Raw genomic sequence first — 137,384 nt, 5'->3', positions numbered from 1 at the left:
GAGTTGGTGACGCCGTGGGGGGGGGCCCTGCTCAGCCGGGTCCGGGGGATGCGCGGTTCCCATCCCAGCCCCACCGCTTGTTCTGCGCCTCCCTTGTGCGGTGGGCTCAGCTCAGCCCCCCGGGGCCGGGGCAGGTAACTGGGGGCTTCCTCATGCCTTAAACAACCCCACGTGCCCCCCAGAGTTCCTACTTCTGCTGTCTTAGAGGCTGGGACCACCATAAAGGCAACCGGTTTCTGCCCCCCCTGGTGTCCTGTGGGACTCCAGCAACACCACAAGACCCTCTCGCTTTAAGGGGAAGGGGAGGTTTTGGGGGCCTATTCCCGTGTTTCCAGTGCACCCTGGGATTTAGCAGAATCACTGTTTCACATTGCAAAAGGAAAGGGGCAGAGGGCTGGAACAGCCGGGGGTCTCCCCGGGCTGGGAGCAGAAAGCCGGGCTGCAGCTAGCTTGAGCATGGCCCCGGCTCTGCGTCACCGCTCTCCATGGCTGTGGTTTCCTTCACTCGGTTTTTCGGCTTTGCCACGCAGAGAACAACCCCTGAGGGGGATGGCACGGTGGCTGTCGGTGCTGCCGCCACCCACCCAGGGGTCCCAAGCTCAGACCCCGCAAGCCGGGGCGAGCACGCAGGGATGATGAAAACCTCCCCGAGGTCTTGCGCAGCTCTCCCCGGAGGTGACTCATGGCTGTGAAAGCTGGGGGAGGAATTTTAAAAGCTGCTGCTGAGCTCCAAGAAAGCAGGTGGAACTACCACGTTTTGCCCAGACCTCCAGCATCACCTTGGCTGGTCCTTTGCCGGTGTCACCTCCCGGCTGTGTCACCTCCCGGGTGACCCTCGAGCCCTGGTGGTGCTGGTGCTCTGTGCATCCTCCATAGCCAGGGTGGATCACGGGGAGATTTGGGATGGGCATTTGGCCAGCGGCAGGAGAAGCCGCTCGCCCCGTGGGTGCTGGGCTCATGGTCGGTGGGGACGGCCGTTGCTCGCTGTGGGTCGAGACTCTGTTTGCGCCATGCAATCGGAGATAAGCGCTTCTCTTCCTATTGCCAAACCCGGGGGCCATTTACACCAGCCAAAATGAATTTCCAGCTCAGTCCTGCTCCACCGTCTCCCACCGTGCCACAGCAAAGGTCTCCCGCAAGGAGAGAGCCTGCCGAGGCTCAGCACCCGCCAGTTTCCCCCTTGACAGGACCGAGCTGGGAGCCATGGCTGAGCGCCGGGCAGCTGCCAAGAGCCGACGCATGGGCTCCAGCCGGCGCAAGCAGCTGCGCGAGGGCTCCGGCAAGGCACTGGCGGCAGCTGCCAGCCCCATCGAGGAGCTGCCATGGGCATCTGAAATAGTGCAGAGGGTGCAGGACTTCTTCAGGGAGCGGGACAAGGACCAGGCGGGGTTTGTTACCCGCTCGGACATGCAGGTGAGGGATGGGGATGTCTTCTCGTGTCAAATGCCACCGGGGTGACTGGAGACTGGATGATGGGTAGGGTTTTCCCCTGGTTTGCTTTGTTCTTAGAAATTGCAGGAGGAAGATTTCCCATGCAGCACGGAGGAGCTGGAGCTCGTCTTCGATGGGCTGGATGCTGCTGGCACCGGGCGGTTATGCACCGAGGAGTTCGCTGCGGGGCTCTGTAAGTGCCAGCACGCTGCCTCCAAGCAGCCCGGGCTGATCCTGGACACGGCCCTGGTGCTTTCCCGGGGGGACTTGAAAAGCTCCCCTTGCTGGATGGCACATGATGGCCCAAAAAGTGTCCCCATGCCAGGGTCTCAGCCCATGGCTCGCCTGGTGAGGGGTCCTATTGTGCTGGAGCAGCTTGTCGAAGCCATGGGGTGGGAAGTGTCAGGGTTTGGGCTTTGCTGTCGCCCTGGCTGGACACTGAGGGTTTGGGGTATCTGTCGGCAGGGCAGTTCCTGAGCTCCCAAAAAGCTGCCAGGGACCACCGCCGGCAGAAAACGGCATCCCGGAGGGTCCGCTTGGTCCTCCCAAGCCCAGTGTTGGAGGGGGCGGACAGCGAGGAGCAGAGACACTTTGCCGCCTTCATGGACCAGCTGGGCACGGACAACGTCTCTGAAGAGTAAGCCCCCCCTGTTTAGCACCCATGGGTGTCCTGCAGGATGGGGCAGAGCTGCCCTAGGGGGAAAGGCTTGGGGCAGGGCAGGGTATTCCCCTCATTTGGTCCCCATGCAGGCAGTGAGCCCAGAAATGGCTCGGAGGTGCCTTTGCCCTCCAGCGCAGGAGCAGGGGACAGGATCATGGTCACCTCACTGCTCATCTTACCCCCAGGACCGTGCGTCCTGAATGGTGTGAGCTAAATGACCCGGGATCCCACAGCTGGCCTGGCTTTGGAGGGTTCTGGGGGGATGCTCACTACAAAACACCGCTCTCCCTGCAGACAGGAGATCTGGCAACTCTGGGTGAAGCTCCGGCAGGACGAACCCCAGCTCCTGGACAACCTGGAGGACTTTCTGGCCAAGATGAGGCACCGCATCCAAGAAGCCAGGAGCAAGAAGGAGGCTTTGGAGGTGACCCTGAACAAGTGAGTCACCCCAGGGCAGTGGAGAGGGACGGGACGGGAAGGATGGGTACAGGGATGGGCCCCCTGCTCACCCCAGCTGTGGAGACGCACCCAAAGAGGGAGAAACCTGGGTGCTTTCAGCATCTTCATCAGTGGCTGGAGCAGAGGTTTCACTGGGAGCCGATGTTTGGGGTCGGGCTCCCTCTACAGTCACACACGGGATGGCAAAAGTGCTGGACTCAGACTGCTGGACACGTCCTTGCTGGGTGAACCCCTCCGGGCAAACCCGGCTGCAGCCTGCAGGTCCCGTGGGCAATGTGGGGTCCCAGGGACCTGAACCCACTGCAGCAGGGTCTGACCAGCCCCCTGGCCTTGCTGTCACTGGCAGGCGTGTAGCTGAGCACAACAAGGAGGTGCAGCAGCTCTGCGAGGCCCTGGAGCAGCAGATCCGGCAGGAGCAACAGCAGCTGGAGCAGGAGGTGGGTCACCAGCTGCTCCTCTCCCCTTGCTACCCACCCTGGGAGGGGACCCAGCACCCCCAAACCCCTGTGGCAGGTCCCAGACGGGCAAGGGGGTGCTCATGTCCTTGTTGCCATCCCAGAGCATGGCCCGGCACCACCAGCATGGCGTGGAGCTGCAGCAAGCACTGGATGCCAGCGAGAGGGAGGTGCAGCGCTTGGTCACGGCGCAGATGGAGGTGAGCTGGCCCCAACCCCTGGTCCCCCATCGTGTGTATGGGGTCTCTGGGCTGTGCCTGTATCAGCAACATTGGCGTTGTACACTTGATCTTGGTCTGTCCCCACCAGCCCTTGATGCAGGTTGTCACATGGGACCTCCATCACCTCTCCTTTGCCACCCCCATCCCCACCCTCCCCTCCATCCACAGAGCACCTGAGTTGAGTTTCCCCACTCTCCACCCTCAGGGGGGAAAAGTCAGCCCCAGGTCTAGAGGAGATGGTTATCCATCATTCTTTGGCATGGGTCTCATGGGAGTCCTGGCGGGGTGTGAGTGTCCCGGTTGCCATCCCGCAGCTGGAGACGCGGTGCCGCAGCCTCCGCAGCACGCAGCAAGCTGCCAGCACCGAAAACCGGCAGTTGGAGGAGAGCAACCGGGTGCTGGAGGACCACCTGCAGCACCTCCACCAGCAGCTCCAGCAGACCCACGGGCGCCTGCGGACCGCAAGGGCCGCGGTGGCTCGGGAGCACACGGAGGAGCCCGGGTGAGTAGCTGAGTGACCAGCATCTCCCTCTGCACCTATATGGTTTCCTCCTGAGGGTTGCAGTGGATGGGGAATTAGTTTGATGGGTCTCAGCCATCGTGGTGCTTTAGTGGTCTTCACGGTGCAGATTAATCATGGTTTGGTGTGAAAAGCACCAGAAAAAAAGACAGGACTATCAGCATCATGCACTGAACGTGTCCCTGTAGGGCAGTGCCAGCAGAGATGGGGACGTCCTTCACCCAGAAGGACCCAACCAGGATCGATCCAAGGCTTGTGGGTTTTGCTGTCCTGCCCATTGCTGTCTCTGGGGCTGGGAACAACCCTGGGGCAGGGATGGACACGGTCAAGAGGGTGCAATTGCCATTTTGACCCCTGTGCTCTGTGTCTGCAGGGACAAAGCGGTGACAGACCTGCCCGGTGAGATGCCCCTGTCCCCACAGGTACTTCAGCTGGGTACGCGGGGACGGGCTGGGGTGTCTGTGCTCCAGGGCCTCACGCTGTTCTGTTTGGGACTGTGGGGAGCCCAAGAGCACAGGGTGCTTCTGCAGCAGAGGCAGTGCCTCCCCTAAAAGCTTTCTCAAACCAGGTCGGCATGGTGCCCTCCAGATGCTTGGGAAGGGAGGGGGTAGCAGCACGTTAGTTCTGATGCCCCCAAGATTTTGGGTGGGTACGTCTGGATACCTTCCGGAGAGCTCAGCATCGTTTCACGTGGATATGCTTCCTTGCCAAGCACTTTTCTCTCTTTTCTTCCCACCCTGTTTATTGCAGACGAGTCCGGAGAAGAGCAAGAAGTACCACTCCGAGATGCAGATCGGGCTGGGGTCCCAGAGCACAGAGCCTAAAGCCAAGAGCACCCACCAAGTGTAAGGGGTCCTGGGCAACAGCTGCTGCTTCAGCTCGTGCCCTCGACATCTGCGAGCCGGTGCTGAGCACCCAAGTCCTCCACCCTCCCCAGGCAAAACGCGATATTTAGTCCTTTTAACGCTCCTTTCCCCCCCACTCATCTCTCATCCCGGAGATCAGATCTCTTACCCCAGCTCGTCGTCCTGCATTACTCCCTTGGCTCAGGCACTCGCCGTATCTGGCCGAGAGTTGTCTTTTCATCTCCGATAATGTGAACACGGAGCCTGGGAAGAGGCACGCTCGCTTGCTGGGCAGGATACGGCCCCGGGTCTGGCTCCCTGGGTGTGCATCCCCCTTTCCCCTGTTCCCATTGCTGCCTGTGTGAAACTCAGTACACCCAGAGGGTAAATACGATCGGGTTTGGAGAGGGATGGGGTGAGGTGATGGAGGAGAGACCCCCCCCCGGGACCGACCCAGGTGGATGGGAGGGAGCTGCAGCCCGACCCAGGGGCTGGGCTGACCCCCCTCCTTTTTCTGCCCTTTCCAGGGTTTGGGAAATGCTGCCAGCAGAAATAAGCGTTTTGGGAGCCCTGCCGAGAGTGAGCTCTGTGGAGGAGGACCCCTTCCCAGAATTCCTGAAGGAGGAACGCTTTTCTGACCAAAGCTCTTTGCTAAGAGAGATGAATGATGCAATAGCGGCTCTGAGCAAACAGCTGAAGCCACAGGCACTGGGTGCACCTCCCGCGCTGGCAGACACTGCCTGTCACCCCCGGGACGATGCTGAGCCCCAAATGGGGCCGGAGGCAGCCGCAGCCCACGGCACAACCCCCGGGGTCCTGCAAGAGACCCTCGTCGGCCACGTCGGTCATGAGCTGTTTGAAGGAGACCTGAAAGAGGGACCAGCCACAGCTGAGCTTCGTGCTCCAGACATGACACAGGCTGGTGCGTCCGTGGAAGCCAGGCACCGCAGGGCTCAGGAGCCAGGGGCAGAGCAGGGAGAGAGCCCGGAGGAGGCGCAGAGGATGTTACTCCTGCAAGGAAAGGGCGCTGGTGTGGAGGAGCTGATGCTAAAGGCAGCTGAGCATCAGCAAGGAGCACCGGGAGAGAGCATGGAGGCAGGAGAGCAGGCGCTCACGGAGGTGGAGGGAGATGGATGGATGCAGAAAAAAGCAGGCTGGGAAAAGGCACAGCTCCCGGAAGAAGCTGAGGATGCAGCATTAAACCAGGGAGAAGATCTGGAGGCGGGTCTGGGGCCACCTGAGGCTGGGGAGGCAGGTCTAGCAGTGGGATGGCAGCTTGCCACAGATGAATTTAGCCCGGCTGCAGCTCCAGAAGAGTGTGTGCAGCCCCCGGGCACAGGGCTGGGGGAAGAGGCTGACCCACCCTTGGGGCTCTCCAAGAAACTTGAAATAACGCCTGGAGAGCGCCTGGAGCCAGAGCCACCATCCTGGGGTGAGGCGCAAATGGGAGCAGCCCAGGGGGATGGTGTCCTCCCCGAGGTGACAGTGGCTCCTGACCCCAGGATGCTGGAGGATGAGCGCGTCTGTGCGGAGGTGCAGCCCTGGGGAGAGACCTTAGATGCCGACGTGCCGCCAGCCCCAGCTCAGCATGGAGGGAGCAGCGGAGCTGGGGCCGAGGAAGGGGAGGTGGAGGTAACAGAGCCCAGGGAGGCAGAGCCGCGGCTGCAGGGTGAGTCTGCGAGGGGAGACGCAGCGTGGGGAGAGAGTGTGGGTGCAGAGGTGCTGCTGCCACCCACCGACGTGCAGGAAGGCAGAGCGGGGACAGATGTGCAACTGCTGGAGGCCCAGAGCAGCGATGCCAATGTGCAGCTGCTTGCAGAGGTGGAGGAGCTCGAAGCGAGCACAGAGGCAGATCTGCAGCCCCCAGGCGAGGCCAGCTCCCCGGAGACAGAGCAGGGAGGGAGCGTGGCTCCAGGTGTGCAACCACTGGAGGAGGATGATAAACCAGAGTTAGGGCTGGGGGAGGAAATGGGTGCTGCTGTGGTGCACAGTGAGGGTCCTTCCCCAGCAGAAACACCTGTGGGGAGCCCAGACCTGGGTGGGCTGTTCCCAGTGAAGGCTCAGGCACTGGAACTGGTGGGGGCAGAGGAATCTCAGGCAGACACACAGCTCCGTGGGGATCCCAGTCCAGAAGCTCCCCAGGGAGGGGGGGACCATGCAGCCATGCAGCTCGGGGACGAGGCTGAGGATGAGGGACGAGGGCAGGGCGAGCATGAGCTGCCACATGAGCCTGTGATGGATCTGCGTGGGGCAGGATTTGGGCAGGGAGAGGGGGCTGGTGCAGAGGAGCTGCCTGGAGCTGAGGCCGATGAATGCAGCGCTGGCAGGGAGGACTCCGCTCCTCTGCCCGTGGTGCCGTTTGGGGAGCAGAGGCCAGGAGCGGAGGTGGATGGAGATGTACAGCACCCAGAGGAAGAGGGGGAGCTGGAACTGGTGCAGGGAGAGGGCATCAATGAGGACGGGTTGTTCCTAATTAAGGCTCAGGCCCTGGAACTGGTGGAGGCAGAGGACTCCTGGGCAGACACACGGCTGCATGGGGGTGCCAGCCCAGAAACCCCCCAGGGAGGGGAGGGTCAAGCAGCCGTTCAGCTCGGGGAGGAGGCTGAGGATGGGGCACAAGGACAGGGTGAGCACCAGCTGCCACACGAGCCTGTGCTCGATTCGCAGGGAGCAATAGTCAGACAGGGAGAAGGGGCTGGTGCAGGCGTGCGACCACAGGAGGAGGCTGTAATCCTGGACGTGCTGGAGGACCAGAGCACAGATGCCAATGTGCAGCTGCTTGCAGAGGCAGTTGAGCTCAAATTGACCCCAGGAGGGAGCACGGAGGCAGATCTGCAGCCCCCCAGTGAAGCTGGTTACCTGGGGACAGAGCAGGGAGGGAGCGTGGCTCCAGACGTGCAACCACCGGATCTGGTCAATAAACTAGAGTTAGTAGAAATGGTGGAGGCAGAGGACTCCTGGGCAGACATGCAGCTGCGTGGGGGTGCCAGCCCAGAAACCCCCCAGGGAAGGGGGGACCGTGCAGCCATGCAGCTCGTGGAGGAGGCTGAGGATGGGGGACAAGGGCAGGATGAGCGTGGGCTGTCACACGAGCCTGTGCTTCACCCCCATGGAATGGCCATCAGGCAGGGAGAGGGGGCTGGTGCAGGTGTGCAGCCATGGGAGGAGGTTGTAATCCTGGACATGGTGAAGGACCAGAGCGCTGATGCAAATGTGCAGCTGTTTGCAGGGACGGATGAGTTCAAATTGACCCCAGGAGGGAGCACAGAGGCAGATCTGCAGCCCCTGAACGAGGCTGGCTCCATGGATACAGAGCAGGGAGGGAGCGTGGCTCCAGATGTGCAACTCCTGGATCAGGCTGATAAACCAGAGTTAGTGGAAATGGTGGAGGCAGAGGACTCCTGGGCAGACACGCAGCTGCATGGGGGTGCCAGCCCAGAAACCCCCCAGGGAGGGGGGGACCGTGCAGCTGTACGTCTCAGGGAGGAGGCTGAGGATGGGGCACAAGGGCAGAGTGAGCGTGGGCTGCCACACGAGCCTGCGCTTCACCCCCATGGAGTGACCATCAGGCAGGGAGAGGGGGCTCCTGAAGGTGTGCAGCCCCCTGAGGAGGCTGAAAGCCTGGGCACGCTGGAGGACCAGAGGACTGATGCAAATGTGCAGCTGCTTACAGAGACGGATGAGCTCAAATTGACCCCAGGAGGGAGCACGGAGGCAGATCTGCAGCTCTCCAGCGAGGCCAGCTCCCCGGGGACAGAGCAGGGAGGGAGCATGGCTCCAGATGTGCAACCCCTGGGTCAGGTTGATAAACCAGAGTTAGTGGAAATGGAGGCAGAGGATGCCCAGGCAGACACGCAGCTGCGTGGGGGTCTCAGCCCAGAAGCCCCAAGGGGAGTGGAGGGTGGGGCAGCCATGCAGCTCGTGGAGGAGGCTGAGGATGGGGGACTAGGACAGGGCAAGCGTGGGCTGTCACATGAGCCTGTGCTTGATCCACAGGGAGCAGGAGTTGGGCAGGGAGAGGGGGCTGGTGCAGGCGTGCAGTCACGGGAGGAGGCTGTAATCCTGGACACACTGGAGGACCAGAGCACTGATGCAAACGTGCAGCCACTTTCAGAGGTGGATGAGCTCAAATCAACCCCAGGAGGAAGCATGGAGGCAGACCTGCAGAACTTGAGTGAGGCCGGCTCCCTGGATACAGAGCAGGGAGGGAGCGTGGCTCCAGATGTGCAACTCCTGGATCAGGTCAATAAACCAGAGTTAGCGGAAATGGCGGGAGCAGAGGACTCCTGGGCAGACACGCAGCTGCATGGGGGTGCCAGCCCAGAAACCCCCCAGGGAGGGGGGGACTGTGCAGCCATGCAGCTCGTGGAGGAGGCTGAGGAAGGGGCACAAGGACAGGGTGAGCATGAGCGGCCACACGAGCCTGTGCTCGATCCGCAGGGAGCAGGAGTTGGGCAGGGAGAGGGGGCTGGTGCAGGCGTGCAGTCACGGGAGGAGGCTGTAATCCTGGACACACTGGAGGACCAGAGCACTGATGCCAATGTGCAGTCGCTTACAGAGGCGGAGGAGCTCAAATCATCTTCGGGAGGGGGCACAGAGGCAGATCTGGCACCCCTGGGTGCAGCTGGGATGCAGGAAGGGCAGCAGAGCCAGACTCCTGGTTTGGAGGCAGGTCTGTGTGCAGCTCACACCGCAGACGTGTGGGAGGGGGCTGCTGGTGCACATGTGTCCCCTCCGGCTGAGGCTGCTTTACATCCTGAGTGTGCCGCCGCCGAGGGTCCTGGTCTGGAAGCAATGCTGGGAGCACTCACTGGTCCAGATGGGCAGATCCCAGAGGATACCCAGACACTGGAAATACCGCAGGGAGAGAGGGCTGATGCAGAGGAGAGGCCTTTGGGTGGAGCTCAAGGTCTGGAAGTGGTGCAGGGAGAGAGGCTGGAGACAGGGGCAAGGATTTTAGTTGAAACTCAGAGTCTAGGGATAAAGCAGGGCCATGATGACAGTGCGTCTGCGCTGGCCCCCCCGGTCTCGGAGGTGACATTACAAATCAGCACGCTAAAGCTGGAAATGATGATGCAGGAGGATGTTCTCGTTCCAGATGTGCAGCAGCTAGGCACTTCAGGACAGGCAGCCCAAAGCGAGCTTCAGGAGCAAGTCTCAGCGCAGGCAGATAAGGTGAGGCTTCACGCTGTTTCCCAGCAGCCGGAGGAGAAGCTGCCACACATGATGGAAACGGAGCAGATAGCTGCCAGACCTGCCGAGCCTCCAAAACAAGAGGTGCCACCAGCGTCAGCCCTTCACACAAGGGTCCAACAGGAGGAAGATGCTGGGAATGATCAGTCAGGGATGGTCCTCAGAGACAGCTCGCTGGGGGATGCAGCCAACAGCAGCACGCGGCCTCAGAGGCAGCTCTTGGGAGAACAGAGTGAAGACCTCAATGTTGGTCAACAGGAGAAGCAAGAGGTTGGGCAGAAAACGAGCCAGGAAGGTGAGCCCAGCCGAGGAGAGCCAGGGACCGTGACTGCAGATGGGGCGGGAGAACCAAGGGGTTCTCCTGAAGCCTTCCCGGTCCCAGACCACCTCTACAACGTGCTGTTCGTTGGGGACTCCCATGTGGGCAAAACATCATTCCTGTACCGGTTGCACACCAACATCTTCAACCCGCACCACACCACCACAGTAGGTAGGTCTCCTCCATCTCCTCTCCAGCACGGCTCTGCACCTGCTTTGGGTGACCTTCACAATTCCCTTTCCTCCACCCCACAAGCTGCTGGTGATCATTACATGCATGTTACAGCTCATGCCAAGCGTAGTATGCAACCTGTCACCAAGGACCAAATAGGACCACCAACTTCACACGCCTGGATGCTCCTGAGCCGGCAATGCTGGTCCTCCTTGCCCTCTCTAGGGCACCAATACTAATGGCCCTAGCGCTTTTCTCTCTGCTTTGCCTTTCAGCTATATTCTCCTCTCTTAACCAACCTGTTTTTACTCATCATGAGATTAGAGACCTTCCCAAAATCCAGCCATCAAAGATATAAAAGCTGGAGGTTCACTTAGGACCAGCTCGTTTCAGCTGCAGCCTCAGACCACACCTGCACCATGTGCCTTCTCCATCCGTCCTCTTTCACAGGGATGAACTCTACAGTATCAAAATACCCCTTTTTGTGTCTCCTAGGACTGGATTATTGGGTCAAAAACCTCGTCGTGGACAACAAGTGCTTTGCTCTCTGCCTGTGGGACTCAGCTGGTCAAGAAAGGTAAGGTGCTGTGCTGCCTGCTTAAGGAGAGCAACCTGTGATTTTCTTTTTTTTCTGGTAGTTTAGTGGAAATGAATGTTCTTGGCTTTGCTAAGCAAAGGAGGGGTTGTTTAAGAAGGGACTCTGTACAGTGTGTGATCTGATAAAAATAAAGGTAGTAATTAAGATAAAAATAAGCACTCGGGCTGTTTGTATGGCCTCTGTGATCACGACAGGAGCAAAATCCGAGCTTTGCCTTTCTTGTAGACATGTATTTCCAGCATTCCCACTGGGATTTCAGATTGCTCCTAGGCGAAACCTCTTTAGACCTCATCGGTGACCATTTAAAATGCACGCAGGTACCGCAGCATAACCAAGCAGTTCTTCCGGAAGGCGGACGGGGTCGTGCTGATGTACGATATCACATCGGAGTGCTCCTTCTCAGACGTGCGGTACTGGCTGAGTTGCATCCAGGTGGGTGAAGCAGGAAAACCTCATTCTGTTCCTGAGGTCTTGGAACTGGCGGTGACTCCGAGATCAGCATTTCCCCACCTGACCTCTGCCACCGGTTAGGGATGGACATCTGGGGGTGACCATGCCCTTTGTAAAGGGCATTCTGCTTTTCTTTGGTTAGAAAATATTTTTTCTTGGAGGATTTAAGTTCAGATAGTGACAATTTTCACACTTTTGCAGTGTTTCCTGGGGTAATTTGTTGACAGCATCGTTATGATAATGATCAACTTTTTTAAAATTAAAAACTGGTGCAGAGGAATGGAAAATGTTGAAAGTGATTTTGATAACACTTTTAAATCAAGAATGGTCTGCTTTGCGTCCTGGGAAATGGGAGGTAACTCGTGTCTTATTAAAAACTTCTTATCAGAGATTTCCAGTCAAGTACAAAGTCAGTGTTTAAAAACGCTGGAACAAAATAGGATGTCGCCTTGCTCAGTGCCTGTAAATCTCAGCCAGAGCATCTTCTGGAGGGTTCCTGAAGTCGAACACACAGTGAATTCACTACAAGGGTAACTCACCCAGTGCTCTGCCCTGTTAATAGGCCGGGACAGACGGTTTAAGGGGAAAAAAAAAATCCCTTTCTTAAGTGCTGTTAAACTCCTTTAAGAATTTAAGGTTTTGTTATCGGCCCAAATCCGTGGGCATCTTTCACGGTGCTCCAGGATGTGTCTAGACAGTGTGGCCAGCTGTGATTCAAGGGAGACTCAGACACACTCCTGATCCTCGCCTCTTTAATTGCCCAGCAAGGAGCAGAAGATGGAGTTGCTATTCTACTTCTCGGGAACAAAACCGACTGTGCTGCAGAGAGACAGGTCCCTACGAAGGAGGGGGAACACTTGGCCAAGGTAGGTGCACGGCCCTGCCAAAGCGCGCTGTCCACCCAAGTTAGGCAAGGACAGCTAAGGATGGATGCCACCCGCCTGAGGACCGGGAGAAAGGTGAAAGCCCTTAACTTACCTTTTGTGCATCGGTGCGCAGCAAAGTGATCTCCGAACCCATCTTTCACCCTTCCCTGCCTTGCTTTCCCCTGGCCATTTTAGTTTTGACTCAGCACCGCCCCAGTAAAACAGTTTATGGAACTGGATCTATAAATTAAAACATCTTCAGCTCTGCTTATCTTTGTTCTGAACTGTCATGTATCTTCCCAGCATCATATAAACAATAAAATCACCAAGCCCCATCCTGTTTTAAAGATACTGAAATGCTTAAAGTACGATTAATCTCTTCAAATGTAGATGGCTAATAAAACTTAGGCGAGAAGAATCTCACCTTTACCGACTTAATTTCAAAGTTTATGGGATTTGGGCCAGTATCCATTGACCAGTTTTATAAATGGGGACAGCAGGACAAAGGGTTAGATGCCTTCGCCCCCTGCCCCAAACCAGTCACGGACAGGCACAAAAGTCCCGGGAACATCTAGTTACATCTCTGTATTCACTCCACTAACCAGAGGGCACCGCATCTCGTTTTGTCTGCAGTGTCAGCCTTTTCCTCAATACTAAATATTGGTGTCATAGCTACCAGAAAAGCTGGATTTCACCCTACATTCCAGTAAATAAGTTATTGAGTTACTTGTTTCCTTGAGTCCTTCTGTTTCCCCTCGACCCTTGGCTATTTACTGCCATATTAAGCTATTCCAACGCAAGAATATTACATTTCTATTTGGGCTCTGTGTCTTCCAGGAGCATCAGCTCATGTTTTACGAATGCAGTGCTGCCTCGGGCCACAACGTCTCCGAGTCCATGGTCAGCTTAATCAGGTGAGGCATGTGCTTGGATTTTGACAGCTGTCCTGGATTTAACGGGCTCCCTCCTTGCTTTTTTAACTCCAAATGCCGGTGTGTTACTGTCACCAGAGACTCCATGTGCCCAAATGTCAGGGAAAACTCAAGAGCAGCATGTGCACGGCTGGGATGAGCCGGAGATAAGTGCTGTAAGATGCCTCCTGAGTAGTCAGCATTGCAAGGAGATTAATAAAACCCTCTTCAGGATGCTGCTGATTTCTCCCTGGGTTGACTGAAATAAATTCTGTCTGTGATTTGATTTAGGTTGGCGTTTTTAGCAGAGTCCACGGTTCTCAAATCACGCTGAGCTGGAAGGCTCCTAATTCCATTCAGCCATGCTGAGCCTCTTTACTGATGCTTGTCAAGACAAATAGCACAGCAATACAAAATATGGGGGGGAATACCTAGCTAATGTGCTTCCTTTTCTCCCAGGTTGCTCAAAGTTCGTGAAGATGAATTGAAAAATAAGGCAAAAGAAGTACTAACGCCACCTCAGAAGAAAAAAGGCTGCTGCTGGTGACGGACAGACCCCCCCCCCCGCTGTGATCTGAAACTGCAGCGACAGCCAGAAAAGCACAAAAATAGTCCTCAGGCATCACCTCTGCTCCCTGTGTGTCTGCCTTGCCTGATCTCCCTCAGATGCTGAGAGCAAAAGCCTCTGCAGAGGAGCCGGCTGTCACCCGGCCCCTTCCCCGCTCATCTGCTGCGACTATCCTAGAGCACGCGAGCCCTCCAAAATACTTGTTGGGAAAATTTACCACTTTCTTTTGGAGACAAAAAACAGGCTAAGGAAAGAGGCAGAACAGGAACCCAGCGGGATCCGAGATGCTGGCACGAAGCAGCAGGGAGTAAACCGAGTCCTGGTTTAAAAGAAATGAATACCAGGAGTCACCCGAAGGCCAGTGGGGTGTTTGGGGCCGTCGGTGCTGCTGTGCGGCGGTGACTTTTGCTCTGGCTTTGCAATCTGATTGGATTTGACCTGGAGCAATGAGATACGCAATATATCCTAAATGCAATTTGTAAGTCTCTCCAATTAGGTCAGGTAAAGCTAGTTTTTCTCTTTCCTGGTTTGCCGTGCCAGTGAGCCGTAACGGGTCTTGACGGAAAACTACTAAAAACTTTGCTCAAAATAAATTCAAAAGCCCCAAGAGCACGTCCAGGATAAGAGAAAGAGCACTGGGGTGGTGGGATATAGGATCAGAAAAATGCTTGCGGGAGCTCTTTTCATTGCATTGCCCCCAGAGCAGATTTTTGCACTATCGCAGCGAACCTCAGGACGGGCAGGGAGGAGCGAGCTGCTGCACCCTGCCCTTCTGCAACTGAGACGGCTTCTTTATGAAGTACACAGTCGGTTTTAAACCCCAGCGTGAAAAATCTAAACAACCACATGTCACAATTTCAAGGGGTTTGGTGTTTTTTTTTCTTTTTACAGCTTGATGCAGAGAATTGTGTTTTTGCAGAGAAAGGCGTACAGACTAAATAAATAAGAATACAAGTGTTATATTTTAGTATTTTTATGTATTACATGTGTTGCCTCATCCCCTAGCAGTTCAACAGATGTATTTAAAGACCGTGCTTACATGCAGATTTGGGGGAAATAATTCTGCTCAGATGGGTTTGCTTTTTGTTGCCATTATTATTTAGATGTTTATTATGGCAAAACATAATAGTAGCCAGTTTCTGCTTAACAAAAATATAGTGACAACAAGAGTTGGTTTTCTAATAACACTCTATATTAAAAAAAAAAAAAAAGGATATTGTTCTGTGTGTTTCTGACTCTCTTAAAGCTCAGCTTTCCAAAGAAAGAAGGCTTAAGAGCTCCTGATGCCCGTGTATATATGTACCTGTTTTCTCTTTCCCTGCTTCAAGCAGTTTTGGAGTCCACGGGCTGTTTTTAGCGGTCCCCGATGGGTAGCAATTGCAAAGCCATGAGACATTGCGACTTCTGTATGAATAAAGGCCTGAGCAACTGAGACTAATTAACATCCCCGTTGATGGAAAAATTGCAGTTTAAGTTTAGTCTTTATCAGACGATGACAAATCTCCACGGGAGGGACCTGCAACACACAGAGCCAGGCGAGAGCAGACTTCCTTGGTTCTGCTGCTCGCAGAATTACCCCTTTAAATGGGGCCAGCTCTATGTGATACCCAAAAGTGCTCGGTGGATTTGCAGGTGGAGATGAAAAGAGACCACTGATGGACCAAGCTCAGGCTCAGAAAAATCAGGGTTACGAGCTTCACCAGGTAGGGTACAACTTTGCAACGACGCGGGAATTTCCAAGGCTTTTAGGGATGAGTTATCTCCTCCGCACGCCCCGTCTCAGTGCTCCAGCACCTCTGTACCACTAAAGCCCCCATCCCCTAAGTGTCTTCCCCCAGCCTGCCCCCCTGCCACAGGCCATCCTGCCTTGGCACTAATCTTTAAAAGACTTTTTTTTTTCTTAATGCGATATATTTATACTCCTATTCCATGTCGATCCCTCTTTACCATATTTCGTTGTAAAATATTTTTACTGAGGGAGCAGCGGGAGCAGCCTGAAGACCACAGCTCCTCGGGAAGAGTTTACGTGGCTCAGTTCAGAGCTGTGCCTGGATTCGGTATTCGGGGTATCTAACAATGGCTTCTTTTTGTTTGTTTGTTTGGTCCCATCTTCACTATTTCTGCTTTGCTGTTTTATCTTAAAATAATGTAAATCCAAGCACACTTTGCAAGTCTGGTCCATGATAAAAGAAGCACCATTTCAGCCTGATCAACCCAAAAAGGTTCTTTTTACTGGGCCCACAGTGGTTCCCAGCTGCGTGACCCCGTGCAGAGCTGCCCAGCTGCACGTACGCTGAAGCCATCCATCAGATCAGCTTTTCTCTTCGCCTAAATTTGCTGGGATTATGTGCAGAAAAACGTTTTTGTTTGCTTGCAAAATAAAGAGTTGAGGTCGCCCAGACTAAATTCTCCCATTAGATGGCAGCAAATGCAGCAATACCTTCAAACTGCAATATCGCTGCTGCAAAGATCAGGGAGCTTGAACAGGGCCCAAAAGAGAGATCCGCAAAAGAAAAGGCTTCCCAGAGCAGCAGGCAGAAAGAAATGTCTGTCTTATTCCACTAGAAATAATGTCTAGAAAAGAGGACTGAGTTTGTGCCCAAAGGTGTTGCATAAAACAAGTGTTACTCCGCTCCAAACCTCCCCTCCAAACTTGGAAAAGGATTTTTCATTGCCAGGTTGAGAGAAACGCCAGGAAGGCAATAAAGCACGTTGGAAAACATGGTCAGCGTGTTGCATTTGAAAGCGTCTTTCACCTTTAATAATTCACAGTCCCAGCAAACATTCCCACTCCAGAATCAAAGGGACCGCTCATTTGCAAGCTGTTAAACGCATGCACGAGTATTTGGAGGAGGATCAAGGTCTGGGCTATTAATAACAACAGGGAAACACGTATTTGTTTGGAACACAGGAATTTTTTTTAAATCAGGTTGTTTCCCTTCGAGCCGTTTGTAATTCCTCAAGGCGCTCCATGAGAATTAGAGGAGCTGCCAAGCCAAGCCAAGATTGCAGAAGATCTCAGATACCGGCCCAAAGTCAGCAGGCGATTGCCACCGTCTCGCTTTGATGCGTCCACCTTGAAAGCAGAGAACCCGGACGAGCTCCTGACAAGTTGGAATAAATCATCGGCCAAAGCTTTCAGTCCCCGAGCCACCGGGTCTCGGGTCTCGCCCGGCAGCATCCCCCGGAGTTTCACCCCACTCCCCTCGACAGGCAGTAAAATCGGGATGCGAAGACCGTCCCGCTTCCTGCGCTGGGATTGACAGGGCAGGAAATTCAAACCTGATAAGAGGAAGTACTTTTTCTCCCAATGTTTAATTAAACTGCAGAATTCATCACTGCAGGAAGTTGTTGAGGCCGAGAACTTAAACAAGAATGAAAAGGGACCGGAGAGATACCAAAAACGCCCATCACAGCCAACAGCTGTCTCTGAAAATACATTTAATTGCAATTAAGGACTAAAGCCTGTGTCGGAGAGCTGGGTGGGGCTGTGACCCCTTGCTCCTGCTTTCTTCTGAGCTTTTCATGCTGGGAGCGGCTCTGGGGACCTCTGCTTGCTTCGTCTCCCAGCCCTTTACTGCTGGGAGCTTTTCCTACACTTTTTAGGGCAGCAGCATCTTTCTTCTCCCCCCACTCCGCTGTGCATGGTCACTGCTCGTTGCTTGAGCTGCGGGAATGGGCATCCGTATCCCCGTGGGGCTGGAGGTAAGTGGGGTTCAGGGGGGCACTGGATGGGTCTCGTTGGGGAGCACAAATGCAGCTCAGCGGAGCTGGAGGGGGTTGGGGGAGCTGTGGGGGGATGCTGGGGACTTAGGGGGTGCTTTGGGGTGGAGGGGTGTCTCATGGATGCTGTGGGATCTGGCTATCAAAGGATTTGGGGATGCTGTGGTTTCCAGGGGGTGGCTGGGGGGTGTCTCAGGGATGCTGTGGGCTCAGGCAGGTGCTTGGGGGGGGGGGTGGGGGGGGTATCTCTTAAGGTTACTGGGGGTTTGTGCCACGGTGCTGTGGTTTCAGATGGGTGTTGGGGGTGTCTTAAGGTGCTGGGGGCTCAGGTGGGTGCTGAGTGGGGTGTCTTAAGGTGCTGGTGGGGGTCTGAGGGTGCTGGGGGCTCAGGTGGGTGCTGGGGGGGGTGTCTGAAGGTAATGGTGGGTCAGGCAGGTGCTGGTGGCATCTCAAGGTGGTCATGGGCTCAGGTGGGTGCTGGGGAGGGGGTCTGAGGGTCCTGGGGGGGGCACGTCAGGCTGGTGCTAGGGGGATGACTGAGGGTGGTCGTGGGCTCAGGTGGGTGCTGGGGGGTCTTAGGGTTAGCAGGCGCATGTCTGAATGTGCTGGGGGCTCAGGTGGGTGCCGGGGGGGCGTGTCTGAGGGTGCTGGGGCTTCAGGCAGGTGCTGGGGGGGGCTGAGGGTAGTCGTGGTGGGTGCTGGGGGGGTTGTTTTAGGGATACGGGCGGGTGTCTCCGTGTTCTGGGCTCAAACGGGTGCTGGGGGGGTCTCAGGGGGACTCTGGGCTCCGGTGGGTGTTGAGGGGGGGGGGGTGTCTTAGGGACACCGGGGGGTGCTCGGGGATCTCGGGGTGCCCGAGGCCGCCCCCGGCTGGGCCGGGCCGTGGCGGAAGCAGGAAGCGGCGGGGCGGCCCGGCCCGGCCCCTCGGCCCCCCGCGTCCCGCCTCCATCGCGGGCGGGAGGAGCCCGGAGCCGGGCGGCGGAGCGGGGCAGCCGCCGGGCGGTGCCGGGGTGAGGCCGGGGGCGGTTGAGGGGGGACGGGACGGGGCGGGGGGGTCGGGGGGGGGGGGACCCGGAGCACCGCGGCGAGCGGGCGGGCCTCGGCCCCTACGGTGGGCGCAGGCCTGGGGGGGGGGGGGGGGGGCGCTCCCCGGGCCGGGGGGGGCTCCCGGGCCTCAGCGAGGCCCTCGCCAGGCGCCCAGCTGCGGGGGTGGGGGCTGTTTTCTGCTTCAATTTATGGATATTTTTTTTTTTAATAATAATAATAAAAAAAAAAAGGTCCTGGCTGGAGCTCCTCTGCCTCGGAGATAAATAAGGGCGATGCCGTGGGCCTGTGGTGGGGTGCAGGCCCCTCTCCGGAGGGTTTTTAGCCCAGGGCTGGGACCTGACCCCCCCTGAGCAGGGCCGAGGGAGGCAAATAAACGGTGTTAAAGCAGATGAGGATGTATTTATATCGCGGTTTCAGGTTCACCAGGGAGGCGAGCAAGCTTTCCCTTTTAAAGACTCCTCCGACAGCGTTTCTCTCTAAATATTTAGCTTTCTAAAGCCTGGGTCCAAACGCCCTGCCGTGCATCGGGATCACGGGTAGGACTGGGCGCTTGGGTGGAAACCCTCCAGGCCGAGAACCATCGCTATTTATGTTTGCGGAGAGAGCTGTTTATTCCTCCTAGGGTGGTGGAGTTCATAAAAAATAGCACTAACATATGGGTTCCCTAGTTTAAAAGGCCCGTCTCTGAGAGGTTGCTGTGTGGAAGGAATAAGACTTGCTCAGTACGCGCGTGTGGCGGCGAAGTGGGTACAGTAGCCTGTTGTTATTATTTTGTCGGTTGTATTGTGGTGATAGGAAGGGAAATAATGGATTGTTATTTGTTTTTTAAGGCCTCATCTGTTCTCAAAACAGCGTGGGAGCGTAATGCCTTATTTCCTAGCTGAGGACATGGGTTACTGTTGAGTTTGTCGAGGAGCTGCGTTGGGTTTTTAATGTCTGTGACTTGCAGGGGTTGTCTTCAAAGGTATTTGCTCATAGTTGAATACAACCGTAGAAGGGGGAGGACTGGGATGTATCTTGTCATTTTATCATAGTAGGATGCGTCTGCTGTTTGGAAAGGGGGAAATCGCCGTGTTTGACAGCGTTTCTGTAGGGATAAGTGTTTTAAGTGGTTCCAGGCAGATTCCGCAAGCAGGGGAAGCTTGCTGAATCTGCTGGAATTCGGCACGGGAGAGCTTCACAGGCGAAAGCTTTGGCACACGGGAGCCAGAGGAAGCTAGATAACCTTTCAGACCATTTAGCGCACCAGTTGCAGCGTCAAGGCAACCAGAGTAATCATAAAAGCTGGGGGAAAAAAAAAAGGCATTTAATATCCTGCAGATGTGCTGGCTCTTGCTTGTTATATGAATCAGGGTATTACATAAATGAAAGAGTTAGTAAAGCAATGTATTGTTTTTATAGAGCCAAGTGCATGCCAGGTGCTTTACAGATGAGAAGAAAAGGTCCCTGCCTTGGAGAGCTTACAATCCATAATGAGATATTATTGATCAAACCTGCTTTGGGGCAGCTTTGCTAGCCCATGGGGCTGCTCAGGTGGTAAGATCTGGGACAAATATTTGCATGGAACGCAAGGAATGTCGGTAGAACAGGGCCAGGAGCTAATTAACCTGGCAATGTAGTGCAGCATGTTCTCATTGCGCACTTGGGGTTAGACTTTAATTTGGCATTTTAGTCTTTTGGTGTTTCTAAGGCTGTGGCTAGAAATGTGACACTAATGTTAATATAACATCTGACATTAACTGCTTGAGTTGGATGCTTAGGCAGCTGCTGACCTAACAAATAGGGGTTATTTTTCATCCAGAAAATTTTCCTGGTCTGATTCACCATGTGACCACATAAACAAATGTGCAAGAGCAGAACAGGGAGTTGATCTTGGGGGGAGAGGAGAAATTGCTGAAGCTGGTAGTCCTGTTGAAAAGTGCTTTTTTTCCTGAAACTATACCTTAGCATTGCAGGAAAAAAAATATTAAAAATGCCGTTGCTTGAGTTCTCACTGGTAGGAGCCCATGGTTTAGGGGGAGAGCTGTCGGCCAGTTCTTCAAAGGCAAATCAGATTTCAAGTTTGGTTGCCTAACGAGAGAATCTTATTTCCTGATATATACATATATGCATTTATGGCCAATTTGTCCTGTGGGAGCAGCCAGAATGAGTTACAGCAGAGCAAATCTTAAGTTTAGGTAGCATGTTAAGCAGTGCTTGTCAGCTTGTTCTCAAGTGAGCAGAACGGATCTGTGCTTTTAAAATGCAGGCTGTGCTGTGAGGTGTGTGTAGAGAAGACCCGTGTAAATAGTTACACAATTCTGGCAGTACAGCGACAGACCTTGTGGAGCAAGGCGGTGAATTGGGTGAAGCAGCACACAGCGTTCACGAGCTGGTTCCTGGCGTCAGGTGGTACTGGGAGCAAAAGGGGGACAGGGGCCTGATTTCCATTTTCAGCTGTGAGCTGGGCGTGTTGGTTGTGCTTCTTGTGTTTCCACATGACGGTCCTCAGTCTCTGCTTTCAGGGCAATGCATTGCTAAACTGCGTCTCTCCAGAAAGAGTTTTGGTTGTCCCAGTTTGATCCAGGTTAGAGTTTTCCCAGCTCGGAAACAAGAAGCAAAGCAAGACCTCACAGATGCTCCCTTTCCCCCAGCAGTGTTTTTCCGAGGCGAAATGTCTCTCTAACAATGGGGTTCTCGCGTTGGCAGCTATTAGCTCGTCCAGCGATTTCTTTGCATCCTTCCTGCAGCCCATCTGCTGCTCTTGGTATCACGAGGCTCTGCCTTTGTGGCAGGCGGGGGGAGTGGTAGAGGAACACATTTCTTTTTTTGGCATCTTAATGTTGGTCGCTCATAGGTGTGTGCTTACAAGCTTCCCCGTTGAAATTTCACGGTGGGAAATAACTTGCTGTCAAATGCCGTTTTGTCTCTGTCTCGAGTTCACAATGCAATTCTTGCTGCGGTATTTAGTTATGTGGCATTTCTGCATGTGAATGACCTGCAGGCAAACTTTCAGAGGAACGTAGGACCTTTTGTTGCCTGCAGAGCATGCTGCTGTCACGTTACTGTTACTCAATAATCAGTTGGCCTGGACATTAGGTTGCGAAAATTTAAACAAATTGTAAACTGTTGAACTTTGCCCCACACATACTGCTTATTTCTCTGTCCTGTTCTTACTGCTGACAGGGGATTTAATGAAAACAAATCTACTTTAAAATAAGCGACTAAAATTATAGCGCAGGAGAGCTTAGTTTGGCTGCTGTGTGTGATGATCGGCTTTGTATTGCTGGCTCTTGTACTTGGTGAGCAATCGCTTTACGGGACGGATTCATTTGGAATAGATGAATAAATGGAGTTTCATTGATTTCTGGGAAGCTTTGTTCATTTACATAAGCTGCGAATCTCGGCCGGTTCTTCTCTTGTCAGGAAATTTCACGGCTTCTTTCAGTCCCCGGGAGATACTGAACCAGCAGAGACTATTAGGACTGCAGCTAAATGTTGCGCCTTTGGCTGCGAACAGGTTTGCTCCAGAGAAGCCTTCCTTCTTGCCTAGACATTGCGATGTTCCTGTGATCTCTCTGCACATGTTGGTGTTGAGCTGTACGGCTGGAGCATGTTTTCTGTTAACGTACTGAATCTCTCCACAGGGATTTTTCATCGGAGGCCATGGAGCTTTCGGCCAACGAGCTCAGCATTTATGACAAGCTATCAGAGACGATTGATCTAGTGAGGCAGACTGGCCACCAGTGTGGGATGTCAGAAAAAGCCGTTGAGAAATTCATCAAGCAGCTCTTGGAAAGAAACGAACCCCAAAGAGGACCTCCGCGGTACCCTATCTTAGTGGCTCTCTACAAGGTAAGATGTCTTTTGTGCGTGCACAGGCCGCCTGAGGGTCGGAAGTTCTCCTTTTGCACCTGAGCCTTTTATTTCCCATTGCATTTTCTTGATGAATTTTTCCGAGTTCTTTATTTAAAAAGCTGTGAAGTGTAGCTTGCTTCCTTCGTCCCATGAGCTGGTTTGGAAACAGAAGACAGCTGACTGAGATTTGAAATTGCTCATGTGTGTTGGAAGTTTAACATGTCAACACCTTTCTCTCCTTAAATTATTAAAGAATGAGACTTGGATTGATTCTTCAGGCAAAGATTCCCAGTGTCAGCACCCTCAGTGGAAATGTGAGGAAGGAGGGAGATTCTTAAAAGTTCAGGGTTGAATAATGAAGAGATCCAGGTTCTGTTTCTGACCCCGTCACAAGCTTCTACCTGTCTCTATTCTCCTTCTCGTCTATAAAATAAACCTGTTGCCATGCCGCTTGATGCTAGAAAAATGCTTTGAGACCTTAACTAAAAGACACTGTAAAAAGTTTTGCAAAGTGGGAGAAAGGATGCTAATGTTAGGTAGGTTCAAGATGTTTGCTAGAAGGATTAAAAACTTCCCACTGGCATAATATTCAGTAATATTTTAGTGTCATCTTTACAGAATCATCACGATGGTTTCTATTTAGGAAAAAATTCAAGTTTTCTTCCTCACGTCCTATAAAAAGCTGTAAAACGAGGCAGGAGAACAGGAAATTGGAAATTTGAACTTTCAGCTTCTGTTCTTGTTTTTGCTGTTGATTCACTTTGACTTTGGCCAGGAGGAGAAATGCGTCATGTCATCTCTTTAAGGCTTATTTGGGATTCTGGTATGGAGGAGGGAGCTGGTGCCAACTCTGCCAAAGCGTTTCGAGGCTTGACGGATGTTTGCAAAAAGCCTTGAAAACCTTGTGTAAGAGGTATGGCAGAAGTGCAAGCTTTTATTTGATTAGGTGGGACGAATCGGAACTGTCTGTAGATAATCCTCATTGCTCTGGTGCTGGATTATTTGCAGTGCTAAAATATATGAACAGAGTTGTGTGGCTTGGGTTTGAAGGCTGCTTAACTTTGTCCTTGGACAGCCCTAACAATAAAACTGAGTGACAACTCGGTGTACGTAAATAGCATTGCAGTTGAACGAGGAGCCACAGCAAAAATTTGAGTGTTCATCTTACAGCGCGCAGCCACAACCCTTTGATACCAGCCAGAAGGTGTGTCCTGTTCTGAAGACACATCAGCTCACTGCAGTATAATTAACTATGTGCCTGTTTTCTCTCGCAGGGCCTGCTCACGCTGGGGTTGGTCTTGCTGACTGTTTACTTCGTGATCCAGCCATACAGCCCGCTGCCGCCTGAAGCTCCCCTCTCCAGAGCCCATGCCTGGGGCTCCCTCATCAGTCACATCCGGCTGCTCTCTCTGCCCATTGCCAAGAAGTACATGCTCGAGAGTAAGGAAATGATTTCTCTGCTGTAACATAAGCCTAGCAAGAAATACCAAGTTAAATACCAGCCATGCGAATCATTTGGCTGTCTCCCTGGGCATCAAATAACAAATGTGTTACTGGCATGGCACCACGGTTGTCTCTTTTCCTACCACTGTACTTAAAAATAGCATCCTGAATTCTAGCTAGGGCGCTTTCCCTTCCATTCATTGGGGCTGGAGCATATTTTATGTCTTAACTTCATAATTTTGTTCTTGCACATTCTCTTTTCCTGCTTTTAACACCTCAGGTTTTTTCTTCCACAAGAGTTTCCCTTCCTCTAAAAACCTCTGCAGTTCTGAGAATCTGCAGAGTTCAGAGAATCTCTGCCGTTCTGAGAATCTCAGAATCATACCGAGATAGCTATGCTGGGTAAATGTCACCTTCTTTTTATTTTTTTCTGAGTAAGCAGGCAAAAACAGTTTGTCAACCAAATCTGGATATCTGTGAGCAAAGTGTAGAAACCTCAGCATGTGAGCCGGGTTTAAGGAAAAGTAGTTTTTGCCAAGTGGCATATTGGGAAAGGACTGTGGGCTTGAGAGCTACGGTGTTTATAGCAGTTAACGTAACATTAAGGGTAATGTGTGTGTGTGTGTGTGTGAGGAAGCTAGATAAGTGGCTCCCTAATGATGTGGTCCCATCACGGGAGAGGAACGTAATAGATTTTCCTAGACTGGCGTAATAGAAATGGAAAAGTTTGAGTATTTCTCATTCTCAGTTAATCATTTCCACTGACTTAGACGGGCAAATGGCTGTAAGCATGGGCTCGGCCTCTTTGATAAAATACAAAGACTGTCAGTAATGATAAAGCTGTGAATTATTTTGAGCAGGGATGTGGCACAATGTTGATCGTCTGTCGGCTCACTGTAAAAACAAACTCCTGTATCCATGCCCTCGACGGGTTTATATTTAGCTTTGGCAGCTCATTGTGTTGGAGTTGTCTGTTCTGGCTCTGACCTTCCTGCCGTAGCTAAAAAGGGCGCCCTGAAATGCCAGCGCCGTTCTGCATTTTCTCTGTGTGTCTCCCTCTTTTCCGCTGACACGTGGGATTTCTGTTGATTCGGGTTCGTATGGGTGGGGTGGGGTATCCCCCATTGTTCACCTCCTTCCTTAAGCACTGGGATCTCTCACAGGGAGGAAAAAACAAAGGTGAGGAGATGGCTCTGATAGCCACTTGACATTAGTAGCCGGCTTATCTAATGCATTTCGGCGTTGACGGGAGTCTGTGCACATCCCTCTGCTGCTGTATGGAGAAGGAAACCAACGGGAACTTTAATGCTCGTAATTCTTCAGTGAGATTTTGTTCAGAAAGTTGACAGGTTCTTCCTTCAGATGCCGCAGGGCCCCCTTGGATGGGGAGAGCCCAGGGAGGTTCCTTGGGACAGCAAAAGGTTTCTAGGAGAGGGGTTGCTTGAAATCACGAGTGTCTTGCTGTGAAGATAAATAAGAGTAGGAGCAAGTCTGGGCTATTGATGGGAAAACCAGCTGAATGGGGAGGAGATAGGGAAACATCCAAAGGAGCAGGGGAAAAGGGAAGGGAAAGATGGATGGGGAGGAGGAGGGATGTGAGGTGGTTGTTTAAATGCATATAAAATCCTTTATGCCTCCATGAGTCCCGGAAATCTTCTGAAGTGATGAGCAATAGGGTGGGCAGCAAGCCAGTTCTGGGGAAAGGAGGGGGGGTACAGAGGGGACGAGGCAGTTCCCGCTCTGTTTTTCCAACAGGTTGTGGTGGAAACCACAGCATGCACCAATTAACAGATTCGCTAGGGATGACTGGGGTAACTTTGATCTTGCCTCAGCAAAAGAAACTGGACTAGACCCCGGCTATTTGAATGGGAGAGTGCAGCACCCAGGCTGAACCTTGGCAGGGTTCCTGTGGGAATCCCTCATGTCCTGGCTTCCCGGCAGGCAGCTGCGGCCACCGGGGCTGTCCCAGCAGCCCTGGTGTCAACTTCACGGCTTGCTGCTGAGTGGACCGTGGTAAAGCCATCCAGCAGGGATCCGGAAGAGGGAGTTTCATGGCTTGGGGCTGAGCAGTCTCCCGAGCTCTCTTTCAGCCCTGCCTTGTGCAAGATGTAATGTTTTGCCCTTAATTTTGCCCTTGTGGCCTGCTCAAGGGAAGGGGTAAAGCTACACATCTTGCCGTCCTGTTTGTTGATGTGAGCATAAGGCCAGGAGGTCTTGCGAGCAGGTCTAGCGTTCTCTGGTGCATGCTTGCATAGGAGAAGGCGCTGTGCAAGGAGATTGAGCAGCAGAGAAAAACACTAACCAAGGGACTCGACATACAGGCTCCTCTTCCTTTCTCTGTGTAGATCCTGGTAGATTAATTTTTTGAGGGGGCTGAGGATGAAACTTGGAGCTTGCTGTGCTCAGGCAACAGTTCAAATCCAGCTTGGGCTGTTCTTGTTGAAAGCCACCTGTTAGCAGTTTGGAGGCTGCCTTGGCCCACCGGCAGTGCTGGCAGACTTCCCCCGGCCGCGCCGCCCAACGTGGTGCAGACAAAGCCCGGCCGTGGTGAGCGTGGGCACATGGGTGGTCCGGTTCGCTTCCTCTGGGCCTGAAGCCACCTGGGCAGGCAGGGGCAGCCTGCCTGCGTGCAGCTGCGGTTTGGGGCTGTGCCGTGCCTCCTGAGCCCGCTCGGGGAGTAGCGGGCTTGGGGCAGTTTTCCTGTCTCTGGGATCGCAGGTTGGAGCCCAGTCCCCTGGTAGATGTGGGCTGAGCAGCCAGGTTTGTGTTGCAGAACAAGGGGACCTTGGATGCCTGGTTTCTCCCGAGAGCCAGAGCCCCGCGTTAGAGTGGTGGTGAGGCTTTGGGAGGAGCAGGGGTGCAGGATACTGCTCCCCTCTCCCTCCAGCTCAGGGTGACCTGCCTTCACTCTCATCTTGATCCTCGCCCCTGCCACCCCAAGAGCCGTGCTGTGGATGACAAGGGCTGCCTGTCTGTCAGTGGCTGTGGGTGGACCTTTGAGCAGCTGAGGTGAGGAGCAGTGTCCACAAAGCTTGCTCTTGGGTTAAGTTTGTAGGATTAGGTCCAAAGTAAATTTCCTTTTTGCCTGTCTCTGCTCTGTTGCTTGCCGGCTTTCTCCCCCGGATCAATTCCCATATTAAAACTAATGTTCCCACCCTTTGTTTCTTCAAATCTGACTCTTAGACCCTTGGGTTTGGCGTCCATGCCTCTTTTTCAGCTGTTTTCCCAGGGCTAGGAACCAAGGTCCCTTCGGTTGGGGAAAAGTTCTGCAGAAATGTGGTTTGCATTTGCTCTTCCTGAGCTCGTGTTTACGCAGAGCTTGTGAAAGCCCCAGTGCTGGGTCACGCTGCCTGCTCCGGACTGGGGGAAATGCCTCTCACTGTGGCAGCATGCGGCTGTTAGCCGGGTAGATCAGCGCTTCAGGTAGCCCCCAGGGAGGCGAAGGGTTTGCTGACCTCTGGGCTCTACCTGTTATAAGGAACACAATGGATTTTGGGTGGGGGCATGGGTTAACTCAAGACTTTCTAGTGCTGTTCCAAGGAGAAAGTAGGGCCTATGTAACCTGGATTCATTTCTCTTCTCTGACATAGGCTGGGATGGACAAATCATTTCCTCTGTGTTTCAGTTCTCTGGTGCAAAGCAGGGGTATGAGTACTTCCCTCTCCCCTGCAAGCGTTAGGAAGTAATATAATAAGCTTTCAAAGTAATCGGAGCCAAATGAAAAGGGATTTTCTCTTTTTAACAGCAGTTTTAAAATCACAATGGTGGTCACTCTGCCTGTTTTTCAGTGGTTTTTCCCTTCACAACTGTGTGACATCCTTTGTTAATATCTAAATAGGAATTTTAATGTCAGCTGGTTGATGACTGTTCCCCGCCAGCCACACAGAGCAATGACGTGATGAGCAGAGCGTGAAGTTGCTCTTACACTAACTTGTGTGTCTGCCCATGGTAAGTTCAGCCCTTGCAGCTCAAAAACCTCAGCAGAGTGGGTCGGTCAGTGGCGAACAGGCTCTCGTCCAACAACGGGACAATTTGCACGTTGGACTGATAGCAGGGGTTTGTAATGACCTCAAGGAACATCCAACTTTGCTTCTAATAATGAGACCCGGTCCTGACTGCGTACATCCTACACAGTTCAAAATCAACTGGATCAGTAGCTGCTCAGCACACCTAAAATCAGACGCAAGCACACACGTAGCTCAGTGTTGGGAAAGGGATCCTGTGCAAGCTACCCTCAGCTTGGAGAAGACTCCTTGTGTTAAATACTCCTTTTTGCCTAGACCAGTAGGGCTAAAATCATATTTATGGGTTTTATACGTCACCTAATTTAGAAAAGGGAACCCTGCTGGAGGAGCTGTGTTTAAGGATCACCTTGTAAATGGCCTGTCACTGTCACGTCCCAAGGCCTGCCGGGTGTGAGAGCTATTTGTGGGGACGGGTCACAGCAGGCTGGGTTACTGGGAGAGGACAGCAGCCTCTGCCTCTTGGCTGGCCACCTTCAATTTAGCTGGAGGCTTGCCTTGGCACCTGGCCAGGTCCTGGCTTCTTTCTGATCTCGAAGCTTTGCAGGCAGCCTGTGATGGGCCAGCCACCGCCACATTTGTCTCCACTTCTCACACTCCTCTTCTCCCCTCTTACTGTAGCCCTGAAGCGTGTTTATCCTTAGCGCAGCTCTGTGCAGAAAGGGAGCATCCAGCACGCCTGTCTTACGCGAGGGTGGACTTTCTGCTTCTTGAGTGCAACGTGGGCTAAGCACCCGGGTATTCAGCCAGCCTTTCCCCTGGGTTTTGCAGCCCATGCTGCATCTGACCTGCTGGGTTCAGTGATGCATGAGCCCAAGGAACATGGGCCTGCTCTGAATGAAAGGGTTGCACAACAAGGCTGCTTGGGAGGTAAAGCAGGATCTGATTTCCAGCTTCTTTCTGCCTGGAGCATGGCCTTCTCCTCTTGCTCACAAAGGATCTTACTTTTTTTTTTTTTCCTAAGCAAAGTCAAGCTGGTTTGCTCTTGCATTCATGCATATTCTCATGCACCCGCTCGGGGGGCTGGAGCATTTTGAGGTGGATGTGAGCGTGATGTGGTTTCCAGCACTGTGCAGGGCTCCCTCCCATCCCTGTGCAGCTGCCAGTTTATCTGATCTTTTTTGTGTGTGTGTAAACAACCCTTTTATAATATAACTTGAGAGTGACCAACAGACGTGTGTTGGCTCATTCAAAGGGGGGAGAAAAAAGGCTGACCTTGCAGTGCAGGGTGGTGCCAAGCTGTTTTCATATACTGCTTTACTTTGGCCTCCGTTCAGCCAGTGGACTGTTTATTTGGATTTGCTGACAGTAAACTAACTCCAAATCATTGTGGTAATCCAGAACATGAAAAACACTTCCTTTTGCTTCCATATTTTCATGCCTCCAGAATTTCTTGTTTCCTCGTTTGCAGAGTAAGTGAATTCTCACTTTGGATTTGCTTCCCTGGAAAGAGAGCGAGTGTGCCATACGTGCCCTGTTGGCAGAGGCATTTAGCAGCCTAGCAGAGCCCTGTTTGAACTAGTGATACAGGCACGTCAAACCTTTTACAGACTCAAGCCACCATCAGGCAAGTGGCAGCAACCGCGAGGGATTTGCTTCAGAAGCGTGCTGTTCCTCCGAGCCAGATTGCTCATGCAGACGCTGCCAGAACAGCACAAGCTGCCTTCTAGGGCGCGTAACCAGAGGTGCAGGCTGGAGTGGACTTGGGAGGCTTTCCTGACAGCTTGGTCCCTGCCTTCAGTTTTCTGGATTGGTAGGTGCAGATTTCTCCTGGAAATAATGCTCTTTCGCCCCAGTGGACTGTGAGTTCCTCTTGGGCCAGGCTGAGCAGACTTGATTTCACAATGTCTTGTTGGATCAAAATCATTTTTGTGCTTTGCTAGAGATTGACTAATCATCCTTCAGTTGTTTGACCAGCCGTTACCCATTAGTGAAATGAATGAGTAGTTCTTCGAGCTGTTGACTTTTTACCCAGAACAAAAATAGGGGTTTCTTGATGGGTTTATCTGTAGCTGTTATTTTGTTGTTAGCTGTTCCTAAAAATGCTATGAACCAAACTGGGAGATACTTTCTTCTCCTGGCATAAATATATTCAGTATACTCAGAGCTACAAAAAAGTTCAATATGAGAAAGAGGTGAGGATCTTGTGCTGAACAGGGACCCTCTTTGTAGTATATATTTAAAACCCCACTGTGATGCATTCCTTAATCAGGACTTCCACACCGTAATTGTGATTCCTGTCTGACTTACTCAAGAACCCATCAGTTTCGCCTGATTTTGACATGACATTATAAATGATCAAATTAATTTTTAGCCTAGTGAAAAATTTCAGTAAGATGGAGCTTGGGAAATGTTGCTTTTGCAACAAAGTGCTCCGAATGTCTCCTCTGAACTGTGCCACACAGTAACTACAGAGCTCTTAATTTCTATATCTGTAAAGCAGGAACGATGAGATTTACTCAAGTGATAGGATGTGATTGTGAATTGATGTCTGTAAGTTGCTTTGAGTTTTTAAAATACTGTTTTATCTTTCTGTAAGGTCTGGGAAAGGGGGCATGGTGATAAGCCCCCTATGCAATGACATAGCACAAGTAACAAGCTATTGACTTGAGGAATATGGTATCTATAAGTCTGCAGTGGTCCCAACGCGGCAAGTGGCTAGGAGCAAGAACAACCTGGCCTGCATATTCTTTGGCTGTCAAAGCAATAACAGTAGGTTATGAGCTGCAACTTCGCTTTTAGGTTAAGGGCTAGACGTTGCAAATCCCTGTCCTTAAAATAATGGAAAACAGCACTGTAAAATCCAGCATCTGGAAGCTAGATATTTCCAACTGGAGGGAGAGCTGCAGCCCTTCTGTGGTGATAGTAATTGGACATCAGAGCTCTGAGGATCTCGTGGCCCCTTCATCACTGGGAATCTTACAGGTGGGATCGAATGTCTCTTAAAAAGCTCTGCCCTATGTCAGCCATAAGAACCAGCTTGTAGTTGGGCTTTTGCTGTGAAAATGAATGGAGGAGGTAAGTATCCCACGGGCTGTCAGATGCACGTCCGTAAAGGGCCCCTTTGGCCAAGGGGAAAGTATGGTTGCAGACAGCAGAGGGTAGGCTGAGATCTTAATCCCTTCCTTTGAAGGTTCTCTTCAGATCCACCTTGAAAAACTCCCCAATTTTTACAAAGCTGTGGGGAGACATTGTAAAAGTGGAGATCAGCATCTTCCCACTGTTGGATCTAGCACGTAGGAACAAGGTTGTGGCTGTCAGTGCAGTGCCATAAATGAATCACTGGGTCGGGCCCAGGTGAGTCTACCCCCATCCTGAGCTTACCTTTGAATTGGCCGGTGTAGAGTTGGTCATGCTTTTTGAGAGCCCTGAGGTTTACCTGCTCACCTACCCTGATTACGAGTATTTTTGTAGTTCTTGATGGTACGTTGGATCCTGTGAGGGACAGTCCAAAAGTGTTGTGGGTGTTAATGGAACAGCCAGGCTTGTACAATGGATCTACAAGAAAGGACAGAGAAATACCCTGTGAATATTCAGTGCACAGGCCAGTCCTTCTTGAGAGCCCCGAGTTCATCCTCGGCTTGCTGAAGTTGCTTGAATGCTCCTAGCACTGGTCCCTCATGAGTTCTGTGGTGGGACTGGGAAATAGAGTCAGCCTCAGAAAGAGGAGTCGGGGATTTGGAACCAACCTTTGCAGATTGTGGAGCTGCTTAGTGCATTAGACAGCCCTCTGGGGAGCTTTCCTCTAGTTATCGTGGGTGATGGTAGCAGCAACCCATAAGGACAGAAGACCTGGGGGGACTGTGAAGTCCTGGACGAGTCCCCCTTCCCATGGACCAGGCTTTCCTGTGCAGACGTGCCTGTCACTTGCCTGCTGGAGACTTCTTCAGCCTTGCAGCCCTGAGTGCTGGGGAGCAAACCAGCTTGGTGGGGAGCCAGCAAGCTGCCTCAGCACCTGCAGTTCTACGTGCAGGAGGTTTTATGTTTTCAACGCTTTGTTAGGGTCAGGAGCAGCCCTTGGCTTCTTGCATCTTGCTGGAGCGAAAGGTCCCCCTGCTACAGGGCTTCCCTTTGAACCTGCTGCAGTGGCAGGCTGATATTTTGCCCTCCGTATGGTCCCTAAAGAGACCGGGGCTGTTGCTGAGGTCCTGCTCTCGGATCTATGTGGGCAAGTTTCCGTAAGTTTTACTGCTTCGCTGCAATGGGCAGAAGCAGGGCCAGGTCTTCTCAGTAACCTCTTAGCTTCCAATCTGATCGTCCACACCCAGCATCTCTGGGGTTGTGCTCACACACCCCTCTGTAGTTCTGGGGACGGCCAAAAAACTTGGGAGATCCTCTGTGAAAATGGCCAAGAAGGGCGGGGTACTCGTTTTAAATTGACTGTGAGTTGAAAATTATTTTTCTGCATAGTGGAAAGTACAGTCATAAACTCCTTCTAGCATTAATCATAAATGTGTTTTAAGGAAAGTTGTTATCCCTTTGTCTGTGCTGTGTTAGCAGCTGGAATTCCCCAGCCCTGGCTCTGCTAGGAGTTACCCTGACACAGGGGAGAAGACAGCTCTTGTTCTGGAGAGCTAATAAAGCATAAAAGCAAATATTAGGTAGGTATGACTGATGGGGAGCTGAGGTTCTGCTTAACAAACTGAAGCTGCTCCTCAAAGAGGGGTGAGAAAGCACAAGCGTGGAGGGAGAGATTAGCTGGGACTGGCCTGCGCTTTTGTCGCGTAATGGATAGTTGTACGTGTCAATACTACAGCTGCTTTCCTGCACTCAAACTCCACAGGGATAATTGCACACGCCCAGCACTTTAACATTTGAGTGCGAATGGATGGGACCATCGTGTGACAGCTGCACGTGACGGTTGCGCTGGGATGAAGAGTGCATCTTTCTTTTCAATCTCTGAGCAGACTGTGCGTGCGCACAGACAGCGCGCTCGACTTAAACCAAAATAATCCCCCAGGGTGTCTGGGCAGGGTGATAATGTAAAAGGAATGCAGGGAGGGTAATTGAAAGAGAGAATAAGCATCCTCAGTAAAACTCCTGCTCTGGTCCCCAGTGTGCAGTTGCATGCCCTCTCCTCTGCGCGCGGTCTCTTCTCCCTCTCTCCCTCCCTCCCTGGGAAGGGCAGGCGCTTCTCGCTGCCCGTACTTGTCATGCCAGTCACACGCATGCTGGTGCACAGACTAACACCCTCAACAATAAATCTAAAAGATTAATTACCAAAAAAAAAAAAAAAAATCCCACAACCCCACTTGCGGCATTTGAAATGCGTCTCAACTGTGCTCCGCTTGGGTTATTCATGGGGAAAAGAAATAACCTCCTGAATCGAGCAATTGAGAATGCAAATATCCCAGCCTAGCTCAAAAGAGGAATCAAGCTCTATACTGTCAAGCTGATTAGCATCCCGTTACGTGGGGTACTGCCCTGAGCCCAGAGAGAAAATTTTGGGACAACTGTGCTTAACGCTCTGGGATGAGGTTTCGAAGTTTTGCCCAGAAAGAAATTATAGTATTGCTACTCCCTGTATGATGAGAGACCATAAGATATGTTTTCTTGTTCTCTTCATGGCAACTGCCCTTCCTCTGGTGAGATCTTTCAGCCTTTTGTTTCCTGTCACTGACCAGCTGTTTTTTGTGAGTTGAGTTTTTTTTGTTGTTGTAAAATTGAAGCTTTCTACAGGCAGTGGAACAAAGATTTTCTTTTTTCTCTTGTGAGCAGGGAGGGAAAGTACGTTGGAGCAGTTTCTCATGGGAGCAGGACTTCTGCTTGCAATAAGGATTTTACACTTTGTTTTGCCTTTTTACCCCTTTCCCTGAAAGCAGTGTAGATGTGTCTTCCAGAAAGACCAGGAATTATATCCTGGTCCCTTTCAGTCCATATCCCAGCAGTAGGGTGGGAAATGCAGCATTTGGGAGTTGACTGGAGATATTTAGAGAGGAAAAAAGCAGAATGAATCCCAATCTGCTCCTTGTTATGTCCCAATGAACCTAAATCCTCTATAACATTCCTGTTTGTCTGTTGCAGATGTCGGAGGGAAAAATAAAACAAGAGCTTTCCTATTAAGTTCTGTTCATCAGTTATGATCCATGTGCAGGAGGGGGAGCGTGGCTGGAAACCACGATGGCAGTAACAGGCAGGCTGCGTGCGGGTTTTTTTTTTTTTTCCCCCCTGAAAAGCTGCTGTGCATCCTTGTTTCCCAACTTTATTTTTCAGACAGGCTCCACTATCTCTTCTTTCTCCCCTTTCCCATCCGCTCTGTTTCCCGAGTGGGTGGCCTGCAGCAACGTCCAGGAGACATGAGCTGTTTTGACACGTGCTGGCACCGAACGGGTTGGGTGGGCCTGTCATGAGGACAGATCTCTGGACGTTTCATGTGAGTCGTGTCCTAGGCCTTGGGTTTTTCCTAACCCACCCCGACAGATCAGGCATTTGCGTGGCTTTGCTGCCACTGCTCGAGTTAAACATCTCCCCATTGGATTAAGGCTGCAGAACCAGGGCTGTCACTGCCACGAAATGAGAGCTGCGTCCTTTTAGTGCGGCGGCTGCTCCTGCCGATCCTTTAGCATAGAAATACGTGGGGCATTCAGCATTATCGGCTCTTGTCCTGTTCATTCAGCGCTGCAACAGGTCTCTTCTGTCAATGTTTACTTACTTTTTTGTGCTGGGAGGGCTGTTAAGTTGGAGGAGGGAGGCAGGATATAGGCATCAAGTAATGGTTTCACGTAAAAGTTGAATTTTTGAGGGTGTAAACATATGCAGCGTTCATTGTAGGCCAGTTCAGCCGATTGTGGTGTAACAACGATTTCTGGAATTTAAAACGGATTTAAAATTTAGTTGTGGTCCAGGTTCCTCATGCCTTCTTGGTGTCTCCTTGATAACGTGTGGGGATTGCTCTTTTGCTTGTGGACTTATTTCAGCATTTTTGCACTATATATGGTGGTTGCCATCCTTCTGTTGATAACAAAAGGGTAACTTAGCCTGTATGCCTCATATATACAGAGAATTGGAATTTCCATGAAGCTCTCCCATTTGTCACAACCCCGAGCCGTATCTCCAAAGTCTTCAGCCTGTGCTGGAAACGTTCGGTGATGAGTTCCCTGCCCTGGTGAAGCTTGCTCTTTTTGAGTAACTTACAGCCATCGGAAGCTATAAGAAATCTCAGTGTTTCATGTTAGGGATAATGAGTTTATCATCGAGTCTGTCTCCTTTCCATTTCATTTTTGGTCTTATTAAACATGTTTCTCTTGTTTCCTCCCAAGAATGCCAGGACTGGTGGGCAGCAGGTTGCAGACAGAACACTTCTACGCTTCCCGCAAACTGCACGGTCTGTTCTGCTGTGAAAAGCCTTCAGATAGTGACAGACTTCGAAGAACTATCAGAAAAGCTCCAGAGGTCTCAGCCTTTTCTAATCAAGGTAATGCATGGATTTGAAAGGCTGGATGATTAGTCTGAACTCTTGAATAGTACCAGCCAAAGATCCCTGTCCGGTATTTTCAACCACAAACTGCTGATTGAGGTAGAACATATATCTAAGACGACGTTTAGCCTCAGTCTAAAGATGTCAGGGAGTGAGGAGCTCACTGCATCCTCAGCAAGTTGTTCCTCTGACTAATTATCATTGTGGTTGAAAACTTAGCGATCCAGATGTGCCTCTTGGACGTTCTTTGGTGGGATGGAAATGGGAGCAGGGAGGAACCCCAGGTGCACAGCTTTTATCTTTGTTTTGTGTCGTTTAAGACAGGGCAGCATCTCTCCTATGAAGAACTGAAGCATTTTCAGTCCCAGGATCCAGAACTGGCAGAGGTTATAATAGAAGAGAATTCAGCTGAGTTGTGGAGCTGCCCGTTTTTCTTTCCCTGGTGAGTCAAAGGCAAAACACCTGACAGATGTATACATCCTTTCTGCAGGGGTGCCCAGGCTTTTTGCTTGCGCGAACTACCAGGAGCTTGCAAGTTGCACTTTAGCTGGAGGGAAGGGGAACAGGAGCAGGTTAGTCTTCTGTCTGCCTGCAGTGACTGCTCGGTCCTGTTCTTCAGGCCGTACGTTAATCATCTGGGCTGTGGTCTGATCACATGAGGCAACGGGTTTACATTTCTAATCACCTCTGTCTGCTCAGTGGAAATGCTCCACCATTAGCGCTGACTGAGAAGAGGAGCCATGACTTTTGCAAAACACTGAGAAGAAACAGAAAGCTAAGGGATCCTGCAATTTGTGTCTGGTCTCATGCAGGAAAAATGGCCTACCCTAATCCTGGCCCTTTGTTAACTGCGCTAAAGCCCTTAGCGTGGCTACAAGGCATTTGAACAATTCAGAGCTCTCTAAGGTTGCAGAGCAACCCAGTGTGTTAGCCAAGTCTTTTCATGTGGAGAAGAGTGAGAAGCGATGTGGGAAGGTGCCACCTGGTGTGGAGCAGGCTCTCTAGCACGTTTGTACGAGCAAAGGAGCAGTGTCCAAGTAGACTTGGAGAAGGGCGTGGTAGAGTCTGTGCTTTGGCTAATGCTTAGATGGGATCTTCTTGCTGCGCTTCTCGACCGCAGCACTGGTAGGCGGATGATCAGGGTACAGAAGTATTAATCATGTCAAGCCACTAGACAGAGATGTAAAAATAACAAGCCCCATCCTGCCTTTTCCAGTTGCATTCCCTGGCCTAGAGAATAGACTTGGGTTCCCCCTGCCTTGCCATGTGGTTTCAGTTAGGGTTGTGTACAATGCCACCTCTCTGCATCTTTTGTAATTAATGGATCCGATCAATGACTCAGATCATTTTAAGGGAAGAGGGGAGGGAAATTAAGTTTAGGCATCAATGATGATCTGTATGTTCCCTGTTTACGTGCTCCTGCTGCAGGTACTAAGAGGAAGATATGAAGGAGCACAAGTTTAGAAGCTGAGAGGTCGAATTTTGCTCCTAGGGGCTAGTCTATCAGCAGGCTGTTTATCAAGCATGAATATTTGTGAAGAATTTTGATCTTGGAAGTAGCCTTTTAAATACAAGCATTATCATCGCATGATATTTCTTTAATATGGGTTGGTTTGTTTTATTTAGGAATAAATCTGTGAATAAAACTCGGATTCTGCAGGAATTTTTCCCCACTTCCTCTTTGCTGTCCTTCCCCAAGACAGTGTCCCTGGAGAGCTGCTTCCTCATCCACCATCCAGATTTGGGGAATAAGGTGAGAAATTCATCTCGGAGACGTTATCTCCCTGTCTGTGAATTGTCCTCCAGAAGCTCCAAGTCTTTGGGGGATTTGCAGGACATTTTCAGCTGATACAATCCTGATAGAAGGATTTAGGGTTGTATCAGTTCTGTCCACCCCTGCGTAATGTGGCAGCTCAAGGTTGCTGTACTACCCAGAAGTCCTGTCTAGTTTTGTGCAGGTGGTACACCGCGTCCATCTCCCTCAGCAGTTAGAGATGCCCGTGTGGTGTCCCAGCTCTGTTCACATTTATGTCCTGGCCTTGCTCTGTAGCTGGGTGAGGGGATGGTCTTTCTGTGTACAGTTGGGCAGAATTCATTTAAGAGTTGTGTTTTAGGAGCTGTTCCTGGCAGTAAGTCTCACCCATTCTGAGATACCTGCCATGGAGCCGTTTCACTGAAGATAGTGACACTTCAGGCTTCTAGCCTGATCTCCTCCTTCGTCTTCTTGCGGGCTTTGTGGGTGTGGAGGGTCTGCATTGCCTTGGACAGAAGAGGGGAGGAGGACCCTTGCATGCAGCTGACCTCAGCTATGATCTACTGGTAACTGGAGGGAGCAGCAAACCTGCGGTCACCTTGCTGCAGGGCTTGTTTCATCAGACAGACCCAAGAAAAGCTAGCAAGGCTTTTGAAATATTGTCCTCTCATCCTAGAGCTACAGTTTGCACAGCCTCTTTGCTGTTGGAAGTGGACAGCTCACCCTGACTGTTGTACCTCTGGACAAGTGCAGAGGACACTGTGAGATGTTCAAGGTGGAGCTGGAAGCTGGAGATCTGGGTGAGTACCGGTGCTGTAGCATGCAGGGTCTGGGAGATCCCTTGGAGTCAGGAGACTGCTTCCAGCTGGGTCTTTTCTGTCTGACACCTGAGAAGGTGGTGGGTGCCATTACCACCTCCAAACTGGTGTGTGCCTGCTTGTAGCAGTACAGAGGAGTGATCATTCTGGACTGGGAGTTTGTGACCTGGAACACAAACAACAGGATACCATGAGATGCTCAGTGTGAAAACCGAGCAGTGTGGGCTACGCAAGACACAATGCTCTGCTGGGTGTTGCAAACCCAGCATGTCATTGAGGGCGGTGTCTTTCCAAAGAGCTTCTGCGTACCCCCATCGCTTCATGGGAAATGTGAGCAGTCAGTAAACACGGATTCATCTAATACGGCCTCTGTTGCATCTTCCAAAGGTTATGCCAGCGCAGATTACTGGACGATGAGCTTCATGGCCAAAGGGACAGAGCCGGCGGTTGTTTGCGACGGAGCTGCTAGCTAAGGACAGTGGGGTGGGAAAACAGAGCTGTTTCCAGGACAAGAAGACTTTCAGCTTTGAAGCCAAGGCAACGTCTTGAAAGCGATAGAGCTGGGGCAACTGGGGCAGGCAGCTTTGCCACCCTGCATGTTTACAGTGTTTAAAAATGACTGTTTTCCTGACCCTTGAGGTAATTCTTTGCCTTTCCTCAAATGTATTTTGGGAGAAGTGCAAGCTATTTATGACCTTCCCTGTCCCCTCAGGTAAGCCCTGGGTTTGCAGCAAAGGGTTTTTTCCAGGAGCAACGGAGGGATTTCTCAGGATGAGATTCACCTTGTGTCCTTTGTGAATTATGGCACTTCTGAAGCTTCCTGGGGGGTTTGGGAGTGGAGGGGGTGTGTGACATTTCTGTGTACATTCCTCCTGAGGAGGAAGCTTTGAGCCTGTCTTGTCAGGCTAGCTCTATAAAGGGAATGAATGGTGATGTGTCCCAACTCCGCCCCATCCCTCCATCACGTACATAGCTGTGTGCCTCAGTAGTGTGCCCCGCAAAGCCAATCTCGGCTCCGTGCTCCAGGGCTGAGATGAGCCTTGCAGCCTAAGGGCAGAGACCCTCACCCACTGCATCGTTCTTGTACCAAAAGAATCTGTTCAGGCCTCTTCTTTGTGTCTTGTGATCGCTCTTCTGCGGTCCTCTATCAGCAGGTTGTGAGTGAGTCAAATAGTAACTGCTTTTTTTTTCCCCCCACCTCCTTTCCTACAAAAATACTGGTGCAAGTTTTAGCGGTGATGGTGCCGAGAGTGCGGTAGTTCTGGATGGAGAAGGGGCTAGGTGCAGAGCAGCTCTGTGCAAGTTTCATCTTCTGATTGTGCACCTAAGACACCAGGGCTGCATGACCGTTCTCATATACTCCTTGCTTTGAGAGGTGCCGCCTGCGTTCCCAGCCCAGGGTACCTACGGGAGCACCTGAAAACTTCCTCATCCCTGGCATTTTTTGCATCAACTCCTTCCAGACCTGGAACTCTGTCTTCAGAATGAACGTTGGTTTTTTTCCTGAGTCCTTTCCAAGCTGCCTTCGCATGCTTCCTGTTGCTTGAGCACTGCTTTATCCAATGCCCTGAGAGAGGCTCGGTTTCAGTGTTTGCAGGCTGCGGATGCTGCGGTCCCTTCCAAGTCTGATCCTTTGGGTCTGATCCTGCTGTTGAAGATCATTTACAGATGTGTCAGGCTGAACTCATAGGCCAGGGCTGGGGTTCAGGACATACTCTCACAGTTGTTAATATGGAATTGGGAGGGGTTTTGTTTGAAAGCAAGTTAACTCTGTTCTCAGGAGCGAGAACCTTTTCCTCTGTAAATATTGTAGGTACGCATAAAATGACAGATTGGAAAAATGTCTGTCCAGTGTTTGTTTTTGAGCAAGATCAGGAGAATGGGAGCAAACATCGTACTAATCTTATTAGGGTCTGACAAAAGCTGCCAAGTGGGATGACGCTCCCGTACAAGGATAAGGCAGAGGACAGTTCCTGCTCCAAAGAATTTAGTCTGAGGCCTTGACGCTACAAACATTTCTATGCATAACGCTTGTTTTTTCTCCTGTAAACAAATAAGGACAACCCCAGCACCCCGGTCAGTCTGCGTGCCTGGCCCTCGACACTGGACCAACACGCACCAGATCTAGTAGAACCAAAGGGGGAGAGTCTGACTCTCTCAGGACAGAAAAGGACTAATTTAATTTGTAGCAAAATATTAAAGGGAATTGGATTAATAAGACTTCTGTTAGTATTGTTAATGCTTGGGGTGTGTTTTACACTTGTGACACTACATGCAATCTTGTACATGCCAAGACACACACGCCACCCCTCTCCCTCCTCTTAAAGCCTGGGTCTTAGTTCATGGAAATTCATGAGTTTGGTGATGGCAGAATTAGGGCCTCGTTAGTGACTGTTGCTATTTACACTTTGGCAGCTTCTCAAGTCAAATTCAAAGGCTGACAAGGCTACTTCACCTCTTACTGCTTTTGTACCTGATCCATTTCTGTAGAGCATTTCGTTAGAGATGCACACGGAGAGAACCTGCTGGACCCGTTATTGCTGAGATTGCAGGTGGTTTGGTGATGTTGTTACTTCTAAGTGTCCTTGAATGTAACTTGTAAAAGAGCTGCGGAGGCAATTCTCAAGTGTCTGCGAAATGCCCGTGTTTTGTGAGTAACGCTTAAGCCATTGTGGCTGTCTGGCTCCTTTGGGAAGAAGCAGAGAAAATGGATCTGTTTATGGTTGCTGTTTGGATTGGGGGGAAAGGGGGAGCTCTAGGGCAGGTTTGTGCCTACTTAGCAAAAGTGCTCTCACGTATTGCTTCTCCCCTCTGCAAAGAGCTGCAGCTGGTTGGACAGAAGATGGTGAAGCTGGACTGTTTGCAGATCAGCTTTCCAAGTGCACTTTATGGTTTCTGCATAAGTTTCCAGATCTGTGTCTAGGCGATACATTGCATATGTCCCAACCTTGCTCCCTTTGGAGTTTACATCATTTGTTTTTAAACTTTCAGTATATTTTCTCTTCCTCTTCCAAAAGCTGTAAGGAATTAGCTGCTAAACTAAAACAGGAGGGCAATTCTTCTGCTGATAAAGAGCTGATTTTTGGCCCTAGCCGCTGTTGAGTGCAGAGCCCCAGTCTGTAGCACGGCTTCTAGAGCAGCTCCTGTCTTCTGCTGCCAGAGAAGTAGTGCTAACGCCTTCCGCATCGCAACACGGGCGAGGAGCCGGGATGGAAAACTCAGAGGTGAGGCCAAAGTGGCAAAAGTAGGATGGCCGAAAGGAGATGTTGACACCTTGGCCAAATGGCTGCAAGCGAGCCCTGGTCATCGTTCTCATCCGGGGCTCCGGCTTCACAGAGCCTTTCCAAAGGCTGCAGGAGGCTGTGGCTTCCCTAGAGAGCCTGGCGGCTCCCGGTGATCTGCTGAGGCTGAACTGGGGGGAATGTGGCTATTTTCTCAGCTATTGAGGCATCGCGGTGACAGACGTGATCGGACGAGTCACAGAGGGTGTGCGTCCCATCGTGGTCTCCCTCGCCTCTAGCTTCACTTTGGCACTTGCGGGTATCCAAGCATATGTGCTGGTTTGGACAGGCCCCCACTCCCCACCCTGGCCAGCTCAGAGGGGTGCCCAGTCAACGCATGCGTCCCACTTTTTTTAAAAACTATTTGCGTGCTTTAGAGCTCTTTGCCTGCGAGCTGGGAGATGGACTCCTGCTCACCCGACGTCCCGGAGGCCGCAAAGCTGCTCTGAAATCACACCAGCGAGGCGCAGGAATCCATGCTACCCGAGAACCCAGTGGGCAGAGGTGCAGAGTGGTCCTTTCTCCACTTGTCAGGCTAGAAAGATGGGCTGTCACCCGTCAGCTGGGCGGGAGGATTGTGGTTTAAAGCTGGTTTCCAAAAGCAGGGGTCATTGACCGTTGGTCTTGGTCAGTCCTGAACTCAGGGTAACTGAAAGGAGGAGAAAGGAGTAGTATTACTTACTTCAGTACCAGGAAATCAGCATCCCCTACGGGAGCCAAGCTGCCAGTTTCTATGGATTTTTTTTTTCTTTTTTCTTTTAACTCCCCACTGGCATTGCACACACAAATTCCCTTTCTAGGGTCGGGTTTCCCGGGAGTCTCGGGCCTTTAGCTTTTCCCGCTAGTCCTCTCGCTGAAATGGTCTGGCAAAGAAGCTGGTTTTACTGGGCTGGATCAAAGCACCTCCCTTCTCTGGTGGCTGGCCTCCCCAGCTTTCTAGCAGCAAGCCTTGCACGCCCTTCCGCAGCAAGTCCCGCTGGCGGCGTGGGAACACCCCGAGCGAGAGGAGGTGGGGAGCAGGAGAGCATCTCGTTACTGAAGATGCAAGCTCTACAAACTCCAGCATCGCAGAAAGGTGATCCTGCCTTTAAACCCCCGCGTTCGCCTCTGTAACGCTGCTCCGGGGAGTGAAGTTTGCAGGATCCGCCCAATCCCAGGCTCAGTGGTCCACGTTTAGCCCCGTGGCCCCCAAGAGAGAACCGAGCGCTTTCTGGGGTGAGGCCATTTTGGTGGGCCTTGCCGTGGGCGCACAAAGAGCTCTTGCTTCCTGCAAACCAAAACTTTCCCCTCTTCATAAATTTTACATGTAGAACTATATATTCTCCTCTTCAGGAAACTCCTTCTTGTAAAGGATAGATTTACTGTCCTGCTGAGTTAAACAAGGGAGATGCTGGACTTCCCCTTTGCTTTGGAGATTCAAACAAATGACAGGTGATTTATTTTTAGCATTATCTCGCTGTCTGTGGGGAAGGGGAGGCATGTTACAAAGGCTCAGGGGCGCTGGGAAGTAAAGCTATATATGCATAAAGACTGTTTCAATGCTGAACACTATAAATTCAGTGGCGGATAAAAAAAAGAATGTAAATATGCACTTAATGCAGAATTTTATGGATGGTCGTAATTTAATATATTGCAAACTTTGTAAATACTTGGAAAAAGCCTGTAAAGTGTGTAAATAAATGAGATTTGTATGTAAGGAGAATTAAAAAAGTTTTTACTTTTTGCAATTAAATACAAGCGTTAATGCACCTTTTCCCCTTTGCTGATTTTTTTTTCCTCTTTTCATGTTGCATGTCTGCCATGGAGGGGTTATTTAACCCTTTTTAGGGCACTGTTTCTAAGTGGAAGTGTCATTTTAAGTGAAAAGGCGGAACACTTTTGTTTGGAAAATGTCAAAAGAAACACTTTGGAAAACGTTTTGTCAGTTTTAGCCTGGTTCCCTAAACAAAGTCGATGCGACAGCTCTGCCTCTCCCTCCTTTCTTCCTAATAACAACCTCTGCTCCTTCCTTCACAATTCAGCTTATTTCAGCCAAACCTTGAGGGGTAGAAGACAATAAGCTCCTCCAGAGTTCATAAAAACAGGCAAGTAGAGGAGAGAAAGATCCCGCTACTACCGGGACAATGCGTTAGCCTTGTTCGGCACCAGAGAAGCCGCGCTGAAGACGCTCGAGACGTCGAGTCAGTAGAAAACCGGGCTTGGTTGCTTCTGCAGTGCAGAGCTGTGCCTTTCTGGAGCCCGCTGGCCTTGAGCCAGACCCTGCACCCCCCCCGTCAGGTGTCGGCGTGCGGCTCCTGTCGCCTGTGCCGAGGCTGCTGGCTCCCCGGGGCTGCGGTGGACGGGCTGTTCCTTGAGTGAGCAGAAGCAAAGCCGCATTCCTCACGCGCTTACCTAATGCCGGCTGGACACGAGCTTGTCAGCTCCAGGGTGGGGCTTGGACCTCGTGCTGTTAATCTCGATGCTTCAGACATTGGCTCCAGAAAGAGCCGGCGGGGCAGGTTGGGGAGTTGAGAAATGGCCCTGCACCCCCTTTGCCAGCAGCCGCGCCTGACCTTGCCGAGTGCATCGGCTGTTACTCACACTTCCCCATGAGCCACGTGCCCCGGTTGTGACTCCTCCAGGGCTGTTTTCTCTTCCCCACGAGCACGGTGTGTCCCATTTTCCTTAATCCTTGTTGCTGCGCTATCTCCTGCGAGGCTTGGGATGCTGTAGTGCCAGGGGCTACGTGGAGCTTGGCCCTTCATCTCCGCATCGCGTTTGCAGGGAGCAGTACGTGCGTTGGGGTCTTCTCAGCACTGTCTCGTTCTTCATGAGCCAGGCCACGGCGAGCTGGCCGACAGGAGTTGGAGCCGGTGTTGATCCTTTCTAGATGTTTCTCCAGGTCTCTGGAGATGCGGCAGCAGAGCTTTTGAGGTGTCTCATGATGGAGACAGGTTTGCCTTGACCCAGGTTCCAGGCCTGCAGTTCGCCTTAGCAATAAATGGGAACCTTTGAGTTTGACCAGATGAGTTGAAGGTAGCCTGTTGAGCTGTTAGCCTCAGACCCTGCTTGCAGAAATTGTTGGACTATTGAGAGTATGGTAGACACTGGACCTAACGAAGGTGAAGGTAATATGCAGAGGTAAGAGATTTGGGGAGCAGTAGGAGAGCTGTTGTGGCAAGAGAGGTGATCAGCGTGGTCCAAAGCAAAAGGAAAAATGGCAAAGTGTTGCCTGGGGAGCTGGGAGGGGAGAGGGGGAGGCAGAGCCGACAGCGTGTGATTAACTTGGCTCTGCTAGCCAGAGCTGCCCACCCGCTGATCCTTTCTAATAGCCTGCGATCCCCAAAGGCAGCTCCTGGAGCAGAGCCGGGGCGGTTGCACAATCGCAGATGGGGAGGAAGAGGCTGCAGGCAGGCTGGAGGGTCTCTGCCAGACAGTCTCCATGGCGGGGCGACTCGGGACACCTGATGTTGAGCCCTCCAGGTGTCTGCCTGGGGAGGGAGCACAGCCTGCCCCTGCAGATTCCAGCCAGCCCTGAAGGCAGCTATAGGCTCTCAGCTCCCCTTTTTTGGGGGCAATTTCAGCTCTATATCCTGTTCTTCCTCTCCTGCTCGCCCTTCTCCAGATGGCACGGGGAAGGGGCATCAACCCTCTGCTTACCCCCACCTTCCCAGCAGGCTGGGGGAGCCCCGGGGGGGGCCGTTCCTCAGCTGCCCACTGCTCTCCCCCCAACACGGCCGGTGCACAGACAGGGGCCTGGACAGGGTGGGCTCTGACTCCCAGCTGGGGAGTTGCTGTGCTGCAAACTGTTCTCAGCAGTTGCATCTTGTTGCCTTCGTTTCTAGACGCAGCTGCATTCCAGGGACAGGGGAGGACCCTCGTGTAAAACAGGGCTTTGCTGGTTGCTTAGGGATTATTATTACAGTTTAGGAGAAAAGGGACAGGAGGTAGAAGAGAGGACCCGTAACTGAGGGCTAAGGGGATGTCTGAGGTTTGGAGCAGCAGAGGTTTGGATGAAAAATGCCAATCCGGGGATTGTGATTCAGGCACAGGGTCTGTCTCGGGGAGTGGACCCTGCACCCTCGGCACCAGCCGTACTGCTGCTTCTCCATCAAGGCCAATATGTGAGATGGGTGTGTACCGTGTGGCTCCGAAAGTGCTCTAATAAAGAAATACATTTCCTCCCCAATCTTCAAGCTGTTGGGTGTTCCTTGCTTTTGGGAGGTGCTTTAAATCTGACTGCCAGAGCCGTGGGCTGCTAAGAGCAGAAGCTGGCTGAACGATGCTGAGCTCAGGTCTTCCTCCTGTTTTCCTGTTGCTCACAGCGCTGGAGCTGAGCTGGTCCCTGAGCGATGAAGAAAAGAAGATAATCTTGGATGGGCATAATAAATACCGCTCGCAGGTCTCTCCTCCTGCTATGGATATGCTGAAGATGGTAAGTGGCTTTTATTGCAGGGGAATGTCGGAGGGTGTTTGTGTAGCGCAAGCCTCGATCTTAGTGCTAGGAGTGATCACGGTGTTCTTAGGGGAGGCAGAGCAATTCTTTTGTAGGGCTACAACTAGGTATCAATGAAGGGGTTCCCTTCCCTCTGAAGAGATGAGTTTGCTTTCACCTGCAGAGTTGTCTCTGATTGTTTGTGGAAGTTCCTAAGTGTGACCCGAGTCCCCTGATGGGCTGTGTGAGGGCGATGCAGCTCTCACTCGCGTGTGTGCCAGCTGGAGCTCCTTGTGATGGGGAGGAAAGGCAGGCGAGACATTGCCGTGAGCAGGTGCCCCAGGCTGGAGGGGGAATCCTGCTGTGTGGGGCATCGCCTGGGGCGTTTTATTTGCCTTTGCAGGTGAATGGGCTTCTATCTATAGGAGGGAACGTCAACTTCAAACGTGACAACCAGATCATTCAGTTATTTGGGCTTTCCATCACTCTCCTAATCCCCACCATGACTTGTGCATGGCTGTCTTGGAAGTGAGGGATCTCCCATTTTGCTTGGGGAAACTGAGTCAGGTGCCCGCCATCACTTGCGGCTGCAGTGGCAGCAAAAATGAGTTCTCGAGCTAGTGCCGCTTTTTGTCTTTTTTGGACGCTTGATTTGATTAAAATTCGGCTATCGTGTCTTATCTTGCACCGCATGTGATTTTCCTCACTGTTTGCAACACGCGTGGAGGAGGAGGACAAGCGTTTATCATGGATAGTTGGAGTGCTTTGCTCTTTCGGTCACCGAGTGCTTGGAGGAGAACTCCCTGCCTGGCCCAAAAGTTGCAGAGGCTGAATTAAACCTTTGTGGGCTGGTAAATGGGAGCTTGCTGAGCAAATGAAGGAAAAAGCTCTGTTCAGGTATAGGGGGTCTGACTAGTGACTTCAGACTCAAAGGGGATAGAGCAAGGACCCTAAGCACCACGATCCCACGACAACTGCCAGAGCAAGGCTCGGAAAACTTGGAGAATAAGGGTTTTGGAACCAAAGCCTTAGAGAACGCCTGAGGGAAAAAATCTCTCAGGGTCCTTAAGCCAGCAGCAATTCTGAACCAGTGACTGCTGCTCCTGGCTGAAGCTTTGATTGCAGATCGCGTGCTTTGAGATACTCCAGTCCGCAGCATTGCTCTGCTTCTGCTTAAACATACAGGACCCGCTCGCGGTCCAGAGCCAAAGGCTTTTTTTTTTTGGAAGCACAACAAATGTCTAGCTTACAGCAGCAGAGGTTTTCCATGAGGGTGCCGTCCTTGCTTCCCTCCCAGGACGTTTGCTTGGGCTGTCTTCGCCTCCGAGTTCACCTGCTGCCGTGGCACCGTGCCTGGCTGAGGTGAGCCCACGCTTCTGTTTGGGACATGGATCTGGTTGCTGTGGAAATAGTTAGGCGATGGGGGGGATACATAGTCTAAAGCCACTTTTCTTTTTTAATGAGGCAAATCCTGCAGGTGTGAGTCCCCTGTTTATGGAGCCCAGCTCCGTGCCGGAGGGAGAGGGGCGTGCACTCCTCAAACTGGGTTTCCAGCCATCGCTCTCAGCCTGGCTTGGGGCCGTGGTGGGAGGTCAACCAACACTCTGTGCGCCCATCCAGATACTTTGGTGTTTCCTTCCCCCCCGAGTCCCTTAGCGCTGCTGCTCAAGGGCCTGTCCACATCCCCCCAACACCCTGATGGTGACGTGCTCTGCATCAGGGCCATGCCCTGTCCCCCTTTGGATCCAGCCCTGGCTCCGGCCGGGAAGGTCCCCCTCTTAGGATCTGCCGGTTGCTGGGCTGCCTTCCAGCTCAGTGCAGAAGCAAAGCTGCTGTCTCCATCAAATGGTGCAAGGACAGTCCAAACAGCTGCAGCGTAGGGTTCCCCGTATGCCTCCCTGCGAGAAAACCTCTCCTCCTCCTCCTCCCACATATCAACGCGGCCGGCGGGGGACTGCAGGCTGGTGGGCTTAGCTGGCGGCAGGGCCCCTGCCGCTCCGGAGGGGGCTCTTGGCAGGCAGCCGGCCGGCCACGTCTCGGATCCAGGCGAACAGATGATGTTTCCCAGGAGCGCGTGCTCCCAGGCTCTGTGCAGCTGCTGGGGAAGATGTGTCCCGCTCTCCTCCCATCCCCACCCTGGTCAAAGAGGGATGTCCCCAGGCCCCCTCCTGTGTGACCCAGGGTGAGTTTCCTGCCTTCTTTCATCCGACTCCACGGTTTCTCCACGCTGAGTTGAGGATGCTCCATGATGATGATAGAGATGCCCCGGGCAACGTTGTGAGAGCTGTGCTGATGCACTGACCTCCTGTTTGACCTATAAGCTAAGGTTTGGTTTGTGCTGGGACTGGCTGTGGAGCTCCCCTCTCCTGAGGACTGTGTTGGGTAGGGATTTGAATTTTACTCATGAATGGGGAAATTGTGGCCAGAGAGCCCAGCGGTCCTTGTGTATGTCGGAGAGCCCCGTGTCCCTCTCCGTATGCTGATGCCGAGCTCCTTTCAGAGCTGGGACACGGAGCTGGAGGCCTTTGCTCAAGCCTATGCAGAGAAGTGCATCTGGGACCACAACAAGGAGAGGGGACGACGGGGGGAAAACCTCTTTGCTATGGCCCCAACCCTGGACCTGGAATTCGCTGTGGAAGACTGGAACGGGGAGGAGAAATACTACAATCTGACGACTTCCACGTGTGTCCCCGGGCAGATGTGTGGCCACTACACCCAGGTACCAAGCTGGTGGGGCAGAGGGATGGAGTTGTCGGGAAAGGAGCTGTACCAGAGCCCCAGCTCCTCCCAGAGTCTTTGCAAAGAGATGGGGAACGAGGCAGGAATCACAACGATACAGGGGGGCTTGGGCATGGCGCCAGCCACGACCAGCCTTTTTGGAGAAGACCTCTTTTAAACAAGCTCTGCAGCCCTTTTTGGCTACTCGGCAGAGCTGGGTGCCAGCTTGTCTTAGGCAGAGATACGAGGTCTCGGTGTTTCTTCACAGCTAGGGTGGGAGCAAGGAGGAGCAGAGATGGTGGTGGTAAATATGAGGATGGATGCATGGAGGGTTCCAGGACCAAAGCAGAGATGGTGATGCTCTACCTGGGTAGACTATATGGTAGGAAAGCTGTGGCACTTGGATGTGCGGACTGCAGCCCTAGGTTGGGAAGGTGATCCAGGCAGGGGCAAGGGGCAGGATCCTGAATGCTAAAGCAACGTGGGGATGTGGGATCTGGGGCACACACTGAGATGAGGGGGACGTTGGTGTGGTGACAGAGCAGCCTTCAAGGCCAGGGGACAGATTGCCAACAGGGTGTCCGCCTTCCTCCAGTCACCTCACCTTCACCCCTGGTCTTTGCCTTAGGTGGTCTGGGCAAGCACCCATCAGATCGGCTGTGGGGCCAAGTTTTGTGAGACGATCGATGGAATTGAAACAGAAGACATGTACCTGCTTGTTTGCAACTATTATCCCCCGTAAGTCCCATGCCTCGCGTGGCTTGGTGCATCTTGACGGGGTTTCTGTGCTGGAAATGTCCTTCCTTCAGTCCCTATAGCAGAGCAGGATTTGGCCTTGTTCAGAAAGAAAAGCGAAGCAATTCCAAGAAAGGCCTTTGTTATCTTGGGTTGGTCACAGAGGAAGGAAGGGTTGTGTGGTGATCCTTGCCCGTGATTGCGACTGCTGAGGTCTGGTTCAGCTCCTGGCCCAGACCTGAGGAGGGGGGTTCCCGCCGAGAGCTGCCCAAGGCTGATGCTGCAGTAGCTGAGGGTACAACTGGCAGCTCCCTGCTCTGTGTCTTGTTCTTCCCCGTCGGCAGCAGCGGTCGCCTGGGGTGGAGAAGCACGTTTGCACCAGCAGGAAGGGTTGGACATGGGAGGAGAGGTGGGTGGCTGCTTGCAAAGCCCTGGGACTAGCCTTGGGGACCACTTGCTCGGAGCTGGTGAGACCAACAAGAGCGGCCGGTTGCTGCTGACCTTCTTAGGGGTCCTGAGCAGAAGGGAGACGAAATCACGTGTCCAGATGCCCAACGACTGCTCTATTCTAAGGGGTGGGGAAGGATCTGGTCCATGGAGCTCTCTCCCCTGGTTTTAGCAGCCTTGGGGTCAGGCTGTTGAGTAAACGGCACTGACAGTCTGTGGCAGGAGACCAAGACCTGCTTTTTACATTAATCCTGAGTTTTGCCTTGGCTGGGATATTCCAGTTGAATCAGACCCCCTCTTTGGGATGGGTGTTTCCCCCTCTCCTCACACCTTCTTTTTCTTGGCGTCTTCTGCTTCCAGGGGTAATATGAAAGGCCGAAAGCCGTACAAGGAAGGACCCTCATGCTCGCAATGTCCCGAGGGTAGAGTCTGTGTCAACTCCTTGTGTGGTAAGTGAAGCAAAGTGGCACGTGTCCCTTGACAGGCTGCTGGGACTCGGACCCCTGGATTGGGGTCCAAGCTCTGAACCCTCCTGGAGCTATCAGGAAGCCCTGGACCAGCAGTTCCAGGGCTGGATCATGAGACATCGGGTGCGATGGCAGCCCCTAAGACAGGTCAGCTGCCTCAAGATGAGTAGGATCAGACAAGGACCTCGTACCCCCTTAGCCAGCAATTGTTGTCCCATGAGGACGCCCTGATCCCAAGGGGCAGGAGGTTGTGTGAGGGAGATGAGATGTCTCCAGGTTGGGAATCCCAGAGTGTGGGGGATGGCCCAGAGTGACCTGAGAGGGATTGGCTGCTGCTTCACCCCCCAGCTGATTTCTGCTGGCCCTGCTCAGTGCAGGGGATCTGTTGAGGTCAGCTGACCCCAGCCCTAACCCACGGCACTTTTCGTCTCTTACCAGAACCCACTGTAGAAGAGACCACTCCAGCCCCTGTGACAACAAAGGCAAGCCCATCCACCCCAACCACAGCCACACCAAAACCCACAACCACAGCCAAACCAGAACCCGCAACACCAGTGCCCACCACAACCACAGCCAAACCAGAACCCGCAACACCAGTGCCCACCGCAGCCAAGCCAAGACCCACAACCACGCTCCCAACCACAACCACAGCCAAGCCACCACCCGCAACTACAATCCCAACCACAGCCAAGCCACCACCCAAAACCACACTTCCAACCACAGCCAAACCACCAACCACAACCACGCTCCCAACCACAGCCAAGCCACCACCCACAACCACACTTCCAACCACAGCCAGGCCACAATCCACCACCACAGCCAAACCACCACCCACCACCACGCTCCCAACCACTACAGCCAAGCCACCACCCACAGCCACACTCCCAACAGCCAAGCCAAAACCCGCAACGCTAGCACCCATCACGACAGCCAAGCCAAAACCTGCCACCACGCTCCCAATGACAACCTCAGCCAAGCCAAAACCCACAACACCAGCAGCCACCACAGCCATGGCCAAGACAAAACCCACCATGCCAGCACCCACCACCACTACTGCCAAGCCAAAGCCCACCATGCTAACAACCACCACAACCACTGCTACAGCCAAGCCAACACCCACCGCACCAAAACCCACCACAACCACCGCTACAGCCAAGCCAACACCCACCACACCAAAACCCACCACAACCACCGCTACAGCCAAGCCAACACCCACTGCAACCACCACAACTACAGCCAAGCCAGCACCCACCACACCAGCACCCACCACACTAAAACCCACCACACCAAAACCCACCACAACTACGGCCAAGCCAGCACCCACCACACCAAAACCCACAACTATGGCCAAGCCAAAACCCACCACAACCACCGCTACAGCCAAGCCAGCACCCACCACACCAAAGCCCACCACAACCACCACTACAGCCAAGCCAGCACTCACCACACCAAAACCCACCACACCAAAACCCACCACAACTACGGCCAAGCCAAAGCCCACCACACCAAAACCCACCACAACCACCGCTACAGCCAAGCCAACACCCACCACACCAAAACCCACCACAACCACTGCTACAGCCAAGCCAACACCCACTGCAACCACCACAACTACGGCCAAGCCAGCACCCACCACACCAAAACCCACTGCAACTACAGCCAAGCCAGCACCCACCACAACTACGGCCAAGCCAAAGCCCACCACACCAAAACCCACCACAACCACCACTACAGCCAAGCCAGCACCCACCACGCCAAAGCCCACCACAACCACCGCTACAGCCAAGCCAGCACCCACCACACCAAAACCCACCACAACTCTGGCTAAGCCAAAGCCTGCCACAGCTACAGCCAAGCCAACACCCACCACACCAACATCTACCACTACAGCCAAGCCAACACCTGCCGCTACAACATCAGCAAAGCCAAAACTCACCACTACACCACCAGCACCTACCACAACAGCAAAGACACAACCAAAAACTGCCACAACCACAAACCCAGAACCCACTGAAACAGAAAGACCCAGTCCTACTGAGGCAACTGGGCTAACTCTTTCCTTTGAGCCCACGTTAGACCTGGATTATGAAGTATCTCCAGAAATAGAGGTAGACACTGGAGAGCCTGTTAGTCCCTTAACTACAGAGAATCCAGCCTTATTAGAAAGCATGGACACAGCCTTCAACCCCAAATCAGTCCCAGAAACAAATAAAGGGGTCAAAGAGGACGGGAAAGAGAAATCAGCCTTTTCCAGTCCACCTCCATCCCTCAGCCAGATTGTTCCAGAGATCAAGTTAGGTTTCAATAAAGCTGAGCTCATAACCCCCTCAAAGCCAGTGGTCTTCAGCCCTGAAGAGCCCACCTTCTTGCGCTTAACATCATCTTCCAGAGAAAAAAAAGGGCAGAGCCCTGCTTTCCAGACCTCCCTCTCAGGTAAGGTAATTGTGGAGTCTGTCCTGGCATGGACCCTCAGACATTCAGTGATCCCCAAGCAGCATGGAGAGCGCTTGGGAGGAACCAGTATCGGACTGGTCCTCTGGATCCTCTTCTCATATGTGGCACCAACCCTGTTCCTCACTCTTTCCTCTAACACTGAAAGGGGCTGGTTGGATGTCTCGTTCGTGAAGCATGGTTTTGTTTACAGCCTGCTCCCCACTAACCCACCAGCTGTGTCACACCTTCGCTGGATCGGTGCACTGCTACCTCGCGGTGTCTTGGTGCACGTCACTGATGGACCTGCATGAGCGGGAGTTTCTCTTTTGTCCAGATCTTCGCCTCTAACTCCACGTTTTCTTCTCTTCTGCCAGCAGGTGCCCTGGACGCTGAAGAACTGGAGACAAGCTCAGACCAGACAAGTGTGGATCAGTCCACGGCTGGAGCCCCCAGTACCTGCTTGGGGCTTTCACTCTTCCTCCTACCCAGTGTCATCCTGGTGGGCCTTCTACTTTGAATGGTCTTTCTCAGCTGTCTCTGCACCAGTCACCAAGGCTTTCTTCAGCATTGGTTGTTCCACAACCCTGGTAGGCTTGGGAGACACCATGGACAATTCAGGTTGACATGCTCTCTTCTTACGCTGCCTTACCTGCTCCAGCCCCGACGAGCCAAGGGCAGCTGGCAGTCCCATGGGAACTTGGTCCCCTTCCTGAGGAGACCCAAGGGCAGGAGGGTGTCTGCCATAATGCTGGTGACCTTGGATGCTTCTCCCTTCTTCCCAGCCAGCCTGGGCTTCTGGTCTGTTTTCAAACTGGAAATGATGAGCTATCCCACCCACCTGTGTGGCTGGCAGGCCCCACCATACCGTGTCCCCAGGGAAAGCAGAATGATTTGGAGTGGCGATGAGACGTGATCATTGGTTTTGGTGTTTGTCTGTAGATGAGACATGGTGGTTGCGTTTGGTGTTTGTCAGGATGAGTTTCCAACAAAAATGCTCTTTTCCCCTCCTGATGTGTCTGTTTGTCTCAATTTTGGAGAAGTTTCTTCTCTTTCCTTCTTGTCCAAAAAGAGTGGCGCTATTTTTTTTTCCCCCCACGGGAGAGGATTTCTATTTCCTTCCTGGTTCTGGTATAGCTATGGCCAGTACTACCCAGATGTACTCCTTTCTCCTCCTCCTCACACCTCTGCAACCCTTGCCTCCTTCCTCTCTTCTGCTCTCTACCGCATGTACCCAGTCCACAGTTAGTCCATTGCCATGACTTTATTTTACGCGTGTGCCTGCACCTGTGTGCATGCATAGAAGAAAAACCTTCAGCGCTGAAGAGGAGTTACCGGCTCCTTCATACAGCTTTCTTCTGCATGGCTTCCTTCTTTGCATAACTTCAGTGTATTTGAATTTAGATACAGATCCCGGTTGACATATATTTTGCGTGTGGTGGAACCTGGTCCAGGAGAAACAAGTCATCACGTGTGCTGGTACAATTTGAGCTCAAGAGAGCCAGGTGAATGATGTTAGAGGTTACCAGTGGTTCCAGGACTCGTTGGAGGACCGCTTTCATTGTCTGGGACGCTGTGTGTTTTATTCCCCCATGTCTCTGCTCCCTTCGCCTGAGGATTCCCAGTAAGGTGTGTTAAATATGCGACAAGCTTTGCAGACCGGTGGAAGGGACTAGGAGATACAGTCCCTTCTCTGGTTGGTGCGTCCTTCGATTTCTTAAACAGATGAGGTGGAGAATGACCTGAAGGCCAATATTCGTGTCCTCCCCCATAATGCTGTGTCCCGTGCATCCCCAGAGCATGCACTGAATAAATCCTGTTGTGAAAGTCTGTTGCGGGGTGTGCAGTGTCTCGCTGGGGGATCTGGAGGCTGGGGGCCTGCTTATTACATCTGTAAAATGCTCTTGATTGTGTGCTTACGTAGAATTGCCAGAAGACAACGTGGCTCCTGGGGGGTGCTGAAGGGGTTTTTTTGGCTTTCCAAAAGCATCTGGGTGCCGGTTTTTGCAAGGTTGCAACTTAATGTTTTTAAGCCTGTGTAAAAGCAGCAGAAGGGGGGAGGAGATTGAGGATGACGCAGGGAATATTCCCTGAGCGCCCGGCTGAGTGCAAAGCAAAAATGTGTCCCCACCAGGAATTTTTGGGCAAGGAAAGCAAGAGGAAGAGAGCTTGGAGGAAAAAAAAAAAAAGAGATCAAAACTGGGGCTGGAGCGCTTCTGGCTCCCTGTTTTGAGAGGCCCAGCAGCCAGCCCTTTCCCACCCCAAACACACACTTTTTCATCTTTGCAGCAAAGAAAGAAGTTAAATGCAAGTGTGTGTCCCCAGATCCCGTGTTTCTGCAGCATTTTCGCTGCAGAACATCACCCAGCTGCGAGCAGCACGCGGGGAAAGGGCCTTGCGAGGCGTCAACTCGCCGCACAGGAGCGACGCTGGGATCAGACCTCTGCTTTTTGCTTTTCCCCATCCTTCTGCCCCTGCTTTGCCTGGCGAGGCTGCCCTGCGGCTCTGCCTTTCCCTTCTCCCTGAAATCCTGCTGCAGGAGCCCAGCAGCACCAGCTCTCTTACAGGAAACCAGCTGCCTGCGGGGTTTTTTTAGGTCACGGTCACCACTAGCCCTGCTAAACGGTGACCGGCAGATGGCAGTGGGAGAGACACCGCAGAGAACTGGGCAGCTCTGAACTCGCTACGCAGAACCCCACAGAGAGTTTAGTGCTTTATTTAATCACAAGCATCAGATGTAGTTAAGATTCAGATTAAAAATAACCTCCTGCCCAGGTGCCGTGGCTGCTGCACGCTCTCGTTGCAGGCTGAGCTCCTGCTGCTGAGCTGCTTTCGGGGAAGAAAAATCCAGCCTTGGGTTAGGGACAAATGATAGAAATGATTCTATGATTCTATGAAATACAGCCGGAGCGGCTGCTGTTCGCCTGTTGTAAGGGGCGAGGGTTCAGGCAGGGATGGAGCTGGGAGACCATTTCAGGATGGTGACTGTTTTTGCATCTGGGTGAAGGAGACTGTAGCATTAATTCCCTATAAGCAATAAAAAGAGCAGAAAAGCATTTCTCCTCCCAGCAAAATCAGGGCATTTGGTCAACACCTGATTTTTTGCAATGCTGGATCCTCCACCCTGCTGAGAGCCATCATGGAGCTGGGAGCAACAGTGCTGCTGATTAACAGCGTTAGCAGAAGACCATCAAAATAATTCTAGGATTTAAATATTTTATCATGATTTTGGGGCTAGTGAACCTTGTAAAAACTGTTGAGTTTTGTTTTCCTTAAGGTTTTGACTTCTGGAGACACGCAGTTGTGCAAGGACCTATTTATAGAGTTCCTTGTAACAGAAAATTCAAAACCAGAAAGCAAATCCCCTTTCCTCTTCCCCCTGCACCCCAGGACAGCGGGGCTGAGCCCTGCCAGCACGGGCATTTGGGTTGGTTTGGTTTAATCCTAAATTAGGGGGGGGTTAGGGAAGGAGGGAAGGTGACTGCACGGCAAGGGCAGGGTATGGTGTGGTGCGCAGGGGAGGACACGAAACATTCAAGGGAGACTTTTGCAGCATTTCCACACCATTTGGGGGTTTGGCATGAAGGATGCTCTGGCAGCAGGCAACTCCTGGAGGGGAAAGGAGCCAAGACCCTGGCAAAGATGCTGCTGGGTCCTGGCAGCCCCACAGCCATGTGTGGTAGGAGGAGGAGGAGGCATTTAACCACCAGCTGTGGTCAGTTGGGTTAAAATCATGGGATTTGTGGTGTTTATAAGGCTTGGCTGCTGCATTAACCCCACCTGCTTGGTTCCCTGCCCCAACCCCAGGTCCTGTTTCCCAGCAGGGAGAGGGACATGCCCGCTGCAGGTTGAGAGGTCACTTAGCTTCGTGCTCCTGAAGCTCCCCTGAACATGGTGAGTCGGAAGGGTTGGAACAAGCATGTGCACCATCCTGGGGGATTTGCAATTGGGGCCATGATGCTGGTAGGTCCGGCTAGCTGCCCAATATTCCCTCTGAGTACTGGGGCTGAAAGTGCTCTCGTCCTGCAGTGTCCCCAGGGGTGCCGGCGGGGACCCACCTTTCTCCCTCTTGTTTCCTGGCTGCTTTTTGCTAAAAGAAGGTGCCTGCCCCTCCCCACCATTGCAGCCAGTGATGGCATTGCTGCCACAGCGCGGCTGCCCCACTGAGACGTGCCTGGGCATCCTGGCCAGCGAGTTAGCTGGGTGTCCCAAATATCCATAGTTATAAGCTCGGACAGCCTGCTAACCCTCCTGGGCAGAGGCTGCCCTTTCCCGTATACCAGGAAGCATTAGAAAAAGTAAATATTGCCTTGCCAGGTTTCTGAGCCCTAGTTGTGATTTATCAGAGACAAGACGATGGGTTAGTCGAGCCTGGAAGTCCCTGTGTTCTCCTGTTGTTGGTATTGGAGTTATAGACGTGCTTATAGCGAGGACTATCCAAGGCAGAGAGAAGCCCAACCTGCAGCCCTTGAGCTGACTGAGCATGAGGAAGCAGGTTAGGGCTTCGTGATAGGATTCGGGTTGGCCCAGGAAAGCACATACTGACAGCCAAAACGGATGGTCTCAGCTGCTCGGCCAACCCAGTCTGCCCCACATTCTCATCGTGTCCTGGCTGTGGCTTCCCTTGCATGATCAAGATTTTGGTCAACCGGAGAATTTGGTCAGTGACACGCAGGAATGCTGGCCACCCCTCTATAGGTCCCAATTCACCAACCAAGCTCGCTTCAAGGCAATAAAAAGACACTGTTTTTAAAAAGTCAAAACAAGTTTATTTTCACAAGATAATATCTCCAGTAATATTTCATTCATGGCTTCCAGCTCACACAGTTTCACTGCTTGAGATTCTCTGCATTAACATCAATGCAATGGAGGGAGACTGAACTGAATTCATTTGGGACGCACAGGATTAGTTCTTTTCTAGGGGATACCTCTTAAATATGAAGTGGATGTGCCACTCTGTTCCCATCCTTGTGGTGCTATTTTGGTACCTTCCAAGTAATTTGCGGGTAGGAGCCCTGCCCCTCAGCAAGCGGCTGGAGGATAATAATGCATCTAAGAGGACCAAGCTGTAGTTTTGCACAGCAAGTCGCCAGGACTGCTGAAGAGCCGGATTTATGGAGAGAGGACTGCATTCCTTCACTGCTAGACACTGCGGCATCCCCACCCACCAGCTGTTGCCCAGCCTGAGGAAGTCACGTCCCAGCCTCGCCGCAGCTATGCCCCATCCCGAGAAGCAGAGGAGCCTTAAACAGACTGCTTCATTTTGGGGAGTCCTATGGCCCAAGCAGTCAGGTCTGGGTCTCCTTGTGCGTTTCCTCAGGGTGAAATCTGAGGGCTCCAATTTCTTTTTGCAGCTCTCTTCCCACTTCATCTGAGAAGGTGTCCTCTGCTTGCCCTCGCTTCCTGATGTCTCAGATCTCACGCGTTTCCCTGACAGTGAGATGGCAGCGATAGTGGCCTGAGATGTCCTTCAGTCTTGAAGAACTGATGCAGCCCTGGTCGTATTACAGCTCCACTCACGGTCTTGATCCTACTTACTTTGGAATATGGCAGAGGGATAGTCCCATCTGCTCCTAAGAGAAGAAATAACGATTCCCTGTCCCTTGTCAAGTGCCAGAGCTCTAAAGCATGCTGTCTTCTCATATGTCTGTTGTCAGATGACAGTGCTACCTGCCTCAGAGAACCCAGAAGGATTAGGACTTGCTCCCTTTGGCTCACATCTCTTCCTTACCTGTCTCCCCTCTAGGACAGGGTGTTAGTCTGAATCATTGGTTTATCCTATGTAAATACACAGGAGCCCTAATCTCCTCATCAGGGTTTGCATATAAGTGAGTTAGGTTGATATGGATTATCAAATCAGAAAGAACCACCCTCTAACTCTGTACCATGGGAGAGCTGGGAACTTGTCCAAAACAGAATGCACTTCCTGAGCAGGGGCCAACCAGCCAAATCTGATCAGCTCCCAGGGCTTTGAGTCCACAGGCTAAGCTTGCTCTTGGATCTAGTTCTTAACCCAAATTTCAGAACTGGGTGCTACAAACTTAAATCGCAAGCTCAGATCTATCCTCTTTGTACCAAAGTATCTACTCCCCTCCAGACTTGAGAACAGACCAGAAAAGAACTGCACGCTTAAACCCTTTACAACTTGAGCCCATCTCCTGCAAAAAAAGAATAGAACTGAACACCAGGAGCTGATGCACCAACTCATTTCATTGTTTCTCGTGCACCCATTAAACAGAGACGTAATGTTTTCTGTAAGTAGGTGGCTCCATGCTCATATGACTGAGGCACGGAGCAGTCCCTGGAAGAATGCAATCCTGGATGCTATAAAAGAAGACCCACCGAGTTGTTCAACAATGCCATGCTGTGTTTTGGGATCCTCAACAGAAAGAACTGATGCCTCGGGAGCTCTGTGGGCTGAGCCAGTCCTCCAGTGGTTTTGCTGCTCTTTAAGGAAGGCAATAGACTGTATAGTTATCACCTGAAATGGGATAAAATCCCTCCCACCAAACTATACAACCTACTACCTCACCTCCACAGAGCAGTACAGAGGTCTCGTCTGATTCACAGCCGTATCACTGGTTTTGCATTACTTGCACCACCTGCCTCCATGCTTGGTGTAGAAGTAGATGACGAGAACTGAAGACCTGACTGTCTCCTTAGGAAAGACAGTAGATTGTATAGTTAGCTCAAAGGGAGGATCGGACTCCACAACTATTCAATCTACTACCTCAGCCTCAAGGACAGCTTGGGACCGTGGCAGTCTAACGCAATGAAATGATCCTTATCCAGGCATCGGCTGCTCCACGGCTCCTGTGAACAGAAATGCATGAAAATTCATCAGACTTCATGATGTTAGGGAAAAGGAGTCTCATACCCAACCTTGTGTAGAGCTCCCTTTCCTTCTTTAAATCTCCTTCAGTCCCCTTAGACTATACTTTATCCTTGGTAATCACACTGGCTGCAAACTTTATGCACCCAAGGGCTTAGGGAAGCAGCAGCCCTCTCCTTTGAACCCAGGGCCATACATGCAGATAGCACAGCTCTCCTGAAACTGCAATAACGCCAAGTAACATACAGCCAGGCTGACCTCACCTCTTGAACACACAGCATATCTAGAACAAACCTGCCAGACCAGATAAGAGAATCCATCAATTTAGCTGCTATGCGCTCCAGGGAATTGAGCAGATTAGAAATAACTGAGTACAAGGAAGCTTTTAGGCTGTAAATGTAATGGCATCGAGTACATCAAGGCAGATCTCATTTCCTAAACAAATGAGTGCAACAGGCAGGCTTGGTGTCCCTTTAATGCTATAGCACAGCCAGGCAATATTAGCATGGATCTGAGACAGACTGGCTTCCCCCCAAGCCCTTGGCTCACCTTCTGAGACATTTTCATTCTCTGTACACCCAAATACAGATGCAAGGTATTAAGTTGGTAGTTTAAAAGAAACGTGTGAGGTTCTTTTGCAATGAGAAAGAATTCCCCTTGAAGATTAAAGAAAGACGTAACGAAAAGGGAGCCACCAGTAGCACATTAAGCGGGCTGCATGTGCAGCACAGCAGAGACCCAAAGGAGGACTTCCCATGAGAGCTCAGCAGGAGGTGTCCCCAGCCTCCCCAAACATCTGCTGAGTGTTGTGGTGAGAGAGGCAGGGGCTAAGGCAGAAGTCCCTGAAGGGACAAAGGCTGCCTAATGCTTCGTGCTTCCACAGCGAACAGGCAACAGCCTAAATAAGTGAGATTCCCAAAGATTTGGTGAACTATTGCAGCTGGGATCCTTGAGGTGAGAGTTTAGGATGGCCTGGGGTACAAGGATATCTTTGCAGCGAGGTTTGGAAAGTGCCCCTGTTCCTTTGCAGAGCTGTCCAGAAGTCCTCACTGGCATTCAACACAGTCCAGGTAATTCTCTTAATTTCCTTTGACAAACTCAGCCTTCACAAGGGATGACCTAGTGTGCCAGGCCATCTGGCCCAGGCCTCTCCTAGTGCGACAGGCTATAAAGAACGTCAAAAAATCAGTGTTGCAGGACTGATTCCTATAGCATTTAAGTACCCGGCCCACCCACAGTGCCAAGTACCTTGCATCCCAAACAGCCTTCTGATGGGAAACATTATTCTTCCTGTTTTATTGGCATAGAAAGTGATGCACAGAGGTTGCACATCCCTCCTTAGGACGTGCAACACCAGGCAGAGCTTCACCAAGGTTACAATCAGGCTCAAAGGTCCATCCAGTCTGGCACAGGCCACTCTGCCTCCTCAGGGGCAGAAGTATTAGTTTAGACTAAAGTGTTTCAGCCCGCCAAAAATTAAGCTAGTGCCACAGGCATCAACCAGAAGGGATCATGGTGGCAAGAAAGCCAGTGGTTGCTGCAATGGTAGAGGACTGGGGAGGTGGGTGGCCCAGATGATTGCATCAGGTGATGCATATAGCAGAGGACACTAATCTTCTCTGAAGAGACTCTTGGCAACTGACCTGGAGGAACAATTTTTCCTGATTCCCAATCTGGTGGCTTATATTATTTTAAGCGTATAAGCAAGATGAATAGGCCAGGCATTTAAAAGGTCACTCTTGATACCATTGCAGAGAATAGGCATTTGGGCCACTCTCAAACTGTGGGTGGGAAATTACATTAAATAACTCCTAGTTCACATAGATCTAATTATACATGGAGAGAAAAAAAAATCCCTTCTGACTTCTATAAGTAATCCTGAAAACTGGAGATTTAATTATAATAATTGTCTTAACGAGTATAGGTTTCGGGAATACCCAGCTGCTGACTCTGCAATCCTGATCTTGCCAGGATCCGTGAAGAAAGGAGTCAAAGAGGAGGATTTAGGAATGCTATGCTCGGTAAGGATCACCATGACCATCCTACCCTTAGTATCACTGTCACACTTGTTTGTGCTAGGTGCTATACAAATGGCAATCAGAGCAAGCCCCTCTCCTGGATGGCTTGTGGTCTAAACCATCAAGACAAAAGATGGGGAAAGAAGGAGAAGCAGAGAGGTGACCAAATTTGCCAAAGATCACACAGCAAGTCCATGGTAAAGCTGACACTGGAACCAGCCTTGGGAAGTCCTGCTCCAGTCTGTCGTCACACTGCCAGGGCAAAGGTTTGCCTAGGCCAGCCTAACCAGGTTAGGACAGGTCGATATCCACCTCTCCCAACTGTCTTTGACAGAGAGGGAAAAAGTGATGTTCCATTTTAATATCTGCAGGAGAATCATAGATCCTGGGAGAGAGAGAAGATCACACACATACTGGATAGCAGCTCAATGGGAAAACCCCACTGGGGTTTCACAAAGAGGCATTATGAATTAGTCATATATCCATGCAGCCATAAGATTTGTGCAAACTCTGTATCTACCGAGATTCTCAGCAAAAATCCCAAGGCAATCGCCAAAGTGAGCTGCGTTCCAGCTCTGCCCTGCTTTCCAGACACGAAGCCTTCCCTTCTAGCATATCGCTGCTGAAGCATTAGATTTACAAGTGCCTGAATGTGATGTAGCTATGCAAAATTCTGGATAAAATAGCCAACAGGGTCTGTAGGAGTCAGAAGCCTATACCCCAAAGCCTCTCACTGCCTTCTAAGTTATTTAAGCCCAGCTTTCGAAGATTTTTGGATACTTGACTGCTAAGAACTGGACCTCTTTTTGAAAAACACCATTTTCTGTGCAGACGTTAAGGTAGTGGCACTGCAATTTCCCCTTCCCAGATTCATATGAGTCCTTCAAAACTAGCCAAATGTGATTTTTGTGAAAAAGCTCAGTCAGTCTCTGCGAGAGACTGCAGGAAGGTCCCCCGGCTCAGCGTGTGCCACAGCACAGTCCTGCTGTCTAGAGGTGCTTGGAGGGGCGAGAGAAATGGGCAGATAAAGGATTAATAAGTTTCTTCACAGCAAGATCCTCCAGGCTGGCAAAAAAATGGCATTTCCAGTCCAGCTTTCAGACTCATTTTTGGGAGGGAGAGGTGACCTACAATTGTTCTTCAGTTAGCAGGGCTCAGGGCGGCTTGTGATGACCCCCAGCAGACAACTCAAGCTGATGGCCCCCAAATTTCGAAGCATCTGCAGACCAAAGATGCCCGAGCATGGCCAAGTCTCTGCCTTTAAAACAGGGAGGCACAGAGCTCACCTCGGAGAGTAGCTGGAAAGGCTCCGAAGCTTTGAGGAGCTGATCTGGTTTATTAAGGAGCACTGAATGAAATGGAGGAGGGGGGAGGAGGGAGGAGGAAACCATAAAACAACAAAGTCGCTCCTTTAGAAGCAGACACTGCTTTCAGCCTTTGTATAGCCACAGACCCGCGCGTCGGTGCCAAAACGTGCCGGGGACAGGCAGGGCTTCTCAGCGGGAAATCAGGGCCCTGCGTCTCTGAGAGGCTTTTCAGCCTCCTGGAGCACGGGCTGGACTGGAGCAGAACCAGCCCCGACCAACGTGAAGCCTGCGTGCAGCCAGCCGGCTGCGTTGGCACAAAATGGCTGACCGTCGGCCATTTTGTTTCCTTAGCTTTGCCTGTAGGGAAGCTGGTAGTGACTTCACGTCCTCGCCTCGCCGCGTTGCTGGAGTGGAAAAATAAAAAGCAAACAGACCAAAAAACAAAAACCCAACCCCAAATAAGCAAAAACAAAAAGAGGTGGGGAAGGTTTTTAATAGCTCCCCAACATGGCCGGGGCATGCAGCCATATACAGCACCATTCAGAGCCGCGCGACTCTACCGGCCAGCAGTGAGGAACACGCTCACAGAAAAAGCAGCAGACGGCCCAAAAAAACATCTTGAACGCACCCCGTGCCACTGGAAAGCAAAAAAAATGACGTTTGCCAAAGTAGCCACAAGGACAAGTTGCTTTTAACTTCTCACAGGCCAGGCAAACCTCTCGGAAAAGCAAGGCCAACCATCTTCCCAGACACCCGATCCTGGAGTCGATATTAAAATATCACACTTCAAAAGAGTTAATCAAAGGTGCTGCAAATAGGCAAAGGGAAATGGAAGTAAAAATATTTGAAGTTCATTCCTGCAACAGCCCCCATGTCTCAGCAATGCTTTTCCTCCATGCTTTTTTAATGACGTAGGTAGTATTTCATATCAACATTGTTGTAGCATTTATTTATTAGTAAACAATTAGCAGATATCTTAATAAATAGCTACTCATCTGTTAGGGGTTGTTTCAAGTCCTATCAGATGTTTACAAACATCTGGATCATCATTAATGAATCTGGTATTGTTATCTATAATACATGCATCTGTAACCTGCTTGTTACACGACTTATCTTTTATGAACCCTTCATAAATCCATTATTAAAGATAGCCACAAAGGTAATGGTTTTTCTAAACGTTCATGTATTTTCCTTGTAAATTAGCATACAATTTACACTCTCCTGAAGGAAAAAATAATCCCAGAATTTTTGTCATAAAAGTAAAAGAGGCACTATTGATATTTCATAGAGTAATTTCTCCAAAATACTAAAAATCAAGAGATATAAGAGAAAAAAATATCTTTTTGGTTTATTTTTACCTGCTCCATACTCAATTCTATAGGTTAACTCAAAAATCGAAAGGAAGAAGATCCTTCCCTGTAATACTCCATAAAACTCTTCCATTAATATTGTTTTCCTTCTCGATGTTCAGTTCAAAAGCTGCTCACGAAAGGTGCGCAGGTAACGTCCACCCCTAACGTAGATTTGGACCAAAACATTTAATATGCAATGCGAACCGCCCGCCCAGCGCCCACACATGCAGCCCCGGCTCCGGGACCACCGTCGCCCATGCAATTCTTTACATTGTCCGTTTGTAAGCAAGCCAAGCAGATATGGAGGCAAATACCTTTCTGTGCAAGAAAAGCGATTTCGCCTCTTTCTGCTCTCCTTCCCAGCTCCTCTCTGAAAGTGTCTGCTTCTCTCCAGATGTCCGGGCAGCCCCTCAAGGAAAGGTAGGACGATCACCCCAACACCGATGCCTTTATCAGAGCCCGATCCCCCCCATGCCACTGGACAGAGATCTGCTCCTCCGAGCATCCATGAACGAAGAGACGTGACTACTAACTCCAAGACATCCAGGCTACTGAAGGAAATGCAGAATCACTTTTTAAAAAAAAAAAAAAAAAAAAAAAAATCGCTTTTATTTGGCGCATGTTCTGGTATTTTTGCCATGCTTCTGCGCAAAATCTTATGGTAACGCCACCAAGTTCCCATAAACTTTCAAGGCATGTTACTGTTGATGGCGTCTCTGTCATGTATCACACCTTAACGTATGCAGGATACACACTCTGGTGCAGTACACACGCTGGTGCAGTAAACAGCTTGTTATCTCAGTACAGCTCCGTCCTCGTAAGAAAAGCAAGGGCTTAAAAAGCCAAGAACAGCTATTTCTTTTAATATTTAAATTAAGATTTTGTATTCCCGAGATGAAAACTTTCAAGGCAAGAAGGCAATAAACAAAACAAAAATCCCTAAAAAAAAAATCCTCCCGATCACATCAGCTAAATCCAGGCACTGCCAGATCAGTGGAAAGGTCAGATCTCATATTCACCAAAAACAAGAGGACACACAACAGGTTAAAATGCTACCGTCCAGCAATGACCGGCTCTAATCATACCAAGCCGATGTGTAAAACCATCCGCCCGTCCAAAAACAAATTAGACAACAGTGCTCTCTGGTACTTTATAAATACAGAAGAAAGGAGGGCTTTTTTATTGAATATAGCGAACAAACCTTTCCGTCCAGCTATACCGTGCAGACCCGCGACTCTGCATGCACCGAGTAGCCTTACGCTGCTAATACAAAAGCTCAGTTTGGCAATTCCAGGCATTTTCAGTGCTCAACATACGCCAAAACTACCCACTCTCTGCCTCTGACTTTGGTCTCATTCCAAAAGGTCCTTTTTTTTTTTCTTTCTTTTTTTTTTTTCTCTCTCTCTCTCTCTCTCTCGCTACAGCCGGTGCCACGTAGAGACGGGAGAGTTGGGCTCGAACATGGCCGCAGCCTCCAAAAAAGAGCCAAGTCCCAGCGTCCTGGCTTCCCCCTTTCAGACGGAAAACAAAATGGCCATGCAGCAGCCATTTTGTTTGCTGCGGGATGGGAGGGAGAAGGGAAGGGAGGGGAGACGCAGGCCAGGCGGGAGCACGTGGGAAGGATGGGGGGGGAGAGGGAGGGAGAGGGGAGGGCGTCAATTCGGCAGGAACCCAAAAGCTCTGCAGCGATGCCCGGGCGCGTCCTCCCTTCCTCCCGCCGGGGCTGAGCGGCCCTGTCCAGCCCCGCAGCAGGACCGATGTGGAGGGACGGACATGGGGTCGGCTTTTCCAGCCCTCCCAAGCCGGTTGAGCTCGAGTTGTCCGGCCTGAAAGGGGTTACATTTCCTTCTCTGGGCCTGGCTGGCACCTCCATCCTGCCCGCTGGCACGGGCAGGCTCCTGCCTGGCCACTGCCGGCACCACAGGGCTCGAGCTCTGCAAGAGCTCCCGATGGGAGCCAGGCAGAGGAGCGGAAACCAACCCAGTAACGTCAAACTCCTGAACTTCCCTGGGCAGGAAACGGTGTAAATAACACCCACAGGGAGGGGGAGAGGAACCCGGAGCAGGCGAGGAGGCCTTGGGGACGGCGGCTCAGCGGCAGCATGGCCTCTAGAACCCGGATCCTAGCAGCACCTGCGGCGAGGAGGCCCGGGGAGGAGCGATCCGAGGTTTCCTCGCTTGCTCCCGTCTGGACGAGCCTGCCTCAGAAACGGAGCCACATGGCTGAGGCCCGTGCAGGGTCCAGGCTGGCCTGCAACGACGCCTCTCCGCTCTCAAGCACACCAGGCGACAGTGCAGGCAGCTGCCAGGTACCTGCCCATAATGTGGGGTGCAGGTCTGTCCCTGTCCCTCCGAGCAACCCGGGAGGAGTGAAAGGCTGTGCGAGCAGCGGAGGATGGGGCTGAGCCACACTGCAGGCAGCAGGGCTTGCAGGCAGCCCTGCCTGCCCAGTGACTGGCTGGCTCTTTCCAGCAGTGCCTCGTGCCTGCAAAGCACCTCGTGAGCTCCATGACTTTTATCTGTCTTTCTGCCTTTCCACAGACCAACACCGCACCTAGACAGCACGCCTACAGCTTGAGGGACCAGAGAAAAGTGGAGTGAAACCTCCTCGACCCTCTTCTCCCTAAAGCACAGAGCTGAGCTCCTAGTTAGCAGCCTTACTGAAGAAGCCAACAAGCTGCAGATGAAGCCCACCCTCCACCGCAGAGGTTAAGTCCCTTCAAGTCCTGACCAAAACCAGACAAGAGGTTGTTAGAGCAGGGCAAGCACCTCGCGACCTCGTGCGAGAGTAGCCGGCACGGGAAGACCATTAGGAGCACACAAAGCAAACACCCCCTGGGCTTTCTGCTTCTGTGAGCAAGACCAGCAGTGAGAATCGGGACTATTCCCAGGATTTAGGATGGGTAAGAGATCCCAGTTACAAGCCCTATCCCCCAAGGATGCAGGGAACTGGAAATGCCAAAATCTGTGCACAGTTTTGAAGCTGTTACAGATCTTGTAGGAAAATCGTATAAGGAAGGTTGTTAATTGGACAAGGCACTTCATGGCGTATTCATGTGGGATAAATTTAAGCACTGGAGGCTGGACCTGCTAAGCTTCATCTAGTCAGTGGGGATGGCAATTTCTCTGCAGAGTAATTCAGAGCAGAAACATAATGCCAACATCTTGAATTATGCTGTGAAGAAACCTAAAATCTTAAGATTTTTTTAATAACCACTATTCCTCACCATCTGATCCTCACCAACTTCCTGCAAATTATCCTGAGATCTCCAGGTGAAAATTGTTATGAATGTATTGCTTAGTAATTTGCTGTGAATGATTAGTCTTATTAAAATGTCCCTGAAAATAAGCATCACCTGTAACAAACTCTATCAAGTGCCTGCCCATCCTAACTTCTCATATGGGCTTGGTGGGCAGCCTCAAGACCTCAGAGGCAGGTTTGTGCACTTTATATTAACTTTGTAGTTTGGGAATTTTGAAGGTATTTGAGAGATCTAAGTCCTGTTTATTTTAATAGGATTTGGGAAGGCAAGGCTCAATTTAAAACCCTAGCCTTTGTACTGAAAGAATATTGCATTTCTTGTGCAATATTCTTCCAGGAAAAACATCAAGGCAGCTTGCAGAATAAAGACCAAAGGGCTCTAGACACCTATAGCAATAGATCAAGAAATGGCCAGATGCAGCATGTCAGTTTGAAGCTAGGAATGAGGAACAATTTCAGCTGCTCTGACACCAATACTCTCTTCTAGAAAAACCCTGACAAACTGAAGAACTTTATTTTTGTCCTTATTCTAAGTGAAAACTTATTATGAACAGGGCTGCACAAGATACAAGGCAGGGTGTTTTGCCTTTCCCAATAACAGGGTCCCTAGATGAGCCAGGCAGCACCTTCCTGGTGGGTCCTGAGATGGAGCAATAGGGGATTAGGGACATGCATAGGGCTGGGATTGCTGAAGGCATTAATAGCCCCCACAAAATCACATGTAACCTCTCAGCACTAGTTGCTTATTCAATATATCTTAGTCAAATGGTGGGGGGGTGCACGGGGTGAAGGATGGGAATAAGAACTTAAGAGTAAACAAGAGGGGGTATGCGCTTGAGAGGCTTATTAGCATGGAGGGGAAGGTATCTGACTGCGTAAGCAAGGGAAGGAGATCACGAAGGCACGGGTTTTGTGGACCTGGGTTACTGAGAGAGCCGAGATGGTTTGTGTGAGGAGAGAGAGGTGTGAATATGATTAAAATGCTGGAGCTTTACAAAGGACAAAGGAGGAGTTGCTGAGCAGGGGGATATTTTTGTAGCCTCCAATGTGGGCTGCTGTGGGCTTAGTAAACTGGTGGAAGATTAAGACGTGGTCATGAAAGGAGTCCCTTCTACAGGACAGGCCACTTGCTCTTGGTGCTTTCTGCTTTCAGACGTTGCTGCTGTGGCCTCACCAGAGTTCTCATTCAAGGCACACTGTTGATACTGCTGTTCAAGCTTCCAGTGTTGTGAAGGGCTTACTGCCTGGGCAAAAGCCAGTCAAAAACCAGGAGCAAAGGATTGGTAAGGCACTTGGGCCCTTACTTAAGCCCTAGGAGACTCTCCTCCTCAGGGACGAATCACTGAATGCAGGAGTTGGTTCTCATTCTTCTACACACATATATTTGCTGCCAAGGACTGTCATTTGATAGTAGGTAGAGCAAAGCGTGCTGTCTGACTGCAGATCAGAGCTGGGTGAGGAGAACAAGACTCCCATTTCTGTTTGTGATCAGGACTCCTGAGAAAGGGTCTGTGATGCTGTCATGGGTCTTGCAAGCCGAAGAACTCTATCCTTGTGCTTTAGCTCTGTTTTTTCCTACCACGTTGTAGAGCTGTGGAAATCAGCTGCTCATCATCATGTGTTTGAGTCTGTGGACTTCCTCAGCATCAAAGCTTCCCCTCGCTGTTTGCTGGAGTCTCTTCGGGTCTTATCCTTCTGGTCTATTCACATCCCAGTGAGCCCGTACAAACACAGCCCCACCGTCACCTCTCACATGCTCTCTCTTCCCTGCACTGGCCACTTTGCTTCTGGTTCATGAAATTTAGAGTGGATGAAAGTGCGAATAAGAAGCAAAGGGACTTTATTCATTTGCTGATGAGAAAAACTTTCCTTGTGAATGGGGAGAAATGGCATTAACTTTTTTCCTTAGTTGGTGCGAGCATGTGGGTGAACCAGATTGCCTTCTCTGGGTATATTTGGATGGATTCTTTTCTCCAGGTTTGTCCAGCAGCACCTTTCCCCACCAGGCCTGAGCACTCTCTCAGGAGTCTTTAGGACTCCTCCATTTCTGTCTCAGGTGAACTATGTACATAAGCCGGCAGCAGCAGCAGCAACAACAAAATCATTTGGGAAGGAAAAAACCAGACTTAACAGCTGCATTGCTGAGCTCCTGCATCCAGTCTTAGTGAGTCACTTTGCCTCTGGTTCTTCCTTTGGGAGATAGATACTCCCTACCTGGGATGCTGAGAAGGTTAATTAGTTAATGTACTAATTAACTGAATGGGCTTTGAACAATGGAATTGCTTGAGGCAGTAGATCTCATGAAGGTCTAAGTCTAATACTGGCTTTAACAAGGGTGGGCTCCCGGTTCTTCTCAGCTGGGACACCTTGCCCTCAGCCAGAGAGAAAAGAATTTAATTTATCTGCATTATTCATACTGTTGCCACAGCACATCTGAAGCACAATTGGCCAGAGTCCATCCAAGCTCTTCCCTGCCTGCTTCTCCCACCAAGGCTGAAGATGCAGCTGACTCTTCTCACAAACACAGCTCTGGGGCTACAGACCAAGGAAGTGGAGAAACCCAAGCTAGGGTTTCTGGCAACATTCCTAGTCTTTTTGGTACATGCCCAGCAGTCCGTTTGTGACCCATATCCCACCTTGCTCTGGAGGACTGCACGCACCCAAGGCAGTTTCTCCTCTGTCTTCCAGAAGATGGGTGGTGGTAGAGAGCACTCTCCCTGCTAAAGTGAGAGATGGCTTCACTTTCCACATCACTGGGACCCATCCCAAACTGGATTTGGAGATGCAGCTGCAATGAATCCCGCAAGCCAAACCATTTTAGACTTTGGCCAGTCCTAAGCTCATCCAAAGGCCATTTCATGCAGCTTCAAGCACATTACGTGTCTATGGAGGCAACTGAACAGTGAAGTCAAACCCCACAGTGGAGGCTGTAACCTAGTTCTGAAATGTTCCAACAAAGATGTAACCACCAGAGATGATGGAGGTTGTTTGCCTTGCTCGGGCATGAATACAGCAATCCATCTAGACCCTGCACTTCATCAGGGTGCCAAAGGTTACCCCTTAAGAGTGAGATTGTCCCCAGGCCATCCTGTGTGGGCTGGATGGAAGAGAAATTGTGGCAGTTTTGATTGCTCAGGGAACTGAGGTCGAGTTTGATTTCCAAATGCGAGACTAAATTCTCCTTCCACTACAGTTCTGCAAGCTCTGAGACTCTGCAGGTTTAGCTGGGTTCTTCCCCAGCTGGAAAAGAAAATGCAAGGCAATGTCACAGCTATTTCTTCTGTGTCACATTTATACAATGCAAAGGCCTAATCTTAAGAAGCTGAAAATCATAATTAGGCAGGCAAGAACCTACAGTCTGAAAAATGCATCCCTCTTTCTAGTCTAGTCTGAGGCGTGTATTGTATTGGGCTCTTAAGGGCTGAGTTTTCAGAGCTGCATTTTCAGAAATGAACTGCCACTGAAAGCAGGCCCCCTAAAATAAGCAAGATTAGCAAATGTTCCCACCTCCAGCAGTTCTGACGATGACACCAACAGACAGATTTTCATCACCCTTTTGGCTGAGCCCTTCTGGAGCTGTGGACGTATTTTCTACAGGCAGAGTTCTTTACAAAACGCCCCTTTTCCAACATAGAAACTATACAGATTCCTAATTGCAGCCAAGTTTGACCACAGATACCATAACACAGATCCATCTCTCTTCCCTCTTTGTTGATGCAAAAATGCCTTAGAGAAATAATATCAATATGTCTTTGCTAATTGATGGTGGTGTGTTGGCTTTGACCCATCAGTTGATTGGCCATCCTCAACTGTCATTGCCTAAAAACAATATTTTTCTGCTTGTTTATCTTCCCTGGCCTTGTTTGCACACAGCCACCACCCAAAAACCTCTCTCTGTCCAGGGAGTAGGATTTATTGCCTCTGTTTCAGTAGCAGCAGAACACAGAACAATGTAGGGCCTATGCAAACAAGTACTGCTGTTTTCTTTTGCTTTTCATTTATTCCTCAGTGGTAAATCAGTGCATTCCAAAACAAACAAAAATCAGAAGATTTAGGACCCAAAGAGCAGTCCAGAGCAATATAATAGGGGCTGAAGACAGGTTGCATTTAGAAGTTAAGCAACAAGTACCCCTTGAAAGCAAATGAAATGTTTAATCTGTGATGCATACCTCAAATTGTTTCTGGCCGGTAATGACGTTTTGGCACTCTGCAAATGGCAGAAGCTCAGGTGCCTGGATCACTTAACACCACACACAGGAGAGATCTGGGCTGAGCATGTAAACTGCTCTGGGTAGGGACCATCTTTATCTTCCGTATGTGGATAGCACTTAGGACAATGGATCCCTCAAGACACTCCAACGACCAAACGCGACACAAGTAAGAGCTAACATAAGTGCAGGTTGACACAGTTTGAGAATACAGGGCACCAGGACTGGGAATTATAACCCTTAGATTTTGTCCTGACTGTCACCAATCTTGACCTTTCAGAAGACCCTAAAGGATCCTGCAAGCTTGAGCTGCTGCATTATGAAAAAGCATTGATCCACACACCAGCTCCTCCTTTGACTTCACTTCAGCCCAAGCTGGCACGTTGGCCTGGCATTTGCAAGCCAATGCAGGGCTGCCACGTGTTTTTTGCATAGTTGGACAAGATTTCCAAGGAAAAGAAGGTGGAACGAATCCTCAAGATCCTGCATCAGCAGCCATCAACTTCAACCAGCGTTCCTACAGAGCAGGACTGAAAGCCCAGTCCCTTCCGTGACCATGTGGGGACTATATAGCCTGTACTCAGGATCCCACGTGATGAACAAGACTTTACAAGCCTGGCAGCCGAACATAATCCACCTTTACCTGCTTGCGGTAAAGTTGAGCTCAGATGAGCAGGCAGTGTCAGGAAAGCTGAGCTTATCAGTGTGTTACAAAGATCACTTTGAACTTCTGTTCAAAGCCCTTTGAAGAAGATGCCCGCCCGCCCTCCCTCCGAAGAAGAGGCTTTCCCTAGGCTTGGTCCTGCTGTTTGCCGCAATTGTAGCCGGTTTGTTGGCTGCATCTCTCCTGGGGCTCCCTCTGGCCTGACCTACGCTGCTGAGCCCGGCGGGGAGAGGGAGCAGACGCCGTCACGACATCCACGGCTCAGAGCGAGCCTTGTTCTCAGCCTGCCTGGAGTGGCCATGGCAGACACAGATAAAAACAGTGCCCGGGAGGCATCTGCCTGCAACGGGGCGTGCGCTGTTGATGCGCAAGGATGAACAGATGGGTTGATTACACAGGGAGAAATGGACACTAATCATATCCAGATTCACCAGCTGCAGGATTTCCTCCTGAGCCCTAAAGGACAGGAAGCCCTTACCTGCTTCGTTATCCTGTCTCTGTTCATTAGCCCCTTCCCCCGCCCTGGGAACCACATCTCAGCTAATCCCCTGGGCAGGGGAGGGCCCAGACTGCAAAGCTGAGATCCAGATGGGAACTCCCACAGTGCTCAGGCATGGCTGGATCCAGCCCTAGGTCAGGGGCCTATCCTGGCTGTCAGCTCCAGCACAGCCAGACTTCACCGGCTCAAGTTTCCCTACTTTGGGAGCTTGTTGCCAGACTCTTCTTTTGCCGCTGCCTCTCTGAACAGCCAGGATGATTTCAGGACTAACGAGAGCAAGTTGTGCAACAAAGACTGCGTTGGGGATCGACACATCATGTGTCACTGCATCTCTGCTGACATGCAGCCGCTTCTGGGGTGGAGTCCAGTGTGTGTTGAACAGCGCACGGCTGATGGAGCCAGGGAGTGAAGGAGGTTTTACAGATTTAAAACAGCAGAGGCAATCCCCCAGCAGGCTGTAGGACGACTGGCCAGACTGAACTGGGAGGTGATGGTGGAGACTTTATCTGTATTCTTATTCCTGGGAGACTGAAACATGCTGAGTGGTCAGGTTTCATCGCCTGCTTAGCTTTTGTGCAGTGCCAGCTTGGAGAAAGGAGCAAAACCCTCCTAGACCCCTTTATCCGTGTCCCTCTGCATCCATCCCAGCTCTCTTCAGCCGCAGTGATGTGCTCCCAAGGCAGCACGGCTGGAGGGATGATCCCAGGCATCCTCCCTGTGGGGCTGCTCAGCTCCCAGGGTCTTAGCCCAATCCTTCTCCCACAAACAGGAGCCCTGGGAGCAGATGCGCAGAAATTCAAGCTGTTGATCACGTTGGTATCAGCACCCGCCCTGACTTTTGGTGAAGTCTCCACATGAGGAGTGCAGCCTGCTTGGAAAACGTTATAACCCAAGCCGTTGCTCCGAGTCAGGCTTTTTGGGACCCCCTCTCTTTGCATGCCCAGAGTGCCTCCATTCCTAGTTGTCAGGTTTCCGTTGTCAAACTTGGAGCAAGCAAATTAGCCTGCTCCTATCCTGCTGCCTGCTCCCAAGCCGTCCTGGCTCCACACGCCGGGATGCCACGTGCTGCCCCTGCAACCTCCGTTTCCCTTGGCAGAGCTGGTGCCCAGCACCAAGCAAGCCAAGACTGAAGGAGAGGAGAACCACTCCCTGAATTCTTGGTGTTACTCCCAGAACCTCCCTGCCCAGCCAAAGCTGCTTCAGGTCCCCGCGCCTGGCACTAAAACGTCAGCACAGGCCATCCCGTGAGTTCAAACCAGACCCTGAAGGTCCTGACTGAACAGTCGACCAAGTCAAAGGTGGCTGTGGCTGCCCCACAGAGCCCTCAAGCTGGGAGGAGGAGGAAGCAGCACAACGCTTGTCATGGTCTTGCAGGTGAGGAGAAACCTCCTGCCCGGTCCTGCATGGGCCGGGGCTGCCCTGGGATGCACGGCCATCTCCCTTGGGCTGGTCCTCGGTCGCCCAAGCCCAGCAGGACAGTGATGTGCTGGCAGCAGCCACAGGACAGAACAGCACTGGTGGGAATGAGCAGGAGAGGTGCTTGCAAAGCCACCACCCCACAGCCTGGCTACGGACCTCCCAAAACCACAGGGTGTTACATATGGGGTGATATTTGGTTGTCATCATCGTAATAATATAATACCTACCTCTTAGACTCCACAGACCTCACTTTATGCAGCATGTTGGTTGTGCCCCTTGCTGGGCTACTTCTTCTCTTACATTTTCTGTGGCCAGGACTATCTCGTGAGCGATCCTAGCATGCCAAACCCAGCGTGCATTAGCCCTGCGTATCTCATGGGCTTTCCAACTGCAAAGCCAGACAGCACAGCTCAGTGCCCATGAGCAACCCTACAATAACAAGCTGGCCGCCTCGCTTTGTCCTCCCAGACCTCACCTTTCGCAGCAGCCAAGTATCATCAAAGATAAACAGTAGCCATGAGCAACTCCACAATAACAAACCGGTACTACAGAAAAAAGTGGAGGGAAATTAAGGAATGAAAGAGGTGGCAGAGAGAGAGAAAAAAAAACTGCAGGAAGGAAAATAAATGATATTGATTCTTCTGAGGACCAGCTGTGGGGTGGTACGGAGGGTGAATCAGATCTGGGTACCTCTGGATACTGTATGTTCCCCATGGTGCGTGAAGCTGCTAGCATCAGCTCTCCCTTGGATGTGTTTCTACAAGGATCCCGTTAAACTTGTGCCCCAAATCCATTGGAACAATTAGTGGAAAGGCTGAGGACGGAGCCCACAAAGGCCAAATTCCCTGCCTTTTACCCCCTCTTTCCCCACCAGAAGTTGTCACTGCAGTGGTGAAGCTGAATACATGGATGGTCCAGCATGGGGGAAGCTGCTCCCCTCAGGTCTGGCCTGTGGAGACACAGAGCACAGCGTTTTCTGCAACTGTAAATCAGGCAATTTTCACCAATGCAAGTTTTGCTCCAAGTTGTTTTTTTTTTTTTTTTTTAAAAAGGAAAAAGAAAAAAGGAAATCACAATCCAAACTCTGCCTTGGCCAAACCTGCCCCTTTTAAGGAAAGGAAATTTCCCAGGGCCACCCTCGACAAACCTGGAGGCCCGATCCTGCTCTCAGGAATGTCAGTGCAAATCCAGAGTGGCTCTGCTGACTGCTGGGGGGTTATAGCAGCCGAACGAGGCTCGAGCCTTGGAGAAAAGCTCCTGGTCTCCCGCCTGGAGATGGAGCAGAGCTCGCACCAGAGCAGCCTGAGAGCAAACTCCTGATTCAAAGGCATTAAATGGCAGAAAGAGCCAACTCCCCGTTTCAAGAATTCATCCTTTTTGCTGAGCCATGTTCTGGAAGCACGAGCCCTGTTTTGCTGCGAGCTGTGTGGAATAAAACAGCTGCGTCCTTTGGCTGGCTGGCTCTTCCAGGGGTGCCAGATGTTTTGCTTAGGACACGTCAGAAGTGTCTTGCTTGAGTTCAGGCTTTCTCTCCTCTCGGGCTGCCCACTGCAGAGCCCACTGGAGCCATCGGCTTCAGCGGGTTGTTTTTTTTTTTATACCCACTCTCCACTAGCTTTTCCCAGGGAAGCAATAGGGATTGGGGACAATTTGGGAAAGGTCTGGTTCCACCCCAGCCCCTGTTTGTATAAATAATCTGTAACGGCAAAGCTGGACCGACGAGCAAAACACTAGTGCTGCCTTCCCACTGGCAGTAAGGGTCTGGATGTAAACCAGCGTGTAAATGCGCTCTGCTGAAGAGGGCATCCCAATACATTTTGGGGGTCAGACCCCACAAATGACTGACCACCCCCAGCTCCCACAACACGGGAGTTTCAGCTTCCAAATCAGCTGCGGGGTATTGTGAAAACCTACCTACGGCTGTGCCGAATGGCATACCAGCGAGTGGCAAGGTTCAGAGCCGGACCCTGGCGTCCCGGCTGCCAAACCTGGGTGCATGAGGCCACGCGGTTCGCTGGGAAGATGCGCAACACCCGGGACAGCATCTCTGGGAGGCAAGGGGCAGGTGAGACAACCCTGGGGACGTCCCCAGAGCATGGCCGACACGGCCAGCGCAGGCTGGCAGGTCACGGAGACAAAGCGGGGCTGGCGCGTCCGGGTGCTTTGTGGCCAGTTCGAAGGCTTTACTGTAGGGCAGTGCGTCACTCACTGAAAGAAGGGGTTTTTTCGGAGAAGGGAAGAGGAGGGAGGAAGCCGGGCGGGGGGGGGAAGGAGGAGGAAAAATTTGGTGAAGGAGGAGGGGTGGATTTCATGGCTCCTGAGCGCCTGCGAAGTGCACGGCGGCCGGGAAAGAGGACCCTGCCCTGCAAACAAGCTGCTTTTGTTGCATCCCAAAAGGGCCTAAATGAAGTTTGACAGAAAGAGGGCAGATTCACACGCGCTGGGGCCAAACCCCTGGGCTCTGTTAAGGCCGGGCAGACCAGGAAAGCTTCGGCACGGTGGTGCCAGATCTCGCCCTGGTGCGAGGGGAGAGGCGCGAACCTCCACGAGGCAGGAGGCGCTGGGCAGCTGTGAGCCACCCCGTTAATCGTCCCGATGCCTTCGCAAAGCAGCTTCCTCCCAGGAGCGCCTGGCTCGGTCCATCTCCAAAGCCTAAAGGCCGCCATTGCTCCAGGAAAAGCTGCCACCGGAGCGCTCCCTCGGCCGGCTTCGCCCGCCGGGGCCGGCAGAGCCTCCCGCCCCGCTCCCGGGCATCTCCCCGGCCCTGCCGCCCACCCTGGCACGCCGTGCCAGCGTGAAAAACAAGCTGGCTTCTAAACAGTTAACGCTGACAAAACCAGACCGCTTGAGTTCCCTCCTTCCCGAATCGCTCCTGGTGTAATTCACCCCCCCAAAAGGAAATAAAATTATCCTCCTCCTCTGACCTTGCCCGGGTGTCCTCCCTCCCTCCCTCCCGTCCTCCCTCTCCCTCTTTCCACCCTTCCCATGCCCCCACCCTGCGCTGGCACAGCCGGCCGGGAGCACGCGTGCCCGCCGGTCTGCTCGGCGCTACGAGCTCCCACCACGTTAGCTGCGGCTGCCATGTTGAATTGCAAATCCGACATGATTCGACATATTTTTTTCCCCCCTCGGCGGTGCCCGGTGGGGAAATAAAGAAGCACCCGCGCGACACGTACCCAGCCCCGGGTGGCTCTCGGGGACGTCCCGGGCGGCAGGGCGAGGGCAGGGAGAGAAATCACCCTCCAGTCCTGCTCCAAACACTGCACATAGGGACCTGCCTATCTGCTATACATCCCTCTCTATAGGAGACCGATTTTAAAGTCAGATGTTTTAGCACCAAGGGCCAGAGGACTCGACGGGAAGGGGTTTCGGGGAGAAGGCAGGTTACAGCAACAACAAAGCGACTGAGCAAGTGGAGGAAAAAAACGTTATTTCAAATCAAAGGCAAAAAAACCCAACCGCACGAACAAAAAAAAAAAAAAAAAACAAAATTAAGAGTGAGGTTCGATTTCGTACCAAGGCAGCAAGAGAGACGCACCGTGGAAGAGAGTGGTTTTGTTGTTGAGTGGTGGCTGGATTTAGCTCCGCTTATCCGGACAATCATCGGGGAAGGATCCTTTTCCGAGAAAGGCCAGTTTGAGTGAGACAGCTTTTTTTTTTCCCTTCTCTCGCTCGCTCTCTCCCCTTTCCTTCTCCTCGCAGCTCAACGCCAAGAAATGGGCGGTGCCTGGATGCCAGGCTCCATCCGAACGAGACACCCAAGGCCAACGGAGGCTGGCACAAAGGCGAGCTGGCAGGAATTCCTGCACTCGGAGCTGCGCGCCGGCGGGACGAGCCCGCCACCTCCCAAAAAATCAACCTCCGATACCGCCCGCTCCGGAAAGTTGCCCCGTTGGGCTCGAAAACGCCCCACCAGGCTCAAGCACAGGGGGAAAAAAAGGACAAGGGGAGGAAAAAAAAAAGCCAAGACCTTCCTTTGCATCAACGCAGGTTAAACAAAAGGCCTGGGGAGGTGGATTATTTTTTTTCCGCCCCCCCGGCTCCTTTTCCCGCCTGCCTGTCCCCCTCCTCCCTCCTCGCGCCCTCCATCGCCGGCTCCCTCGCCCGCTGCCCCAGCGTCCAAGCAGAAATGAGCCCTGGGCTCCCTCCTTCCTGGTTTTAGCACGACAGGAGGCGGTGGGTCCTTGAATAGGAACACACACACCCAACGCGAGAGGGATCCGATGGGGGGGGGAGAGGGGAAAAAAAAAAAGGACAAAACAAAAATATATACAAACAACAACCCACCCGCCATGGAGGAAGGTTGGGAGCAGTCGCCATCGAGGGGGGCGGATTGGGGGTGGTTTGGGTGCCAGGGGGTATTTTTGGCCTTTTTTTTTTTCGCTGCCCTAGCACCTGGGTTGTGCCGATTGCAAAAGGGGAGTCACGGCGGGTTGGGGAAGGGACCGGAGAGCCGGGGGGGGGGGGGGGGGGGGGGGCAGCCGGGGTTGGTAGCGCTGCTGGGGAGATGCCAAAAAACCAAAACAAAACACGTTTTCATTTTGTCTGCACCAGCCTGGGCGCAGGCAAGCGCGGGAGAGAGGGAGGGAGAGGGAGGCGCACGCCGCCAGAAAGCCGCCACGCTCAGACGCGGGCCTGCGGCCACGTCCCTCCGCAGCCGCCCCGGCAGCCGCTCCCGCTCCCTCGTCCCCCTCTCCCTGCCCACCCGGCTTCGCCTGCCAAGTCCGAGTTGGCACGGCTCCCCCGGCTGCGCCGAACAAAGCCGTCACCCATCCCCGAGCCGGCGCTGACAGTAAGCAAAGTGACAGGCGCATCTTCCGCATGTTAATCCAAACGGCGAGAAGGCGAACGAGCGACGGAGGCCCCCCCTTGCCATGCACGCACCCCCCCCCCAGCCGCCGGCCCGCGCACCCCACCCTTGGCACCCGCTGGCCCCACCGGCCTCGTGCGGGGATGGCGAGGCCCCCGCTGGCGGGAGCACCAAAGCCTCCCTGTCGGCAAGGTTTAAATCGAGCCAAAGCCCCGCTCGGCGGGCAAACGAGGCCACTCGGCATCTGCTGTACCTGTTCCCGCTGCCTTCATCTCGCCTTGGAACCGTGACAAGAGCGCACTCGCCTCTGGTGGGCTCTCAAAGCCGCGGGTCTGTAACCCTTTGCAGGAAGTTGGCACCGATCCCAGGTAGGACTTTACTCCCCGGCTCTCGCTCTCTCCCCCCACCTCCGCCTCCCGCTCCCTCCCCTCCGCTCCCCCACCCATCCTGTCCCTTGGGCCCCTCTCGCGTCCCCCAAAACGCCTCCCGGCCCCCCGCTCCCCCTCCGCCGCTCGCTCGCCTCGTCGGCCAGGGGGCAACGCGGGGGGCGGCCGACCGCTGCTGGGCGCCCGCCAAGCCCCACGCGCCCGCCGCTCTTGCACACATACCCTTTAAGGATGACCTGGGCAACACAGAGAACAACAACTTCCTGCTCCGGCTCCCTAAAACGCCTGTTTCCACGCAGGGGTTAGGCGGCACGGCGAGACGGGGGGAGCTGGGAGGAGGTTTGGGGGTTTGTCGTCATTGAACCGTGCTTTTTTTTTTTTTTTGCCTTTTTTTTTGCCCTTTTTCTTCTTTTTTTTGCCTTTTTTCTTTTTTTTTTTCGCCTTTTTTCTCTTTTTTTTAATGCCTTTTTTTTTTTGGTGGAACATATATTTTTGCCCAGCAGCCCGAACCCAACGCAAAGGGAAAGGGGGGGGGAAGAGAAATCAAATGGGAAGAGAATAGCTTCAAGTCGGCAGGACAATGCACGGGAAACGGGGAGATTAGCGTAGCTCTCAAAATCCATCACGCCCGCCCCGTTTCTGAACCGTTCGCCCCCGCGCCTCGTCTTTTTTAATACTCCCAGCTCCTGAATTATTCCAGTCCACAAGCGGGAGGGGAGCGCAGAGTCCGGAGTCCCTCGGAGCTGCCAAGAGCATTGCAACAGGAAAGAAAGAAAGCGAGAGAGGGAGAGCCAGGCAGAGCCCTCACAATCGAGCAGCGAGAAGAGCAAGGAGAAATTAACATCCAATTAGTGCCGTGTTTAACGAGGGAGACAGAGGCGGCTGTTGTTTTATTGCCCTGTTCTTTTCAGGCGCATCTGACAGGCAGCGGGGAAGGCACCCCTGCTCCAAGTGACGTCATCATATTTTATTTTTTAATTATTTTTTCCCCCCCTTTTTCCCCCCGTCTTTCCTCCTCCAAGTTTCGCAGAGACTGTCTCGGCAACTCGGCCAGGGAAATTCGGGACTTTCTCGCATTCAAGCTGCCAGCTCCCCCCTCCGCCTCCGGCCTCCTTCCCCCCCCCCCCCCGGCCCCGACACCAACCCCGGAAAAACAAACGCGCCAACCCACCCCAAAGTCTTTGTTCTTCCAAAAAAAAGGAGAGAAAAAAAAAATAATAATAATAAACGTTGGGATCAGAGCCGGAGGGAGCCCGGAGGAGGTTTCTCCGTGTGTGCGTCCGAGTGCGTGCGTGCGTCTGTCCCCTCTCCCGTCCCTCTCCCCAGACGGCTCGTTCGCCTTGTAAAACTTTGCGGCATGTGACGCTGCTCCGGCCTCCTCTGGCAGCCTGACAAGAGCCGCGCCGCCCGGCCGCAGAGCGCAGGCGGCTTTTAAGGGAGAAACTCCATTCCTAACGATTAGAGAATTAACACGTTTTCAGCAAGGGATGGCGCCTCGGACAACGGCTGCTACGCTGGAGGCAATACGGACCCTCACCATGCCGGGTCGTGGCGGGGGGAGAGGAGCCGAATCAAAAGCCGGGGAGACTTCCCCCCCCCAGCAGTGGGTCGCCGGGCCTGCTGCTTCTCCCCCAGGACGGTGGGGCCCAGCACCATGCGAGCGCCGAGGGAGGTGTGCAGGAGCCACGGCGGCCGTGGGGAAAGGCACCTTGGCTGACCCCGGCCAGCCTGTGCCGCCACCTCTTTCCCCTAAGGCCTGGGCTCTCCTTGGGGTGGGATAAAACGCCGCTGGCTCCCCCCGAGAGCACTGCCATCCCAGGAGGGGACGGGGCGGCTCGGCTTGGGGGGATTTGAGGGAGTTTCCCCAAAAAAAGGGCCCGCAGCAGCAAGGCAGCTTCCCCACGCTCTTCCCCTCCTCTTACAAGCTGCCAGCGACGGATGGAGCCGCCACCGCCAGCGTGGCAGGTCAGGCCACCGCGCCGAGCTTTCCCGCCGTGCCCTTTGTGGCCTTTTCTCCTTGTTTCCCGCTGGGATTTCCCTCGTCCAGGGAGGAGGAATCCAGCAGGACCCAGGTCCTCCATAACCTCCCACTTCAGGTGAAGGCCATCCCGGGGGACGGGGCCACCCCGCTCCCACCAAGGATGGGGCTGTGCGAAGACGGGACGGGTCCAGGGCCACCGCGCCGCCGGCGCATGGGTCCGGTCCAAGTCCCCACCCTGAGCATTTCCCAGTACCAGCCGGTCCCTCCTCCCCGGCAGCAGGATCTCCCCCGCGAGGGTTATTATTTTAGATATATATTTTTTAAAGAATTCTTCGCCTACGTGGAGCTCGGCGCTGCAGGAGAACAGCGCAAACAGCTTTATCGAGGGCAGCCGCGCCGCAGGGGCACTTCCTCATGCGCGGCTGCAAGATGGGGCCTCTCCATCGCTGCCGGGGCTGGCGAGGGCTGGCAGGGGGGGTTGGCAGCCCCTGGCCTTCCCGCTGACCAGACGGGCACCATACGGTCATTGGGAGAGGTTTGCTGGGCTGCTTTCCTCCCAGCTCCGCAGCGGGGAGAGCAGCACGGCCGGGTGGGGGTTTGGTTTTAACTGAAGGGTCTTTAGCAGGACGGCTCTGCGGGGAGAAAGGGAAGGACGATGCAATCGGTCCGAGCTCAGCTGCACTTTCCCTGGGCACAAGGGATTCACCAGCACCTGGTTGCTCCCCAGATCCTGCCAGACCCAAGCGTCTGGGCCCCATGGAGAGTCAGGGCAGCCTTGACCTGAGTTTCCCTCTCCCAGCTGCCGTCGCTGCCTCCCTTCTCCCCCCGGTAGCTGGGAGCAGATAAGGCCAAAGTCCCGGCAATCTCTGTTTTCCATTGAAGGCTGATAAACCGCACAGGCACAGAACGGCAGCGATCTCCACCCATCCCGGTTTTGTGCAGGAGAGAGTCAATATTTAAACCCAAGTTTGTTTCCTGGGCAGATAGGGGAGCGCTGGGGCTGTAGGTGGGAGAAATCCCCGGCTCCATCCCAGGCACCGGACCCAAACCTCCTCCTCCACCCCTTCATTTGTTCTCCCAACCGCAGGTTTCATCCCGGATCCCCGTCCCCATCAGCTGTGTTACATGAGCACCAGCTGCGGGGCCAGGCACCCGCTGATGGGGCAGCAATTTAAGGGAAGGGGGGGGTGCCCAGCCAGAGTTTGGGTTGTCTCCTTGCCTGCTTCTGGTGCAGACCCTGTCCCCATGGTGGGACACCTCAAATGAAGCACGGGCCAAGAAGAACCGGGGTTAGAAACAGGAGGAGGTAAGGAAACGTTTAATCATCCTATGAATGGCAGCCCCTGCTTCAAGGTAAGGCAGTGCACTGAAACCTTTGTAACCTGATTTTCATTTAAATTGACCAAAAACTGTATTCAAGTGGTGTGTTTCCAGCGAACCTCACGGGTCCCAGTGAACTGGGCAGAAATCGCTGGCAGGATGCTTGCTCTGGTGCAGATTTAGGTAAATTCCTTAAAGGAGAGGAAATAGTGCTTTTCATTGCAGCGGCTGCAGCCAGGCTGTGCGCAGGGCGTAGGAGGTTTTACAGGCATGTGACCAGCAGAAGGTGCCCTTAATTTTGAGGGTGAAGGCATTATGTTCCCGAGCAGGTGTTGTGTGATCTGGGAGATGCAATGCCCAGTGTTGGAGTAGGCAAGAAACCAGCTAACGCGTTAAAAGGCAGGTGGGTAAGGACCCTGCGAGCTGCGCAGGGGAGGATGGAGCGGCGGAGCCCACCCCATGGGCTCAGAGTGGGTCTGACCGCAGCGAAGGGTCCCCATCGTCCCTTCCAGAATTACTCAGGGTCAATTTTAACTCCAACTACCTGCTTTCATGTATGTTGTTTCAAGCAGCCAAGCCCACTGCTGCCTCCACCCTCGCTCCAGGTGCTCACAGTTTGCTCAGCCTAAACCTGCTGACCTTCCACGGAGGTGAGGAAGATCAGAGGGAATCTGAGTTTGCAACAGCTGGTTTAGCCCTGGCTTTGGGGAAGAAACCAAGGAAATGCCTGTGTTAAACTGAAACCTTCCCTGAGGGAGGGAGCCCGTTATGCAGGAAAAAAAAATAACACTTTTTTTAAAAAAGAAACACCCAAGAGTTGTTGTTTTATAGCTGTATTTCGGAGCACAGTTAAATCCTCTTTGAAATAATCTCTGGTGTTAGGGAACAGGGCCATGCATTATTTAACTTTTGTTACTGTAACATAAACTCTATGGGAGGAAGGGAGGACAGACAGGACCGACTTCACAACACCGAAGGGAGCTGGGTGGGAACCACCGGTCCCAGCATGTACCAGCGCTGTGCCGCAGGCCCTGGCTGGGAGGTGTGGATCAAACCCATCTGATGGAGGAAAAGCCCTGTGCAATGGCAGGTTGGGGTCCCCAGAGGACCGGGATGGGATGTGACCCCAGCTGCTGCTGCAGCAGCACACGGGAACCTGCTCAAGGACTCCCAAAACCTCTTCCCAGGGAGCGCAGCAACACCTCTGTGCAAAAGACTGCTTCGTGGGGGAACCAAAATGGGGGAAATCTGCCTGGCTGCCATGACAGCACAGACTGGTGCAAAAAAACCTCTTGTCTGGGGAGCTAAGGATAAATCCTGCCCTGCTGCCACCAGTGAGCTCTGCTACGCAAGGGCCAGCCATGCTCCCATGTGCATGAGGAGCCCTTGGCCCCGACGCCTCGCAAGCCTTTGGCCAGCTCAAGGTTTACTCCTTTATTCCAGACAGCAACGGACCGAGTACCCCTCCTGCAAGGCGAACCCTTCGGTGTGTAGCTACTGGCAGGGCGCTGCCACGCAGCAGCCCAGCGCCGCAACACGCGGCTCCGTGTCCATCAGCAAAGCAGCAATGCTTGGGTTGGGCAGGAGCCCGGCGGGGCTCGCGGTCCTGCCGGCTGGGAGACACTCGCACGATGCAGTCGTGCCGGTACAGAGACACGCTGCGCCCAAGCATGGGCCGGTCCAACCCAGGACCCATCTCCCCTGAGAAATGCCTGCAGGCTGCCTGCCCAGGTTACACCCAGCAGCTCTGAGTGTATCCTAAATACAGCCCGTCCTGCTGCAAAAAGCCTTCCCAAAAGCAGATACCACCTGCAGTGCACATCCCTCCCCAAGTGCTCTCTCCACGTCCAAGTCCCAACGCTGCCCCGGAGCCGAGCCGTACTTGTCTCTTTGGGACTGCGCTGCTCTTTGTAGTGGGACTTTATTTCCCTTTTCTGTTTTGATACTATAATTTCCCTTTCACGCCCGTGGGAGGCGGCGTGCTCCCTAGTGTTCAGGTACCCTCAAAACCTTAAATATGGGTCACGGGGTTGATCTCGCCCAGCTACCTGCCACACAAACGTTTGCCCTCTCCAGAAGAGGTGAGACAGGAGGCTGGTCAGCTGGCGTAGCCTTCCCAGCAAGGCAACCTTGGATCTCTCGCCGCTTCTCAGCTCAGGCAGAACGAAGCAGTCTTTTGTCCCTGCATCTTGGGGCTGGCTCGTTTAGTACCTGGGCTTTTTCTGGTTTCCCAGACTTCCCCAGCGACTCCAGAGCTACAGCCTGGACCAAAGAGACAAGACAACTCCCTTCTGCTCTCTCTGCTACGTGTCCTGGTCGAGACATCCACGAGGATGGGGCTTTGGTCCAGCTGGAGCCTGAAGCCAGATCTCCAGAAGCCAACTTGTTGCTGGCCTCGCTGGAGGGGAGCCGTCTCGTTCTGGCACCACAGGCTTTGGATCGAAAAGAAAAAATATACATATATCGAAACAAGCTTAGGGTTTCTTGAGGAGTCCAAGTTCATCACCTCTCCCTGCCGAGGAGTCAGTCGATGGGGAAGCAGGCGGCTGGCATGGGCGCTCTGCGGAAGAGCAGGCTGGAGCCGCGGAACAGCTGCCCCTGAGGAGGAGAGAGAGCACAGGGTCAGGGCAGCCGTGCTGAGACCCAGCCGGGGAATTGCAGCTGGTTTAGCAGGGACCGACTCGTGCCCACTGCAGGGCTGCAAGGCCTGAGTACCCCGGGTTGCTACGGAGGAGAAAGTGGGGTTTCAGCCCCGTGGGCGCTGGAGTCAGGCATTTCCCCCAGGGATGACTGACGGAGAGGGGCAGAACCACCTTGCTTTGCTGTGTGCAATGCGTTGGCTAAAAGTTTGCAGGCTGCAAGCTCGGGGCATGTAACGGGCAGAGCAGTACTGCCATGCCTGGTACCAGTGCCAGAACTGGAGGGATGGAAACAGGTTACAGAGCACGTCAAGGATGCGGCACAGGCACTTTTTAGGCAGCGCTGGAGACCTTGGGAAGGAGCAGAGGGAGCCCAAAGCCCCACATGTGCCCCGCTCCCTCACCTGAGCACTGAGATACCTCCAGCAGTGGATCCAGGATGTAAATGCGGGAGCGTAGGGAGGGAGGCCGGCGCGCAACCTGCATGGCAACAAGAAATAGCTGAGACGGTCTGTACAGATGTCACATTATCCAGACAGGTAACACAAGAGCAGCAATAAGTGTAAGCGAGGACACAGAAACGGTGTCCGCACCGGGCTGAAGGCCAAATGACCAGCTCGTTATTTACAATGCAACAGATCATGTAATTTAATTTCCCCTGGAGCGTACAAACAAGGAGCGTTGCCTGGATATGTTAAGAGCCCAGGACTATACACTGTATCCACACTTTCAAGAGCCAGCAGATCTTGAGAAAACACTACACCAGCGGCTTGGATCCAGTCCCCTTCCCGTAAGCACAAATGCAGACTTCTTGCAGCAGTGGGATTGGGAAAGCAAGCTCGGTCCTGCTCCTGTCTGCACCCGTCGCTGCATTAAGAGCTTTGCTTCCCCTCGTGCTGCTCCCTGGAGCCAGCACGGTCCCTTTGATCCCTTCTGCCCCCGGTCTAGTTCAGATTGGACCACACCACCACGACTCTCCCTATTTCTCTCCACTTGAGCTTTTATGCTGCTCTTGTCTGTGCCCTCTGATCTAAAATTATAAGCAACCTGGGACAGGAAACGAGCCGACTCTGCGAGGTGCCATATAGTTTACGGTTCTGTATGAAAGCTTTACGATCATTAGCAGAGGATTCAGACAACAAGGGGCTGGAAGAAAGGAAGGGAAAGCCTTAGATCTCAGTGTGACGGACATACCCACAGTTGTTCACTGCCATGAGATCTCCCACGAGAAGGAAAGGGTACGTCAGCATGCTCACAGCAATCTGAAAGCACAGAAAACCGGTAGCCTCTCTAATGTTAATCATGTCAAAAAAGCTAGTTCCAGCTTTTGCATGTTAAGCAAAGTTATCCTCATCTTTGGATATAAAGTACAGACCAGCCTTTTCCCCCAGACCATGAGCTCTCACCCCAGAGATGTCAGGAAGAAGAGAGATGACATGGCAGTTGCCTACGTACCCCCATCACAAATTTTGTGTAGCTCCGGATCACCGACGCCTGGCTGAACTGGAAAGAAAAGCCAAAGGGATTACGGAGGAGGCGGATGACACCGGGCTGTCACTACATGACATCCCTCTGAGCCTGAGATGATGGGTGCGGGGCAGGGGAAGAAGGCAGAAAGCAACAATAACCACACCGCATCCCAGCTGAGAATCGGGGGAAACATTCGCTATCAAACCCGATCCCCTAAACTGCAGCTGAAACACAGCCCTGAGCAGACATGGCATCACTTACAGTGTTTTATCCAAAGCCCAGTGTCTGTATTAAATTAGTCGTTAACATCCCATTAACTCCTTCCAACTGCAGGTGCTTGGTACGGGCCCCCCAAACCCTCCATCAGGCACTTCCACTCACGTTATCGTCCACCGCATAGGTGTTGATGAAGTGAGCCAAGAGGTTGCAGCACCAGAGGAAGATGACATCCCCCAGGATGTGAGGGACTAAACCGCTGCAACGGCAAAGAGGGGCGTGAGGTGCAGAAGGGTCCCAGTGCCGCCTTCTGAGGTGCCCAGCCCTCCCCCACTCCCTCCACCAGCGCAGAGGAACCCCCCTCCCCCAAAATGCATCTCTACTTTGGGAGGAACTGAACGGAAAAGGGGAGATTTCAGGGAAGAGTTCTCCCGGCCTTCAAACACGGTCCTACGTGTGCCGCCAGCTGCTCCGGACGGGGGATGCTCTGGAGTAGGAAGTTTGGGATCTGTCGTTTGGGCACGACTCAGCCAAGTCCCCTTGTTCTACCCCAAATCCCTTCTTGGCCCAACTCCTGCTCTGAAACCCAGGCAAGACACAGATGAAGCAGGTTTCTGTTAAGCTCATTTTGCAGATGCTCTTCCGGATGCAGAATGAGAAGTTCATCTCTTTGTGGAGTCTCTCTCCTTTTAGAAATTAAAATGAGGGGGTTTGTTCCTGCAAAACCTGCTCTACTGCCAAGTGGGGTTAACTGGGGGCAGCACTCCAGTCCCTGATTTTCCCCGTCCCTGCTGCCACCCGAGAGGACGGGGACACGGGGTGACGTGCTGCTTTGGCTTACGGCTCTCATCAACACGCGGGCCGGAGCTCCCAGCAGCACGAGCACACCCAGCTTCTGCACCTAATGGCACTAAAACAGTAACAAAGCGTTTCAGAAGGTTGCTCCAGTTTGTCAGAGCTCCTGCAGCATCTGTTGCACCAGCGCCGGCATCGAGCACAGGGCCTCCTGCTTTGGCTGTGCAGTTGTTCCGCTGCAAAAGGATCCAGGTGTGTTTTAAACCTGCCTGTTTCACCAGCAGATGTGTTCAGACAGTTTTTCTGAAAATGAGCCTGCTGAGAGCCACACGAGCGTTTGCCGGGCTGGAAAGAGCCACCTCCAGGCACACTAGTCCGAGCCATTGATTTCTTCCCAACCACCACGCTGCCCTTCGGAGAAGGGGACCAGTTTTGTTTCCTGCTGTGGTCGCTGCAGCAGCAGAACGGCAATGAGGACTGCGTGCTCTGATCCAGCCTGCTTCGCTCGCTTGGTGTTAGGGTTTATACTTTCTGGAGACAACCTGTGTACCGTCAAGGCCCCGGCAGCTCTGGAGATGCGGCCGAAGTCTCAGGGGCCAGGCACAGCAGAAGTCTTCAGTAAAAGATCTGCTGGCTTAAAAGATGTGATACATGAGAGCAACGGACAGGACAAAGAAATCAAAGCGCTCTGGTCCCAGAGATCGTCTGCTTTGCATTTAGCATTCAGCCTTTGTAAAAAAATAAATAAATAAATAAATAAAATAAAATCCTTTCTCTAACTCAAAGTGAAGTCTGAAGCAGACTCCCGAGCTGCTGCAGATACAACAGGGGCTTAATAAAGTCCAGAAACAGAGGGCTGGTCCAGGCCTGGGCCACGGCAGCCATGTAAGTAAAACCTCACTCATCTGTTGATAGAGAATCGGGTCGTTTGTTCCATTTGCACTATGGATCCCACCCCTCTCTCTCCTCCATCATCAAAGTAATGACGGATGCTGGGCCTGCGCTTACGGGATGACTGGAGACCAGGGGTCTGGGAGAGCTGCAGAAGGGGACTAAAAAAAACCAAATTCATTTGTGCTACAACTCTTACGCCTGGCAAGATGTCCAAGGAGATCTGGACTAGAAATATTTTTAGGAGATGACAAGTCATTAAAAGCTGAAACAGCGGCAGGCAGATGAGGAAGCCCGCACGATGTACGGTGATGCGACCCAGCGGGAAAAACCCCGGTGCCGGGGAGCTGGGACAAGCCATCTTCGAGCTGACCACGCGCAGCAGTTTCGGAGCCCAGGGAACATCTTCCCTGCCTGATGGCAGGCAGGAGACTGCTGCAGATACGAGGGGAAGCGAGATAAGTCCCTCCCCTGAAAAGTCTTTATCTCTAGCCAGGCACGCATCCAGAGCGAGCGTGTGCTGCCGTTATTGCTGCGTAGAGGTTATAAGGCCATCAGAAATCAGCGCACCGCAATGATTTTAAGGGAGTGGATGTGTTTGGATCGAGTTAGGAGGGCTGAGAGCAGAAAAGCAGCAGTTTGGTCCTACGGATGCAATTTGTGCTCCCCTCACAGCAGTGTGATTTCCTAGCGGGGTTGTAGAGCACGTATAACTTCAGAGCCCTCCTGAGACATTTTGGGTTGTGTTAAAGCCTTTCCTGTGAACTATTAAGTTTAATTAGGCTACCAACAGTGTTTATTTTATGTGGAGGAAGGGAATGTGGCAGCTCCTTTCACGTTATTTCCTCGGGAGGAGGAGGAGAGGGAAGGCTACAGGACAGCGTGCTCCGGCCGTGCCCCACGCACAGGGAACATCCCAGAGGAAACTGTATTTAATGAAGGAGATTTGGGGCTGCACAGCTCAGCAGAGAAGCTGTGGGCTGCAAAAGGAAGATGCAGTGACACTCAATTGATGAGGTCTCTGCAGACCCCTGGCCCTTTCCCCTTGGGGAAGGACAGGGTGAGACCCCCTGCGATTGCTTGCCTCTTCCTGACGCAGTCATGTTTCATCTGGAGGCCCAAATTTCGTGATTGCAAAGCCAAAGGCATCAGGCCTGAAAACGCCTCCTGAAATTTTGGAGCTGCCTTTACTATTATTGACATAATAAAGTGAGTTACCTCCCCACCGGGAGCGGAGGTAGCAGGTGGTTCTGCTTTTATATAGATGTAGAAAAAAAGGCAAGAAGCGTTAATTAAGAGTTCAAGCAGAAAGGTGCCCGCTAGACTTCCACTTTAGCGACGCCATCAATTTGCTACGCTTCGCAAGCGGCTGGAAGCACCTTTCAGCTCCTTCTGGTCCAGGCAGCAACGCCGCTGCGCCGGGCAGCGTCACGCTCCCACCGTACAGACAAACCTGCTGCCAGCATAAACCACCTGCTCATTACAAGCACCCACGGCGCTCTTCAGAGGAACGTGCTGCTTATCCAGGCCCTGGCTTTTATTTCAACAAGGGGTCTCACTGTTGCGCTGGATCTTGGTGCCTGTTGCACAAACAAATGCTTTAAATGCCCCTTCACTGAAACACAAAGAAGCGCCAAGGGAAAAAGGAAGGTGAGAAAAAAATACAGGGTTTTCCCTGGTTTGATTGAAGATAAGATCTGGGGCAAACTTAATGGTTAAACTGGAGCACTGTCAAAGGCACAGATTTAATCTGTGCTCATGGGAGTGATGTGAGAGTCCCGCGGTCAGACAAGGTTTCAGCTGGGGGGAGCTCAGCACAACTTCTTTAACTGAGGTTGGCAGAGCAGCCAGAAGAGCCGTCGGCGCCTTCGGACTATGGGAGAAAGTATTTAAATAACAACTCACGTACACAAAGAATCCCAGGATCCCTTCTTCCTTAAATATCCTGCCGACGGCGCTGAACACACCGCTGCCAAGAAAGGTAAAGAGCTGTAAGCGTGCAGGGGTTGCTCTCTGTCCCCCTTCACGTGCACTCTGCAGCCACCAGCCATAGCAGTGTCCCCCCCAAGCCGCCGTGCCAGCAATGCGGCAGGCAGCTCCGTTCTGCTCCTTCTCCTCAACCCATGGAGGGTCATGTCTGCACTCTGCCAGTCTGCAATAACGCCTGGGACAACACTCAACTTGCTGACAACTGTTTAAATGCTGAAGCTAGAAGAGCTCTGCTTGGTTTTGTGTGAGTGGATACACGTGCCACAACCACGGCGCGTAATATGCTTCGATTAGGCTGATTCTCAACCCAAGAACCCTGGTCCTGCCTCTGGGAGCTCGCGCTGGCAGTTGTGGGTTAGCCAAAATCGCGTCTAACGCGCTTTCAGGTGGCTGCAAGTGCAGTTTTGCCCTGCAGAGAGGTAGATATTACTGAAAAAGGCTTGGAAAAATCTTGGCAGGCTAGCAGGGTTGCAGCAACGCTTTGCATTACCTACTCTGCCTCCCTGCTGATTTCCCTTTCCATTAACACCTAAAGCAAAAAGGCAGGAGACTGGCTGTGTCATCAGCAAGGTCACACAGGATACAGCCACCAAAATCCCCCTGGGCACGAGGCAGAACAGAGGCACGCCAGGGACAGAGCCCAGCCTTCCCACATCCCTTCATCCCGCAGTCACCCACCCTCTAACAGCGGCTCAGATTCACTTTTCGGGCTCCCAAAGCTCCTGGGTTGCCATATCCCCCGTTGCATGGGAGCGTCTGGCACGGCTGACTCCAGGACTCGCACTTCTGTGTGCCCAAACCCTTTGGAGCTGCAGCCACTCACCTGTATTTAACTTCCCGGCCTACGAACTGGACCATGCAGCGCATGGAGATCACTACAAGGAAAGAAACACAGGGCTGACAAAGAAACAAATCCAGTTTGGGTTGCAATGGATGTGAAGGAAAATGCAACCTGCCCCTTCTGCCCTCCCTTCCCTCAACTCGCATCACCTCCAGCTCTTCTCGGTGGTCCTCATCACTGCGAGACTCATTAGAAACCGGTGCCCTCCCCTAGACTGTAGGTGATGGGAAGGATTTCTGGCCCTAACCTCAATAGGATCTCCAGGACAAGCTCTTGGATGAACGGGAAGAGAGCACCTCGCCGCTCGGCTGGGTTAGTCCCTGAAGGCCAACCCAAGTGTCAGCCTCCCTAAGCCACCGCTCGGACCTGCGTCTGTTCTGCGGTGTCATATGAACCCATTTCTGATAGAGAAGCGCGTCGAGTAAACGGGGCTTTGGGGCGATCTTCAGTCTGGAGAGGGCTGCCAGGCAGGGGGACAGGACTTACCATGCAGCGGATGTGAGACAACCCGGGACACGCACTGCATCAGCATCTCATGAGATGTCTGGGAAGGGGAGGGAAAAAACCACACCTGTATGAAAAGCTGCCACCTGCGCAGATCAGGCCCTTTCCCTTAGTGTAGTGAAACCCATTTTGGGTCCCTCTTTTGAAATCCGTTGTTCGTCGTAAACCTCTATTCCTACAAAGTATTTCATAGCTGGACACAGAGTGGCTACTGAATACCACGGCCTTTTCACCCAGAGTTTCTCTCCAAGTAATTTCACCTGCAGCCCACAGTTTAAGCTTCCTTTGCTCTCCAGGCACATCCCCAATGCGATCTTCCCCGACCGCTCGTTAACGTGCAATATCCACTTCTCACCTCTTTCACCACTTTCCTAAGGGAGGTCTTCACATCATCCTTGTTAGAAACGTGCTCCATGTCTTCCAGTGGAAAGGCCTGAGCAGAGAGAGAAGAAACGTATGGTCAAAAACTGATGGAGACGCTGACCCACAAACCCTCGATGTCTGAGGACAGGAGGAAATCACGAGCAGTTGCGCTCTAGATGGGAGGAGAAGAAAAACAGGCAAGAAGGAACATAGGAGAAGGAAGGATGGAAAGTAAAACAGGGGAAGAGAAGGATCATGAAACTGTTTACAAAAGATAAAAGGCAAGTGGTTGTTCAAATTAAATTAAAATTGTTTAAAAAATAAGTTTTAGGGATATCGGGCTGAAAAAGGCTTGGAAAAATCTTGGCAGGCTAGCAGGGTTGCAGCAACGCTTTGCATTACCTACTCCGCCTCCCTGCTGATTTCCCTCTCCATTAACACCTAAAGCAAAAAGGCAGGAGACTGGCTGTGTCATCAGCAAGGTGGGATACAGCCACCAAAATCCCCCCGGGCACAAGGCAGAACAGAGGCACGCCAGGGACAGAGCCCAGCCTTCCCACATCCCTCCATCCCGCAGTCACCCACCCTCTAACCGCGGCTCAGATTCACTTTTCGGGCTCCCAAAGCTGTTCTCCTCCTGTCCTGGAGGACTATTCAAAGCCCTTAGGAAATGGAGAGGGATGGGCGCTTTATTCCTCCACGTGCAGTCGTGGCTGGGTGCAGGCTCCCCGGCTCCGCTGCAGTAGCACCGGCCGACCCAGCAAGCTGATTTATGGAGAGAGAAGCCGACCTTTACCTTCTTCACGCTCCCCCTGGTGATGGTTGATAAAGTGCTTGAGATGAGGCGAGGAGTAAGACCGCGAAAGAGGCCTCTTTTCCCATCCACTTCCACAATGTGTCTGGCTGGGTAAGAAAACACCAGGCTGCCATCAGTCGGGAACCGGCCGACTCGCGGAGAGCATCCCAAACACCTCCGGCGTTCGGCCGAAACCGCGCCGGAGCTCAGCACGGCACGGCAGCCCCTCTGCGGTCCCACCGTAAGTGATTTATTGTAACAGTCCTAAATACATTTCATACAGGATGCAAAGAATCCTTAAGCATTTCCCTGTCATATCTGTCTAATCTGGAAGGGTAGCTCCAGTATTTTTGGGCTACTTCTCGTCTTTTGATTGTTTTCCTCACCTCAAAGGGCTACAAGGCGGTTTGGACTGAACCAGGGCAGGGAGGGATCACCTCATGTGTTGTGCGGTGTCACCTCCTCCCTCCGCCCCGGGGGGGGCAGACTCAGGTTTAATACGGATCTCGCAAACCCAGGTTCGGTTCCTGCCCCACCACCTTTCTCTCCGGCAAACCTCCTCAGGTCTCCAGCCAAAAAAAAAAAAAAAGCCAATGGATCCAGTTTCTCCCTGATGTAACAAGGTGGAATACAACCCGCTAAGTGCTTGTGGGTACCGACTGCTCCTGCCCCCCCTCCTCCGCTGTCCCAGGGGAAGCCAGGAAGCCTCTGCACGTCTCCATCGCCCAGTGCTGTAAATCTATTTAGAAAATTCATCTTCCAAAAGGCACCACCGGAGCATTTCCAGCCCCGGGCTTTCCAGGACGGGTTTGCAGTGCTTTTTGCGCTGGGTCCCCCTGCCCCGCGGGTACTGCTGTCCGATTTTGGGATCAGCTCAACTTGACTTTCAGGACTGCGCGCTCCCCTTCCCCACAGCAAACCCGCTGTGAAAGCAACCCCCAAGGTCACAGAGCATTCACCCGCCTCTCCTGCGCTGCTCCACCCGCAAAAAGAGAAAAATAGGACTTTTTTTCTTCCTTCTAAACACATTACCTTCCCTTTTCTCGGTATTTCTGTCCCTCTAGGGCTCCATCTACAACACAAATGAGCAGGGCAGGGGGCCAAGTTTTTGCAGGGCTGTTTTGCAGCAAAGAAAGGCACTTTGCTATCTCTAACACACGCAAAACCCTCCACCAACAAACCTGCGCCACCTAAACCCCCACCGCCCCCTCTGCTACGGCGCAAACCCAGAGCGACGTGCCACGGGAAGGGAATGCAGCCACCAGCGCCGGGGCCACCACCTCCTTGTCGCCAACAACAGGTAGGTGAATCTGACAGCTTTGCAACTAGTTGTAGTGTTTTATGTCCCATTGCAGCCTCGGGATGATCCCAAGGACACTGCTGGGGATGTGGGAATGCTGCTGGAGGTCAGCTCGGTCTACCTGGCAGCTCCCGGCCCCGTTTTTGGGCAGGACCTTGCGCTGGCAGGGAGGAACGTTCGCTCACCGTAGGTGAAGAAGCCGGGCAGGTACAGGACTTTCCTTCCCAGCACGTTTCTTCCGACGGTTGGAGGTAGTGGCTCGTGCCCGACCTGCAAGAGGAACCCCGTGAGCAGGTCCCTGCCCCTGTCCCGGCGCTCCTGAAGCCCCCTGGGCCACGCGGCCTCGATCCCGGCATCCGCGAGCTGCCGAAGGGCCACGTGTCGTCCCCCCCCCCCCGTCACCCTCAGATACATGGGGGTGCCATGACATGGGCAGTCCCTTTCCCCATTATACAGGGTCCCTAGGGTACAGGGGGGCCTCATCCTTCCCCTTTTGTGGGGGTCCCTATTACAGAGGGGTTCTCAGGACACTGCAGGTCCTCACCCGCCCCCCGCCGCATAGGGGTTTCCCATCCCTCATTCCATAGGAGGCCCCATTGCAGCAGGTATCCTCATCCCTCCCATTTTATAGGGGTCCCCCCTCTACAGGGTGTCCCCATCCCCTGTCATATGAGGGGGTCCCGATGTCCCCCCCCCCCGCTATAAAGGAGTCCCCACTGTATAGGGGTCCTCATCCCTCCGTTACATAGGGCTTCCTATTCCCCGTTATATAGGGGGTCCCCCTTGTAGAAGGTATCCTCATCCTCCCAGCGTATAGACTTCCCCATTTTACAGCTGCCCTCATCCTCCCCGTTACACAGGGACCCCCATCGTACAGGGTGACCCCATCCCCCGTTATATACGGGGTTCCCGTTGCGTGGGGGTCCTCAGAGCCTCCTTATTAGGGGCGTCCCCCCATTATATGGGTGCCCCCATTGTGTCCCCTGTTATAAAGGGGGGGGGGGGTATATACAGTGGTCCCCAGCGCACAGAGGTCTCCATAGGGGCGCTATATAGGGGTCGCCCTCCCTTCATTATATTGGGGTCCCGATCCCCCGTTCCGCCCACCCCCCCCCCCTTTCCCCCGGCGGCCCCGGACCTGGACGAGCAGCTTGACGTAGAGCAGCGGGTGGCTGGCGGCGGCGAGCCCCGCTCCCAGCGCCACGAACAGCCCCTCGGCGCCCTCGGCCCGGGCCGCCACCGGGGCCCGCCCCGCGGCACCGCCAGGGGGCGCCCGCGCCGCCGGGGACAGCGGCGCCGCCGCCGCCATGGCCCGCCGCCGCCGCCACTGCGCCTGCGCCGTCCCTCAACGCGTCGCTTGCGTCACGGCGCCGGGCGGGGTGGGCGGAACCATTGAGTGAAGGGCGGGGGGGGGGGGGGAGAGGGGAGCGGGCGGAACCATTGCGGGAGGGGCGGGAGGGGGGGATGGAGTCACGGTGTGAGGGAGGGGACGGGGCGGCCATGACAGGGCCGGGCACGGGGCGGCGGCGGTCGGCCGAGGGCCGTGACAGGGAAGGGGCGAGGCAGCGAGGCCGTGGGGCACGGGGGGAGATGTGCCGTGCCCTGTGCTCTGCTTTCCCGAGGGCTCTCTCCCCAGAGGGTCGGCTCCAGCAGGAGACGCGGGGGGGGGGGGGGGTTGTCCGTGGGGCCTGCAGGGCTGGCAAGCCTCTCACCCGTTCCCTCCCTCCTTCACAGCAGGTCCCTTCCAGGCCATGCACGGCCCCTCCTAGCAGCACGACTGTTCAACCTCGCGCGCAGCCCGCGAGGGGCACCCCGGGCCCCAACGCCTGGTGGGACGCAGCCCACCCCATTGCTGGGGGCTCCCAGCAGACAGGCGCGTGCAGCGGGTCAGGCCTCCTGCCCAGCTTGGGCCCTTGCACCGTCCTTGCTGCTGCTCTGGGCTTGGTTATGCCGCCAGTTTGGGGCGCACGGCAAGGTCCCTCCAAAATGAACACGTTCCCAGTGTTTTCTCAGCGTTTCTCCTACTCGCAACCTGCTGCGCTTCCTCTTTCCTTTTCCTTTTGGGGCCAACCCAGAGACAAGCTCTCCTGTCACAGAAAGAAGGACAGCAGATGGTCTTCGCCTTGGGCAAATCCTCCTCCCTAAACAACATCCAGGGTCCCAGAAACACCTCGAAGCAGAGAGGGGGAAGAGAAGAGGGGAGCCGCAGCCATCAGCACCCGCCCCTGCAGCTCCTTCACACCCGAGACCCGTTCCCAGCCGGTGCAGCCAGTGCCATGGAGGGAGAGGCTGATAATCAACGGAGTGTGTTGAATCTGGTGGCTGTGTTTGAAGAGCACTGGTAAGGAGGGAGCGTCCTGGGCGCTGTGGGTGTGTTAGGGCTCCACATGGCGTGGGTTTTGGAAAGAAGAAACCCGCTGTGGAGGTGGTTAGGAGGCCGTGGAGAAGATGACTAGGCGATCTGCCCTAGTGTCTTCCTCCTGCTGCAGGTCATGGACAGAAATCTGAAAACCTCAGTGGGATGTGACTGACTTTGCTGGAGGTTTCTGTGCCTGGCTCAGGGTTAGGTTGTGGCATGCTTGTTCCCTCCGCGCACAGCACTTTTGCAGTCAGCCTGGCTGGTGAAGGCTTTTTCTCCTGCTGCTGGGGAAAAGGAGTTTGGTTTGCAAATACGTAGGCAGGGGTCTTCACTGGGAATTAACTGCTCAAGCATCTGGGAGGATCTGAGCCTCGGGCACCAGCATTAGACTATCCAGTGTTTGCAATGATATGGCTCCTAGGAAAGGGAAGAGAAAGAACCATGTTAAGGGGGAGAGCAAGTTCCTTTTGGGCTGCATGGCAGCCCTGTAAAACAGCGCCTTCACTTGGAGCATGAGCTGGGACCCACAGACAGCGTGTGCCAGGGTCGGAGCAAGGGGATCTGCCTTGCCCCTGGTGTAGAAGTAATTCTGAGGTTTGGGGTGAGTCGTCGTTGTGATCCGTGCCTCAGTTTTCCCCATCTGTTGAATCGGGATACTGAATCTTACCTTTCCTTGTATCAGTGAGGTGTTCTCAGTGAGCCTTAATGGGGCTGGGTGGTTGGGCAGATGAGTTTTGCAGCACTTCCTAAAGGTGGTCAGGCATGAGATTTCCTTCTGCTCCGGGAACTTTGCCTGCATCTCCGCTGCGTGCTTTGCCCCTGTCTTTGTGCTCTGGATGGCTCCGGAGCAGCGTGGTTGTCCCCATGGTCCCACAGGTGAAATTTGGCCTGTGATGTTGTTGTGTTGGAACAGTTTGTGGTGTTTGATCTGCCTCCATTTTGCTGCTGTGATGCGCTTGTTGTTTATCAAGAAGCGTGAGTTTGATTTAGAGGAAATAAAAGTAACTTATGACTTTCAGAGGAACCTGGGGAACCTGGAAAAGAGTTTTCTGGAACAGAAAACAGTTTAGCCCAAGTCAGCGCAAATAGAAAGAGAGAAGCTCCCTGTCAGATCTCGGCAGTGGGTTTAGGCTGGCACAGGTCTGGGAGGCACCAGGAGGGACGGATGAAGCCTCTCTGTCACGTGAAGTGTTATGCCAGCCCCCATGGACAGGAGGGGATGCGTGCATGGCCGTGGATGCACTCCCGAGCTCACAGATGTGTGCTTATCAGCGTGGGGATGGACCCGTCATCCTCTTCAGATGAGTGTCTGCCACTCAAGTCATCTCCTATCCTCAACTTTGCACTTTTATGTCCAGTTTCGTCCCAGTTTTCCCCTCCTCCTCATCCCACTCCTGTCTGCAGGTGGATGTCTTTCCAGTTTCTGCCCAGAGCAATTTACCACAGGGACCAGCTCTCGGATGACAGATAACTCGCTTGCTGACAACTTCACAGCCTGTGCCCTGTGTGGCTTCTCCCCTATGCCTGCTCTGGACCTGTTTTCCTTGTCTTTGCCAGAAAAGGGAAGAGAGAAAACCACCAAAAAAACTACCCTTCTGCAAAACCACCTACACAAGCCCTCCTCTTGGCTATTTGGCTTTTAAAGCCTCGTGCCCAAGGCTGCTGGCTCCCCGCTTTGGCTCCACGGTGGCAGCAGGCAGAAAGCCAGAGCTGTGCCAGCACCACAAAGGGCAGGGCTACGCTTCGAGAACTAAATGGCTGTGGGTGGGATAAATGGCAGAGTCGTGCTTTTCTAGATCAAGACAGGGACTGACCACATCAGCAGGAGGCACTGGGAGAAGAGAGGCTGGATCCTGGCCCCCTTGGAGGATGTACGGGCTTTCGGACCCTGGTTTGTATCAGCAGGGTTGTAGTGGAGCAAAGCAGCATCAGCGCTGGGGTGCTGCTGTGTCTTATCGCCTTCGCTTGAGGACTGTGGCTTTAACCTGGGCCCGGGAGCTGCGTCGGCCGTGCTGTGCTGGGGGAATGGGTGAGCTGATCACGCCATTCCTCCGTGGCAGGGCTGGCAAATTTGCCTGGTGGGACAAGCAGGCTCCGCACGGCCAGATTACTCCTGCAACCAGCCAGCCCCAGCAGCTTCCAGCGTCCCCTGCCAGCCAAAGCCTCTCCCAGATGGCTGCCAGGCACCAAGCGGAGCAGGAGAATGAGGGGGAGGAAGAGGAAGAACAGCAGGGTCAGCGGGGGCTCAGCTTCAAATGCCTACGTTCTTTCCGACACAAGATCAGTGAGGACAACTGGAGGAGGCAGCAGGACCCAGGCCTCGAGCCTGGCAGCAAGGTAAGCTCTGGAGGCGGCTCAGGCGAGGGTGGCAGGTGCCCATGCTCAGGCAGGGAGTCGCGTGGGCTGGGTCTGAGCTGAGGTCTCTACTAGACCTGAGCAAGTCTCCTGCCCTGCAAGGGCCGGTGCGTGGGGTGACAGAGAAGTGGCAACTTCCCTGATGCTTCAGGCACAAATTCCCCATAGTCAGATAGATCTAAGCAGACCTTGTCTCTTCCAGCTCTGATATAACTACGCCCTGGGGGTCAGATGCACAGGTGGGCCCAGCCAGGTCCATCCCAGGGCATCCTCGTGTTGCCCTTTGCTGACTGCAGACGCGTTTCTGCAGGACTGCATTCAGAGGCCTTGGTGCAATTGCAGACCATGGGGTTAACCCACCCCACCCTGCCCCGCTTCTCAGGATCGCTAGCCCTGTATTGCTCAGGGAGAAACAGGCACAGAGAAGGGGTTGATCTAGGAGGACGTGAGCCAGACTTCCCGACAGCCCCAAAAATGCTTTGTTTTCACCCTCGTTTTTACCACATGCTTTGTTGAGGTCCTTCTTTTGCCCTCACCTGGAACGAGGTCCAGTTTGATGTGGGCTGTGAACACTGGGGAACAGAGCTGCATCCCCTCGGGCTGGTGGGGAAAGCTTGCGTTGCAGCACACGAGATTGAGCCCTTCTCCCCATGCAGGAACCAGAGGAAAAGAAAATCGCTCTGGAGCTACTGGAGACAGAGCAGGCTTACGTCAACCGACTCCATCTTCTCGACCAGGTGAGCTGGGGAGCAGAGGGGCCCACGCAAGTCTGGGAAGAGATAGCCCTGCTGCCGCCTACCCCCACCAGCACAGCTCGGCCACCCCATGCTGACAAACCAGGCAGGACCACGGCGCGGCTCCACACTCACCAATTTTCCTGTGCTCCTCGGCCTGGACTTGGACCCTGTGGCAGTGCCTGGGCTCAGTTCAGGGTATGCACAGGCCAGGGACTGTTTCCTGGAGGTTTTGGAGAGAATGAAGCTGTACAGATGAGAGCCACGCTGGGCTGCTGGTCTTCATGGCCAGAGAATGGGTCTGGCCTTTGCCTTTCCTACACCCCACACCTCCAAGGAGCACCTTTGTCCCAGCAAAGCCTTCCATCCCTCCTGCTTCTCTCCTGGGGCCCGGGATTTCCCTCCTGCACAGAGTCAGGAATTTTCACTGGGTGATGTGCCAGTCTCAGGGAGGGAATGGGGTCCTTGAGCCCCTTCCTGACCCTTTTTATTCACCCCTTCTTTCTTCCAGATATTCTATACAGAGTTGATGAAAGAAGCCAAAAATGGGAAGACAGTCCCAGAGGAGGTGGTGAAAATGATCTTCTCTAACATCTCCTCCATCTACCAGTTCCACGCCAAGTTCTTCCTGCCAGAGCTGCAGAAGCGCATGGAGGATTGGTGAGCTGCAGGAGGGGAGGGCAGGACGCCTGGGTTGCTGTGCCAGAATGGGGGAGCGGTGATGAATTTGGTCTCCCAACAGGACCAGGGAGCTCAGCCTGTTTTGCTCCAAATGTCTTTGTGCTGGAAAGCACTTCCTTAAAACGGTCCAGCCCACATCAGGGTATTTCTGAAAAGGGGGGTGACATCTCAGGTGATTTAGGGGTGTGTCCAGGCATGAACGGCCCAGGATGGCTGCAAGCTGGAGACGTTCCCGTTCTGGAGAGCGGGAAGTTGTATGGGGATGTAGCAGTGGTAAAAACCTCCGTCCTCCACCGTGCACAAGCCGCCCCTTCACTTTATCCCTTGCTGTCTGTCTGCCCCGCTGGACTGAGGAAGCTGCCGGTCTGCGGTTCCCTCCCACAGGAGCTGCAACCCGCGGATCGGGGATGTGATCCAGAAGCTTGCGCCGTTCCTCAAGATGTACGGTGAGTATGTAAAGAACTTCGACAAGGCCGTGGAGCTCATCACCGTCTGGTCAGAGAAATCCCCGCCCTTCCAGGAGCTCATTGCTGACATCCAGGTAATGGGGCACAGCAGGGTGGGGGACCGCAGCAATGCTCCCCAAAATCTCCCCGCAAGCGGAGGGTGGGAGCTGCCTTGGTCACTGTTTCTCTCTCCGTGCACGGTGTCTCTCCCCAGAAGAGGAAGGTCTGCGCTAACCTAACGCTGCAGCACCACATGCTGGAACCTGTGCAGAGGATTCCGCGCTATGAACTCCTCCTGAAAGATTATGTCCGAAAACTGCCACCCGAGTCCCCAGACCGGGATGATGCAGAGAGTAAGGGCTCCGTCTGGCTCTCCCCGCTGTGGGGAGTGGCAGGGTGGGTTTGTAGGGGAAATAACAACCCCCGATGTTGTACACGGGCATCAGGATACCTGGATTCTCTCACCATCTGCCCTGTGCCCTTGGATAAACCTCTCAGTCTGACCCTTTTCTAGCAGAGAGAGGGATTAATCTGCCCTTTCAGGGTCTATGGAGGTCAGCGGGGAAGGTGGGTGGTGTTTCAGGATAAGGATGGTCCCTCCAGGGCATCCCCCAGGGAGACCTGCGGTGACCAGGGGAGCTATCAGACCCCTACAGATCACAGCAGCTCCCAGTCCTGCTGGGATGGAGTGATAAAGGAGCCGGCTGTCTGTGCCCCCAGGACCCGACCATGCCACACCGCACAGTCCGGCCGGACGCAGACGCTTGCACAGCGTTCAGGGCCATTCAGGTTGTGTCCAGGGGAGGGCAGCAGCCACCACACGCGTGGCTCCCCCATGAGGGAGAGACTCGGGGGTTTTCTCCCACAGCTCCCTAGCAAGTGTTTAACCCTCCTCTCTTTCTCTTCTCGTTGCAGAGGCCCTGGAGATGATTTTTATGGTGGCCAAGCACTCAAATGCAGCTATCGCTGAGATGGTGAGTGCCTGTCCCAGCTGGCAGTGCTTTGCAGCTCACGGCACGGTGATTTGCCAGATTTCCTCGTGGCCTCATTGCCGTTTGACTCAGTGGAGCACAGCCCTGCCCTGAATGGGACAGGAGCACTGTGGGTTCAGCAGAGGAGGTTAGACCCTGCTCTTAATGCCTGTTCCTGTCGCCCCGAGCCTGGGGAAGTCATGTCTACAACATCAGCTGTGATGTGACCGGCTGTTTTGAGGCTGGGAGCTACTCTCAAAGATCAGTCTGGGGTGAGAGAGCTGTGCCACCTCTCCCGGTACTCAGCAGCTGGCGTGGGAGGTGGGGATGGAGGGGACCTAGGGGTGACAAGGTTGTGGCTGCTCAGCTCCCCACAGAAACAGGTCCCTCTGCCTCCCCCAGAAACGGCTGCAGAACCTCTGGGCAGTCTATCAGCGGCTGGGCCTCGAGGACGACATCGTGGATCCCTCCAACGAGCTGATCAAGGAGGGGCCAATCCAAAAAGTCTCCACCCGCAACAACAGCACATCGGAGAAGTACCTGTTCCTGGTGGGAGCTGGGGTGCCCAGGGGAAGGGGCAGGGAGCAGATAGGATAGGAATGGGGAGAGGGGCAGCACAGCCTGGACGGGGTGTTGCTGGGTCATCTCTACACAGAGGGGATGAATTCAGAGCTGGGGGGTTTGAGCCCCTCGGTGCAGGGCACCCTGTATAGGACGTGGTTGGGAACCTGCTCGTCCCCTGGGCACGGCAGCCCTTGGGGGATGTCACACTCCAGGAGTGCTTTGCCTTTGCAGGGTGGGAGAGGGCTGGGGCAGCAGCAGTCACTTTTTAGGCTGGATTCTTCCCAAGGACCAGCTCAGCCCCAGGGGAGTGAAGGACCCTAGATCTCGGGGAAGCCCCCAGCTCTGAGCAGGCAGGTGCTGGGCTCCAACCAATCCTCTCCTCTTCCTCCTCCCCCCTGCCCAGTTCAACAACATGCTGCTGTACTGCGTGCCCAAGGTCATCCAGGTGGGCGCTGAGTTCCAGGTCCACCTCCGCATCAATGTGGACGGCATGAAGGTCAGACAGGCACCTTGTCTTTGTGCTTCCCCCAGACCCTGGCTCCCCTAAAATGCACCCTGCTCTGGGGTGTAATGTGGCCGCTGCCCCACACTTCCTCGGAAAGGAGGGAAGAGCTGGAGTCAGGGGTGACTTTGTGGATGAGGAGGAATGGTTGATACGCTCTGATCCTGTGAGGTTGCAGTGCAACCTCGTGCATGTAGGATTTGAGGGGCCGAAGGGCTTGTACCCTTCCCTGTCCCCCACATCACGGAGGAAGGTCCCTGTGTGCTGCATGTGGGTTCAGCTGCTCCACATCCTTTCTTCGGTCTCTCTCAGGTGCGGGAGCTGAACGACACACAGTTCCCTCACACCTTTCTGGTCTCAGGAAAGCAGCGGACGCTGGAGCTGCAAGCTAGGTAAGGGGAAGGGCGACAGTCCTGCAGACCCTCTCGAGGCGGAGGGACGCCAGCTCATTCATCTCCCATTTTGTACCAGGTCTGAGGAGGAGATGAACGCCTGGATCGAGGTACCACTGAGTGCTGGGAGAGGTGGCACATCTCAGTCACCCCAGATTGGATGCCTGGGCCTCAAACCAGGCTGATCCCCCGCTGCCTGTGTCAGGGGCAGCCCCCCCAACTGCCCCTCCAGCCCTGCCTTCCCCTCTAGGCCTTCCGAGATGCCATTGACAGGAAGGAGAAGAGGAGTGAGACCTTTAAGACAGCGGTACATGGGCTGGAGACAGGCACCCCTGCGTTGAAGGTAACCCCCCTGCCCTCCCCATGCCTTGCCTGCCTCCAGCACCCCCTTGCACGGAAGCTCAGGGAGAGCCCACCTTGCTGTGCCTCAGTTTCCCTAGCTAAACAGAGCTGGGGGGGAAGGCTGCAGACAGGGGGAAGGGCTGGGGAGGAGAAAGGTGAGAGCAGAGGGGCTGGGACCACCTGGACCACGGCTAGCCAGCCCCAGCGATGCCGTCTCCCACCCCCAGACAGAGGAGCTGGGCCGCCGAGCCCCACAGTGGGTGCGGGACAACCTGGTGACCATGTGCATGCGCTGCAAGGAGCCCTTCAATGCCATCATGCGCCGGAGACACCACTGTCGAGCTTGTGGATACGTGAGTCACCCCGTCCCCCCTCTCTTCCCTCCCTCCTGGCCTGCTCAGGTGGCCGCTGGGGCAGGACTGCACCTCTCCTACACCTTGTACTGCTTTCCCCAGGTTCCCCAGCAGGCTCAGGGCTGCTCCTGCCCCTCAGCTCCTCCTGGAGTTGTCCCTGGGATCCCCCAGCCCTGCCCCAGTCTCACCGGCATCCCTGTCTGGTGGTTGTAGGTGGTGTGCGCTCGCTGCTCTGACTACAAGGCTGAGCTACAGTATGATGGGAACCGCCTGAACCGCGTGTGCCAGGAGTGTTATGTCTTCCTGACGGGCCATGTGGTGCTCGAGGACCGGGAGGGGAAGCCCAAAGGCATCCTGGAGGTGAGCTCTGCCTGTCCTCCCCGTGTCCTGGTCCTCTATCCCTCTTGCTCTCAGCTCTGCCACCCACCCTGGTCCCCAGCCTCACTGTCACAGCCCAGCCACCCGCCTGCAGCAGGAGGGGTGGGAGTCACTCCCGCAGCAGTCAGAGGGTGCCTGCTAATTGCGAGGCTGGTGGATGTGCTAAGCCCCCTCCCTCCCGCTCTGTCAGCCTTGGGACCAGGCATCCAGGGATCTCAGCAGGACCCTCACAGCCAGGACCACCCCTCACCTGCCCCCGCTTTGGGGGGGGGGTGTGGAGCAGGCAGGGAATTTCCCAGGAAATGACCTTCGCTCGGTGCCCTTTCTGCCTCCGGCACAGGATATTTAGGGATTTGTTTGCTGTTTTTTTGGCAGAAAGGAGCTGCAGAGGTATCAGGCAGGAGTTTGCTGTGCAGTTCCCTGCAGCTGCTGGACAAGAACGGCAAGGGGGGCACGCGGGGCTGGTTCGTGATCCCGCAGGATGATCCCCTCGTGCTGTACATCTACGCGGCCCCCCAGGTAAGGCCGGGCTTGCCTCCATCTGCAAGGGACAGCCCAGTGTGCCCGTCCCCTGCCTCCCACCGCTGTCTCCGCTCTTGGCAGGACGCCCGAGCACACACCTCCATCCCGCTGCTGGGCTACCAGGTGAGGGACCTGCCCCAGGGCGATTCCCGCCACCTCTTCCAGCTGGCGCAGTCCCGGCAGGTCTACACCTTTGTGGCCGACACCGAGGAGCTGAAACGGCGCTGGATGAGGGCCATGGCGCGCTCCGCCGCGGGGATCACGTATGCGGAGGAGGGCGAGGATGCGGACTCCTGCGACGAAGCAGAATGAGGCCGTGCCCACCTCCTGGGCTGCCTGCTGGGTGAAACCTCCCTCTGCCCGTCCTGCTCGCGGCCAGCCTCGGGCAGCTCCTCGACCTCTCCGCGCTTTGGGTTTTTGTCACAAAAAGGGCAAGGCAGCAGCACGTTTGCCACCACACGGACAAGCCGGATCCCCCTTCCCCTCCCTCCTTGCTCTCTGCACTGGACGGAGACGATGGAGGTACCTGAGCCGCGAGGTGGAAGGAGAGCCAGGGGGTTTTGGGGAGCCTGCGCCCCTGCAGCCAGCCTGGCCCCGGCCCGCTGTGCCGTGCCGCCGGCTGCCGCCCGAGGGCAGCAATGCCTCAGCCTTCCTCCGAGCCTGGCCCCGGCGGTGGATGGTGCAGGGGGGGTGCCTAGTTTTGTGAAAGCATCTGTGGAATTGGGACTGCCGTGATAAATCCTCCCTGCAACCCCCGTGTGGAGTCCAAGGTGCCTTTTTGGGGGGTGTATTTTCCAGAGCTCCCCGTAGGATTGTCACTGGGGCCCCACATCGCCTTATCTGTAACCAGCCCTGATCTGACACGCTGCAGAGACCCAGCTTGTAGCTCACCCTCACCTGGCGCAGGGACCCTAGTGCTGGGTTTAGGATGTCCCTCTCCCAGCCTGTCCTGATCGGTCCCAACCGATCCTGGCCTTACGCTGCTGCAGTCCCATGGTGTGGGGGTACCCCTTAACCACAGCCACCCCCAGTCTGCGTCGCTGAGCCAGCCTGCACTCCTGCCCATCCCAGGCTTTCCCTGCACCCCATCCTCCCCACAAGCGCCTTCCACCCTTGGACCTCTCTCGGTCACTCGTTTCCTGGGGGGGGAAATGCTCTGGGACAAGGCTGGGTCCACACAGGTGGTGCTGCCACGCCGGCGCAGGGCAGCGTTGCTGGGGAGACACGGGAGAATTCCCCTCTCCGTCGTCAGCGTAACGATGCCGGTCGTTTCACCCAGCGCTGCAGGCTGCAGCCCCAAGTTTCTCTCTCTGTATCGACTTTAGCTCCCCAAAAATGTTGCCCAGGCAGAAGTTGCCACTTCTGAGCCATGGGATGCGGGAGCCCCATGCAGGCAGCTGGGGGAGCCCACTGTCCCCAGCAGGCAGGGAAGGCTGTCCCCAGCAGGCAGGGATTTCTGCCTGCACCTGCATCACGTGGCAGCTCCAGCCCAGCAGCCAGAAGCCACAGCAGCCTCGGGCAGGGCCCAGGGGTGTCATGGGCTAAGCGGATCCACGGAGAGCGGGAAGGGAAGCGAGTTGGAGCCAGATATGGCAGTATCGGGGAAAGGATGGGGAGCAACGATGAACCGCAGCCATCGCCGCTCTGGGGGGCTTCGGGGAGCCAGGAAAAAGCTGTGAGCATCTTCCTCCTTCCTCAATCTACCCAGCTCAGCTCATCCCAGGAAAGGGCAAACCATGGTGGCTTTATCTCCTCCAACTTAAGAGATTCCATCCAGGAAGGGAGAGAGGAGCTAGAGGCTGGGAGGAGAGCTCTGCCAAAGCAATTGCCCCTCGGGGTGCCACCCAGCACGGAGCTGAGCCCAGAAGCAAACAGCAGGGGGGTTTCCAGAGACACCCCAAAACCGCCCTCACCTTCCACCATCGCCTCACATGAAGGGGAAACCCCAGCACCCCTGGAAAAGCCAGGGAACGCAGGGTGTTGCCGAGGGGGAAAGAGCCAGCAAGGGGAAGCCCGCAGGGCTGGAAGGTTCTACGTGGTGGCCTTCCGCCTCGGCGTCACCCCTGTGTCAACGAGGAACAAAACAAGCCCAGAGCAGGGAGCTGCCGTCAGCCAGCGGCTCATGAATGGGCCTAAGAATAGATTTCCTGTTTACCCAACGAGAAATCGCTTCTGGGGCAGAGGGCACCTGGGTGCTATTTTTACCAGCTCCTGCCCACCCCCCTCCCGGCCCCCAGCCGCCCTTGGGGACCGCTGCCCCGCTGCAGCATCCACGTGCGCCGGGGGAAAGGGGCCGCTGGGGAAGAGAGGCTGCCGAGGGATGGAGGAGGTGATGGGGCACCGGGACAGGTTACTGCCACGGCCTCGGCGTCATGCCATCCCCAAAGACGGCTGGCTGGGATACAGCATCGCTCGGCTGCCCCGAGCATCCCCGAAAACAGGCTGGTGGGAGACCTAACTCACGGGGTTTCGCAATTCCCCCGCTCTGCTTTCCCAGGAAAAAAAAAAAAAGGAAATTTTTGCACCCAAGACGTGCAGCAAACGCACTGATGAATTTTTCTCTTCCGGTGTTTTTTCGGTCCCCTGGCTGCGTCGCAGCGATGGTCAAGCGGAGCAGTTCGGCCTCTCGCCTCCCCGTGCAGAAAGTGAAACCCCGTGGAGAAGTCGCGCAGTTTCCTATTCTCGAGAATGAGGAAGGCTCGGAGGCCATTTACTGGAATCCCCCCCCGCCGCAGCCCTCCCTGCGGCCTCTTCTTGTAAGCACTGACCAAAATACATTGTGAAACCCGCGCGCCGCGGCTACGGCGGGGGCCGGGCCACCCCTCATTGAGAAAACCCAGCCCGCGGCAAAGGGGAACGGGTGCCGGTGCAACCGCCGCTTTGCAGAGCCTTCGTTGCCTTGTGCTTATCCCAAACCCCGGGTACCGCACCCCGACCTGCCCCGTGCTGCGGGAAAGGGGATGCAGAGAGGTTCGAGGGCACGGAGCGAGCGGAGAGGTGGCCGGCGGGGACACGGAGAAGTTGGGGGCGAGGGGAGGGGTTGCAGTCGCCCCCGCGCCTCGCTGCAGGGCTCTGTGTGGTGCAGTTCCCCCTCCCTGCTCCCCGGGAAGGGGCTCGGCAGGTCGCGGGGCCGGTTCCCCCACGTGCCCCTCGGGTGTGGGGTGGGATCAGGACCATATGGGCCCTATAAAACCCCACGCCCCCGGCCTGCAGGGCGGCTCTCTGCTTGCCCGGGGAGCTGCTTTGTGTGCTGGGGGCTCTTGGTCTATAGGGACAGGCTCTATAGGGGGTTTCTCTACAGGATAGGCATTCCCCCTCTATAGGGACTGCTCTTTTGGGCATATTCTCTTGCTTGCTAATTGCAGGTCCCTATAGGGGCTGCGCTCTGCTAGGTGAGATGGGGTTCCCTGCTCTATAGGGGCTGGTCTCCAGGGGGCTGCATCACTGGGGCAACAGCTCTTGCTCTACAGTGCCTGGGGTTGGGTTGTGTAGGAGTTGGGCTCCATAGGGGCCAGCCCTCTGCAGCGGGGGGGCTCTTGCTCTATAGGTGTCGGGCTCTGTAGGTGTCAAGCTCCACAGGTGCATTCCCCTGCGCCATCCCCTATAGGGCCAGTGACCCACAGGGGCTCCGCTCGACGACGCTGAGCGTGCAGCCCCGCGGGGCCATTCCGGCAGCATCGCCCTCGCCGCAGCGCCGCGGCGCTGGGGCTGCGCAGGCCGGAGCTGCGGCAGCACGGCCTCTCCCCGCCGCGCAGCCTCCGCAGCCCGCGGGGGTTTCCACCGCTCCCGCCGAGCGCTTTAAATAATAGATATGCCGAGGCCGAAGGCAGCCACGGTGGAGCCCTGTCCCGGTGTATCCCCTCCCTGCCATGACCGGGGCTGCGGGGGCACGTGGGACCCCCATCTCCCCGGAGGCCGGGGGTACCTCCCTGGGTGGGGGGATATAGGGACAGGAGATGATGCTAAATGATGCAAAATATCTGTGATGCCCCCCCAAAAAACCCCCCACAGCCAGGATTGTGCAACCTTAGGGCTGGGGTACCCCCATCCCGCTCTGCACCCCCCTCCCAACCCCCCCCAAAGGGAGCAATGCAGAGCAGGAGGGGGACCCCAGGATCCAGCCAGCTGCACCCCCCCTTTTCATTGCACTGGCAGGACCTCACTGCCGGGGTGTCCCCAGGCTTGGGGGAGCTTTTCGGGGGGGGGGCGGGGGTGCAGCTTCCACCTCCTTTTCGGGGGCCCCCGCGGGCTGCTGGCAAAGGGCGTTTCATGCAATTGAGAACCAGGTCGTGCATCTCGGCATCTGGCGAGGCGGGAGGTGTTTCCCAGTGGCGCAGGAATTTGCTGTTTGCGCCTGTGTTGCAGGAGGCTGGGGGAAGGAAGGCGGGGGGGGGGGGGCGGGGGGCCTGACGGTTGTTATTATTTAATTTTATTTTCTTGCCTCCATCCAGGAATCTCTGCAATGTGCCGGCTGCTCCCCGGGAGGCTGGGGCGGCCGTGAGTCACTGCTGCCGCTGGAACGTGACTCAGTCCTGCTGCTCTCCCCGGCAGGACATGACCAGACTGCCAAAGCCAGGGAGAAGCCCCAGCGCCGCTGCCTGCCCATGCTGGCGGGCGAGGATGCGTGAAACCCCCCCCCCCGGAGAGCTCGGCCCCCCACTTCCCGCAGCGGTATCGGCCCATCGCCGTGGGGCAGAGCTCAAGCTGGGGGGCAGAATGGGCTCTTTATTTATTTACTTATTTATTTCTCTTTTTTTTTTTTTTCCCAGCCACTCTGGCTCACCCACCCGCGGGTCGCCGTGGGGCTGTGGGTACCTCCCCGAGGTTTTGCTGCCCCATCTTCCAGGCCAGGCCCTATGGGGGAGCAAGGAAAACCCCGGATTGCCCCACTCCTGGCGCTGCTCCTGCCCCAGTTCCCGTGCCTCAGTTTCCCCAGCCAGTGGGGAGCGGAGATTTCCCCATCGGGGAATGGGACGGGGGTTACTTCAGGTTGTGCTTTGAGATCGGTGAATAGCAGCTGCGGGGGGGTATTATTAATATTAATAGCCAGGCTCCGTCAGGGCTCAGGTGGCGGGGGGGGGGACGGACGTGAAGCAGCCCTGAGTCACAGGGCAGGAGCAGGGGGTGGCCCAGCCCTGTGCTGAGCACCGACACGTTCGCTGCACCCCAGGTCCACAGCAGCCAGGGGCTGAGGCCGCCCCGCTCGTCTCACCCGGGGCCGGGTGATGCCGGGCACGAGCCCTCCTCATCCTCGCGCGGCCGCTGCGGGGGGAAGTGGGCTCCTGGGGTGGGAGAGCGGCAGAGGCGGCCACGGGGGCAGAGCTGAGCACTGGGACGCTCATCACACCTCAGGCCACGCGGTACCTCCGCGGCCGCAGCTGCCTCTGTCAGCTGTGATTGAAAGCCAAGCCGGGCTGGCAGGCCTTCTCTGTGATCTTGTTAATTAAGAAATACATTTAATTAGCAGCACCCCAGCTGTGACTCAGCTAATCATCATGATCGAAACATGAGCCGGACTCCAGCACCGGGGCTCGGCAGCGCCAAACCCCTCCGGCAGCCACGAGCCCCCCCCAGCTCCGCCGTGGGACCCTATCGCCCGCTGGGCACAGCCCGATGCCCCCCTGGGGTTTTGGGGTGAGTTTTCCCCTGGGCTGGAGGCAGGTTGGGGCTGAGGCCGTCCCCGTGCGGCACCTTGCACACGCAGGGTGTCATCCCCACCCGGGGCAATTACCCATTGCCACGCTGCAAATAATCATATTAATAACCCATTTACCATGCTGTAAATAGCCTCGATAATAACACCCTGGGCTTTCCAGGAATAGATTGTCAAAAATGCGGGGAAAGCCATTCCCACCCTGGCCCAGGTTGCAGATGGGGAAACTGAGGCACAGGCGGCGTTTCGGGCACGGCTCTCACCCACTGCACCGAGCCGTCTGCCAGGCAGCTGTGGAATTTGCTCCCGAATAAACCGTCATGTAGATGAGCCCTTATGTATATTTATAGGCGCCGTCCTGCCAGCTGGAATCTAATAGGGGAGAAAATAAACTGGGAAACTGCCTGGAACAGGAGGGCGGCGCTTCGCATCTCGGCCCCACGCCCCACTGGCGCTGCCGGGGATGGGTGTCTGTCCCTGGTCCCCGGGGTGTCTGTCCCTGGTTCTGGATGCCCAGCCCTGGTGCTGGATACCCAGCCCTGCACCCCAGGGTGCCCAGCTCTGGTCCCGGGTGCCCAGATCCCTGGGTGCCCGGGTCCTGGGGTGACCGGGAAGCCGACACCAGGTGCTCTGCAGGTGCTGCGGGCTGCAGTGGGCTTTGGGGCCTGGAAAATTGGGGGGTGTTGCCAGCACTGGGTGTAGGGGGGGTTGCAGCGGGTGAAGCTGTGGTGCATTTGGCATCCCTGTGCACTGGGGGGGGGGGGGCTGGCACAAGGGGTCCCTCCCCACTCAGCAGGGCCTGGGTGGCACCTCCGTCCCCGGAGCTCATGATGGGTGCTCCTTCCTTGCTGCGCCAGTGATGCACACGTGTGTGTGTGTGTGTGCACGCCTGTGTGCACATGCATGTGCATGGGTGTGCGCACGCGTGTGTGCATGTGGCAGTGCCACGCAGGTGCTGCAGGGCGCAGAACACCCACCCAGCGGGCAGCCAGTGCAGGGGTGGCCACGGCAGTGGGGCCGGTGGCAGCACCCATGGCGGGGGAGCGGAGCCGCATGCCCGGGGGTGCCCTCGCCCGGATTTCCCGCAGCCTCCGCAGCGGCGCTGGGCGGGGGAGCGGGCAGCAGCCGGCGGGAGCGAGGCCGATTAGAGATGCAGACAGCGCCGCTCGCCTAATGTCTTCCTGTCTCGAGAAGACAGCAGCAGCCCGTGCGGCCCCTCCGCCGCCAGCCTCCCCTCGGCACCCCGCACCTCGGTGGGTGCCCCGTGCCGGGGTGCAGCCCTGCTGCCCGCGTCCGGCTTTTTGGAGCGCGGAGGCAGCGGGTGGCACGGGGACGCGGTCCCTCGGGTCCCAGCAGGCCATTAAGGGATGCAATGGTGCCAAGGCCAGGCATGACCCTGCAGCCATCCCGGGGGTGGGGGGTGTCCTCCCTGAAAAGGGAGGGTGGCAAGGCCGGGCGGGGGGGGGGGTTCGGAGCAGGGATGCTGGGAGGGCTTCGTGCTGCAGCACCTCTCCCTCCCTCCCTCCTGCTGCTCCTGAGTGCTCGCCGCCGTGATTCCCTGCAGCAGGCTAAAAATATCCCTGGGAGCTGCCGCCGCACACCGGCACTTGGAGGTGGTTATAAATAACCCGGGGAGGTGGCTCACGCTGGCCCCGCGTCGCTCCGGCCCTTCCCAGCTGCTGCGGGAGGAGGTCGGAGCCCCTGTCCTTGCCGTGATGCTGGAGGGGTAGATGGACAGATGGAGGCGTGCAGGGAAATGGGGATGGAGCAGCCTCTGCCCCTTGACCGTGCGGGGAAACTGAGGCACAGGTGGGCACAGGTGGGGCTCTGCTGGGGGGGGGGCGAAGGGAGGTGACGGGCCCATTTGCCCACGATGCCGGGGGAGAGGGGATCAGCCCTGTGCGGATGGATCCGTCCCCCTCCATCGGATCCAGCCCCAGACCAGGACTCCCTCTCTTTTCCCACACAACCCTCCTCGGGGTGGGGGACGAGCTCTGGGGACCAGCTCAGGGGATCTGCCCCCTTCCCTCCCGCCTCTCCACCCCACGGGGCCCCACTCCCGCCTCTGATCCATGCACCGAGCTGGGGCAGTTCTCCTGCCCGTGTACCTCGGGCAGCTCCACGTCATGACCAGCTTCCTCCAAGGCCACAGGGAACAGGCTGCAGGAGGGGGTCCCGTGCAGGAGGAGGGGTCCCGGTTCGGTCCCATCGCCCTGTTGGGGCCGAGCATCCCGGGGGAGCCCCCTCCCACCGTCCCTCCCTCCTCATTCCCGTTCTCGCCGCGTTCCAGCCCACCCCGGCGGAGCTGCCAAAGCACAGGGCAAACGGGGACAAGCCGGGAGAGAGAGTGATTTTTGCGAGCGTTTATTTTCCTCCATCAAAATCCACCAGCCGGAGAAAGCAGCGGAGGGGGGAGGATGGGGAAACCCATCGGGTTTCACGGGGGACGCTGCCGCCCCCCGCGCCGGCGCTGTGTTTATTTCCCCCCCCTCCCTGCACCACATTTCATGTCGGCCCCGTAACGAAGCTGGGTAATAAATATCAGCGTGCTGGTAAGCGGTGAATCACCGCCCGCTCCTGGCGCTGACACGCCGCTGCCGCCGCCGCCGCGACACACGGTGTTTCTGTCCCCAGCCCTGGCCCCCCGCCAGCCCGCCGGGTCCCCGGCCAGCGAAGCCCCCACCATCCTCGGCTCCGCGCTGCAGCCAGGCCACTGGGCAGTTTCGGCCACGGCACAAACATGTTTGGCCGCATTCCCTTGGCTCCCGCCCGGGGCCGATGCCAGGAATCGGCTCCAAAAAACATGTTTTGTGGGAAGGCACCCGCTAGGTAGTAACATTTCGCCGGCTGACGGGAGGCTGCAGGAGACCCAGGGATGCTCCTGTCCCCTGGATGCTGGGGGTGGCCCCGCGCCAAACCTCATGGTCACCCCATCCCCTGTCGTCCTCAGCGTGCCTAACTGGTCCCAGTGGGTTCATCTGACCCTGGGGGAGATATCTGCTCTTCCAGCTCCATGTCCCCCCTCCCAAACAGCCCCTGGTCCTGCCACCTCCCTGCTGCCTGCACCCGTCCTGCACCCTTCGGCTTTGGCCAGCCGGTCCCTGTGGGATGGAGGGGGACCCCGACCCGGCTGCGGTTTCCCTGCCCGCCGGGTCAGCGTGTCCCCGGTTGAAGAGCCAAAGTGACGCATCTGTAAAGTGCAACCACTAGCAGAATGCCCTGGGCTCAGGGAGCACCTCCCGCCGGCCCCCCAGCACCAAACCCCCTCCAAAGCAGCTCCCCAGGGACCCCAAACCCACCGCGGACCCCAAACCCAGCCTGGGTCCTGCTGCTGCAATGGGGCTGGCACATCTGGGGCTGTGCACCAGCTGGGGGTCACCCTCGGTGGTGAGTGACACAGACCATCCCGAGTGCCACCGAAGTCTCGTAGTCCCCGGGAGCTGGAGTTCAAAGTCCCCCCGAGCGGCTGATCCCCTCCACAAGTTACAGAAGGTCCTTGGACCTCGTGAGCAGCTGGTGTGAAGCTGTAATTACCTTAATTAGCTCTGGGATTGCATTCCCTCCCCATACTAATTTAGTTTCTACAGTAACCAGCCCAAGAGGTGTGCGTGCGCTCGGAGCGAGACGGAGGCAGGAGCCCCGGCAGCCAAACCAGGCACCCCGAAACCGCCCCGAAACCAGGGGCCACCCCCAAATCCCCGTGCCCCAGGGGGTCAGCCAGCCCCGCTCTCCCCATGCAGAGGTTCAAGAGGGTCCTCGGTGTTTCCCACCATCCCAAGGGGGTCATTTGCTGCCGGCAGCATCCGTCTGGCTCCAGGGAAGGGACCGGTCGGGGGGAGCAGGACCGGAGGCTGACGGTGCTCAAATGCACCGGTGGATTTAGGAGCAGCCAGAGCCTGGGCTTGTTCCTCGCTGCTGGTATTTGCTGTAACCCAATATCCCCCTGATGTAAGAGCCATTTGGGAGGAAACCATAAAAGCTTCAGGAAATGGGTATTAATTCACATCGTGGCAATAAAAGGGAAGGAGGGCTCCCGGGCAGCGCGGCCGCCTCGGGGGAGCGAAGGCGAGCAGGGCTGGGGAGCGTAACCTCTGCCAGGCAGCGGCCGGGCAGTCTTGGAGCGGACCCCTCCCCATAACTGGAAATTAAACACACACCCCCCGCCCCCCGAGTCTTTTTGGACGCAAAGGCGGGTCTGCAAGGTAGGAGCACCGAGGTCTCACCCGGCTGTGGGTGAAGCATCGCCGGCCCCTTGAGTCGGGCATTTGTTCGGACCTGGAGCACGGCTTGGGGCAACTTTCTGGCCCTGGAAATTTGGAGCGGGTCCAGCTCTTCCCCTGCAAACGCCAGATGCTCCTCTGACTGCATCCCTCCCCGATGCCAACCGGCCTTGGCATGGAGAGGGCAAACCGCTCCCCCCCCCCCCAGCACGGGCAGAGGCCAGGGCTGCTCCTGACCCATAGACCGAGCAGGGGGGAGCGAGGGTGGGAGTCCTGCCCTCCCACCCTGCACAAGGGCAAGGACTGGGCGATCCTGCTGCCGTGCCGGTCCGGTCCCAGCACCGTGGCCATCACCACCGCGGGCATCATCCTGCAAAAAAAAAGGCCCCTGAGCAGGGCAGGATCCGTCCTCCTGCTTGTGGAGGGAGCGGGGCGATGCTTCGGGGAGCCCCAGGGGGGATGCATGCGGGGTGCCCTCCCCTCCGCCGCACCGGGAGCCCTGGGCTCACCGCACGCGTGGGGCTATAAATGGTGCTGGAAAGCAGGTTGCGCCGCTCCCACCGCTCTGCGGAGGTTTCGGCAGCCCAAAAAGCCAGCGGAGCCTGGGGAGGAGGCCCAGGAGGGTGCGGGGCAGGGACCACGCTCCTGTCCCCCATTTCGAGCATCCAAGAGCCGTGTTTCCCGGGACGGATTTCTCCCCGGCGGCGGGCAGCGGCAGCAGGACGGGCGGCGGAGGCGAATTTCGCTGAGTGGTTGCTTTTTAAAAATAACTCTGCCTTTGTCAGCAGGTCAGGGTTGCTCCAGATTGAATAATCGCAGCCGCCCAGCCCTCCCCTGCTCCCGGGTGCTCACTGGCAGCCCCAGCCCGGGATGCATGGGGCGGATGCTGGACCACGGCCCCTTCGCCGGCATCACTGTCCCCAGGGGTTGAACATCTCCCAGGGGACACGATGCTCTGCATCCCCCCACCCTGCTTCCCCCAAAACCCAGCCCGAAAGCCACAGCGGGTGGTGATGCCCCAAGCTCACATCCCCAGGGCTGAGGGGGGTCATGGGGGGGGAGCTGTGGGAGGAATCGGGACGTGTGAGGACGGAGCCGTCGGGCGTTTGCTGAAACGGCTGACTCACGCGGTAATTACGCCTTAAATGTGAGCACGTTTGTGCAGGGATGAAAGATGCTCACACGAGAGGAGGCAGGGAGCTCACCCGCGCTCCCCCCGCCGAAGGCTCTGCCCCAGCCGCCGCCGTGGCAGGGAAGGAGCAGATCCAGTCGCCTTTCATCGGGAGCAGGGGAATGCTCCAGCTTTGCGGCAGCAGCTGAAGGACGGGCAGGAGGGAGCGTGGGGGCGATGGGGGAACCTGGGGGAGAACGGACAAGTGGCAGGAGAAGGAAGGTGAAACCCTGCGGAGGAAACCGTGATGGCAAAGAGCGGTGCCTTCAGCTGAATCGCAGCGAAGCCAGCGATGCTTGGACCGGGCACGGCACGGCACGGGGATGCCTGCGTGGCACAGTTCAAGGGCTGGGCTGGCTTCCAGGCGGGCAACGTTTGGAAAGAGATGAAGCAATTCGGCAGCACTGGCCTCACCGGGCACCCACGGCATTGGGAGGGGGAATAAAGCACACGGGAAGGAAAAGCTCGAGCGCAAACGGCAGCGAGCTCGCACCGGGGCCGGCTCCAGGCGGTCGAAGTCGATTCCTAAATTCTTGCAATTGGAGAAATACTGCCTGATGTGGGGAAAATGGAAACGGTCTCTGTCTCGGCAGCCAAAGGAGGGGTTTAGGGAAGGAAAGCAGCTCCCTGGGCTTGTCCTCAAAGCCGTGGGGACCAGGGACACCGTGTTACCTGGGGCTACGCTGCACCAAAAGGATGCTAAGGAAAACGGGGAGGAATGGAAACCCCCCCCCAGCCACGTCCCCTGTCCTGTCCCAGGCAGGACGGGGACAAGGGGACAGGCTACCTGCAGAGGCCAGCCTGCCTCTGGCCACCCAAGGGCTCCCCAGAGAGCCCCTGTCCCCATCCCAGTCTCTCTTTGGGGCAGGCTTGGGAGCAAACGCTGGTGTTGCACAGATAAACCCTGCTCCGGGAAGGGAGCGGGTGCGGTGCAGAAACCGCAGGTGCCTTATTGCTCCCCACAAAGACCCGCAGGGCCACGGTGGGTGGGGAGACGCCTGCTTGGCTGGGACTCCATCAGCGGGACACGGAAGGGTGGCAAACAGAGGAGATGCTGAAAAGAGGTTCAGACTGCCGGGAGGTGCTCTTCGGGCTCCCCCGGGCCATTTTCCCCCGATAGCAGAGCAGTGGCATGCTCAGCGTCCTCACGCAGACGTCCTCATGTGCCCTTCGCCGAGCCGGCAGGGACGCAAGGTCTCCCCGTCGCGACGCTGTCGCCGGAGCAAATGCCGATGGCGAGGCCAGATCTCGCAGAGAAATCCTCTGTCTTGTTCAGGTCTGATTTACACCCCGGAGACGCTGCCACGCTCGGTAAAGCCGCCGCTGATTGATAGCAGCGCGACAGCATCCCACCCTGCGCCATCTGCATCCTCCCCTGGCACCCGGGGACAGCCCCGCGCCACCCGCTCTCCCGCAGCCCCATCTGCCCACGATGGCATCGCCCCACGGAGCCGTCCCCACCCCGCCGCCACCACCGGGACGCGGGGATGATGTTCCCAGCACCCTGCAGCACCCTTGGCCAGCTCCAGCTCCATCAGACCGCGGTGGGACCGTGCATCCCCATGCTACTGGGGTGAAGCATCACTGGGGTCCGGCGGGTCCCGGCTCTGCCGGAGGCTGATCCAGCGATGAAGCAATGGGGAGCTTTCCACATCCCCATCGCACATCTGCAGTCGCTCCCTCCCTCGTTGCAAAATGCCTCTCTGAGCCCTTCCCGTTAAAATCAAGCCCTTCGGCACGTTTGGTTTTGGGGTGAACACAGGGGATGGGGTGGATTTGGCCTCCCATCCCTCCTCCTCACCCCCCCCCATGCCATTTCAGAGGCGAGAAAGGAAATCGCAGCCTTGGTTTTCCTCCCTTTTTTTTTTTTTTTTTTTTTTAAATAATAAAGGCAGGGAGCGATTTGGGATTGTGCTGCTTGCGGAGGGGCTGGCGGCGCGCCGGCGCTCTCCAGGCTGGCGGGGAAAAACGGGGAGGGGGGGGAGATATAAAAGGTTTCATGCGGTGAGCCGGGCACTCAGGGAAGAGGCTGAAAGGGGGCGGCGAGTGCTTTGTATTTCATGCTTGAAGGCACCGAGGCTTTTACCAGCCTTCCCGCGATGATTTAAGACCGGCTCTGCAGTTCAGGAGGGGATCGGAGCCGCGGCTGGCAGCTCGGCGGGACCCCCCAGGTTTGCCCCAGGGTGAAGCCTGGTCCTGGCTTGGAAATACCCCATATGGGCAGGTACCAACCATGGGTGTTTGTGGGGCAGCTACAGAATCAATGGGGGCATTTCTGGGGCACGAGCCCGGTTGAGACACCTGCCCTGGGATGTGCCTTATGGGAGCGGTGACGAGCCCCGGTCCCCGCTGTCCCCTCCCCGTCCCCCTCCTGCTCAGCACCTCGTCTGCAGCAAGAGGGGTCTCGTCCATCTCTGCCCACGGAGCTCATCCCTTCTCAGAGGGTTATTTACTGTCTGTGAGTGTGTTAATCCTATAAAGGAGGGTGGACATGGGTTGTGGGGTCCTCTCTCACCCCCAGGTCCTCCTGAGCGGAGACCCCAAGAAGCAGAGCCCCCCAAAAGCAGGTTATCACCTCCCCAGGGGGCCGTGCAAATGGGCATGGGGGGGGTGCAGCCGGCTGCTCCCCGGTACAGGGATCTGGGGGGGAACAGCCGCATCCCCCAGACCCATTCGCTCTGGAGCATGGGGTGCAGCCCACATTTTGGGGAGCGCGTGGGGCTCAATCTCATGCTTCATCCACAGCAGCAACACGTTTGGGACTGAGGTTTTTGCTGCTCTCACTGGCACAGCCCGGCAGCGTGGGCTCCACGAGGTTGGTCCATGCCCTGGGACCTGGTCCCTCGGGCCCCCCAAGTGCACCCTGGGGCAAGAACATCTCCTCCGGGCCCCCTATTCCCCACCCTCCATCCCAGCCACCTCCATCCCGACTGCGGGTCTCACAGCCCTGCCCCATCCCGTCTCCCCAGCTGGCCTGGATCGGGCCCAGTTCCCCTCACCCCACCCACCCAGGGCTATATAAGCCCTGAGCAGCCCCAGCTCATTTTCCCCTCTTTGGACTTTGCTTTTTCCTTTCTAATTCTGCCTTAAACCAGGCCTGTGGCGGCTCATCTCCCGTGCCAGGGCTCTTCTGCTTCATCCTGGGCAAGATGGGGATGGGAAAAGGGGCTGGAAGGATCAGGGATGCTGCGGGATAGGGTCAGATCATGGCAAGTAAATGGCGTGAGCGGCAGCGGAGGCTCTTGCCCTGGCGAAGTGCGTGGCTGTGTGCTGTAAGGGGGATGAGAGCAGAAAAGCTCATGAAGAGGTTGCAGGTTTGTCTGCAGCTCAGGGGGGGGAACTGGAAAGGAGAAGTGAGGGTGTGAGCAACGGTCGTGCAGGACCTGAGGTCTGCTGGGGAGAGGGAGGAGGGGAAAGTGTGAGCCCCGCATCCAGGTTTGGGGGTGAGAGTGCCCAAGGATAGGGATGCAGGCAGGAGAGTTAGCCTGAGCGTGCAGGGGAAGCATCGAGGGAGCACCTCAGTTTGGGATGCACCAGGATGGGGAACGGGAAGAGCTCAGCATCACAGGAAAAACAGCCCAAACAGCCCCCTCGGGACACCCCCAGCACTGCTGCTTCTTCCTGGCAGCCCGGAAAAGGGCACGGGGGCTTCAGTCCACCCCAGCTTTGGGGCAGGCACGCTGCCATGCCTGGGGTGACACCGGCCGAGGAAGGAGCCCCATTTGCCGCAGCCGTGCCAAGGGCTTTATTGCAGAAACCCCAGGGGAATTAAGTGTCAGGTTGCTCCCGGCCAGCAGCGCAGCGGGTGGGAGAGCCCCGGCGGCTCCCCTCCACCCCAGACCCCCTGGGTGGCTTGGGCAGTGTGGGGATGCAGGGACCCCTCACCGAGAGGGAATGGGGCTTTGCCAGGGGACGGGCAGAGCCGATAACCCCCCCCGGGTGCCTTTCCCAAACAGAGGGAGCCGCAGATAAAAGCGCTGTGGGCAGAGCAGGGCTCAGCTCCAGGCCTGGCTTGGGCTGATACGGGCCCCAAAGGGCGACCTCTCCCTTGGGCTCGGCTCAGCCCAGCAGACCGGCCGCCTCCCCCGCTTCACCCCGAATTCCCCCCCCACACCCTGGATAAGCAGCTTGCATCGTTCTGATTGACCTGGGTGATACCTCAGGCATGCCCTTCCCCTGCTCCTATTCAGGTTTGACCGCAGTTTGGGGGGGGGAAATCTTACTTATTATAAAACAGAGACCTGCAGCGATGTCCAGATCTGCTTGCAAACCCCTGCGAAAGCCTCTGGCATCGCAGGTCGAGCCGGCGAGGCCAGGAGGAGCTGGAGGAGGGGGAAGCAGCTGCTTTGGGGATTATTAATGTGCAGCGAGTGATGGGAAAGGCGAGGATCAATTGCAGCAAAGGAGTTCAATGGTAAAAAGAAACGTTTGCGGAGTAATGGGAGTCCATTTCTCCAGCCGACTGTCGGAAACGCATCCTGTTAAACATCCATCAATTATCCCAGCTTGCAAATGCATTAAGGTAATGAGGAATTATCCATCAAATACACTTAAAGCTAGTGCCCCCCTCTGCCAGCCACCCTGCAAAGAGCCACTTCAGGAAGGGAAAATGGCCTGAAGGTGGATGGAAACGTGGGGGGGGGGGCAGCGAGGAGGCCCCGGAGCCTGGTCCAGCCTGGAGGATGCTTTCCCAGCTCCAGGGTCAGCTCCTGGGCTTGGCTGCCTCCTTCAGTACCTGGGTTTCCTTCAGAGAGCTGCAGTGACACTGGCCGGTGTCCCCCATGGGCAGCCCACATACCTTCTCCGTGCCTCAGTTTCCCCATCCCTCCTGCAGCGCTGCCTGGGGCCACCCATGGGTGCTGCTCGTGTCTGCGCCGCGTCCCCCGTCACCTCTTTTCCCAGGAACAGAAGTAGTGGTGAGCGTGGGCTGTGGTCTGGTAGCTAAATTCCCCGAAACCCATCCTCTGCCGCTGCCTCCCCCTGCATCGTCCACACCCCTTGCACCCAGGACGGCCCCGTGTTGGCAGAAGAGGTGGCGGGGGGGGGGGGGGAAGGGGCCTTGCAGCCCCTTAGGATGCCGATCCCTGGGCTGGGCTGGACGCACCGAGCAAAAAATAAAAGCATTTGGCAGGCAGAATCCTGCTCTGCCATCAGTGGGAAGGGGGTCTTGGAGCCTCCACCACCCCGACAGGGTCTGGGGGGCTGCGGGTCCGGTCCCTGCGTGTGTCGGGATGAGCCCGACACGGTGGGTTTGGAAAGCGGCCGGAGCGCTGCCATCGGGCAGTGGGATCTGAGCAAACGGGAAAAGGAAGGGATGTGTCCCAGCACAGGAGGCTGGAGGGTCTGGGGTCAGTGGTCCTGGGTTTGACCCCTTCGGTGCTGGATTTGGGGCCAGTCCGGGAGTTTTCCAACTCGGTTGATGCAACCTTGCAGCGAGCCCTTGGCTGAGGTTTTGGTGCCGTGATGCGAGGGGACATGTCCTCCTCCCCAAGGACGGGGCTGGGTTTATCAGGGCGTTCCCCCGGCAGCAGGATTTGGGGAGCTGGGGCCGCTCCGTGGTGCTTTGGTGTGGATTCTCTGATGTCTGATGCTGTGGTTGTGGGCAGGCTCCTGCCCCTCCCTTCATGTGGGGGGAGGACTGAAGAGCAAAAGTCAGAGTTTCTTCTGTCTGTACACCTGCCTGGTTCTTCTCAGCTCTGCAGGCACCGCTCAGTTTGGGGTTGGAGGTGGCCAGCAGGTTCAGGAGACCCTGGGAGGAGGCGAGTGGACAACCAGCACAGTCGCAGCCTGCGTCTCCGTAAGGAACGGGGGAAAAAAAACCCAGCTCCTGGGCTTGTCTTTCCCAGGGCTGATATCTCCATCTCCCAAACCCCTCCGGCAGCCCTGTCCGGGCTCAACAGTACCAGCCTGGGCCGGGTACCAGAGCATTCCTTGACCTGTGGCTGCGTGGCAAGCTAAGCCTTCCTGGGAGAGCGCTTGGTCTGATAACAGTAATTGCCATTAGGTGTCACAAGAGCATCGGGTCTTTGCTCTTCCTGGGAAGATGAGCAGTGGCGTAAGACAGGAGAGATGGGATGATGAAGTGGCCCTTGGGGTGGCACCTCGGAGCTGGAGATGCCCCGGGCAGGGGAGATGAGCTCTGGCTGCTAGGAGGGGACCGCACGTCCCTCGTGATGCCACTGTCATCCCTAGAGGTCACCATCCTTCTGCACCCAGCCGCTGCCCAGCTGTCCCCTTCCCTGTCACCTCCTGGGTCTCCTGCCCTGGTGCTGGGGACAGGCAGGAGGTGGAAAACAGGTTCCTGCTGTCTCACGCTTGGCCCTTCAATAACCCAGTGCGTTTTATTGCACGAAAGCAAAAGCAGCGGCTGCTCTCGAGGAAGCGGCCGGCACTGGTGCCTCACTCAACAACATGGCACCTCCCTGCAGCCGTTCCCACCTGCAGCCGGAGTCCTCCCAGTATCCTCCCAGTGCCCGGGAGAAGCCCAGGGCTGAGATATCTGCAAAAACATAGCACGGTCCTCCCCGTCCAGGATGTATCCAGCCGTGGAGGCTGCGAGGGCACAGCCGGGCGGGCTCTGGGTGCTCACCTACGGAGGGATGCTCTGGGGTTTGTCCCCTCCTGGGATTCCCGCTCCATGCTCGCTCCCGGCAGGGTCCTGGCCCCATGCCACCGCCCTGTGCCGGGGGCAGCTGCCGCACTCAGATAATCTTCCAGGAATTTGCAATTCTTCCCCCAAACTCCATTTCCCTCTTTAATTTTGCAACACGACCTGAAACAAAGCAGCGTCCGGGGCTCAGCACTTCGATAAGGCACCGCTGGGAAAAAAAACCTTTCTCTCCTCTCCAACACCGGGCATGAAGCTGCGGCGAGGTGATAAAGCCGAAAACACCGGCTTCCCCGGGGGAAGGACCGGAGCGGGAGCCGCCTCAGGGAGCATCTCTCCCCCTTCCCTCCCACCGGCCAGAGGGGACGGAGGTGGCTGAGCGGGAGAGCCCGGAGCGCTGGGCTGGGACAGCTTCCCGGCCCTGAGTGACCTCCCAGCATCACGTCATCTCTCCCCGCTCGGAGAGGCTGAGTTCATGTCTGGCCTCTCTGGAGCTGGGGACTGTGCCTGGCCCGCCCGCCCCATCCTGCGCCCAGACACCGGGCTGATGGTCACCTCCACAGCACCAGCATCTCAGCTGGATGTGCGCTCCGGGTGGGCTCTGCATCTCCCCTGGGCACCTCTGTGGGATGTAACGGAGGTGTCCCGGGGCACCATACCCCCTCGGCTCACCCCAAAACCCAGGGTGCAGGACTCGCAGCCTCGAGTCGCCGTCCCCCGGCACGCTGTGTCACCAGCTGGGAGGCACGGCGAGGGGCTGGCGGCGTGGGGATGCTTTCCCCGTGACTCACAGCATTCCTCGCAGGTCAGCGGCGGCTGGAGGACACCCCGACAGCCCTCGCCGCCCCTGCCCTCTGCCTGAACTCCTCTGGCAAAGCCAACTTTCTCCCGTGCTGGATGCCAGGGGTCCTCGGCCCCACGGCTGCAGGGGGGAGGCAGCAGGGTCCCCCCTGGGGTGGCCCTGGGCGAGGATGGGGACAGGTGATGGAGAGCCCACGTGGGTATTCATGACACCAAAGTGGCCTCTCTGCGACTTGCGGGTTTCCTCCTTTTCCGCCACCAGTTCAGCAGAACCCCAAAGAGAAAGGGGCTCCCCAATGTGGCCCTGGGTGGTCCCCAAGCCCTGCCTGGCTCTGTGCCTCGATTTCCCTGTGCCGGGGCAAGGGGAAGCAGTGCCAACCCCTCTGATGCGATGCACGGAGGCAAGAGGGTTCCCATTGCTTCTCCCCCCCTCCCAGCTCTTTTTGGGCACATCCCAACCCATTTGCTGCTCGGATTTCCCCCCACCTGAAATATTTCTTTTTGTCTTTTCAATTTGAGCCCTTTGAATCCACTCCTGGGGACCCTCAGGGTGCTCCCCCCGGACACAACCCTGCACCTCACTGCATCCCACCACCCCCAGCCATCCCATCTCATTGCCATCCAGGTTACGTGTCACGAGTGGGTCAGTTCTCTTCACTGCTGTAGCACCCCTTCCCAGCCAGGACTGGGACTGGGGCAGGATGAGCGCGGAGGAGCAGAGCTGGTGGCAGCAAAGCGGCCCCGCAGCACATGAGCACCCATCGTGGCCGTGGCCTGCCGGCTGCCCCGGCGCTCAGCACGCAGGAATGCCGTGAGTTTGCAAAGTGGTTTCAGCGAGACGTTATCTAATGGAGGAGGAGGAGGAGGGCGGATTAAGCCAAACCCACAGCACCAGCTTTCAATTAAACCAGGCAAATTTACGGCTTCTCCTTCTGACACAGTAAACACACGCTCCGACAGCCGACGGGGTCCCGACCCAGCATTTCCCCTCTGTGCCCTGGCAGGCGAAGGGAGCAGCATCCCGCGAGTTCTCTCCCCATGGCAGTGAGAAACCCTCTGGGCTTTGCATTATTTACCACCGCACAAAGTGCAGGGAAATGTGGGCGATGCCGCAGCGGGCATCGCGCCCCGGAGCCATCCCGCCCCAGGGACCCGGGCTGTGGGAACAGGGAAAGGGTGGGGGGAGAGATGGAGACCTGGGAGAAGAAATGCCCCAGCAGCATCCACTGGATGGGAGAGATGCAGAGAGCCCGGGGGCTTAGGGTAACGCAGCAGCACCCTGGGATGGAGGGTGCTGTGGTCCAACAAACGGGTGATGCTTGGTGCAGGCAGCCCTGGTGCCAGGCTCAGCCCTCCCTGGCTGCCCGATGGCCTCCCCCCCACGGCAGCTCCTCTCCACGTCCGCGCTTCGGTCCTGCACGTCCCTGTGCCTCAGTTTCCTCCTTGGAGCAGGGAAGGGTGCAGGCTTTCTGGGGGTGGCGGGAGAAGGGCGAGCCAGATAAGCCAAGAGAGGATCTCGCAACCGAGGCCGGGAGCATCCCGCCGGCGCTGCGGACCGGGGTTGGGTGTGAGGTGCACCCACACGTGTGCCAGGGCACGCCTGGCATCTGCTGCCAGCAGCCCAGCCCTGCCCGGCCACCTCCTCCGCCCGAGATGGGGGGAGACAGCAGCAGCCCCTCACCCCTCGCCCCACAGCAAAGGCGTCCGGCGGGACCAGGACAGTGCATCCTGCCACCCCGACCCCAGCACTGCCGGGCACCCAAGGGTCCCCGAGCCCCTTTGGCCACGGCGGAGGAGACCTGGGCATCACGCTGATCCCTGGCTATGGGAGATGAGGCGGCGGTACCCAGGTCAGTGGCGTGGAGGGCAGCGCAGCCTCCCAGCCCTGCCGTGCCGCCAGCAGCACCCACACCCCGGATGCAGGCACCTGGCCAGGAAGGTGACAGAGGAGCCCGGCGAGGCTGCCGGGGTGACGTCCCAGCACCGCTGCTGACGTCCAACAGAGGGAAAAGCCCTCCCTAGAGCAAATAAGTGGCCGGGCTCTGCAAACCCGGCTTGGCGGGTGTCTCCTGGCAGGTATCTGGGTCCCATCTGGCCGCTGTTTACCTGCCCGCTGGAATCCACCCTGCAAACTTCCTCCTCACACGGCCCAGATAAGGCGAAGGAGCCGCGCTCGGCCCCGTGACGGCCTCACAGGGAGGACCCCGGCACTCTGGCCTCGCCGCTGACCCCAAGCCGGGTGGGTCGGGGGGGTGGTGATCCCCTGGGGGATGCCTTGGTCCCTGCACAGGGCATTGCTGCGGGCAACAGAGTGGATCCCAACAGGGTTTTGGGGAATGCGAGCACCCAGCACCCAGCCGCTGCCAGGTCCCCAAGCCCAGAGCCGAACCCTGTTAACACCAGCCCAGCACTGAGCACCCCAGCAGCTGCAAACCGGTGTCCAGGGAGCAGGCAGGGCTGCTGTGTCCCCTTCCAGGAGGGTTCGGGCAGGTCATGACATCCCCATCGCTGCCTCAGTTTCCCCCTTGGCTGGGTTCGCCTGCCCCGCACGTCCCTCCCTGACCCGCGGCGCTGGCTTCTGCGGCATGCAGGGACCTGCCGCCACGCAGGGAGGGGACCGCGCCGGGTACGCGCCCGGCCATTACGCTGCCTGACTCAGGCAGGACCCTGCCTGCCATTTCCACTGCCGGCGGCTTCAAAGGCAGCCGGGACTGCTCAGCCCCTCGGTGCAAACGGGACCCACCGGCTGCACTGCTCTGGGCATGGGGGGCACCGAAAAGTCCCCAACCCACTCCCATCCCATCCCGCAACTTGCACTGAGGTCCTACATTCACCCCACGGGACAAGGGGACCAGCAGGTGCCTGGCCACAAGCTCAGCCCCATGGTTCAGCCCCTGGGACCCACCAGCCCTTTCTTGGGTGCTGCCAAGGAGATGAAGGACCTCCCCTTCTCCTCATCCCCCTGCCTCCAACTTTTGCAAAGGGGAGTTTCCAGCACAGCCCTTGCTACTCAGGTGGCTGGATGAGGGGGAAGTGAGGCTGAGACCCGACACACTTCGTTACACCTTGCAGTGAAACACATCCGCACTCTCGCTCTTCTTGCAAGCAGCTGGGGCTTGCAACACTCGGGGCTGTGTTTCCACCTTTACGGAGTGGGGAAACTGAGGCAGGGCAAGCAGGTGCCCACGGGGTGATGCAAGCCGGGTGGGAAGGACAGCAGCAGAGCGGGGAGCGAACCCGGCCCTGGCCCCGCGCTCGCCGGCGCGTGTTGTGAAAGCAGCCGGTTATCAGAGCGCCAGCGTCACGCTCGGAGTGAGCGGCTTCCAGGAAAGGAAGGAAGTGTGGGGTCACCCAGCCCCGCTGCCGCCCTTTTCCAGCAAACAGCCCGGGCGTGCTGATAATGGGGCCGTGCCATCGGCCGCGCAGGAATTCGGGGCCGCCAGCCGCACACGCCACCCAAAACGCGAGATTTCCCCCCGCTTCCTCTCCCATAAAAGCTGGCCGTGGTGCTGGGGCAGCAGCGGCCGGTGCCGAGGCCGCCCGGCTCTTGTGCGGGACACGGAACAGCATCACGCATCGGCAATGCCCCAGTTCTACCCCAGTGCCTCTTACTGGTGGGAACTGGGAGTCACCGGGCTGGGTTTGCTCCTGGGCTGCGCCAGGGGTGTGGGAAGGTGCTCGGAGATGTGTTTCCCGCTGGGCTGCCCCGGCACAAGGCGGGTAACCCCGGTGCAAGGTTGAACCGGGACGCGGCAGGGCAAGGGGGTGCAAGGGGGAACTGCTGCTCCCGCACGCCTGGGTCCTCTCCCACCACCTCCTGCCGGACACGGTGCCGGAGACCGGCAAAGCAGCAGGACGTCGGGCAGTCCCACCAAACTAACAGGGCCCCGGAGTAGTGTCGGGGCAGGATCCAACCCCCCTGCCACCGTCCTGCCATGCAAAGTGCCCCAGGAGGGAGCAGGGACCGGAGCCTGGAGCCTGCTCCACCCCGATACCGAGAATAATTACATGATTATGCGATTTGGAAGCAAAGTGCAGATTAATCTCTGATCTCGTTAGTCCGTGTTTTACCATCTGCTTTGTACAGGCAGGAGAAGCCCTCGTCCCGTGGTGCAGCCGGGGAGAGGCGAAGGAAACCCCCGGGACAGAGCCAGAGTCCCACAGCACAGCAGGACCCAGGTGCATCAGGACATGGGTGCTTTAGGAAAGGGGTGCATCGGGACCCGAGCACCCTAGGACAAGCAGATGCCACACAAGGCACCAGCTGTCACCCACGGCCACCTGCCCCAGCCCCAATTCCTGGAAGCCAAGCTGGATCCGGCTTGGCATGGGGCAGGGCTGCGCTGGGACTCCTCCTTTGACCAACAAGGGCAGGCGACAGCGGTGACAGTCCTGCGCTCCCCAGAGTCTGCCGGGAGGGAGATGCCGGCGTTCAACTCATGGGGAGGGATTTATTATAGTCCAGGTGGGATAAAGAGATGGAGGGATCGGACCGATGGCACGCAGGGGGTCTGTGGCAGAGGAGGGGATGGCCCTACATCTCCTGGGCTCCTCAGGGGCTTCCCTCCACCTCCTCCACTCGGGATTTTTTTGCCAAGCAGGCAGGGAGGGCGAGATCTGCCTTTTGTTATGCTCTCACCAAGAGGCCTGCGCCTGCCCCAACAGCCCGGGTGCAGCGTCAGGCCCAGCCTTTGCACCAGGACTGCTCCGAACCTCCGCACCCAGTGAGGGGAGAGCCCGGTCTGCAGGCTGCCCTTGTGGGGACAGGGCTGGGTTTCCACCGGGATTTCTCCGGGCTGGGGGCAAGACCCTGGCCTGTCTCCCTCCGGCACCCAGAGCCCCCCAGGGTAATGCTGGGGTACTGACCGGTGCCCAGGAACCTCCGTGTCCCCAGTGGGGCTGAGCCACCAGCGCCTGCACGTCACGGGCATCACGGAGCATGGGGTACAGTGCTCCTTCGCCCCCATTGCCCTGGGGTGTGGGGGGTCCTAGCGTCCCGCTGAGCTGTGCAAAGGGATGAAGGCTGAACCTAATTGCCCATCGCATATCCCGGGGGTCACCGCTGTGACCTGTCCATCCCATCTCCACACCATCTGCCCCACGTGGCAATTCAGCCTCCTCCAGCTTGGAAACAGCGTCCAGCCTCCCGGGAGCCTCCCGGGAGCCTCCCCTTTTCCAGCCGCAGACAAAACCCTCTCCCGCTCGCCCCACGCGCTCCCCAGCCGCGTGTCGGCTAAAGGCCCGGGAAAAGATGAAAGGGATTTCCCGGCTGACCTCCTCACCCCGCACTATTTGCACCTCCTTTCCCGCACGCAGACAGACATTTTTCCCATGCTCAGGGGGTCAGCGCCCTCCCTGCACTCCCGGCCGGAGCAATGCCAGGAATGTACCTGGGAATAGGCAGGGCTTTGCAGGGCGGAGGGGGAAGAGGAGAGCCGGGCCCCCTCTGGTCCCCCACCAGCCACCAAAATCATTTTTATAACCTTTAAAAGGTGCAAACACTCTGCAGAAAGAAACCCGTTCTGCCAGGGCAGGCTGAGGGTGCCCAGGCACCCTGAGCCTTGGATGTAGCTATTATTTTGTGTCCTTTCCCCCCAGGTGATGCCACCCAGGCTGCCGGCCCATGGTGCTGGTCACCGGTGTTACCGTAAGTGTATTTTAGTATCACCGGGCCGGATCCTGAGTCCCCAGGCACGGTCAGGGGTCTTGCCTGGGTGCAGGGTCTCCCCCTGCACAGCCAATGGTGCAGGTGCACCCGCTCAGCCTCCTCTAAACAGCACCTGGGCTGATCCCATCCACATCTTCCCTGACTTGCAAACCATTTTTTGCCCTTTCATCCCCTTTTTGGGGTGGAATAAGCCCATCTCCCCCCTCCAGCCCCGCAGGGGCTCCTTGGCCCCTCCGTGCCTCAGTTTCCCTGGGCTAAATCAGGGAGAACAGCCTGTCCCTAGCACACACCCCAGTGAAGCGGAGCCCAGTTGCCCAGGGCGGGCAGCCAGGTCGGACCCTGCAGCATCCTTGGCCCATCCTGAGGGCTGCACTTCCACCCTGCGACGGTCCCTTCCCAGCTGTCGTGTCAAAGACAGAGGATAATAGGGAATAACACAGGAGAAATACATTTCCCTCCCCTCTTTCCCACCTTGACCTTGCATCACCCAAAATAGCGACAAAGGGGAAATGAAAATGAAGTGTTTTGGGACAAAACCTGGACCCTGGCTCAGGAGGTGGTGGGACGATACCAGGCGATGCCCAGGTCCAGGGGATGCTCCTGTCATCCGACAGGGTACAAACCCCGCACCCAGGCATGACGCCCAGCCCATGCCCCCTGCACAGAGCCCTGTGTCTCCGGCTGCCCGCTCCCTGCTGCTCGTGCCCTCTCTCCCTGCCCCTTTCCCGGACACCCAGCGGGTGGCACAAACCCTCTGGGAGAAGCGGATTTTCCTGCCTGTGCACAGGGATGATCAGGGCGTCTGTAACTCAGGGGGACGGGAGGGATGGGAAAGCTCCTGGGGCTACGGGAGGACACGGAGGGGAAGCCAGGCCGGGCACCCCAGGACACGCCATGCGTGCAGGGGACGGGCTGCTGGGACCTCGCTGCGGAGGGGCTCTCGGGGAGGAAACCACGCAGGGGCCGGGGGCAATCGCCCCGCTCTGCTCGCCAGGGACGGGATGCAGGCGGTGCGTGGCCCGGGGTCCCCACCGTCACCCCGATGCATCCCTCTTTCCCCTCCGCTCTGCAAGAGGGTTTGCTTGTAAACAGCAGCCCCTGGGTAACATTTTTAATCCCTCGCCTCTTGGCTATTATTCATCCCCAGCTAACCTTAAAGCCTCCCCCTTTTTCTCTGCGAGGCACCCCCAGAGCAGAGGAAATTCCTCAGCCCTGACGTGATGTGAAACACGAGCGGCTCGGCCCCAGCCGCCCCCTTCCCTGCCCCAACCTCGCCGGGCCATTTCCCAACCCAGGTTTCCCTGTAGCATCCCACCCCCCCACACACACACACACACACACCCCCCGCCTTTTTCCCCAACCACCCTTTTCTGCTTTAGACATTGTAACCCGAGAGGCTGGAAATGCAGCTCCTTTCATCTTCCATTTCCCACATCCTGAGAGTCTGGGGAGAAGGAGCCCACCCAGATGAAGGAATCCCAAATATGTGGCTCCCTCCACCTCCCCGATCCCCTCCGCCGCCCCCCGTGCGGCTCCATTCACAAAGCAGATTAGCCATGCTGCCGCCTCCCCGCACACCTCTCCCAAAAAGCCCGCGCTAAAAGCCAACACACACACAAATTTAAAATTAATAAAAAGAAGAAATCCCCGCGCCTGCTCCTCCCCCGGGGAGCGGGATGGGCCTCTGCATCTCCTGCCCCGCCCGTGGGTCCCATCACCTTGCTAAACCGGAGGGGATTGGCACCCAAAGACGCAGGACCGGGTGCTGCCTTAGAGGGGTTTCGGGGTGCTCCAGCACACCAGCGAGGGCCTTTCCCCACCCTGTCCTCGGGTGACTCCAGCCCAGGATGGGATATGCGGTTCCCAAGCTGTCACCGCTGCATTGGGGTCTCAGCTGGATCTGGGGGGACCCCCGGGACCCGGAGGACGGGGAGAGGATGGGAAGCAGCACCCAGCCAGCACCCTGTGGCTGAGCTGGCTCCCGGCGTCCACGATCCCGACCCACATTTGGGGGGACCCCAGCACCTCTGCAGCCCCCCCAGAGCGTCCGTGCACCCCGGGATTGGCCGCATCCTGCAGGGTGATGCCCGTCACTTGCACCGCGACGATGCTGGGGAATGCACACGCATTTTATTGCATTTCCAAAGTCACCGGTGAGACACCAAGGTGCCTTTTCGCTGCCGTAGAGGTGACTTGAAGCGGGTGACGGCACATTGGGGGTGTCCCAACCGCAGCACCCATTGCCTGGCCGAGGGCAGCGCCCGCTTCCTTGCCAGTGCAGCCAAGGATTGCTCACTGCGTGTAGGTGGGAGCATCTTTGCTGGTCCAACTGAGGAAGGTTTCACACTTTCCCCGAGGACCAGCAGGTCCGTCCGTGCTGCCGCTTCGCCCCACACCCTGGGCCAGCCGGTTCTGCGGACGGCCGAGCCCGAGCGGAGGGAGCCACGGGAGACGCAGCCAAGGTCACGCAATGACTCAAAGCTCAGGCTAGGAAAACCACAGCCTTTCTGTGTCACGGCTTTAATCGCCCCGCAATCCTCCCCTCCCTTCTCCAGGGATGCTGTCCCCTCCGGAGGGGGACGCTCATGGGGCTGATATGGGGTTGTGCTCCTGGCTTGGCATTGACCTTGCTATTTTGTCTGCAGGACACCGGCGGGAACCTCAGTTTTAACCCTCCACGTGCTACAAATCTGCTCCCCCTCCACCCCAGGGACTCCGTGGCAGCAAATTGCCCCTCTCGCCCCGCTGGGTATCGCCCTGGCCCTCCCTATTTTCACCTATTTGCTAATTGTGCTGGCGGGGAAGGCGAGGGGGAGGAAATACAAAAAGTAAACTGCTAAAGCAACACTGCAGCTCCAAGGGCCCAGCACAGCAATCAAGCGATAAAGCAGTAATTAAGCCTGATTATCATGCAAGGCAGCCCCGGTTAGACTGGAATGCCGCTGAAGAGCCCGAAAGCTGCCGGGATTGTTTGCAGTGCCGAGAACTGATCTTTTGATGTCTGCTGGGAGCTCCTCTCCCGCAGGCCTGCCACCAGCACCATGTGCCACCCTGGGGTCCTGCTTCTCCCCCTGGGCACGGTCCCGCTTGGGTTTTTCCTCCTTGCAAGCCCTGTGAGCTGCAAACTGCTCCCCAGGGGCTCACGCCAAGCACTGGGTTTGACCAAGGGGTGGAAAGAGGCAGCCTGGGTCAGGGATGCTGCTGCCCGGTCGGGGCAGGACCTTGCAGTCCTGCTTGGACATCCGTGCGTCCACGCAAGTGCAAGGCACGCTAAAAGACGCAGGCTGCTCTCCTGCACCCGCCGTCCTCGGCGGCTTTCATCCCGGAGGAAGAGGGTTGGGAAAAGAGGCGATCCCTACGGAACGAGGGCAAAGCTGGTAGCAAGCAGGATGGGGTTTGTTTCATGTTAGCTTGAATGTCTGACGCATCCCAATGGCCTCGCCCGGGCTGGCAGGGGAAGGGTGAGTACGTGGGATGGGCTTGGGGGGAAAAGGTGGCTCCTCGCCCCGGTTTGGGGTCATTTGGGGAACAGGGATGCATCTGGGTGGGTTATTCTGGGACGAGATGGGTACGGCTGGGAAACAGGGCCACATCCCTGCTCCGCACGGCCAGGGCATGGAGAAATGTCTCCCCATCGCCTCCAAGACAAGGGGTTTTCCCCAACCCAGAGGGGATGCAACCCCTCCGTGCCGGCAGGAAGAGGCGGCCGCTGACTCAGTCCCCCGGGGAAATTAGCATTTGGGCAGGTTTACGCACAAGGATGATTTGGCCCCAGATCATCCGGGTTGCAAGACACGCTGCTCCCTTCGACACTAATTAGCAGGTTTGGGCAGAGCAAGGAAGAAGGCTGCACCTCCCAAGGAGGTCAGGGGAAGGCAGCCCCCAGGAAAGCCCTGCCGCTCCCGGGGTGAGCTTTGTTTGTCAATAAAGAGCCTGGGTTTCCAGGGCAGCCCCTTCCGTACCTTTCATCATCCCGGCAAAGAATTTGATAATGAGTTTGGGGCCAGATGCTGAGTCACCTCGTCCCATGGCTGAGCACCGACTGGCAGAACCAGTTGTCCCAAATATGCCCAGGCGTCGGGTGGGAATAAGGCAGGAGAAAGGCGCTGCCCGCCCCTCTCCTCCACCCTCAGCTTGCATCACCCCAAATAACAACAATAATATATTTAACATTTAAAAAAAAAAAAAAAAAAGGATGAAGGCTGCTGCGTCGGATTCTCCACACTTTTCCCCAAATAAAAATGTCCCTTTCTGGGTAAAAACCAACGTAGGTTTTTCAGTTTTTAGTTTTTTAGTTGTCTCAGCCCCTGAAAGAGGATGTGCCGTGTTCTCGGTAAATCTAAAAGAGGCAACGGTGGTGGCAAGCCCTTCCCGGCCAACGCAAGGGCTGAGCCGCAGCTCCGTAGCCGACTCTGGGGTTTGCATTTTGGTTGTGTTTTATTATTTTCTTAAAAAAGAAATACTAAAGGAGTCGGGAGCTCACCAGCATTTCCAGTAAACCCCATTCGATTTCAAGCAATTCATCCCACAAGTATGTGTGGGATGCTGGGAACTCCTCGGTCTCGCTCGGACGCAGGAGCCCAGATGGGCTTCGTCTGGAATAATTCAGCTCCCGGTGGCTGGAGCTCTTTGCTCTAAATGCTAATAGAGTGAGTAATCAGAGACCTCCATCCAGTAAATTATTTATCTTATCTCTGGAACTCGGGAAAGCATCTCAGCCAGCGACTTCTGCGGAAAAAAAAAAAAAAAAGGGGGAAAAAAATTTAAAAAAAGGGTTGTTAGTCAAGAGTCCCCAGCTGGAATCGCCACTTTTACTAGAAAAGGGAAAAGTTCAGACACCGGCTTGCCCGCGATGAAGTAACGGCAGTGCGGGATGAGCTGGCGGGATGGGGTCCGGGGGATGCCGAGCACCACCGGGAAGCTGTGAGATTGCAGGAAAAGATGATAAAGTGAAGAATGAGCTTAAAAAAAAATTGGGATCTTCGCGTGGATTTGGGGAGGAAGAGGAGCTCCGTGACTTCCACCCGGCCGGGTTCTGCCACCCCGGCCGCGGGGACGCTGCGGCCGGACGGGGAGAGCGGGCAGCACGCCCACGGCCCCCGAGAGCCCGATCCCGGGGTGGCGGCGGGGCCGGGACCGGCCTCGCGTGTCCCCGCACCGCCGCTCGGGGGGGGGCTCTTGCCCCCCCCCCCCCCCGCCTGCTTGCGCGCCTGCTTGCGCGCGCTTAACGAACAACCGCCCGTCCTGTCAAAGCCCTGGCAACCGCGGGACGCGGTGGGACTCCCGTTGAGGACGGGGACGCGGACGGATGGACGGCCGCACCGGCGGACGGCAGCAGCGGCTCCCCGCGCCCCGCTCTCCCTTTTTCTCGCACCCCACATCCCCCCCCCCTAAAAAAAAAGCCGCCGAGACGGAGCCCCCCGCCCCCCGCCCGCCTTTGGCGCCTTTTCCTTCCCGCCACGTCGTGGCCCGCCGCGGTCTCGCCTCTGCGCGGGTCTCTCCCTATTGGCTGTGGCGCCGCTGGGCGGGCCGGCGCGGTTGGGCCTGGCGCGGCAGCGCCGCCCCCTGGCTCTCCCTGGCCCGCCCCCGGCCCCCGCTACTCCCGGGGCCGGCTGGGGGCCGCCGCGCCACACGGGAGCCCGGCAGTGCGCGGAGCAGCCGCGCCGCGGCCGCTCCCTCCCCGCCCCGCTGCCGTCAAGCTACAGCCGCCTTCTCTCCGGGCTCCCCCGCCCGAGCTCCGCCGCTCGGCAGCCCGACCGCCGGAACCGAGCCACCGGTGCCCGGTCCGGTTCGGGAGGTGCCGGGATCGGCCCCGAAATCGGGCGAGGGGGCCGGGATGCTGCTCTCGAAAATTAACTCGTTGGCCCATCTACGTTCCGGGACCGGTGGGGAGCTGCACACCGCTAAACTACAGCCAGGTGAGAGAGGTACGGCCCGGTTTTGCTCGGCCCGGTTCGGTTGGGGGACGGTTGGTGGCCGGTCGGGGCCCCGGGCGGAGCGCTGACGGCCGCGTCTCGCCCGCAGGGAAAGAGAAGGAGCCGTTGGAGAAGCTGTACCAGGTGGGCCCGCTGCTGGGGAGCGGCGGCTTCGGCTCGGTTTACTCGGGTATCCGCCTCTCCGACAGCACCCCGGTAAGCGGCGGGGACGGCGGCGGGGCGGAGGAGGAGGAGGGGGGGGGAGTCGGCGGGGCGGGCGGCGTGCTCAGCCCGCCGCTCCCCTTGGCTTGCAGGTGGCCATCAAACACGTGGCCCGGGAACGCATCTCCGAGTGGGGCGAGCTGGTGAGTGACCGGGGGCACCGGGAGAAACCGGGGTGTCACGGGTGGGGATGAGCCGAGGCCCGGGAGGGTGGAAACCGGGACGCCGCGGGGGGGGGGAGCGGCTGGCTGTCGTGGGGTCACCGGGGGACGCGGAGCATCCCGAGCAGTGGGATGCCCAGGCACCGGTGGGGCTGAGCAGGGGGGCACCGGAGCATCCCCTGGGCGGGGGGGATGCCCAGGCACCGGTTGGGCTGAGCAGGGGGGCACCGGAGCATCCCCTGAGCAGGGGGATGCCCAGGCACCAGTGAGGCCGGACAAGGGAGCACCGGAGCATGCCAGGCAGGGGGTACCGGACCGCCAGCGCCGCATCAGCCCCGCTGACGGCATTGTGGTCCCCCAGCCCAGTGGCACCCGTGTGCCGATGGAGATCGTGCTGCTGAACAAGGTGGGCTCCGGCTTCCGCGGCGTCATCCACCTCCTCGACTGGTTTGAGCTGCCTGACAGCTTCGTGCTGGTGCTGGAGCGTCCGGAGCCGTCGCAGGATCTCTTCGACTTCATCACGGAGCGGGGGTCCCTGTCCGAGGAGCTGGCGCGGGGGCTTTTCCGCCAGGTGCTGGAGGCCGTGCGGCACTGCCACAACTGCGGCGTCCTGCACCGCGACATCAAGGACGAGAACATCATCGTCGACCTCGCCACCGGTGAGCTCAAGCTCATCGACTTCGGCTCCGGCACCTTCCTCAAGGACACAGTCTACACCGAATTTGACGGTGAGCCCACACCCAGGGGGATGCTCCCGGTACCGGGCGTTGCATGGCCCAGCCTGGCTGGCACTGGAGGTTCCCCCCTTTGCTGGGGGGGAGGGAATTAATTATTCAGCCGGCTGCCAAGTTGCTTTTTGGCGCGGGGCGGATGTTGTGAAACGGGAGCCGGCTCCCAGCGCTGCCGACAGCCTCCGCCACCCACCCTGCCCCGGGCTGGGGCGGGGGGAGCCAGCCCGACAAAAACAAACACCCGTGGGGGTAGCAGAGGAGGGGGGGGTCGCAAAGCCCGTACGCTGGCCAGTTTGCTTTGCAGGTGCGGAAGGGCTTGGGCTGCTCCGCTCCCCTTGTTTGCCTTGGCTTGGTTTTTTTGGTTGGTTTTTTCTTTTTTTGGCCAAGGCCGGGGGGGGAAAGGCGTGGTTTTTCCCCACCCGTGGTTTTTTGTGGGTTTTTTTTTTTTGTTTTTGTTTTTTTGCATGTAACGGTCGGGCCTTCCCTGGGCCCGTGCTGCCCTCTTCTGGCACCGGCAGCTTTTTTTTACAACCCAAAGTTTGTAAACAAGAGTCACGTGCTGGCGAGGGGGCGGCGGGTCACACCGTGTGTGTCCCCCGCCACCGGTACAGCCCCCGCATCCCCGGGGATGCTCAGGCGAGGATCCAGGAGCGGGCAGCATCCGCCTGACGAGCTCCCCCTGTATCCCGTAGGAACGCGGGTGTACAGCCCACCAGAGTGGATCCGCTACCACCACTACCACGGCCGTTCGGCAACGATCTGGTCCCTGGGCGTGCTGCTCTACGACATGGTCTGCGGGGACGTCCCCTTCGAGCAAGACGAGGACATCATCCAGGGTCAGCTCTTCTTCCGACGGCGGGTCTCTCTAGGTGGGTACCCAGCTTCGCAGTGGGATAATGGGTTTTGGGAGATGGCACCGGGCACACGAGCATCCTGCTCTTACGGCTATGGAGGAGGTTGATCTCCCGTGTTAGCTGGAGGAGGTGGGACATGTCCTGCCATCCTGCTCTCCTCCAAAACGGGTAATCGACCGGGGGGTTTGAGTGCAGCTCTGAGCACACCCAGCATGGCCTGGGCACTGTGGACAAGAGCCTTCTCCGACTGACGGGCGGTTTCTGGTTTCTCTCCCCAGAGTGCCAGCATCTCATCAGGTGGTGTTTGTCCATGCGGCCCTCGGACAGGCCATCTTTGGAAGACCTTTTCAACCATTCTTGGCTGCAAGGCATTCACCTGCCCCAGGAGACGGCAGAGATCCACCTGCACAGTTTGATCCAGGAGCCTGGCAAGTAACAGCTCCACGCATCTCCTGGCCATAAGAAGCAAAGAAAACCAGACTTCTTCCTCGTGACCGTAGCACTGAGCAGGGATCATCAGATGGGAACACGCACATCTTGTCCTGGAGCTGGGCTGGAGACCTGGTCTTCCAAGCGCTGGTGGCCACCATCCAACCCAGCTGTCCTGGACTCCATCTGAATCATCCTGTCTCATTTGATGTTTTGCCAGTAAATTTTTTTTTTTTTGGTTTGGGTTCTGGTTTTGGGGGCTCCCAGGTGTC

At 55.5% G+C, this 137,384-nt stretch overlaps 6 protein-coding genes across 11 annotated transcripts in view; 5 read left to right on the top strand and 1 right to left on the bottom strand.

Moving 5' to 3' along the window:
• Positions 1–1,203: 1,203 nt before the first annotated feature.
• On the top strand, positions 1,204–13,647 carry RAB44 (RAB44, member RAS oncogene family). Its single transcript, XM_076358104.1, has 16 exons — positions 1,204–1,413; positions 1,510–1,624; positions 1,897–2,068; positions 2,387–2,530; positions 2,898–2,988; positions 3,111–3,206; positions 3,542–3,729; positions 4,121–4,169; positions 4,498–4,592; positions 5,120–5,514; positions 9,691–10,275; positions 10,771–10,852; positions 11,191–11,305; positions 12,088–12,189; positions 13,027–13,103; positions 13,560–13,647. Exons 1-16 carry the CDS (start codon positions 1,204–1,206, stop codon positions 13,645–13,647), a joined length of 2,604 nt encoding a protein of 867 aa, XP_076214219.1.
• A 4,686-nt stretch (positions 13,648–18,333) lies between these two features.
• C22H6orf89 (chromosome 22 C6orf89 homolog) lies at positions 18,334–42,719 on the top strand. Of its 3 annotated transcripts, none has more exons than XM_076357852.1 (8): positions 18,334–18,401; positions 22,065–22,272; positions 23,550–23,715; positions 35,000–35,154; positions 35,478–35,599; positions 36,784–36,910; positions 37,587–37,710; positions 38,116–42,719. In XM_076357852.1, the coding sequence occupies exons 2-8, from the start codon at positions 22,084–22,086 to the stop codon at positions 38,199–38,201; spliced, it is 969 nt and encodes a 322-aa protein (XP_076213967.1). In that variant the 5' UTR covers positions 18,334–18,401; positions 22,065–22,083; the 3' UTR covers positions 38,202–42,719. The 3 variants fall into 3 exon arrangements, with proteins under 3 accessions (XP_076213967.1, XP_076213965.1, XP_076213966.1); XM_076357850.1 differs by lacking the exon at positions 18,334–18,401 and adding an exon at positions 21,666–21,719; XM_076357851.1 differs by lacking the exon at positions 18,334–18,401 and adding an exon at positions 21,815–21,937.
• A 2,486-nt stretch (positions 42,720–45,205) lies between these two features.
• Positions 45,206–54,050, top strand: PI16 (peptidase inhibitor 16). Of its 2 annotated transcripts, none has more exons than XM_076358151.1 (6): positions 45,206–45,423; positions 47,924–48,142; positions 48,770–48,879; positions 49,684–49,772; positions 50,229–52,223; positions 52,601–54,050. In XM_076358151.1, the coding sequence occupies exons 1-6, from the start codon at positions 45,271–45,273 to the stop codon at positions 52,738–52,740; spliced, it is 2,706 nt and encodes a 901-aa protein (XP_076214266.1). In that variant the 5' UTR covers positions 45,206–45,270; the 3' UTR covers positions 52,741–54,050. The 2 variants fall into 2 exon arrangements, with proteins under 2 accessions (XP_076214266.1, XP_076214265.1); XM_076358150.1 differs by having other exon boundaries at positions 52,598–54,050.
• A 29,044-nt stretch (positions 54,051–83,094) lies between these two features.
• MTCH1 (mitochondrial carrier 1) lies at positions 83,095–95,390 on the bottom strand. Its single transcript, XM_076357816.1, has 12 exons — positions 95,220–95,390; positions 94,267–94,351; positions 92,782–92,888; positions 91,978–92,055; positions 91,605–91,662; positions 91,101–91,152; positions 90,198–90,257; positions 86,768–86,861; positions 86,372–86,419; positions 86,111–86,178; positions 85,321–85,396; positions 83,095–84,875 (listed from the first exon to the last, which is right to left on the bottom strand). Exons 1-12 carry the CDS (start codon positions 95,388–95,390, stop codon positions 84,801–84,803), a joined length of 972 nt encoding a protein of 323 aa, XP_076213931.1. The 3' UTR covers positions 83,095–84,800.
• A 525-nt stretch (positions 95,391–95,915) lies between these two features.
• On the top strand, positions 95,916–105,435 carry FGD2 (FYVE, RhoGEF and PH domain containing 2). The gene is made up of 16 exons (XM_076358166.1): positions 95,916–96,422; positions 98,501–98,777; positions 99,452–99,532; positions 100,041–100,189; positions 100,595–100,751; positions 100,871–101,009; positions 101,572–101,630; positions 102,030–102,176; positions 102,595–102,687; positions 103,006–103,085; positions 103,165–103,195; positions 103,336–103,428; positions 103,655–103,780; positions 103,994–104,140; positions 104,534–104,677; positions 104,762–105,435. The coding sequence occupies exons 1-16, from the start codon at positions 96,193–96,195 to the stop codon at positions 104,990–104,992; spliced, it is 2,184 nt and encodes a 727-aa protein (XP_076214281.1). The 5' UTR covers positions 95,916–96,192; the 3' UTR covers positions 104,993–105,435.
• A 29,012-nt stretch (positions 105,436–134,447) lies between these two features.
• PIM1 (Pim-1 proto-oncogene, serine/threonine kinase) overlaps positions 134,448–137,384 on the top strand; it is a 3,925-nt gene continuing 988 nt past the window's right edge. Inside the window, exons 1-6 of one of the 3 annotated variants that reach the window (XM_076358129.1) lie at positions 134,448–134,718; positions 134,825–134,931; positions 135,030–135,080; positions 135,460–135,826; positions 136,522–136,698; positions 136,962–137,384. The exon at positions 136,962–137,384 is cut by the window's right edge and continues 988 nt beyond it. In XM_076358129.1, the coding sequence (XP_076214244.1) occupies positions 134,637–134,718; positions 134,825–134,931; positions 135,030–135,080; positions 135,460–135,826; positions 136,522–136,698; positions 136,962–137,119 (942 nt within the window). In that variant the 5' untranslated portion in view covers positions 134,448–134,636 and the 3' untranslated portion in view covers positions 137,120–137,384. Of the gene's footprint in view, positions 134,728–134,824; positions 134,932–135,029; positions 135,081–135,459; positions 135,827–136,521; positions 136,699–136,961 lie in introns of all 3 variants that reach the window. The other 2 variants (XM_076358128.1, XM_076358130.1) reach the window with 2 other exon arrangements.

Source organism: Aptenodytes patagonicus, chromosome 22 (assembly GCF_965638725.1).
Source record: "Aptenodytes patagonicus chromosome 22, bAptPat1.pri.cur, whole genome shotgun sequence".
NCBI classification, from domain to species: domain Eukaryota; kingdom Metazoa; phylum Chordata; class Aves; order Sphenisciformes; family Spheniscidae; genus Aptenodytes; species Aptenodytes patagonicus.
The sequence above is the reverse complement of the archived record's forward strand: the minus strand, read 5'-3'. Positions and strand labels throughout refer to the sequence as shown.

Bases quoted from the DNA above. Each gene is read 5' to 3' on its own strand.
- RAB44 (XM_076358104.1), top strand. From the start codon at position 1,204: ATGGCTGAGCGCCGGGCAGCTGCCAAGAGCCGACGCATGGGCTCCAGC. The intron at 1,414-1,509 runs GTGAGGGATGGG...CTTTGTTCTTAG, and splicing joins TTACCCGCTCGGACATGCAG to AAATTGCAGGAGGAAGATTT. The intron at 1,625-1,896 runs GTAAGTGCCAGC...ATCTGTCGGCAG, and splicing joins GGAGTTCGCTGCGGGGCTCT to GGCAGTTCCTGAGCTCCCAA.
- C22H6orf89 (XM_076357852.1), top strand. From the start codon at position 22,084: ATGGAGCTTTCGGCCAACGAGCTCAGCATTTATGACAAGCTATCAGAG. The intron at 35,155-35,477 runs GTAATGCATGGA...GTGTCGTTTAAG, and splicing joins CTCAGCCTTTTCTAATCAAG to ACAGGGCAGCATCTCTCCTA. The intron at 36,911-37,586 runs GTGAGAAATTCA...CTCTCATCCTAG, and splicing joins ATCCAGATTTGGGGAATAAG to AGCTACAGTTTGCACAGCCT.
- PI16 (XM_076358150.1), top strand. From the start codon at position 45,271: ATGCTGAGCTCAGGTCTTCCTCCTGTTTTCCTGTTGCTCACAGCGCTG. The intron at 48,143-48,769 runs GTACCAAGCTGG...TCTTTGCCTTAG, and splicing joins TGTGTGGCCACTACACCCAG to GTGGTCTGGGCAAGCACCCA. The intron at 49,773-50,228 runs GTAAGTGAAGCA...GTCTCTTACCAG, and splicing joins CTGTGTCAACTCCTTGTGTG to AACCCACTGTAGAAGAGACC.
- MTCH1 (XM_076357816.1), bottom strand. From the start codon at position 95,390: ATGGCGGCGGCGGCGCCGCTGTCCCCGGCGGCGCGGGCGCCCCCTGGC. The intron at 92,889-94,266 runs GTGAGCGAACGT...TTTCTTACCCAG, and splicing joins GCCCGGCTTCTTCACCTACG to CCAGACACATTGTGGAAGTG. The intron at 90,258-91,100 runs GTGAGTGGCTGC...CTTTCTTGGCAG, and splicing joins GGCCGGGAAGTTAAATACAG to CGGTGTGTTCAGCGCCGTCG.
- FGD2 (XM_076358166.1), top strand. From the start codon at position 96,193: ATGGTCTTCGCCTTGGGCAAATCCTCCTCCCTAAACAACATCCAGGGT. The intron at 102,688-103,005 runs GTCAGACAGGCA...GGTCTCTCTCAG, and splicing joins TCAATGTGGACGGCATGAAG to GTGCGGGAGCTGAACGACAC. The intron at 103,196-103,335 runs GTACCACTGAGT...CTTCCCCTCTAG, and splicing joins AGATGAACGCCTGGATCGAG to GCCTTCCGAGATGCCATTGA.